Source organism: Acomys russatus, chromosome 31 (genome assembly GCF_903995435.1).
Source record: "Acomys russatus chromosome 31, mAcoRus1.1, whole genome shotgun sequence".
NCBI classification, from domain to species: domain Eukaryota; kingdom Metazoa; phylum Chordata; class Mammalia; order Rodentia; family Muridae; genus Acomys; species Acomys russatus.
In genome coordinates this window covers 3,604,750-3,743,196 of record NC_067167.1, presented here as the reverse complement: position 1 = coordinate 3,743,196, position 138,447 = coordinate 3,604,750, and the positions used below count along the sequence as shown (strand labels likewise).

Below are 138,447 nucleotides of genomic sequence, written 5' to 3'. Positions count from 1 at the left end.
TAGAACCAACAGCCAAGGTGCTGTGCAGCAGGGAGAGCTTGCTCAGCGTGCCTGAGACCCTGGGTTCCACCCCAGCATCAGACATACCAGGTGTGTGTCACAGGTGGCCTTTAATCCCAGCACTCGACAGGGAGAGGCAGGAGGATATCTGTGAGTTGGAGGTCAGCCTGGTCTACACAGTGACCTTCTCACCCAATCATTGCAAGAACTAGGAGACATGCGATCCCCAGCTTTCTCACAGCCCCCACATTGCCCCATCCTGGCTTGCTAACACACACACACACACACACACACACACACACACACACACACACACACACACACACACACACACACGCCCTGCCCTGCTTGCTCATGACCCTGCCTGCTTTTGTAAATAAAGTTTTATTGTCACACTAATTTGCATACCATGCAGGTGGCTCTCTCTTCCAACCTAGAGGCAGATGGAGGTGGATGGGCCCTTGGGTCTTTCCACAGCTGACAATATTTCCTTTGATCCACCAGTCTGCCAGGCCCTGCCAGGCCCCATCTCCACAGTCGGCCACACAGAAATGAAGGCCAGGCTTCTGCAAAGTCTGAAGATAATTGTGGGGTCCATGTGGCCACCATGGCTACCTTCAGCCACAGAGGTGACATGAAAAAACTGAAGCTGGGAAGGCCATTTCCAACAGACTCAAGAGGGAAGAAAAAAAAAAAAAAAAAACCAGCCAGATCTTTGGGCAGTCTCTACACCAGTGGCCACTAGTTTCTTTTGACAGCTTTCTCTTCTTTTGTTTTTTCAAGACAGGGTCTCTCTCTGTAGCCTTGGCTGTCCTGGACTCACTTTGTAGACCAGGCTGGCCTTGAACTCACAGAGATCCTCCTGCCTTTGCCTCCCGAGTGCTGGGATTAAAGGTGTACGCCACCACCACCCAGCTTTGTCAACTTTCTTTCTTTGTAATATGATTTACATGTGGACATGGCATTTGGTGTATGTGCTTGCTGCCAAGCTCCATGAACTGAGTTCGATCCCTGAGACTCACTAGAAGAGACCGCCGACTCACATAAGTTGTCCTCCTACCTACACACACACACACACACACACACACACACACACACATGCGCGCGCCCTGGCTCTCTCACACAGTAAATAATAAATACAACACTATTTACTTAGCTGGAAGCACTCACTCCTTGGCTTTTAATCTGGGTCTAACAACCAGATGGCAAGATTCCCGATGCCCAACAGAAGCTCTCGTGAGGCCTCCGCTGCCGCCCGCTCCTGGGCAGCCCCCGGCCTCATGAATTCTTTATGTCCCGCACGCAGCGCATCCATAATTGATGCCACCAAGGCCGCCATCCTCCCCCTCCACTCTGGTTGACTGTCCCGGGGGGCGGCTGGACTGCAGACCCGCTGAGGACTCCCACGATCCCCATTGGCCTTCTAGTATCAGGGAGAAGAGACATTCCCTGGTGGGGAAGAGAAGAGGGTGGGACGCGGCCCTCAAACAGGGTCCCCACAGCGCTGCAGTGACAAAGATGGGGGAGGCAAGATGGGTATGTACTGAAGAAAGGAGCGTTGAGAGGGGCGCAAGGAGGCTCAGCTCGTAAAGGCTCTTGGTGTCAAGTCTGACGAGCCGAGTTCGAGCCCAGGACCCACTTGGTGGAAGGAGAGCTGACTCCAGCCTGTCCTCTAAGCTCCACATGCACAAAAAGGAATGAGTAGATATTTTTAAAGAAACTGTCAGCCGGGCGGTGATGGCACACGCCTTTGATCCCAGCACTCGGGAGGCAGAGGCAGGTGGATCACTGTGAGTTCAAGGCCAGCCTGGTTTACAAAGCGAGTCCAGGACAGCCAAGGCTACACAGAGAAACCATGTCCCGAAAAACAAAACAATAACAACAGCAAAAAGAAACTGTCACAGAGCCACAGAGGTCTTGGGTACTTGCTTGATTCAGCTCCCACACATGGTTTCTTTAGAAACTGGGTTTAAGATAAGGCCCCACTCTGTAGCATGATAGCTTTGGATTTACCATAATCCTCCTGCCTCAGCCTCCTAGTTTTGTTCCACCATACCTAATATCTATATGAAGGTCAACGGTGTATGAACTGAGCCCCAGAACGTACCAGCTGTGCCCTGTTTCTCAATGATCCTGTGGCTCCACTCTGGTTCCTCCCACCCTACCCAGGATCCCAGAAATGCCAGAGGCCCTTGTGAGCACCGAGCCAGCTCCCTCTCTCTGCCCTCAGCCCTCCATGGCTCCCACCTCCCTCAGTGTTGGAGCCCTGAGTCCTCCAGAGTCCTGCTCTCCTTTCCCCATCCCCTCTTGCCTCCCTTCTCCCTGGGCTCCAGTCACCCCCTGCCCCAGGGCCTTTGCACATGCTTCGTCCACCACTTGACAATGCTCTTCCCCTAGGCCACTATGTGGCTATTTTGCCCTTGTCGCTCCCAGATCCCTCCTCTCTGTGAGTGCCCAGCTTCCCGGTCCCTTCCTCATCTTAACAGGACAGAGTCCAACTCTACCAACGGTGAAGCAGGAGAGGGTGGGCACCGGGCCAGCTCCGGTCACTGTTGCGCCCTGGTGCCATTACTCATTACACTTGACTTCTCCTCAGTGTTCAGGGACTGTTTGTCAAATGACTAAGTAACGTCTCATAAAAGGAGAAACTGAGTCAGGGGCCTGGGAGCTGACAGATATGCACAGAGGAACAGTAAATCAGAACTGGGACTTGAATCCAGCCCCTAATGAGGAGGAGCTCATATCTGGGAGGTTCCCCCAAAATAGAGGGAGGGCTACTGATCCCATCAGGAATGCAGAAGCCCCGCTCCTCCCCCACCCCAGGGTCTTGGACTTGCTTTGTAGACCAGCCTGGCCTCGAACTCATAGTGATCCACCTGCCTCTGCCTCCCCGAGTGCTGGAATTAAAGGCTTGAGCCGCCACCACCCAGCTGGATTGGGGCCTCAGAACACTGAGTTTCTGGAAAGAACGGCCTTGCTGGGTCCCTGTTCATGCCTCACCCTCTTCAAGATCGGCTAGGCCCCTGTGGCCATCACAATTTGGCCTTAAGATACGCTGAGTGGACCGGGCGTGGTGGCGCACGCCTTTAATCCCAGCACTCGGGAGGCAGAGGCAGGCGGATCGCAGTGAGTTCGAGGCCAGCCTGGTCTACAAAGGGAGTCCAGGACTGCCAAGGCTACACAGAGAAACCCTGTCTCGAAAAACCAAAAATAAAAAAAAATAAAAATAGAAAAACCAAAAAAAAAAAAAAAAAAAAAAAAAAAAAAGATACGCTGAGTGCTCTCATACGGAATGACTAAACAAATCTTAGTGGGTTGAGTCCAGGACTCAGAGGGTAAACTGAGGGACAAGTCTCTCATGTGCCTCCATACCCTCAGGATCTGCCACTCACACAGGACTCCCAGCCCCAGCCTTGTCTGGCTGCCTGCGCCTGTGCAGGTGTTCAGTGCAGACACTCTTTGTTTGATTTTAAGTCCTCGTGGCTCCGCCCCCACCTCTCCCAGCCACCCACATCCTAGGTGTGGCCCAGATCGTGAGCTTGTTATGTTTTAAAGTTGGCGCTTGTGTTGATCTGCCTGGGTTGGACAGGACACGGCATGTGCAAAGGTCCTGAGGCTGGACATTCCATGTGGAGAAGAAATGACCACTTGCAGGTCCCAGGACAGAAAAACAGGAAGTTTGGCACACAAAGCCTTCCTTCCTTCCTTCCCTCCTTCTTTCTTTCTTTCTTTCTCTCTTTGATACAAGGTCTCACTATGTAGTCATGACTAGCCTGGAACTCACTATGTACACCTAGCCTCAAACTTACAGGCATCCACCTGCCTCTCTGTTCTAAGCATGGGGTAAAAGCTATGCACCACGAACCCTGGCTTATGTAGTATTGGGCCTTTGAACCCAGAGCCTCTGGCTCTCCAGGCAAGCACCCTGCCTGCTGGCCTATATCCCAGCCTCCCCTCTGCTTTAGACATGGCCTCACTGTGTGGCCCACACTGGCTCGGCCTCTGCTGTTCAGTCTTTGATTTCAATCCTCCCAGAAGCCTCAGGGAGTCATGAAACAACCATCCTAAGTCACAGACAGGGAAACTGAGCCTTATAATTACTTGTCTGAGTTGTGTCCTGACCCCAAGGCAGGCCTCCAGAGACTTCACAGCCCGGGGCTCGGGAAGTGACCCAGAGGCCTGTTTCCAGCTTGGCTTCCCACCCTGAACCTCTCCAGACCCGCTGCTCACAAAGGTGAGAAGCCGGATTCCAGCTCCCTCGCTGACTCCACCTGCCTGGCTGGCCACGGGCCACTTTCTGGGCCTTGCTTTACCCTCCAGGCCACCACTGAAAAAGCCAGGAGGCCATAGACCTGGATCAGGTCACCTGCCAATTATGTGAGAGAGACAGCCCCAGTTCCCAGCTGGTAAAATTGAGTCCAAGGCCTTGAGGCGCCGGGAAGCTTGCAGCACTAGTCCCAGACACGGTGACCCGGCTCAAGTGTGATCCCAACACCAGCTAGAGCCACGGTGGGGTCCAGCCAGCCAATGCAGGAGCACCCTGATTATTTTGGAGTCAGGCTGCACCCTTGCACAGGGCCAGTCCATCAAATCCCCGACACACACAGGGCAGATACTCCATTACAGTAGCCCATGGAACCTGCTCAGCAAAGCCGCTGCTCCCACAGCCAGTCACAGGTATACAAAGGGAAACTGAGGCCAGGATGCACATAGGGCGGGGTGTGGAGATGGAGGGAGGGGAAGGACCCAGGATGGCTGGTACAGGACCCCATCACTCACCTGCTCCCCCGGATCCGTCTGGTAGTCAGTTTTGTGCTGGAGCCTCTGTGGGGCGGGAGGCTCCGGCCAGTGGATCTGAGCCCGGGGGCTGGGAGGGAGGCCACGCCCCCTGCATGAACACGCCCCCACACCAATCGGGCCACGCCCCCTCCAGACTCTCACTGGCTCAGCAAATGGTAACCCACGGGCGGTGTACGAAGGGGCCAATGGCAGCAGGCCTCTACCAGGAGGTGGGAGGCGTGACGGGGGCGTGGGTGAGGGCGTGGCGTCCGGCAGGGGGATTCCTCCGGAATAACGCAGTGCCGGATGCCCCGACAAGGGCGGCGCAGCTGGTGCAGCTGTGGGAAGGAAGAGGGGAGAGGAAGGAGACTCTGGCAGAGAAAAACGGGGTACGCGTGCACCCCGACAGAGATCCGAGAGGGCAAAGCAGAGAGACATGCCCCCGCGAGGCACATGCACACCTGCTGCCCGGCCTCAGTTTACCCAGTGGGTAGTTAGGGTCCAACATGGGACTCCCGTGACAAACGCACCCTGACATTTGCCTTGGGGCGATCTTTGGGGTTGCTGAGTACTGTGGAGAACCCTCTTCGCTGGGTGTCTCTGGGGTAAGGCGATGTCCCCGCTGTCGGAGGCGGGACGCAGCCAGCTGCCCTCCAGGAGTCCCAAGAACTCAATCTGGGAGTGGCTCCCACATCCCCACCACATCCTGCCCACCCCCCAGAACCCCTACCCTACCCCAAACTCCACCCTTAACCTCACTCCAGGTCTGCACTTCCTGCGTCTGTTTGTCCCAGTCACAGCAGAGGCGACTTGACCTACTCTGTCACCGGTCTTAAGGCTCAAGACTAAATCCAGTCTTTCTATCTTATGAGAGACAGAAATAGAGGCCCAGAAAGGGCAAGTGTCTTGCCTGGAGCAGCACAGACCCAAATGGTGTCCCTGACTTCAGATTAGCTGTGCTACCTGATGTCCGGGGCCAGGAACTTGAGTCCAGTAGCCATCTGGGCATCATCCATGGCCTCCACCCATCCCGGGCCAAGAGCTCCACCCCCCCCCCCCCCGCCCCGTGTGATAACCAATAGAGACCACAGCTCTAGATTTTTATACCCCAGACCTCAAAGTATGAGTGTGTGTGTGTGTGTGTGTGTGTGTGTGTGTGTGTGTGTAGTCTCTGAAAAAAGCTTTTTGGTATCTGGTTGCCAAAGCACATAGTTTAGTGAGTCTGGAGAACCCACAGACAGCATGATGTGACAAAGTGGGGCTCAACTTCAGTTGTGTGGGTTAAGTGCGTGGCTCAGGGTTGGAGCCCTGACTATAATCCCCCCAGTGAGGGGCTTGGGGGCGTGGTCAGGGGGTAGAGTGATTGCCTAGGGCGCAGGAAGCCCTAGGTCCACACTCAGCTTAGTAGCAGTAGTAACAACTTACAAATTGTTCGTGAGGATGACACCGGGAGGGGCATGTAAAGTGGACCTAACCTTTGGAAAACAGTTTGAAGTTTCTGAAAGATCTCCATGGCCCCCAGACATTCCCCCACCTAAGTACACCTGAGTAGAAAGAAGAGATTCTGAGGTGTGTTTATGGCAGTTTTAACTGAATTATTCATAGGAGCCAAAGGATGAAAGCAACGTAAGTGTCCATCACTGGGGAGATAGAGAGATGAGATGTGGTCCAGAGAGAGAGGAGAGAGAGAGAGAGGAGAGAGAGAGAGAGAGAGAGAGAGGAATATTACTTAGCCTGGAAGTGGGAGGTGATTCAACCACCTGCTCCACATGATGTTTAGTGCTTTGAGCCAGACTCAGAAGGACACACCCCTCAGAGTCCCACTCACAGGAGTTTCCTGCATTAATCAGAGCCACAGAGACAGGAAATGGAGCGGTGGTTGCCCGGGGCTGGGGCGAGGATGGATTTAGTGTTGAATGAAAATGGCACTTCAGATCAGAGATGAGTAAAGGTCGGGGGGTTCAGGAGGAATCTGGGGGCTCATCTTGGAATGATGAAACATAGAGTAAAAGATTAGCTCGGGGGCTGGAGAGATAGCTCAGTGGTTAAGAGCACTGGCTGCTCTTCCAAAGGACCTGGGTTCAATTCCCAGCAACCACATGGCTGTTAATTCCAGTTCCAAGGGATCTGACACCCCCCACACCAATGCACATAATATAAATTTAGCTAAATAATTAGAGGAAAAAAAAGATTAGCTCAGAAAAGGGCTTCACCAGAGCTGAGAGTTGCACCCCAAGAAATCTGCTTGGCTTGAGAGGTCCTGGGATCTGGTCCGGGTTGCGCAGATTCCAGCCGCGCCCGGCAGGAGGCGCTCTCTGCACGCGTCCCGGAGCTCAAGTCCTCGCTCCTAGCTCCCGGCTCCAGGCACCAGGGTGGGCGGGGCCTTCACGAATAGGAGGGGTCGCAGGGCCACGTCACTCCAGACTCTGCACCACCAGCACCCCAGCACCGCACAGTCGGCCTTGCATCCCTCCGAGCTGTGTGACCTCGATCAAGGGACCTCTTTCCCTGTGCCTCTCCTGGGGCCTGAGCGAAGAGACCACAAGAATGTGGATAAGGTTGGGACCCAACATAAGACAGGGGCTCTGTCTGCAGGGCCCTAGATCCCTCATGTTGGGAGACTGCGTTGGGGTGCAGGCCCTCGTTCTCAGAGCTTCCTCACTCCATCAGCCTGTCTGGCTCGGTGAGTGACATCCACACACCAGAATCCATCTGTTCTCAGGCACTGGGAACGACCCTCCAACGGAGGGAAGTGGACATGGGGGAACCTTTGCTGGGGTCCCCGCTGTGGACCTGACCAGGAAGTTCCTGAGACAGTACAGGGGGTCCTGTGCCCTCCTTAGGGCCAGAGGCTGGGCACTGAGTCTGAGGCTGAGGCTGTCTGCCCAGCTGGCCGTACCACCAGCCATAGGAGCCGCCAGCAGTCGCCAGCCCACAGGCTGTGTGCGTGTGGGAGGTTGGAGCATGGAACGGGGTGTGCAGTGCCTGGTGCTGTCCAGGCTGGTGTCTGAGGGTGCTGACTCTCTACCACCTTGGTAGGGATCAAGGGCCAAGATTCTTGTGTTCTTAGGAATAGACTGGGGACGGGCTCACTGGGTACAGCGTAGGCCCCGAGTCCCCAGACTGACAAATATCTGTCGTCAGGCTCTCAAAAGAAAAGTAGAGGCAGGAGAATCAAGAGTTCAAAGGTAAAAGCAGGCAGATCTCTGTGAGTTCGAGACCAGCCTGGTTTACAAAGTGAGTCCAGGACAGCCAAGGCTACACAGAGAAACCCTGTCTCTAAAAAAAAAAAAAAAAAAAAAAGTGTTCAAAGTCTTTAATATATAGTGAAGTGGAGGCAGGTCTACATGTTATGTGAGTCCCTACCTCAAAAAATAAAGCCAGGTGTGGTGGCACATGCCTGTAATCCCAGCCCTCGGGAGACAAAGACAAATAGATCACTGTAAGTTCGAGGCCAACCTGGTCTACAAAGTGAGTCCAGGACAGCCAAGGCTACACAGAGAAACCCTACCCCAAAAAAACAAAAACCACTACCACCACCATCACTAATAACAAAAGAATATAAGCTAAGTTACCACCTCTCTCTGTGTGTCTCCCTCCCTCCTTCCTTCCCTTCCTCTTTGACAGGGTGTCCGTAGCCCAGGCTAGCCTCATTCTTGCTACGTAGCTAAGGATGGCCTTGAACTCCTGCTTTACCTCTCTGTGTGCCACCTCACCCAGTTTACTCCCTTTCATTCTGCGTATCCCAGTAGGACTTCAAACTCATCATGCCCCTGTCTCAGGAATCAGACTGCGGAAGACACAGCTGGCCTCACCACACACCCGTGTCCTGGTTGGTCTACCAGGAAGGAACTCACTAAATGTTCATTAACCAGTCAGGGGAGGTTTCGGTCCCAAATGCGCCTCCATCCAGAAGGATGGATTTGTCACAGCAAGCCAGAATTAAGTCACACTCAGGACCAGAGGACTCACTCACCCCAGGACATGCCTGTGTCCTCCTGTCCTCTCCCAGCCTGCCTGGGTCTGACCAAGTCACTATCACCTTGTCCTCAGAGGTCCTGGGGTGTCAGTGGCTTTGGGGGGGTGAAGCTCAGAGGTCCTCGAGGACCCCACCCACCCACCCTGGTGAAGTCTATTGGGTCCCAAGCTTGGTCCCAGGTCTCAGAAGGTACAAAGAAAGGAAACCTCGCCCTCACACCCAGCAGCTGTCTCCACCGATGACATCACCGGGGCTGCTGCATCTAGGCTGCTGCTCGCCTCATCTTCCCACCTCAGGGAGGTGCGTAAACAGCACAGCAACCAGATAAAGGGGTCACCCAGCGGCCCCATGCTGCTGCTCAGAATCTGGGGCAATAAACATTAGGTAATGTTTTGCCTCGGTTCTCTGGGGTGCCCCAAGGAGAGATGTGCTGTGATGGTGTCCCTCCAGCAGGTCAGAGATGGTGTTTGTTTCCCCTGAGATGCACAGCATCCTGCACAGAGCAGCCAGAGCTCCGACTGCCCTGTGCATTCTGCAGGCTACCTGCAATCGCTACAAGTTCAGCTTCCTCCTCCCTCCGTCAAAACACAAGTCCTCCCAGCACAAGCGCTACTGTAGCCCAGGCTGGGAAGCAGAGGCAGGGGCATCTCTGCTGTGACTTCAAGCCTTGCCTGGTCCAGGCTAGCCCATCAGCCCTTGCTGGCCTGCTTCCTGTGGCCCCCTTCCTCCCTGCTCTGCCGCTGCTTCCTTGGTTCCAGACACCTGGATCTTCTTGGTGCTCCTCCAACACCAGGCTCTGTCCTGCTTCAGGACTGTCCTGTGGGGGGCTGGAGAGATGACTCAGCAGTTAAGAGTACTGACTGCTCTTCCAGAGGTCATGAGTTCAATTCCCAGCAACCACATGGTGGCTCACAACCATCTATAATGTGATTTGATGTCCTCCTCTGCCTGCAGATGTACATGCAGGCAGAGAACTGTATACATAATAATAAATAAATAAATAAATAAATAAATAAAAAAAAGACTGTCCTTGGGTCTTGCCCTCTGCTCCAGGGGCCTTTGCTCATGCTTGCTGCTCCCCGAGCCTGCAACACTGTTCCTTCAAGATGGTCATAAACATCCTTTCTTTCTTTCTTTCTTTCTTTTTTAAAGATTTATTTATTATGTATACAGTGTTCTGCCTGCATGTACACCTGTACACCAGAAGAGGGCATCAGATCCTATTATAGATGGTTGTGAGCCACCATGTGGTTGCTGGGAATTGAACTCAGGACCTCTGGAAGAGCAGTCAGTGCTCTTAACCACTGAGCCATCTCTCCAGCCCCTAAACATCCTTTCATTGTGAGGAGTTAAGGAAGGAGTAGGGATCTCCTGCCCAGGCTGTGGATGGAAGGTGAGGAGCTGTCTTCTCTCCCCAGGAGGGAAGGGAGGCTGTCTTTTCTCTCTGCTTTGCTCCAGAGAAAAACCTTGTTCAACCGACTGGGTTTAGTCATGAAGAATTCTTTTTTTTTTTTTTTTTTTTTTTTTTTTCCACCAGGCCTTAGTCTCCCCTTCGGCGAAGCAGGTACCGTTTCTCAAATGTCTGTCACCGTTTCAAATGTCAAGGCTGTCCCAGGCCAGCCTTGGCTGTGGGGAGCTGTGTCTCAAACAAGAAAAGGAAAGTAGAGCTACAAGGAAGGGTAGGTGTCCCGCTACCAAGTGGAATAGGCCTGGGAGACCCGCAGCCAGCCTTTGGAGGACTTGGATCAATTGAGCTAGCTAGACCCCTGACCACGCCCCCAGCCCCTCCTGTGTGGTTCCAGGCAGGGCTCCACCCCTGACCATGCCTCTAGCCCTAGGGGCAACGTGCTTATTAGGGTGGGATCAGGGAGCCATTATTTCCTTTTTCTCTTCTTTCCTTCCTTTCTCTCTCTCTCTCTCTCTCTCTCTCTCTCTCTCTCTCTCTCTCTCTCTCTCTCTCTCTCTCTTCTTTTTGTTTTTCAAGACAGGGTTTCTCTGTGCAGCCTTGGCTGTCCTGGATTCACTTTGTAGACCAGGCTGGCCTCGAACTCACAGCAATCCACCTGCCTCTGCCTCCTGAGTGCTGGGATTAAAGGCGTGCGCCACCATGCCTGGCTCTAAAGATTTGTTTATTTTTATTATGTGTACAGTGCTCTCCCTGCGTGTATGTCTGTACGACAGAAGAGGGCACCAGATCTCTTTGTAGGTGTTTATGAGACACCATGAGGTGCTGGGAATTGAACTCAGGACCAGCAGAAGCTGCTTTTAACCTCTGAGCCATCTCTCCAGCCCCTGTTTTTTTTTTTTTTTTTTTTTTTTTTTTTAGACGGGGCGTCTCTGTGTAGCCCTGGCTGTCCTGGAACTCGCTCTGTAGACCAGGCTGGCCTCCAACTCATAGAGATCCATCTGCCTCTGTCTCCGGGATGCTGGGATTAAAGGTGTCTGTCACCACCGCCCAGCAGGGAGGTCTTTCTAAAAGAGGTGTTTTGGTTTCTGAGAAAGGGTTCCTCTTTATAGCCCAGGCTGGTCTTGAATTCACAATTCTCCTGTCTCAGCTTCTTGGGTTCTCAGTTTCCTGGCCTGCCCCTCTAACGCACCCCATTTGGAGGAGAGTTCAGTCCTGAGGTTCCAAAACACTCAGCTCTGCCCGTGTGTTGAACTGTTCACCAGGCACTGGAACAAAGATGCCCTCAGAAGGTGACAATCCTGTGCACAGATCTTCCTAACCCTGGTGACTCGACCTGTGGTGGGGACACTGAGACAACGCCCCAGGACCGCGTGCCAGTGTGAGTCAGTGGCAGAGTGCTCACAAAGCAGCAAGGACGGTGTAGTCAGTGGCTCTGGGCTTCATGTGGACAGGAGGCACACCTCGGGAGTTGCTGGAATCTGCTTATGAATGATGTGGCCCAGGTCAGGCATCCCTGAGGGAAGAGACACCTGGGATATTTTTTTTCTCCATTTCACCAAGGGGTGTGGCCAGGAGCCTCAGCAATTCTCTGCGTGCTCTCTCTCTCTCTCGCTCTCTCTCTCTCTCTCTCTCTCTCTCTCTCTCTCTCTCTCTCTCTCTTTAAATATAACTGCGTGCACACAGACTCCATACCGGGGGAAGAGAAGTTATAAAAACACAATTCTATTCTGTGTCGCTGGCAGTAGGGAGAGGAGCTGGGAGAGACAGGGAGACTAGAGGGGTGTTCTGCAGGCTGGGGGGGGGGGGGCAGGAGCTCAGATCCGGAGCCAGGTTCTCCTGCCCTCCCCAGTAGCCATGTAACCTTCCCCTCAGCCCAGGGCAGCTCCAATCTGTCTGCTTTCCTATCCCGCCTCTCTGGCAGCTCTGTCCCCATGCAGCTGTCACCAGGGTGGGCCTTCGTGCTGCAGTCTGAGTCACCAGCAGGACAGCGGGTCTTGGTTCCGTCCCAGCCTTTTCCCTCTCCGTCTGCCTTAACTCTTCCCAGCATAAGGGAAAAGAGTCCCTAGTGTTAGACAGAATGCGTCACCCCAGACTCAGACACCCATCCCGTCCTTCTTCCTTTTCCTCTCCTCCCTTCAGCTTCCCTGCACCTCTGTCTCCATAGAATCCAATGGCAAGGGGGGCAGGGAGCAGTGAGGACTGGAGAGATGGCTCAGCAGTTAAGAGGACTGACTGCTCTTCCAGAGGTCCTGAGTTCAATTCCCAGCAACCACATGGTGGCTTATAATCATCTATAACGTGATCTGGTGCCCTCTTCTGGCCTGCAGGTGTACATGCAGGCAGAGCACTGTATACATAATAAATAAATAAATATATTTTTTAAAATTAAAAAATAGCCAGGCACGGTGGCGCACACCTTTAATCCCAGCACTTGGGAGGCACTGTGAGTTCGAGGCCAGCCTGGTCTACAAAGTGAGTGCCTAGTGCGCTCAGCCCAAGTGAAGTCACTACTCACTGTGCTGTCCTGGAGCTTCCCCGGGTCCCCAGTGTCTGTTTTAGGGAGCCCTCTCCTCTAGTGCTCTTGGGAACCCTGTGTCTCAGATATGACCACAGGCAGAGAAACTGATGCCAAAGCAGAACCTGCCGGAAGCCTCGCAGTGAGTTCTGGTCTATGACTCCAAAGAGAAACAACGTGTCCTGGGTTTTAACCTCAGCTGAGCAGCCTGCCCGCCTCAGCTCAGACCTGTGTGGAGCTCTCACCCCAACGTCTGTGCCCCAGCTGAGGCCAGCCTAGATGGTGAGGACTCCAAATGTCAAAAGGTCCTGATGGTGCAGTCCAGAATATGTCCCATCTCCAGATGTAGACTGTGGCTGTTGCAGGAAGGTCTCCAAGGGGCAAGTGAGGGCAGAGGAGCCGGGCAGGAAGCACCCACAAAAGGGAAAGGTGGGGGCCTCACACTACTCTCCCCAAGTCTCTGACATGCATCTCTTGTCTTGTGGTCCCTGCCTCCCTCCTCAGAACCCGGAAGGAAGCTGTTCCCAGTGTCTCCACTTCCAGGTGCCCTCTGAGGACGCTGTGGTGATATTGGGCTCAGGCTAACCCTGGGCCCCTGGGTGACACCAGACAAACATCTGTCTTCATGACAGACGGATGGCCACCTGATGAGCAGCTGCAGCCATGAGTATAATTGGCGTGGAAAGGAAATGGTTACAGATCTGAGATTGAACACAGAGCCTCCTGAATGAGTGGTCACCAACTGAGCCATGGCCCTGGTCCCTTTTCCAGGGAACCCACCCCAACACTTCCTTCTTGTCCCATTGCTTCCTGGATATCAAACTCCAGCCCTGGTCACTCGCAGAGGGGACTTGGGGGACTTCTATCTCCTCCACGGGTCACTGGAAGCCTAGAGGGAATGGAGCTGGCCAAGGCTGGCCAGAGGCTGCTGCACTGCGTACAGTTGGTGCTCAATACATGCACATTGCTTCTGAAGCCTGAAGCTGCAGAGGCCTGGCAGCCCCTGGCCTGGCCTTGCAGGCCAGGCAGAGGCTATGAGCCCCAGGCTCTGCACTCCCTCTTTCCAGCAGCTTTTTACTCAGGCATCAGGACCAGCACTAATTGATTGCCCAATCCCCAGGGGACTCTGTGCCCGAGGTCAGGAGCTGGCCCTGGGCCAGCTCAAGTGTGGGAGGGGAGCAGCCTGCAGGAGCAGAGACCTGGCTCAGAGATGGTTGTCCGGCGTGCTTCACCACCCGTTCACCACAGGGACTGGGGTCTTTGTAGACCTCCCTCCTGCCTGCCTGCCTTGTCTCTCTCTCTCTCTCTCTCTCTCTCTCTCTCTCTCTCCCTCCTTCTCCTCTCCCCTCCACACACACACACACACACACACACAGAGAGAGAGAGAGAGAGAGAGAGAGAGAGAGCCCACAGGTCCATGTGGACAGGCCAATACTCTGTGCAGCCAGACTCAGGTACTCAAATGCCACCAGTTACAGAACAGCTGTGTGCATGCCTCAGTTTCTCCTTTCTGTAAAAGCCCTGGGATCATAGCCGGGCGGTGGTGACACTTGCCTTTAATCCCAGCACTTGGGAGGCAGAGACAGGCAGATCGCTGTGAGTTTGAGGCCAGCCCTGTCTACAAAGCGAGTCCAGGACAGCCAAGGCTACACAGAGAAACCCTGTCTCGAAAAACCAAAAAAACAAAAACAAAAACAAAAGCCCTGGGATCATAATGCAGGCAATGAACAGCCTTTCTGTTGTCAGCAGATGACATATATGAGGGGAATCCATTGACCACAGTGTTCTACCCCTGACTACATCCCCAGCTGTCTTCCTCTTCGTCCTGGGACTAGGTCTGCTTCTGTAGCTCTGGGCTCACAGGTCATCTGACGCAGCCAGTACAGCCTAACTGGGGAGCTCTGGGTTTGTAAGTGCCTCTGCACACAAAAGAAGATGGAATAATAGAAATATATATATATATATATATATATATATATATATATATATATATATGAGACAAGGTCTTACTATGTAGATCAGGATGGCCACAAACTCGCTGAGATCCACCTCTCCCTGCATCCTGAGTGCTGGAATTAAAGGTGTAACCATTGCACCTATAATTAACCATTTTTAAAGAGAGGAATGGCTGGACTGATAGCTCAGTGGTTAGAGCGCTGGCTGCTTCTGCAGAGGACATTGAGTTCAGTTTGTCACGCCCACAACAAGCAGTTCACAGTGTCTGTATCTCCAGGTCCAGGGAACCCACAACCTTCACCTGGCCGCAGTGTGCACCTGTACACATGTGTGCTCATGTGTGTGGATGCAAACACATACAAACACACACACACACCCCTGCACAAATGCCAGTACACCTGTGCGCAGATACACAAATGCCACCTACACGTGTGCACACATGCACAAACACAAACACACACACAATTATCTCCTCCTAGAGACCTCGCTGCACAGACCTTGGGCTGCGAGCTCTCTGATGCCTGCTTTCGAATCTGAGCTGCCGGGCTCTGCCTGCAAGCCACTCGAGCTTTGCCCCAAACCACCAGGAACTGATAATAACTATCATTAGGATAATGATCTTAATTATTATCCAATAAAAGTATATTTAGCAGCCAGAACCTCAGAGTGTGCACACTATTCAGGACCCTTCTTGGTCCTTTAAACTTCTTTTATCAGTCCCAAATTGGTCTGCAGGGACAGCCCCCACGACACAACATCAGTTTGTGACAGCCACGTCAGAAGAGCTATGCTGCTCCACTGGCTGGCTACACTTCTGGCCTGAAAGGCTTTCTGTTGGTATGGTGAACACCACCACCAAAAGCAGCTTGGGCAGGAAAGAGAAGTCAGGGCAGGAGCCTGGAGTCAGGAGTTGATGTACAGGCCATGGAGGGTGCTGCTCACTGGCTTGTTCATCGTGGCTTGCTCAGCCTACTTTCTTACAGAGCCCTGGACCACCCAGCCTAGGGATGGCACCACCCACGATGGGCTGGCTCTCCCCATCAGTCCTCAGTAATCAAGAAAACACCACTCAAGCCAATCTGATGGAGGCATTTACTCAATTGAGGTTCCATCTTCCCAGATGACTTTGGCTTGTATTATGTTGGCAAAACAAAACAAAACAAAACAAAACAAAACAAAAAAAACAAAAGAAAACTAACCAAGCACACACACACACACACACACACACCCTTCTTAACGAGCATGGAGTCCATTGTAGCCACTTGGGGTAGCGTCTGACCCGTAACCACACACCTCAGCAGCTCCTACCACAAAGCTGGTGCACACCACCAATCCCTGCCATGTCTCAGAGGCCCTGACCCAGCAGGCTTCGGCCAAGGGGAGAGAGTTTGAGTCTCCTGAGGACTTGGCCAGGGCCCCAAGGCAGGGGGGCACCAGGAAACAGATTTAGGATCTGAAAGAGAAGCTACTAGAGGCTGCTGGGGACTCTGCTCAAGTCTCAGGCCAGATGACCTCAGCTTGAAAAAACCACCCACCATGAAGACAACTTACAGGGCCTGTACCAACCTTGGTGCACCTTCTGGAGACACTGCACAGGCTAAATGCTCCCTAAAGGGACCGGAAAGCAAGACACTGGAACACCCATGCATAAGAGCATGCACATATGTCTACACCCATCCATTCACCTACCAATACATTTATTTAACCAGCTAACCACCTGCCCATCCACCCATCCATCCATCCATCCACCCATCCATCCATCCACCCATCCACCCATCCACCCATCCATCCACCCATCCATCCATCCACCCATCCATCCACCCATCCACCCATCCATCCACCCATCTATCCACCCATCCATCCACCCATCCATCCATCCATCCATCCATCTACCCATCCATCCACCCATCCATCCATCCATCCACCCACCCATCCATCCATCCACCCATCCACCCATCTATCCACCCATCCATCCATCCATCCACCCATCTACCCATCCATCCACCCATCCATCCACCCACCCATCCACCCATCCATCCACCCATCCATCCACCCATTCATCCACCCATCCACCCATCCATCCACCCATCTATCCAGCCAGTCATCCATCCACCCATCCATCCATCCATCCACCCAGTCATCCATCCACCCATCTATCCACCCATCCATCTACCCATCCACCCATCTACCCTGGCACCCCAGGAGTGATGGTCTAGAGTCTTCATCACTAGGTTCTGTGATGGTCTGTGTAGTGAGAATCCAAGAGCTAGGACAGGTAGGGGGTCCACGGTGTCACTCTCAGGTCTCGGGAAGGGGGTCATTAAGCAAATGGCAGTAAACTGTCCCAGCTCCTGGGCCTGGCTCACCCTGGGAGGCCCTGGGACCCTTGGTAGCCAGTGAACAGCACTCCCGTTGGCAAGAAGGAAGAACCAGGTGCTTTGGGAAGGCTGCCGTGCCAGGCGGAAAGCGGCTAGAGGACTCACCCCTCCCTCCATCAACAGGGGCAGTTCTAACATCGTTTTAATGATGAAGAAACGGAGGTAGAGCACCCAGGTGGCCTGGCCAGCTGTACAGATGTGATACAAGTGTCCAACACCAAGTTCCCCTAAATCTCTGTGACTTTGTTTCTTTCTTTCTTTTTTCCTGAGACAGGGTTTCTCTGTGTAGCCTTAGCTGTCCTGGACTAGATTTGTAGACCAGGCTGGCCTCAAACTCACAGCGATGCACCTGCCTCTGCTTCCCGAGGGCTGGGATTAAAGGGGTGCGCCACCACACCCGGCTTCTCTGTGGCTTTCTTGGACAGGGTCTCCTGTAGTCCAGAGTGGCCTCAAACTCGCTCTGTAGCAGGGGGTTGCCTTGAACTCCTGATCCTCCTGCTTCTGCCTCCAGAGTGCTGGGGTGACGGGCTTGCATCACCGGAGCCTGTCTGTGGATCTGGAATATAGAACCCAGGGCTTTGTGGGTACTCAGTGAGAGAGCTCTACTCACAGTGCCCTGGCCGGGTCTAAGCTCACTCTGTTGAGCAAACCTCCCGTGGGAGTCCATTAGACCTCAGAGAAAACTTAGGCTCAGAGCCTAACAGATTATCCTGAGAGACAATATCAGGAGGCAGCATCCTCAAAATGTGGCTTCTTGCTCCCTTAATAGGCGTGCACCCCAGGCTGGCTACCAACTCAATCCTCCTGGCCCTGGCTCCAGAGAGCTGAGAGCAGGAATGACAGGTGTGTGCAACCTTTCTTCTGCCTTGGGTTTTCAGAGCCATGAAATGGGCTGAGATGCAGACTCCTTGGCAGCAGCGCTGAGGATACAGGAAGCTGGCAGAGCTGGGGACCCAATGGGGACAGCTGGACTTGGGGGGAAGGATTCCCATGGCCTCATCACCAACCTATCTGCAACCTGGGGCGTTCAGCCCCTGTTCTGGCACCCCCTGCATGAGACATCCCCTCCCAGGCTGTCACCCCCGTCACCTCCAGCTTTCTGTCCCCTCCCGGGGAACAGCGCAGCCTCTGTGTCCAGGCTCGCTGTGAGCCAGCGTTGCCCAGAGACCGCGAGCAGCAGGCAGCTCCCCCACCCGAGGCTGCAACCCCCACCCCGCCCAGCGGCCGGGACCCAGGGTTGGGGACAATGTGTCAGGTCTGGAAGGAGGGGGAACTGGCGACACTCAGGGGGCCTCAGGGGGCCTGGGAAAGGCTGGAGCTGGTGTAAGAGGGAAGAGAGGCGGGAGGAGCCCTGCCTGCCCCTCCTCCAGCGCTCGAGGGGACAGGTGTGGAGGGTCCTGGGTGATCTTCCGATCCCAGTCGGAAGAGAAGTGGCACGGAACACGCGCTATAAATACGGTCACAGCTGACCCGCGCAGTGGGAAGGGACATGGGCTGGGGAGACCCTGAGGCCTGGGACGTAGTCGGTTTCTGTAAGGACACTGGACAGAGTGACACGGCTCACTAACACTGCGGTGCCCCAGCCCAAAACTAGCAGCCCCAGACACCAGGCCCTCCTCCCAACCCTCCCCCCAAGACTCCCACCCTCACCCCAGAATCCCTACCAACTCTGATCCTTACCCCTCCCCACTTCAGCTACTCCTCGGAACCCCTCCCCTTTCCAGACCACGCTCCATTACCCCGCCCCGACCCCGCCCCTAAACGGACCCCGCCTTTGGCTGAGACCCCTCCCACCTTGACAGGAACAGTCAAAGCTTTGGGGCGCCACTGCACCACCGCTTCTATGGCAGGGTGCACTGCCCAGCCAACCTGTGCAGAGAGAGACTCCTTGACCCCATGCACAGGTCCCGAGTGACTCCCAAGCCCTTTCAGGTTACTTGGAGGTCTGTGCCTCGTCCTGGGGATGGAGGATACAAGGAGGGGGCCACATGGCAGAGCAGGTGTATCCTCATGGAGCCCCAGTGCATATGTAGGGAGGGGGCGCTTGGTGACTGAGGAGTTGGTGGTCCCCCCCCAAGTCTTCCTACCTAACCTGAGGGCTCACAGAGAACGGGAAAGCAAAGAGTCTGGGGAAGGGAAAGCCAGGCTTCCCGGTTCTGGCTTTGTATGCAACCTTTCCTCTGCCTTGGTTTTTCAGAGCCATAAAATGGGCTGAGTTGCAGACTCCTTGGCAGCAGCGCTGAGGATACAGGAAGTTGGCAGAGCTGGGGACTCAATGGGGACAGCTGGACTTGGGGGGTTCAAGTCATGCAAATGGAGGTTCAACACCAGCAGAGGTGCCCACTGAGGGCACGGGGAGCTGGCTCTGCTGGTGAAGTGATGTGCCGACATGGGGACCCAGAACACATCCCCAGGTGAAGTGGGGCCTGGAGAGAGTGACAGACAGGCCCCCAGGGACCCCTCCCCAGCCAGCCCTGGCCTATTCAGTGGGTCCCAAGCCAGGGGACAGAATGACATTCTGAAGGCACTAGAGGTGTCCCCACACACAGGCACATGCATGCCCCACGTATTGGGGAAGGGTAGGCTCTGCTGGGTACCAGGCATACACTAGGTGCTCCATAAATGCTCCCCAAATGTTGCTAGCAGAATTGACTTTCCAGGGGTGACTAGGGATAAGAAGTCTGGGGGCAGGTGTTCAAGGGGACTTGTGGCCTGGTTTTCTGGCCAACATTTCGCCTGCCCTGGCCCCTCCCCTGGGCCACCCAGCCCAGCAGCTGTCTCTCCTCATGTGTGGTGGCCTGTCAAGCCCAGGCGTCTGTTCCGGAACACCTGATGCTGTGCTTCCAGGGATTTGGGAGTTAGAAGCCCACGGAAGTTCAGCTGCCACAGGAGCTTAACCCAGGAGCCTGGCGCCAGCCGGGCCCTCAGAGGCCCGACGCCGGCCCACTTGACCCCACAAGAGCTTGACTTCACTCCCAAGCCGTGCTCACAAGACCTCAGCTTCGGGTCTGCCCGGGGTGTCCGGCCCTGAGAAGCTGGCTCGACCTCTCTCGTCGCCCGCTGTCGTGCTTGATACCCTGTGCTTCCTCCGGTGCCTCAGCGAGCACTCTGCCAGTTAGCAGCAGCCATAGCCTCCGCCCTTGTTCTCTTGAGACAGGGTCTCACTCAGAAGCTCACCCAATCTGGCTATCCTCCTGCCTCTACCTCCCAAGTGCCGGGATCCAATGGCTGGCATGGCTTGAACCATTGAATTCCCCTCTAGAACCAAGAGAGGTCCAGGGAACATAGACACTGGGCCTCGAAAGGTTGAGTGATTGATGCAAAGTCACGTAGCTCTTCAGGGATAGCACAGGGACCCATTGGGATCAACAATATACTTCCTGGTGGTGACATCATCCTTTCTCATGACATCAAAGGCTGATGTCACAGCCCTAAGAACTGGGCTAAAACATGAAGCTAATGAGTTAGGGCAGGGTATAGTGGGCAGAGTGCTCACCCAGCATGTACAAGGCTGGTCTTGGGTACCCGCCCAAGGCATGGCCATGCACGCTTGTCACTCCAGTGCTGGGGGCCAGGAGGCAGAAGGCTCGGGATTCAAGGCCAGCTATAGGGTTGTCACTACCAGGACCAGTGAGAGGGCTCAGCAGGTAAGGGATGTTATGTCTACACACACGCGCGCGCACACACACACACACACACACACACACACACACACACACACACGTGCACACTCACATGCACGCAGGCGGCAAGCACAAAACATCATTAGAATGGTGTGTTGAAGTCATATTATGAAAGGGGAAACTGAGGCTGGCTCCCCGCCCCTCCCCCGAGTACACCTGGCTTCCCCCCACCCCCCATCTCCAGTCTCCTCCTGCACTCTGAACAGCGGCTTCCAGAACCATCCTTCTTCCGCAGCTGCCAAGAACCAGGTCAGCCTCGGAACGGTTGGGACATCAAACGGAATCTATAAATACAGCGTCGGAGGAGAGCCACCTCCCGCGCCTACCAGCCTCGGGCCTCATCTCTGGCCTGGGCTCCCAGCTCACGTATCCTTGCCCCAGGGGATCCTGACATGGGAGGCGGAGAATGGGACAGTGCCTTGGTTTCCCCTAAGAATACATCTCTCCCCTCAGCTCTTCCCTCCTCCTGCTGGGCACCTATGAAGACAGGTATGGCTTTGTGAAAATCCTCAGTCCTCTGGACTCTTCTCTCAGGAACTCTATGCTGGGCTGTGAACCTGGCACACTGTGTATCCTGCCCCTGCGCCTTTGTATGGCTGTGTGCCGTGCCCCTGGGCCTTTGCATGGCTGTGTGCTGTGCCCCTGGGCCTTTCCACGGCTGTGTGCTGTGCCCCTGGGCCTTTCCACGGCTGTGTGCTGTGCCCCTGGGCCTTTGCACGGCTGTGTCCCCTGCCCTTGGGCCTTTGCAGGGCTGTGTCCCCTACCCCTGGCCATTGTTTGGGCAGAACCTTCTGCCTGGAATAACATCCGGCAGGGAGGTGTACTCTGGACATTTAGTCTCCAGTTCATCTCCTCAGAGGTGTCCCTATTGTCACATTGGTTGTGTTCCTTCCCCTTGGCCTCAGAAAGAGTAATTCTCCCTCGTCTATCTCTCATATCCTGCATATTTCTCCCCGCCATGGGCCTCAGTTTCCTCACCTGCAAAAATCAAGTGGGTGTGTAGGCTCCTCCCCTCCTGCAGAAACTGCTTGTCACCTAAACTACAGTTTCCCTAGCCTGCCTGCGTCAGTGGCTGTGGTAATGGGTATGCTAATTGATGCAGGTTTTATGTAAATGAATCACATGTGTTTATAAACATTCCGCTTGTGCTTAGGGGGCCCAGGGCCCACCAAGCTCTGTGGGCACCAGGCTGAAGACCTTGGGGATCCATCTTGGTTATGGGGCTGACTGTGGGGGTGCTGAGGACACGGACTTCTCCCCCCCTCATTGCTACAGGCCCAGAATCTGCCCCAGTGGGGGTGAGTCTCCAGATTCCAGCAGCCTGGAGTGGAGGGGCAGATGTGGGACCTGAAGCCTGGGCAAGGCCTGCCCTCACCCTACTGCACACAGTGTGACCTCACACCCCACCTGGTCCTAGTGTGTGCTAAAATTCTCAAGGCCAGTGTGGTGATGAGACCTCAGCACTGAGTCAGGCCTTCAGATCCTCACTCACGGTGTGGTTCTGGCTGGTGAGGTCGTGGCTTGAGCTGGGGCAGTCACCGTGGGAATCAGCCCAGTTGGAGATGGAGCCACAGGCCCAGGAGTAATGGGAGAGTGGCATGCACTGCTGAGTGACCCTCTCTCCTGCTCTCCACACCTCGCTACACTCCCCACCCTGTCTTCTTCACACACACACACACACACACACACACACACACACACACACACACACACACACACACACACACTGTGCTACAGTCACAGCCCAGGCTCCTTGCGGTGCCCCAGGGCCTTTGCACAGTCACACAATCACACAATCTCTCTATTTGTTTGTTCCCCCAGGGAGACCAGCTGGACCACCATCTAAGGTCTTCCCGCCCCATCCTCCTCCCTCCTTTAGTGTGTCTGTCCCCGCTTTGTGACACAGCCCAGAAGAGATCTGTCCCTTCCCTGCAACAGCCGGACCTTGAAGAGTGAGATCTTCGCCGTGTCCTCTGTTGCATCCAGAATGTGTGTGGGATAGGTGGTGGTGCCTGGTGCCTGAGCTCTGCCAGGACAGCGTGTGCCCAGCACACAGTAGGTGCACATCCATACCTATTAGGTGCACACTCGAGTTAGCTGGATAATTAGGGTTTGTAGGAGAGTGGAGCTGGTCCAGGTCGGGTGAGAGACTTGTGAGCCTGATCTCAGAGCTGCCAGCTTCCCTGACACACTGATGTCAGTGTGACCCGTGGGGCCTGCTTGGTGGCAGGTGCCACATGGTGAGGTCATCTGCACCTGCGCTTTCCTCACAGCAGCTCTGTTGCTCCTCTCTCTCTCTCTCTCTCTCTCTCTCTCTCTCTCTCTCTCTCTCTTAATTATGGGGAAATGTCTGTCTCATGGAATTTACCCATTTAATAACTTTTCAGCGTCTGCTCAGCGTGGCAGTCAAAGCTCATTCACACACCTGAACCTTCTTGTCCCCCCACCCCACCCCGCCCTGCACCTTGCTGTACTCCAGCCTGCTGCCACCCACCTTCCTGTCTAGAGCTTTGAGGACTCCAGGGACCTCCTTAGAGTGGGAACCTGTGGTGCGAGTCCTGTGTGTGGCTGTGTCCCTGAGCATGGTGACTTGGCAGGCCATCCATGTCAGGGCCAATGTCCTTTTCCTGACTTTGTAATATTCCAGTGTGCGGCTGGGCTGAGCTGTGTAGTTCTTTCCAGACTGCAGCACGTATAGCCCTACAACGCTGTCCCACCATGGGCTAGATTTCTCTGTGGACACCACCCTGGACACCCTCAGGGACACTGAATTCCTCCCCCAACGTTTAAAAGATAAGGAGGTGAGAAGATGATTCAGAATCTCAAATTGAACATCTACTGTATGCTGGGCGTCTTCAGCAGTGACCTCTTGTCAACCAGCCTGCTCCTGGAAGCAAAGACAGCGTTTGGAGTGCAATCTTCATGAGCTGCAGATGCCACGGTTCTTTTTGTTTTGTTTTGTTTTGTTTTTCGAGACAGGGTTTCTCTGTATAGCCTTGGCCATCCTGGACTCACTTTGTAAACCAGGCTGGCCTCGAACTCACAGCGATGTGCCTGCCTCTGCCTCCCGAGTGCTGGGATTAAAGGCGTGCGCCGCCACGCCCGGCTGCCACGGTTTCTACTTACGGCTAAGCACTTCATCTCTGTGCTGCCTGTGCAATGGCCCCGAGGCAAGATCAAGGGTGATTCCTTCGCCCCCCCACCCCAGACCTTGTGCCCCATCCCAGGATCCTGGTAAGTGTGACATGTCCCTATCCCCTTCCGCTGTGGGTACTAGGGTGCCTCTGGCCTCATTTGCGTAGGTAACGACTGGAGGGCGAGGACTTTGCTGGTTAGAGTGTAAATGCAGTGACTTCGCTTAGACTTCTGGGGAGCTCTGCTGAGGGTGGTGGGAGAGGGGGTGTGTCAGGGCTTCAGCAGGGTAGAGCTCACTGGAAGGTGCCGGCCAATCAATCCCCAACTCCCTACACAGCTCCACCTCACACACGTCCTCTCTCTGCACCAGGGGGATGACTCAGACAAACCCCACAGCCCTCTGTCCTGGGTTTGAATTCTACCGGGCTACAAAAGTGCAAGGCACCCAAGGTTGTGCTACACACACACAGTAGATGCTCTTGAGGTTATCCACCCCAGTGTGCAAAAAAGCCCGAGCTGCTGTGGCATAGTAGGTGCTCAAGAGGCACACACAAGGTGATAGAAATCCACAAAATACCTTAGTTACAGTGTACACCTTAGGCACTCAATAAGTGTTCCTGTAATTTTCTGAACGAATGAGCAAGTACCTGGGCTATAATGTATACCACAACTGCTCAATAAAGTTGCTCTCAGAGTCATTCAGATGTGCAAAGCACCTGTTGTTATACACACAGTAGGTGCTTAATAAGTGCTCCTAAAATCGTTGTTTTACTAGATACTCCTCCTCACTTTTGGCAAGAAGGTCCCCATTGCTGCCTTGCCTTACCTGTGGGGAAAGTTGGTGACTTCCGGCTCATCCTGAAACCAACTGGGCCTCAGTTTCCCCCTCAATGCAAGGAAGTAGCCCTTGACAGCATTCATAGGTATACCAGGCTACGTTCTAGAACCTGGGGACACTGCGGTGGGCAGGACAGAGCTGGGCCCTGGCCTTGGGTGGGAATAGACCAGAGCAGAAAGACAGAGGAGGGGGGTGGCAAAAGCCGGGGTGCTCCGTGGATGAAGGCCAGGAGTATAGCAGGGTCAACCCACATCCCAGACAGACAGGGAGCTCCAAGAACTATGCTTAAAAGCTAGGGTTCGAATCTCCACCCCACATGCCCTGGGGGACTCATCGGCCAATCTAGGTCCCCAGGACCTCAATGTCCTCACTCAGAGAGAAGGTAGCAACAGCCCTGTTCAGGAATCCAAGAGCAGCATACAGCAGGTGCCTAATATAGGCCCCAGTGATCTTTAGAACTCTGTACACCCCGAGGGTTTCTGGTTTTTTTGCTATTTTGTTGGTTGTGTTCCGTGGCTTCCTGGGGGTTGCTGGTGGCCTCGGGTGGTGACCACATGCCCCATCCCTACTCACCCCTACCCCATGAGTCTCCCAACAGTGAGAGAAGTCCCAGGAGGGTCCCAGGGTTTAAGGAGGGTCCCTGAGAGACACCCCTGCCCCCCCCCCGCACCAGGGGTCAAAGGACAGGGGCAAGAAAGGGTCAGAGCCAGCCGCAGCCCTCCCCCACCCTGGGCAGCGTGAGCTCCGGGGACCAGCTGGGCGGACTGAGCGGCGCATCTGTCGCCAGAGCAGCTGCAGCCCCGGGGTTGGGGGGGGGGTACTGGGGGACACGCACACTCGCGTCTGCGCCTCTCAGCTGCCACCTCGGGCTGGGAGGACACCCCAACCCGCCCGACCCTGAGCCTCTCCCCGGAGGCCTTCGCCCCCCACGTGCCTCTTCGGGGAGGGGGCTTCAGGGAGAGCTTGACGTCACGAGAGGCCTCAGCCAATCGCAGCTGTCTTTTGAGAGCCCCGGGGGGATTCCCTGGTCACAGCCTGGACCCGAAGTGACATCGGGTTCTGCGAAGCAAAGATGACCCTCCTACCCTCCCAAGCTTGGCCTCCACGAGCGACTGACATAGACGGGAAAACTGAGTCAGGGAACTGTCGGGTTAGGGACCCCTGTGGCCCATTGCAAGTTGGTTGCCAAGCTCCAGATGGGCCCAGAGAGGGTCTGGGAGCTGCCTGGCGTCACACAGCAAGCAAGGGAGGAGAGGGACACGCGGGTCGCGCAGAGGCCGGAGCGGGTCCTCGCTGGGCCCAAGCTCAGCCTCCTCGATCCAGAGTGTCTGAGGCCGACTGTCCCTTCTGGGGTCTATCTAGACCCCCTCGCACCCTAGGGCCGCAACCGGGCCCGGTGGAAAGAAGGTGTCGGTAGCCTCGGGCGTCCACAAAATCCGCAGTGGAATTTCTGCAGCCCGGAGCAGGGCGGGAGCGCTGTGCTGCCGAGGCAGGGGAAACTGAGGCCCAGGGGGACGGTTCTTTCCGGATCCCCACAGCTGAAGGAAGGGGTACTGCTACTGACTCTGGAGGCCTCAGGCAAGGTCCTTCCTCCCTGACTTTCCATGGCCATCAGATCAGCGCCGAGACCGACCGGAGCCGGCTGGGGGAGGGCGGTTTGACCTCCCTGTCCCGTCTGTGAAAGAGGCGTCATTCATGACCATGGGGCCTTTGTTCAGACAGGTCTCCCTAGGGCCAGGCCCTCCCCGCACCCCCACTCTGCCCTGCACTCCCTGACAGATCCACCCATGGTCCCTCAGTGTCCCCCTCGAGGAGGCCACTGAGCCCCCTGCACCTCGACTTCTGGTCACCTTGACAGGTCCCTGCCAACCCTCCCTCCCCGTCCCCCGTCCTCCCCCTCCCCTTGTCCCTGCGCTCAATAAATGTTTGCGGGATAGATGGATCACAGGCCAAGCTGAACAAGCCGAGGTCTGGCACCATCCTCTGCCTCAGTTTCTCCACAGAAGCTGTGTCTTGGCTAATATGCTGGAGACAGCAACGCTGATAAGCCACGCAGAGGCCTCAACCTAGTGGCCACAGTTCCATCCCCTCAGGGTGTCCACAGGTCAGAGAGTTCAGACCCTGACACCCTCAAGCCCTACTGTTCCCAGACAGCTCAGAGTCCCAACCTCCCGTTGAAAGTCCTCAGCGGGATGGGCCCCGCGGGTCACACAAGCAAAAGCAATTTTTGGAGTGTTTACTGTCTACAGGAGACGCCAGGAGGTGAGGCAATACCTAGCTCAGTTGGAGAGGTTTGTATTCAGAGTCAAGGCTGAGGTGCAGAGGGGCTTCGAACTGAAGGAAATGTAGGCACCGGAAAGAGATGATTTGCTGTGCTAATGTCCCTAAGGAAGTGAGTGTTAAAAGGCGTGCACTCCGTGAGTTCCGGGCTAGGCTTAGAATCTTTTTTTTTTTTTTTTTAATTTGTTTTTCCAGATAGGGTTTCTCTGTGTAGCCTTGGCTGTCCTGGACTCGCTTTGTAGACCAGGCTGGCCTTGAACTCACAGCGATCTGTTTGCATCTGCTTCTCCAGGGCTGGGATTAAAGGCATGCGCCACCACGGGTTTAGCCTTAGAGTCTTAGGCAATCATTACATATAAATAAAGGAGATCTTGGTTTGACTCAATGATATCATGAGCCACAGGGACCGTGGGACCTAACCCCATGTCTATAAGGTTCCCGTGGGCGGGTGGCCAGTCAGATAAGTTGGAAATTCACTAAAATGTACAATAGCAAAGCACCTATGGTATATTGGAGATGCCCAGAGTCAGAACAGCGCCCAGTTCAGTGCGGGAACCGATGGTCTTTAGAGTCACCCTTATGGGAAGAGGTTCCAGGCAGAAGGGGGGAAAACTGAGGCCAGGGATGGTGAGGCGCCCCCTCCCGTCCTTGCTCCGTTCCACAACGATCCACTCCGGGTTTTGCAAGTCTCCGAGCTCGGGTGCTGGGGGCGGAGGTGGCGGAGCCGCGAGTCGCAGCGGCGGCGGCAGAGATGCGGCCCCGGCCCGGACACCGCGCTGCGCCCCCGCGGGAGCCGCCCGCGCGTGGGAGCCCGGGCTGAGGCGCTGCGGGGCCGGGGCCGAGCCGGGCAGGTGCTCGGCCTGCGCTGGAGGTGAGTGTAGGAACGGGCATTGGGACAGACGCGGGGACGCACCTTGGACAGATGCACCGGGGACAGATGCAGCGGGGACAGATGCGGGGACGAACGCAGGGACAGATGAGGGGACAGATGCACTAGGGACGCACGCACCGGGCGCGCACAGGCCGCGGGCGCCTCGTGCAGCGACACTGGCCCGGGGCCCCCGCGTGCGGTCGCCGCTCCTGCGCCCTGGGCGGGGCTAACGGGCTGCGCAGCGGGCGGGGATTGCAGCCAAGGCCGGGGCTCATCGGGCCGGGGCACGGACAGTGGCTTTGAATTGTTGGGGCGACAGCCTGAGGGTGGGGGCGGGGGGGGGGGCGGGACACACAGCTGCGACCTCCCGTGGGTCCCCACGCGGCCTTGTGCACCAGCTGCACCCCGAGCTCCCCGGTCCTCACCGTCCGCGCAACTGGAGTGGGGGGGGGGCGCATAGGCCGCGGCCAACGCCCCCGCTGCAGCACGTCCTTAAGAGGGGCGGCCGCGGCCCCCCCAAAGCCCGACAATGGGACAAAGGAGCGTCTCTAGCAGCCGCGCGGGGTGGGTGCCACCGTGGCCCCCCTGGCAGACCGCGGCGCTGATTGGTCCCTGGGGCGGGGGTCACGTGCCCCATCCTGCTCTCCACTGCCGACTTTGGGGCGCCTCCCCAGGGCCGCTGCCAGGCCGAACCCCCACCCCGGCCTCAGATGGCAAATTCTAGGCCTGCGACAACCCTGAGATCGGGAGGGACTCGTGGATCCCAGTTTTTCTCCGCCTGGGGTCCGTCACCCCGCCTGAGGTCTGTGTCACCCCCTCCTGAGGTTTGTCACCCCCGCCTGAGGTCTGTGTGTGTCCTCCAGGTCTGTGACACCCCATCTGAGATTGCCAGATCTCTGTCAAACCGCCTGAGGTTTGTGTCACCCCCACCTGAGATCTTTGTCACCCCCATCTGAGGTCTGTGTCACCTCCACCTGAGGTCTGCTTTGCTCTCCAGGTCTCCGGCAGCCTGGCAGAGGGGTCTGTGGCAGAGGTCTGTCTGTGTCACACCGCCTGACGTCTCTGTCACCTCCCAAGTTCTTATCTTTTACCCACCCAACAACCCCTACCCCAAGCTGAGTGTTACTGAGTCGGGACCCCCAATATTGGAGGCCAGCAAGCTCTGGCTGGAGGACTTGGGCCCTGAGGACAGGATGGCTGGAGGGACGGCCAGAGCGCCTCTGCTTGCTTATAACGCATCTCTTTCTTTCTTTCTCTGTCCCAGACTCGGGTTTTCTGGCCGATTTTCAGGATGCATGATTGCTTTCAGTCTATTTAGAGAGGTTAGAGGTAGGGGAAATCTGGGGTTCAAGGCTTGGACCTAGGCAGGGCCTGATGCTATTTGGTTTGTTGGCTGGCGGCGGCGGTGGGGGTGGGGGTGGGGGGAGGGTCCACTGTTCCCTACTGTGTAGATAGCAGCCTGGGGGCGTCTTTTTATCCGTAGTGTGCCCATTGGCAATGGTATGGTGGCCAAGAGGAGATGGGGGAAACTGAGGCACTGAGTGCCAGCTGGGGCTGCTGGATATTTTGAGGCTCTGAGTCCCAAAGCAAGAAAGGGAGCCCCTGCTCTTTCCATCAACTGAAAACCAAGTGATTGCGCGTGCCTGTCCCCTCCGCTCCGAGGGTGGCCATGGATGTCTAGGGCCCTAGTAGGAAGTGGATTTGAACTTTTAGCCTTGCTGTTTGTCCGGGGGCAGGTGGTCAGTCAGTGGGCGGTCTCTTCAGGACTGGTTCTGCCCACTTCTCACCCGCTATCTTTTTTCTGGGGCCTCTTGGTCCTCTGTCCTCCAGGGCTTCCAGCCCTAGCCCCTATCTGTCTGTCCGGCTGTCTGTGAGCAGAGGGCAGGCAGGCGGCTGCCCTTGGAGGGGGTGACGTCAGCCTGCGGACAGGTGAACTGGTCCGAAAGGTGACTGACGCCTCCAGGGAAAGCGGGTGTCCTGAGCTGACCCTGGGTGTGGCCTTGAAGGGGGCCAGCTGGGAACAGGGATGCTGCCACTGAGCTGAGAACTAGGAGGACTTCCAGGGGTGGCTGAACTTTCTGAAGTGGGAAGCGAGAACGAAGGCGGGAGCAGGCGCTGCATCCCCAGGGCCACACGGAGCCAGGGAGGGTTATAGAGGAAGTGGAGATGGCGAGGCTTCAGGGCTCCGCTTGTCCTCGAGGAAGGGCCCCTGGGAGCTGAGGCACCGGAGCGAGGCTGCGGCTTCCCGGGACCACGGTGGGTGGGGGACTTTTAACTCAGGTGAGAGGTGAGCCAGGCCGGCCGACGACTACATTTCCCGGGATGCACTTGGTTCAGCCCCAAGGAACTTCCTGAACGCTTTCAAGAGCCCTAAGGGGGATTATGGGTTTGGGGGACAGGGGCGGGGCATCTTGAATGATCTGGAAATTCATTCAGTCACTCAACAAACATTCCCAGGGGCTCCTGAGAGTTCTGGTCTATGTCTTGCCCGGACAGCAATCCTAACTTGTCTATTTGTTCCTCGGGGCTTTTCCAGAGTATGGGAGCGGGGAAACGGAGGCATATCCTAGCCCACTCTGCTGTGTCTAGTCTGGCCTGGAGTGGAGGGAGCAACTAAGCTAAGGAAGTTGCGTGGAGACTGGGCATTGCCGCCAGAGCTGTGACGGATGTGTAGAAGTTAGGCGGGAGGTGGCCACATCTTTTCTGATAGTTACACAAAAGCCCTCGCCAAGAAGTGACCCTGAGTCTAGCGGCAGCGCTTCCAGCAAAGCCTTTCCTCTCCTCTGGGGTTCAATGGCTCCTTGCGTAAAAACAGAGCCCGTGGCCAGGGCGATAGCGCCTGTCCCGGTTGAATCTGCATTCACGTAAGCCAGGTACACCAGCACCGAGACCTTGGAGGAAGGAACAGGGATGCTACAGCTGCGAAGGTCCCCAAGGACGTGGCTTTAGAGCCTTGGGCAGAAGAAGAGGGAAAACAGGATCGTGAGGAGATCACTGCGGCAGAGACGCACCATGCGAAGACTGAGCCCAGTTGCAGGATGCAGGGCTGCAGGGAGTGTGGGCACTGGGCACCCTAGTAGTTGGGGACCACATAGGTTCATGTCCCGGTGCAGCCATTTCCTGGCTGTGCGAGCCCTGGCTCATTCTGACCACTCCGAGCTTCCGTCTTCTCACGGGTGAAAAGTCGGAGCGGCTGCTACCTGAGGGACCAAGGTAGACGTCCTCTGCCCCCCGCCTCCCCCCTACCACAGGGCTTTGAACACAATAGGTGCTCCAGATGTGAGCTAGGAACACAGTAGGTGCTACCTAAGTGTTTCCTGTGGACCCCTTTTCAAAGGGTCTGGTTCATAGGTGCTGGGAAAACATGAAGCAGGGGTTAGGGTGCCAGGACCCCCTGAGGTCACCCAGGCTTGACTCCCACCCAGTGGACGGTTCTCACATCCATGTCATTCTGCCCATGTCTGGCCACCGCTGAGCCCTGAGTCACATGGGACCTCTCACCAGAGTCAGAGACCCATTTCCCGCCTTTGTCTGCTTCAGGCTCATTGGCTGGTACTTCCTGTTCCCAGCACTCCTTGGTAAGCCTCCTCACACCGCCCCCCCCCCCCAACACACAGCACCTCCCCGGGTCACTCTGCATATTTTAGGTGTCCTCCTGTCAGACCTGGGTGGAAACTGAATGGTCATGGTGTTAGCGGTGGACTCTCAGGCCGGCAGAGGACAGGGTCACCTCACTCTGCTCTCTGCCCTGCTGTCCACTGGGATGTGCTGTGTGACCTTGGCCAAGTGGTGTAACCTCTCTGAGCCCTGTGGTTTTACATGGTCCCAGGGCTGATGTGGGCGTGAAATGAGTTCACACCTACGGGGAGGTTTGCATAACATTTATTGATCCATTATTTCTGTATACCTGCTGTAGTGCCAAGGGCTGGGCATCTATGACACTGGACACAGCGATACCCTTGGCCATTTGGCCTATAGTCGGGCTCAGGAAGTCCGGAGTGAGCATGTCTTTGCCAGGGTTGTCTCGTCTCAGAACATTGATTCAGCATACTGCTGTATGCTGGGCTCTTGTTGGTCTCAGCGACACAGCAGTGCCCGCCAGGCCAGACCCCCCACTTCCCAGAGGACACACCAAGCTCAGCTAAGCATCATCGCAGCTAAGCAAATATTGTACACCACTCTACACTTCGATAACTCACTGAGGATGGGTGGAGGCCGGACAGGCTTATATCATGCATGGAGAAACTGAGGCTCCAGTACTGAGGAATCGGGAAGGGGTGGGGTTCGTGCTGAGGGGGATCACAAAGCTGAGCCCCCTCCCCTGCCTGTGCCAAATGGGGCCAACGGGGCAGCTGGGGGGGAGCTGTAAAGGGAGCTGGTAACCAGACCAGGCCAGCAAAGGGGCCCGGCTGCCCGATGGTCACTCGATCCCCCTAGGGATGCCAGCAGCACAGTCAGAACCCTGGGGTAGCGGGCCTGCACGGAGCACCCGGCTTCAGAGGAGGAGGCAGGGGGGTCGCAGTCGGGAGAGAGCTTCTGTGTCCCCTGTGGGATCCACAGAGGCCCAGGAAGGAGGCAGCCGGCTGGGGTCACAGGCCAGGTGAGGGGCGTGGATAGCGCTTGGTGTCCGTGGAATTGGGGGTGGGGGAGCTGAAAGATAGGAGGGCCCTCTCACAGCACCCTCCACCCTCATGGAAGCAAGAAGGACTGAAGATAGATTCAAAGTAGAACTTACTTAAGGAGGTCTTGGGTTGGGGGGGCCAAGGGACAGGGACAGCCCTGGCCTTGGCCCAGGGGGTCTTCAGGCCAAAGCCACTGGGTGGCCATAGAAGGTTGTAGAACACCTATGAATTAGGGGGTGTTCTGCCCCTTGGGACGCCGTCAACATCTGGGACAGTTGTCACGGGAGCCTGGCAGGGAGCGAATGGCAGCCACAGCCTGGGAAGTGGCCATTCCTCCGTCACAGATCCCAGAGCCAGCTGGGTTGTGGTCTGAGTGAGAACCGCAGGCTGGACCTTGGCATCCCGCATACAGGGACCGCGGTTTCCCCACACAGACAGTGAGGTTTGGCTGTCACCCGAAGCCTCTGAAAGCCATTTGTGGGGGAGGTAGGAAGGCAGGTGCTGGGGGGGGGTGCACCCTGGGACGTGCGTGAACACACATGAGGGTGGCCTTCTCACAACTGGGACACGTGCCTGGGTGAACACACACCTGGGAGCACGCGCAGGTGGTCTGACTTCCTGGGGACTTCCGGAGAGAGAGACCTGCCGGAGAGAGAGACCTGCCTGAGAGAGTGGACAGTGGGTGTGTGGCAGACGACTAGGGGGCAGGGGGAGGCAGTGACGTGGGCAGGGTGCAACGCTTAGGGTTGATCATTTATCCCCAAACACTCTAGGAGAGAGCTCTGTGGGCCTGCCTGCTGGCACCTGGGGTCAGCCTGCGCAAAGGCTGTGGGGTGCAGTAGAGTGCTGTAGGAGGAGCAGGGGGTCAAGGGACTGAGAAGGAGGCAGGTGTGGGTCTCCGCTGCAGGGCTGAGGACCGCGGGAGGATGTGGGAGCAATGGAGACCACGGACGGACTCGGCGCCCCCTCGTGTCCAGAGCCTGAAGGCAGGGAGGACAGGGCTTCAGAGCCAGTCTGACGGAGGAGAGAGGCCCATGGTTTCCTCCCATCTGTTGCATGCTTGGAGAATTCTGGTGGAGTCCAAAAATGTGTTACAACTGTGCCATTAACCTGGGACTGGGCTGGGCGGGGCGGGGGCTGGGGGTTGGGGAGTCGGGCAGCGTGACAGGGGAGGGGGGCGTCCTGTGCGGTGCGTCCCGCTGTAGCCAGGAGGGGTGGAGGCACGCCTGAGGCGAAGTAGGATGGAGCACCAGCACGACAGTGATTCGGTGCTCGCGGGTGGCTCTCAGGAAGGCTGAGGTCAGCCTGGTCCACATAGTAAAATTCTGTCTCAAAATTTTTTTTATTTTTATTATCCCTTCTTATTTGGTAGGGAGGTGGTGGTGGTCAGGGGCTCTCATTGGACTCAGACGTCCCCAATGCGGCTCCTGTGGTTGTTGTGTCTGGTGAACTTTGAATCACAGAATCAGACCTTGTCCAGGGATTAAAAAGTAAAAGAGCTGTGGGCGTGGCTTGTGGGTCGAGCCCCACCCCTCAGTGAGGGGCTTGGGGGCGTGGTCAAGGATGGAGCGCCCCCTTCCCCTCCCCCCCACCTAGAATCCCCCAGTGAAGGGTTGGGGGAGGTAACAGGGGTTAAGGGGGCTACAGTGCTGAGGTCAGTTTCCTGGAATCTGGGGTCATGGGGCGGGTACAGGGGGGCAGCACAAGGGAGGAGCCAGTTTACGAAGCTCATAAGGAAGTAGGCCCATGTCTGAAGACACGCATCCTCTGAGTCACAAATCCTGGAAGCCAGGGTCAGGCAGGGGAAGCTGTGCAAGGTCTTCCTGTTTTTTTGGCCCTGACCGTTAGAGCCCGGCGTTCTGGGGCTGATGTTCCTGCTGTCGCCCCCCATCTGCTGGGGCTTGGGATCCCCAAGACTCAAGGGCAGGGCAGGCCAGGGTGACATCTCTGCTGCCTGCATGGGAAAACTGAGACCCAGAGCTTGTTGGAGATTGACAAAGCTGCTGAGAATTCCATGTTGGGTGTCTTGAACCTGGACTGCACCCCTTTCTGGTAGGGAGGTGGTGCCATGACCTGGGGTCCCCAGGTTTCGAGGGGTGGGGTCCCGCGTGTGAATGAGAGCAGAAGAAAGCAGCCCAAGGGGACAGGAAATCAAACGCACCTGCAACCCCGGGACCCTTGCGCACCGGGATGTCCCATGATTCCCATCGCTTATGTTGTGGTTTATAAAATGCTAAGGAGTTTAAATTCTGTTATGTTTTGTTCCGCCTTTGAATTTGGAATCCTGCTGCTCTTTGTTTGTTTGCTTTAATTTTGTTGCCATTTGGTTTTATCACGGGGGCCTTGCTATGTAGACCAGGCTGGCCTAGAACTAATAGTGGTCTTGCCTCACCCTCTCCAGGGATGAGATGACAGGCCTGTGCCACGACGCTAGGCTCTAAAGCTTTTCACGTTTTAATTTGAATGATTTTTTTAAAAAGCTTTTTGAGATTGGATTTTTTAACCGCATGTTTTAAGATAATATCCATTATTGTAATTCTCGTGATTAATTTTTAATTACCTAATGCATTTTGGTTTGCAGCTATTTCCTGAGATTTTTACTCACATGTGGTCGTAAAGTCGCTTGTTAATTAAACAACGCCTGAGCGTCGTTATTATTATCAATGTTATTGTTATTTTATTCTGGGAGGAAGGGAGGGGCTCGCGCGCCCTCTCCCGGCCTCTGGTGGCACTGCAGACCGCGCCACTCCCGGCCATCCTGGCTTTGCAGGTGTCACCTGTGGCCACCTGGTCCTCACCATGTGGACCCCGAGAGTGCCCCCTCTCCTCCCGACCCATCTGCTGCTCCTGCTGTTGCTCCTGGGGGTTGCCCACGGCCTTTTCCCAGAAGAACCGCCTCCACTCAGCGTGGCTCCCAGGGACTGTGAGTCTGGGGGTGATGGGCTGGGGGTGTCGCGGTCTTGGGCGGGCAGGATATTATTTCTAAATGCATTCTCCTTCCACACCTTTTCCTAGACCTGAGCCACTACCCTGTGTTCGTGGGCAGCGGGCCTGGTCGTCCAACCCCTGCAGAGGGTGCTGACGACCTCAACATCCAGCGGGTGCTACGCGTTAACAGGACACTGTTCATCGGGGACAGGTATGCAAATGTTGAGGGGCCCACACAGTAGCACGTTTGACAGGTGCGTGATAGGCCTGCTACTTGGATGGCATGTGTGACTCCATGGTGCTGAATGCTGGTTTAAGGCTATTGAGCCCTGAGTTTAACGGTACTGAGTGTTGGGTGGGTTTTGCTTGCTTTGTTTGAGTCAGGGTCTCACTGTGTAGCCCTGGCTGTCCTAGAACTCGCTATGTAGACCAGGCTAGCTTCAAACTCCCAGAGATCCACCTGCCTTAAGCCTGAGTTTTAAGGGCGCTAGAGTTGACTTGGATGTGTAACTGTTAGGGACAGTGTCTGGGACACAGTTTACTGGGTGCCTAGAGAGAGTGGTGGAGGGGAAGATGCGGCGGCTGCGGGGCCGAGAAGCCATAGCTGGCTTGGTGCTCACAGCCGCCCCCTGGTGGCGGTTTTCCAAAATGCTGAGGCCGGCATGTGTCCAAGCTGTGCGGGTTTAGAGACTAGACCTGGTGGCAACATGCAGGGTGTCGGGGGCGAGTGAGAAAGGGGTGGAGGTGGGGAGATTTCCAAGTCAGAAACCACAGTACAGGCCAGGAATGGTGCGGGTGCCGCATGGCCATCACGTCTACTGTGGTTGGGCTGAAGGTGGCAGGGTTCCCCCCACCCCCACCCCAGTCTCAGGAACCGTGCCCTTCCTGCAGAGACAACCTGTACCAGGTAGAATTGGAGCCGGCCACATCCACGGAGCTGCGGTACCAGCGGGTGAGAAACGGGGTGCTGCACCGGGGCTCTGTGAGGAGAGATGGAGTCAGTCAGCTGGGAGGAGAGGGCTGAGGCATGCTAGGGGGCCACACAGCCCTCACCACACTTTCTCCGTGCGGGCAGAAGCTGACCTGGCGCTCCAATCCCAGCGACATCGATGTGTGCCGGATGAAGGGCAAGCAAGAGGTTAGAGGCGCCTGTCCCTGTCCCTCTCCCTGGCCTGGCCTATCCCCATCCTGCCCTCCCTGGCCATGTTCCGAGTTGGGCCTCAAAGCTCCGTGGCCAGCCTCAAGGGAGGAGTCCGGTGCCTCAGTTGCCACACCCAGTCTACCCAGGCCATGCCCAACCTCCTTCGGTCCTATGCCCCAAACCTCAGTCAGCCTTGACTTTAGAGCGCCCAGGGCACAGGCAACACCCTCCACATCTCCCGCCTTCTTCCCCTCCCCAGGGAGAGTGTCGGAACTTTGTCAAGGTGCTCCTGCTTCGTGACGAGTCCACGCTCTTCGTGTGTGGCTCCAACGCGTTCAATCCTATCTGTGCCAATTACAGTGTGAGTCTCGGCCCTTTCCGAGCCCCCAAGGGAATGCTTCGCCCCCATCTGCCCTGTGCTTCCTCCCAGCCACACACACACCGCTACCCTAGGCCTGCAGGGAGGGCTTCCCCCCCCCCTCCCTCCCCCCCCCCCCCCCGCCCGTTTTTCTTGCAAGACTGACTACAATAGACTTGGGCCCATTCACAGACCAGGAAACTGAGCCTCAGAGAGGCTGACTGACAGAGTCACACAGTAACTAGGGTTTTTTGCCTGGAGTGGAGGACCGGGAAAGCCGGGAGCTGCCAGGCAGGGTGAGGCAAATCTATTGCTCAGACTCTGTCCTCCCTGCAGATGGACACGCTGCAGCCTGTCGGGGACAGCATCAGCGGTATGGCCCGCTGCCCCTATGATCCCAAACACGCCAATGTTGCCCTCTTCTCAGGTATGTCCTGCTGTAGATGTGTCCAGCCTCAAGAGAGGCATTTTTCATGTCTAAAATCTTTTATTTTTTATTTTTTGGTTTTTCGAAACAAGGTTTCTCTGTGTAGCCTTGACTATCCTGGACTCATTTTGTAGACCAGGCTGGCCTCAAACTCACAGTAATCTGCCTGCCTCTGGCCCCAACTCCCACTCCCTATCCTCCACCCACCCCCACCCCCCGGTGCTGGGATTAAAGGTGTGCGCGCCACCACCACCCGGTTTCATGTCTAAAGTCTTGGTCACTCAGAGGCAGCTGGGAAATGGGCCAGATCTAAGCGGATACGGTCAGAATCATCATGGTGGCTAGGCTGAGCTGGAGGAAGACCTTTCACCTGGGACCAATGCTCAGCTGGACTTAGTTTCATCCTGAGTAAGGGACTCAGCCTGGGATCGATTCAGGCTCCTCCGGTCATAGGAGCGTGATGGGATCCAGGCTCAGCATGGTGACACTTCACAACTAGGCTGGGATTATAATTGACCCCCACCCCCCTGGGCCTCCTATTATTGTTATTGTTGTTGTTTTCTTTCTTTCTTTTTTTTTAAAGATTTGTTTATTTATTATGTATACAATGTTCTGTCTGCATGTAGACCTGCAGGCCAGAAGAGAGCACCAGATCACATTATAGATGGTTGTGAGCCACCATGTGGATGCTGGGAATTGAACTCAGGACCTCTAGAAGAGCAGACAGTGCTCTTAACCTCTGAGCCACCTTCCCAGCCTCATTGTTGTCGTTTTCTGACACAGGGGTTCACTGTGTGACCCTAACTGTCCTGGAACTCGCTCTGTAGGCCAGGTAGACCTCAGACTCATGAAGATCCACCTGCCTCTGCCTCCCTGAGTGCTGGGATTCGGGCCTGTGTCACTAAACCTGGGCTTCTCTCTGGGCCTTCTCGGGCTGACCCCACCTGCTTTCCTCACTCCCTGCTCCCCCATATCCAGACGGGATGCTCTTCACAGCCACGGTGACTGACTTCCTAGCCATCGACGCCGTCATCTACCGCAGCCTCGGGGACCGGCCCACGCTGCGCACCGTGAAGCATGACTCCAAGTGGTTTAAAGGTGAGGCCTGTGAGAACAGAGGGCAGACCTTGTAGAGGTGACATTCACCTGATGCATCCCAACCGCGTGACAGTCCCAGAGATCGTGCGAGGAGAGGCTAGGACCTAGGTTTTTGGAATCTGTCGGGGTTTTTTTTGTTTTGTTTTGTTTCATTTTGTTTTGAGACAGGGTTTCTCTGTGTAGCCGTGGTTGTCCTGGACTCGCTTTGTAGACCAGACTGGCCTCGAACTCACAGCGATCCGCCTGCCTCTATCTCCCGAGTGCTGGGATTAAAGGCCTGCGCCACTGCGCCTGGCCTTTTTTTTTTTTTTTTAAAGATTTATTTATTTATTAGTATGTATACAGTGCTCTGCCTGCATATACACGTGCAGGCCAGAAGAGGGCGTCAGATCCCATTATAGATGGTCGTGAGCCACCATGTGGGTGCTGGGAATTGAACTCAGGACCCCTGGAATGACAGTCAGAATTCTTAACCTCTGAGACATCTCTCCAGCCTCTGTTGGGTTTTTTTTTTTTTTTTTTTTTTTTTAATGTCTAGTCTTTTTAAAGATGAAACTAGACGGAAGGTTTTAATGTAAAGTAGAACACGCTGGAGGTGGGTGGCAGAGGAGCCTCACGAGGGGGCAGAGGGAGGGGGACACAGGAGAGGAGACCTCAGAGCTGAGCTCTTCACCAAAGAGCGAGGAAGGCTTCAGAAAATACCACAGCCTGGCATGGGGACAGTGGACACAGTGAGTTTTTGGCTTATGACCCCCCACTCACCTCCAAAAAAGCCAAACTGGGCTCGGTTCATCTTGGCTGAGTGACTAGTCCCTTCCTTACAGTAGAGAGCACAGTACACGCTGATGACATTTATCCCTCAGAGACCCCTTCATGATGACTGAGGCTGGATCCCAACATGTTCTCTCAACAGAGCCTTACTTCGTGCATGCAGTGGAGTGGGGAAGCCACGTTTACTTCTTCTTCCGGGAGATTGCCATGGAGTTTAACTATCTGGAAAAGGTTATGCTGTGACCCCTGAGATGCCTGGGCAGGGGACACTGATCTGGGAGTTCAGGGCAGGGAAGGTGGGCAGGAGGTATATAATCCATGAAACTCCCATGCATGCGAGGAGCCAGCCTTCACAGTGTCCCCTCCAGCCAGGACCAGGTCTCTGAGGGTGAAAGACATTCAAGGAGCAACTGTGGAGCTTGAAGGCTCTGTAGAGAGCAGGGTTGCAGACATTGGTGTCATGTGGCCCCACAGCCTGACTGTCATCTGTCCCTCAACACTGTCTGTCTCAGGACCAGAAACTAAACTATCTATTTTTCAGCCCTTCACAGAACCATCAACCCGAGCCTGCACACAGTCCACCCACCCAGCCATCCACCCACCCAGCCATCCACCCACCCAGCCATCCATCCACCCAGCCATCCATCCACCCACCCACCCATCCACTCATCCATCGATCTCTTCATCCATCCACCCATCCATCATCCATCCACCCACCCATCCATCCATCTATCCATCCACCCATCCATCCATCCACCCATCCATCCATCTATCCATCCACCCATCTATCCATCCACCCACCCATCCATCCATCCACCCATCCACCCATCCATCCATCCATCCATCCATCCATCCATCCATCCATTCTTCTACCCATCTATCCATTTTTCCATCCATCCACCCATCCATCTCTTTTTTTTTTTTTTTAAGATTTATTTATTATGAATACAGTATGATCAGATCACATTATAGATGGTTGTGAGCCACCATGTGGTTGCTGGGAATTGAACTCAGGACCTCTGGAAGAGCAGTCGGTGCTCTTAACCACTGAGCCATCTCTCCAGCCCCACCCATCCATCCATTTCTTCATCCACCCATCCATCTTTTCATCCATCCATCCATCCATCCATCCACCCATCTCTTCATCCATCCATCCACTGATCCCTCACCCAACCATTTCTGTCTTGCATTGGTGCCTGTGCCACCCCATCCCTGCTGTCTGGCATCCAGAGTGCTGTGGGTGGCTGGTCTTCCCTCCCCCTGCACCCCCCCCCCCACCACCTAGTCCTTTGTTACAGAAATTCCCTTGTCCTGCACGGCAGGCAGCAGCCGACTCAGGTTGTTCCTGGTACCTGCTGCTTGTTTAGGTGGTGGTATCCCGTGTGGCCCGTGTGTGCAAAAATGATGTGGGCGGCTCCCCGCGGGTGCTGGAGAAGCAGTGGACCTCCTTCCTGAAGGCCCGCCTCAACTGCTCGGTGCCTGGGGACTCCCACTTCTACTTCAATGTCCTGCAGGCTGTGACGGGTGTGGTGAGCCTGGGTGGCCGTCCGGTGATCCTCGCTGTCTTCTCAACCCCCAGCAATAGGTCAGCAGCCCACACTGGCGGGTGCCTTCTGGGAGGGAGGGGGAGCGGTGTTGCTTGCCCAGAATCCCAGGATTCACACATCCACTCAGCAATGGATGCCTATGTGTTAGGTGGCATCCTCTGTGACAAGTGGGGGGTGGGGTGGGGGAGAAGTGGGCAAGGAACAAAAGAGACAGCCAGGGTCCTCTTGTCCTACCTGACACGCCAGGAAAGGATCCTGAAGGGGGGACATTGGGGAGTGGGAGAGAGGACAGCGCAGGGGAAGGTTCAGAGACTGTGCTGGTGGGAGGAAGGAGGTTCATGTGGCAGGCGCGGAGGGAGACAGTGTGGAGGATGTCACCGTGCAGCAGGGCCTCCTCGACGTGGGTCAGATAGCGTGAAGGAGCAATAGGCAAATGGAGACTGAATGCCTGCAAAGGCCCCGAGGCAGAGGCTCTTGGGGAGACTGTGCAGTGGCGGGAGCAGTTACACAAATACACGCTGACATTTGCACACTGACGTACGTGACGCCAAAAGTCATGCGATGTCCGTCTCAGCGTTGTCTCTCGCCCTCTACAGCATCCCCGGCTCGGCTGTCTGCGCCTTCGACATGAACCAAGTGGCTGCTGTGTTCGAAGGTCGCTTCCGAGAGCAGAAGTCCCCTGAGTCCATCTGGACGCCAGTGCCTGAAGACCAAGTGCCACGGCCCAGGTGACGGAGGCTTCCATCTTCACAGGGTGCCCGAGGACTGTCCCGCTCCCACAGAGGCTGGGCTTGGGGGAGGTCAGCCCAGCTCGCCATGTTGGATGAGGAGGCGATGGAGGGGGACCGTGAGAAGCTTGTGGAACATGCAGCACTGGGAGACACTGGGAAGAACCAGGCCTTAGTCAGTGACCTTCATTTGCTGAGGGAAAAGCTAGGCAGAGGCTATAGCTAGCCTGTGTGAGGCCCAGGGGGAGACCGGACCAGAATGTACCAAGTCAGAGCTGGGAGCCATTCAAATTGGGGCCCCAGGCGGGTGGTGGTGGCGCAGGCCTTTAATTCCAGCACTCAGGAGGCAGAGGCAGGCGGATCACTGTGAGTTCGAGGCCAGCCTGGTCTACAAAGCGAGTCCAGGATAGTCAAGGCTACACAGAGAAACCCTGCCCCCCAAAAACCAAAACCGAACAAACAATCAAATTGTGCCCCAGATGCTCCACTGAAGCAGAGCCCCATTATGGGGTCCCAGCATCCTTCCTGACTCCCCTGTGTTCCCCCAGGCCCGGATGCTGCGCGGCTCCTGGCATGCGGTACAATGCATCCAGTGCCCTGCCTGATGAGATCCTCAACTTTGTGAAGACCCATCCACTGATGGACGAGGCTGTACCCTCCCTGGGCCATGCACCCTGGATTGTGAGGACTCTGATGCGGTCAGTGCTGGTGATGGGGGCACCCTAGCCTGGCATGGTGGGAGGGGGGACAGGTCCTGGTTCAGGGCCTTTATTTATTGAGGGATCTGCTGGGCAAGGACAGCCTGGCACAAGAGCATGTGGCAGGACATAGCCTGACTTGTTGGTGTTGGGTCCATCAGCATGCAAATGTCAGTGTGTATTTGTTTTTATATATATATATATATATATATATATATATATATATTATATATTATATATTATATATTTTTGGGGGGAGGGGTTTGAGACAGGGTTTCTCTGTGTAGCCTTGACTGTCCTAGACTCACTTTGTAGACCAGGCTGTCTTCAAACAGAGCAATCCACCTGCTTCTGCCTCCCAAGTGCTGGGATTAAAGGCATGCGCCACCACGCCCAGCATCAGTGTGTATTTGTGTAACTACTCCTGCACCCCACAGGTCAGGGGATGGGAGGCCTTTGGGAGCTTCAGGACAAACCTGACCTCCAAGTCCATCTTGCGTTCCAGGCACCAGCTAACCCGAGTGGCTGTGGATGTGGGTGCAGGCCCATGGGGCAACCAGACAATAGTCTTCCTTGGCTCCGAGGTTGGCACAGTCCTCAAATTCCTCGTGAGGCCCAACTCCAGTGTCTCAGGGACTGCTGGGCCCAGCATCTTCCTGGAGGAGTTCGAGACCTACCGGCCAGACAGGTCTCTGGGGACATAGCCAGGGAAGTGGGAGTGGCTGGCTGAACACCAGGGTGGGCACACCAGCCTCACTCACCACCCTGTGTGCCCAGGTGTGGACGACCCGGCAGTGGTGGTGAGTGGGGGCAGCGGTTGCTGAGTCTAGAACTGGATGCAGCCTCCGGTGGCCTGCTGGCAGCTTTCCCCCACTGTGTGGTTCGTGTGCCTGTCGCCCGCTGCCAGCTGTACTCAGGGTGCATGAAGTGAGTGCCCTCCCCCCAAACACAGGGCTGGCGCAGGGTGGGAGGCAAAGGGAAACGCTTTGATTCCTGAGAGGCAAACTGGGCAAGGAACAGCCGTGCAAAGGCCCTGGGGCAGGATGGAGCCTGCATTGGAGGAGCAATAAGGACACTGTGTGGCGGCTGCTGGGAGGACAGGTTATGTGGGCTCAGACTCCAACCCAGCCTGTGGGCTATGCTTCAGACCTGGGCATCCGTTTTCTTGTGTGGAAATTGGAGAGGAAGTAGTCCAGGCCTCCAAGACTCATTCTGAGTCGGCCACAGCTGGGGTGACTGGAAGACCCGTCGCCCAGGTCCCCTGACTGGCTTTTCCGTGCTCACCTAGGAACTGTATTGGCAGCCAGGATCCGTACTGTGGATGGGCCCCCGACGGTTCCTGTATCTTTCTCAGACCAGGAACCAGGTATGTATGGGGAAGGGGGACACGTGGGGGGCCGTGTCTGACAACCGATGGTCTGTGCTCCCCTTCCCTGTGCTGTGCTGCTAGGCGTGGAAGGGCTATCTGTGCTAAGTCAACTTCTATTCCCTTATCCCCACTTCAGTGCTGCGTTTGAGCAAGATGTATCTGGGGCCAGCACCTCTGGCTTAGGGGACTGCACTGGTAAGCCGAGAAAGGGATTCCCCTGTATGTTGTGACACCATCCAGGGTCATTCCGTGCTGGGGGTGGGGGTGAACACATCACAGACTTCCTGAGTGAGGTGGAAACCGTGGAAGACTGGGCAACGCTCAGTGATCAATCACGGGCGCCCTCTGGTGGCTGATGCAGGGAGGGGTGAAAATGAGAGCCACCTGAAGAGAAAATGCCGTTTTTTTCAGAGAGAGAGAAAAAAAAAAAAAAAAAAAAAAAAAAAAAAAAAAAAAAAATCGACATGGGGTCCTGGCTCAGGCTTACAGCCCCTGCGTAGAATTCCTTTGTGAGGGGGTGAGGGCGTGGTCATGGATGAGACCGCCCAGAATGGGGCGTGGCGCAGTGCCTTTCCAGGATCAGACCTCACAGCCTCCTTCTCGCCGTCTGTTCCCAGGACTCTTGCGCGCTAGCCTCTCAGATGAGCGCGCAGGGCTGGTGTCGGTGAACCTGCTGGTGACGTCCTCGGTGGCGGCGTTCGTGGTGGGAGCCGTAGTGTCCGGCTTCAGCGTGGGCTGGTTCGTGGGTCTCCGCGAGCGGCGGGAGCTGGCCCGGCGCAAGGACAAGGAGGCTATCCTGGCGCACGGCGGCGGCGAGGCAGTGCTGAGCGTGAGCCGGCTTGGCGAGCGCAGGGGGACGGGGCCCGGGGGTCGTGGAGGAGCCGGCAGCGGCCCCGGGGGTCCCCCAGAGGCCCTGCTAGCCCCACTCATGCAGAACGGCTGGACGAAGGCGGCGCTGCTGCACGGTGGCCCTCACGACCTGGACTCTGGGCTCCTGCCCACCCCGGAACAGACGCCGCTGCCCCAGAAGCGCTTGCCCACGCCGCACCCACACGCCCACGCCCTGGGGCCGCGAGCCTGGGACCACAGCCACGCGCTGCTGTCCGCCTCAGCCTCCACCTCCCTTCTGCTGCTGGCGCCCGCCCGCGCCCCCGAGCAGCTCCCGGTGCCGGCCGAGCCGGGCCCCGAAGGTCGCCTCTGCGCCCCCAGACCCGGCCGGGCCTCGCACCCAGTCGACTTCCCACTCACGCCCCACGCCAGCCCGGACCGCCGGCGGGTGGTGTCCGCACCCACAGGCCCCTTGGACCCATCGGCTGGCGATGGCCTGCCTGGGCCGTGGAGCCCACCCGCGACCAGCAGCCTGCGGAGGCCCGGTCCCCACGGACCTCCCGCAGCCGCGCTGCGGCGCACGCACACATTCAACAGCGGGGAGGCCCGGCCCGGAGGTCACCGTCCACGCCGCCACCCACCCGCGGACTCTACGCACCTGCTGCCCTGCGGGGCAGGCGAGCGGACTGCACCCCCAGTGCCCTAGGCCGGGCATACGCCTCGACGGTGCCAACCACAGAGACCGGGGCACCAGCCCAGGTCACTGAGCCCTGCCAGTGCCGAGTGGGGTGCGTTTGTCCTCCACGCATGCGCGTGGGGATCCCCTCGCCACAGGGAAGCACAAGACCCTCCGTCCTGGAGGGTGCAGGACACGGAGCCCCCGGGGTGGGCGGGAGGAGGCCGACCTTTGACCTTCTGCGCATAGACTTTGATTTTTGTTTATTTCGAGTTGGGTTTTTTTTTTTTTTTTTTTTTCTAATAAATTGCACAGCCCCATTCTTGGGGTGGCGGCCGGGATGGGGGGGTTGAGGACGTGGGGTGAGGGAAGGCAGAGCTGCAGACATAAGCCTTCCCCGCCTCAACACATCCTTCTCAGAAGGGACCCCCCTCCCCGGTCCTGGGCCCCTGCGTGTGTGGGTGCGTGTCCGTGTGCATGGCCTGTTTGTGTGCAAGGGCCCAGGACAGATGTGTGTGTGTGCGTGTGTGTGAGACAGGGCTGCCGTGGGTGTGCGTGTGTGCGACTCGGAATGTGGGTGATGGCGCCCTCAGAGACCCTGGCATTGGCTGAGCCAATGTTCGGACTTCCGGAGAGAAGCCCAGGGGAGGGCCTCCGAGGTGCCGGTTTGGAGTTCAAATTCTACTCCTGCAGAGGGGACCTGGGGGGTCCAGGCTGGGAGATGGAGTAACCTGCTTTTAAAGGGCTTGTGGGGGTCTTGTGGGGGGATGGAGGTGGGCAGACCCCCCTGTAAATACAGCCCTGGGGTGGTCAGAGAGGCCCATGCCACCCGTCTCCCCTTGTGACGTCCAGTCTTTGACCGCCAGTTGACCGTGCATGCCACGTGGCCAGCTGAGTCCAGGACCCTCCCCAGCCCTACCCCCGTCAATAAAACTCTGTTTACATCCACCGGCCCCCTCGACTCTGGGTCAGTTGTTTCCTGGGGTGACTGGGAACACTTGCGGGGGGGGGGGGGGACAAAGACCGCTCGCAAACAAATAGGGGTTTAGCCTCTTAGAATCCGGGGTGGGAGGAGAGGTCGTGGCAAGGTGTGAAGACCTAGGAAACTTTAATAACGTTGAAATGCTAACACGGAGGAATGAGCTGGGTGTTGGGGAGATGGGTCAGTCGGCAAAAACACTTTCTACCCAAGCATGAAGACTTGAGTTTGAGTTCCTTTGTCCTCACACAAAAATCTAGGTATGGCCAGGCATGGGTGGTGGCGCTTGTCTTTAATCCCAGCACTTGGGAGGCAGAGGCAGGCGGATCGCTGTGAGTTCGAGGCCAGCAAGTGAGTCTAGGACAGCCACAGAGAAACCCTGCCTCGAAAAAAAAAAAATCTGGGTATGGTGGCGTGTGCCTGTAGTTTTAGCACTGGGGAGGCAGAGACAGGAAAATCCCTGGGGCTCTCTGGCCTCTGGCAGCTCAGCCTAGTCCAAACAGGGAGAGGCCCTGCCTCAATGAACCAGGTGGAGAGCACCTGAGCAAGAGACTAAACATCAACCTATTTGGCCTGTGCAAGTGTGTGTGCATGTGCCAAGCATGCGTGCAGCCAAAGTTTTCCTCAAAGGCAAATTCATACCTTCAAAATGCATTTTGCCATTGTAGGGTTTTGTTTTGTTTTGCTTTGTTTTTTTGAGACAGGGTTTCTCTGTGTAGCTTTGGCTGCCCTGGACTCACTGTGTAGACCAGGCTGGCCTCGAACTCACAGAGATCCGCCTGCCTCTGCCTCCGGAGCGCTGGGATTAAAGGCGTGCGCCACCACGCCTGGCTGTTTTTGTTGTTGTTTGTTTGACAGTCTCATTATGAAGCCCAGGCTGATGTCAAAACAGAAGTGAACATCCTACCCCTGTACCTCAACCCCTGAGTGCTGTGATGACAAGTGTGAGGCACCACGCTGTGTCTTTACAACAGACACGTGCACACACTGCACTTCACAGAGAAACAGAATTATCAAAGGGATCTCTTGAAAAAACAGAGTTCAGCTGTGCAGGTGAGGAAACTGAGTCCAGAAGAACCCGAGCCACCTTGCTTTGGTTCCTTTTTTTTTTTTTTTTTTTTTTTTTCGAGACAGGGTTTCTCTGTGTAGCCGTGGCCATCATGGACTCGCTTTGTAGACCAGGCTGGCCTCGAACTCACAGCGATCCGCCTGCCTCTGCCTCCCGAGTGCTGGGATTAAAGGCGTGCGCCACCACGCCCGGCTTCTTGCTTTGATTCCTTGATCTCAAAATCAGAGCCCTGCAGTGTTCCTTGCTCGATAGGAAAGCTAATTGAGCAGAAAAAGAAAACAACAACGTTATCTGGTATGCTGGACCAGAGAGCTTTCCCATTGCGCTTCCTGGTGTTCCCTGTCCCCTGCTCAAAGAGCAGCCCAGGTCCCCAGTCCCATTGCAAGCTCAATTCCTAAATCCTGGGTGGGAGAGGTGGATGGGGACTCAGCCCAAAAGTTGCTGGGTGGAACTGGATCCCCAGACCAGGAAGTAAAGGCTGGAGAAAGGTGGGGAAAGGGCAGGCGAGAAGGGGCAGCCACTGCCAGGAAGGGATGTAGCAATATTGACCTGTCCCCCAGGCACTTCCTGCATTGCCCCAGAGTTAGGGAGGGGGGCTGTATAAAGCCACCTTCCTCGGGCCACAGGACTCACATAGAGGGAAAAGAGGAGCAGCCATGGCCTCTTGGTGGCAACCAGGCAGGTAAGTCTCCACCCTGCCCATGCTGAGCAGACTAGCACAAGGCCAAGCACAGCCATGGGGACATTGCCCTGACCGACCAAGGTTGCAAGGAACAGATTCAGGCATGCAGGCTATACAAACAGGCTTACTCCAAGACAGACGGACAGAGGCCCCTTGAACAGGGATGGGAGAGGGTGCTGGCTGGAGGCCGGAGGCCATGGTCACATCCACGGCCATAAGGAAGCCCCAGGCCTAGGAGGGTTGTGGTGGGGACCAGACATACCTGCAGAGGGATCTGTGTCCACCTGAACCCTCAGTTCTCCCTGAGTACCCAGTGGTGACCACACAACCCAAACCAGAACTGGACAGAGAAAGAAGCTCAGTGGGCGAAGCTTCCGCCTTCCTGAGAAGGCATTGTGGCTGGGGTTTTGCAGAATGAACAGGAGTCCACTGACTCTCCCTTCCAAACACATAACTAGGGAGATAGGAATAGACCCAGGACACAAACCAGATTAGATACTTGGAAGGAGAATAATTAATAACGGGTAACCTGTTAAACTGGCAGTTGGGGGTGGGGGAGGAGGAAGTGTGTGCCAAGGCCAGACCCAGGAACTTAGCTGTCATAGAAGGAAGGTGTGCTGTGGAACAGAGACTGCTTCTGGAAGCTGAAAGGAGGCAGCAGGTGAGAACGAAAACCAGGGTACAGTGTGACTGAGGTTTTGCAGGATGGATAGGAGTTCACTGGCTCTGTCACTCACCCAGGTAAAGGGACAAAAATAGACCCAGTCAACAATCCGTGAGGACTATATTGTCCCAGGGCTATGGGGGTGGGAAGAGGGGGATACAATTTTCACTATGGTTTACTGACTTCAGCCCCCAGAACCTCAACACCCGCCTTCCCAGGACCCTTGCTCCTCCTGGTCCTCGTGGTGACTTCAGCTGAGGGCACTGGGTCTGGCCTCAAGGAATGCCTGATACTGCAGTCGGCTCAGGGCAGCACGGTCTCCTGCCAAGGTCCCTCTGAGTTCCCGGGTCCCCTCCCGAACGACACTGTGCATCTGTCGGTGGAATTCTCTAACCTGACGCAGCTGCCGCCCTCAGCCCTGCAAGGGTATCCCGGTCTGCGGGAGCTGCACCTCTCCAGCAATCGCCTGCAGGCGCTGCTCCCTGGGCTGCTGGTGTCCGTGCCTAGGCTGGAGGTCCTAGATCTTACCCGCAACAAGCTCAGCAGCCTGCCCCCCGGGCTGTTCAACGCCTCCGCTGCTCTGCGCACCCTGGTCCTGAGGGAGAACCAGCTGCAGGCGGCGAGCGAGCAGTGGCTGCAGGGCTTGGACGCCCTAGGTCACCTGGACCTGGCTGGGAATCGGCTGCGCTTGCTGCCGGATGAGCTCCTCTCCAGGCTCAGCACCCTGCACACCCTCGACCTTGGGGAAAACCTGCTGGAGACGCTGCCCGCGGGGTTCCTGCTGGGCCCAAGACGGCTACAGCGCCTGCACCTGGAAGGGAACCGGCTGCGGAGGCTGGGGACTGACCTGCTTGCGCCCCAACCATTTCTGAGGGTCCTGTTCCTTAATGACAACCAGCTGACTGAGGTGGCGGCCGGCGCCTTCCGGGGCCTAAAACAGCTGGACATGTTGGATCTGTCCAACAACTCTCTGTCCAGCACGCCCCCGGGCCTGTGGGGGTCCCTGGGGAGGCCAGCCCACGACATGCACGATGGCTTCGATGTCTCCCACAACCCCTGGGTCTGCGACAAGAACCTGGTGGACTTGTATCGCTGGCTGAACGCCAACAAACACAAGATGTTCTCGCAGAAGGACACGCTCTGTGCAGGACCGGAGGCCGTGAGAGGACAGCGGCTGCTGGAAGTGGTGGGGCTGGAGTCCCTGTGAAGATGGCGGCTGGGGGGTGCGGCCCGGGGACACCTCCCTCACTCACCGCTAAGCCAATTTGCTGCCGTCTCAGCTCGCAGAGCCCTAGCTCTGCCTTTCCCCACTTGCTCTGCCAGGAATGCTGTTCCCTGACTTCCAATCGGGTCCCTCCCCACCCCCACTTTGCACTCTTCCAGTGCACCCTGTGCTTAGTTGGCTTTGACTCTATCTCAGGGTCACCAAAGCAGTTAATAAAATAGCTCCTAGGCTGACTAGGCTGACTAGGCTGACTGAATAGCTCAGCTTTTGCGCAGTTCCCTTTCTTACATTTATTTATTTTGTACACATGTGCCATAGCAAGTCTGTGGAGGTCAGAGAAAACTTGCAACAGTGGGTTCCCTCTGTTCATAATGTTGCTGCTGGGATTTGAACTCAAGGCCACAGGCTTGGAAGAAAGCTCCTTCACCCTGGGAGCCATCTTGCCCATCCTCTGCCTTATGTTTTGTTTTTGTTTTTGTTTTTTTCCGAGACAGGGTTTCTCTGTGTTATCTTGGCTGTCCTGGACTCACTTTGTAGACCAGGCTGGCCTCGGACTCACAGTGATCCGCCTGTCTCTGCCTCCTGAGTGCTGGGATTACAGGTATGTGCCATTATCCTCGGCTCTGGATGTTTTAAGACATAAGGACCCAGAGCTGGAGAGATGACTCAGAGGTGAAGAGCACTGGCTGTTCTTCCAAAGGTCCTGAGTTCAATTCCCAGCAACCACATCGTGGCTGACAACCATCTATAATGAGATCTGGTGCCCTCTTCTGGTGCACTGGTATACATGCAGGCACAACGCTGTATACCAAATAAATAAATCTTAAAAAAAATAGAGCTGGGCATGGTGGTGCAGGCCTTTAATTCTAACACTCAGGAGGCAGAGGCAGGTGGATCACTGTGAGTTCGAGGCCAGCCTGGTCTGCAAACCAAGTCCAGATCAGCCAAGGCTACACAGAGAAACACTGTCTGGGGGGAAATAAAGTCCAGCTGGATGGAGAAATGGTTCAGTGGTGAAGAGCTTGGGCTGAGGTTAGAGTCCCAGCATGGACATGCTAGCTCACAGCTACAGCAGCTATGTGTTACTCCAGTGATGGGGGTCTGTCAGCCTTTCTGGCCTTTGCAGGTACCAGGCACCTGTGGTGGACAGACAGACAGATGGACATGTAGACAAAAACCCAGGACATATAAATGTAATAAATAATAATAATAATAATAATAATAATAATAATAATAATAATAATAATAATAATAATAATAATAATAACACAACAACAACAATAACAATAAACCAATACTAATAATTAATTAAAACTAATAATAATAATAATAATAATAATAATAATAATAATAATTAATAATAAAGCAGGAAGCTGGGCTGGGGTGGGTCTCAGGGGGTAGAGCTAGCCCAGCACGATGGGTCATTCTTAGCCACTGGGTGGTGAGTTCAAGGTCATCTTTCACTATGTAGTTAGTTGGAGCCTATCCTGGGCTACAGAGTGAGTTCCAGTCAAGCCTGAGCTAGAGTGAGACTGATTCAAAACAAAACAAGCATGGGTGGGTGGAGGCGGGAGAGGAATAAGAATAAGAAAGTCCTCCGCCATACTCCGAGGTCAGCAATGGTGACTTGACCTAGACACCAGTGTCTCCGGGTCGCTATAGCAACCAGGGCACCTTGTCGGGGGACCCAGACACACCCCCTGCGCCTCATTGGCCCGCACACAGAGGCCCCACCCCAGACCTGCCATAAGAGCCGCGGGCTGACTCAGATGGGGGCGCATGGGACACCTACAAGGTCTGAGCTCTGGACCCAGGTGAGGGCGCAAGGGGTAGGGGTCGGGGGGGGGGGGCGCGGAACCTTCCCGGCGGCGGTGACTGGGCAGGTACGCGTGCGCGCGTGCGCGGAGCCATAGGCGCAGCAGGTGGCAGGACCCTTGGCCCAGTGGGCCCGGGTCCAGGACCCAGTTGGGCGGGGCCCAGGCGCAGAGGACAGTGGGACCGCCATGGTGGGGACGCGCAGGGCCGATGTGAGCCCTGAGGTCAGCGGCCCTGTCACTCTGGACAGCTGAGGGTGACCTCGGAGTTCCACATGCGACTTGAGCCTCAATTTCTCTGCCGGTCAAAGGGACCTGATTCTGAGGCTGCTGTCTCGACCTCTGCAAGTGGGGCTGGAGTGCAGGTCTGTCCCTGGTGGAAATGGACCAGAGAGGTGAAGACACCAGCAAAGGGCCACATAGTAGGTAATGATGAAATTTGAACTTATCTTTGTTCCCCCAAGGACCCAGAACCCATGCCTCTCACCCCACAAAGCCATAAAGTTTTCATTATGTATTTTCTGTGTGTAGGGCTTTGTGCATGCCTTGCCTGTGCACCTCAGGATACCCCTCAGGACTCACTCTCAGGGGTTCCCTTCCTCTTTGTGTCCTATGCCCTCAGGCTGTTGGATGATGAGACAGCTCAGGACCCTGGATCCAGCCTGGGGGAACTGGGCCAGCAGGTGAGGGGCTGGGAGAGTGACCGCAGCAGGGGGTGAAGGGGTAGGGGGCTGGGCTCCTACGTGACCAAGGCCCAGTCCCTTTTCATAGCTCCATGTGATGTGTCACCCACCTCAGTCACTACAGTGATGGCACCAAACCCAGGCTATTCGTCACTCACTTAAAACCTGTGGAGAAACTGAGGCAGTCAAGTATCTCTCCTGGGAGTCATCACACAGCTGGTCCCCAACAGAGCATTCTCATCCGGAGGATCTGACCTTTGCCCTGTTGTTCTGTGCGCAGGGTGTGTGTTGCAGCCAATGGCCCGGCAACCTGCTTTCTGTCCCCCAACCTGGCCCAGAGAAGGGACAAGGGGTGTGGCTGCGCCCTGATGTCACTGTTTCCCCGTAGAACGTGGTGAAGCGAGTGGTGGCCTTACCCCTGGTCAGGGCCACATGCACAGCTGTGTCTGGTGCTTACAACTCGGCCAAGGACAGGCACCCTCTGCTGGGCTCTGCCTGTCGCCTCGCTGAGCACTGTGTGTGTAGCGTGACCACCTGCGCCCTGGACCATGCACAGCCGCTGCTGGAGCACCTGCAGCCCCAGTGTGAGTCCCCACCCCCACCCCAACCATGTGTCCCTCCCTGGCCCATTCACAGGTGCACCCCTCTTCCCTCTTCTTTTTTTTTTTTTTTTTTTTGGTTTTTCGAGACAGGGTTTCTCTGTGTAGCCTTGGCTGTCCTGGACTCACTTTGTAGACCAGGCTGGCCTCGAACTCACAGCAATCCGCCTGCCTCTGCCTCCCGAGTGCTGGGATTAAAGGCGTGCACCACCACACCGGGCTCCTTCTTTCTGTTTTTGTTTTCATTTTTCTGAGTCAGGGTTTTGTTCTGAGGCCCAGGTGGGCCTGGTATGCTCAGCAATTCTCCTGCCTCAGCATCCTGAATGCTGGGTTGATGGATGTGTACTACCATACCTGGTTAACGGTTTGTTTGGTGGTGGAATCAAATCCACATGTAGTGAGCCTAAATCCTGCCCCCACCCCCACCCCCCGCTTTTTTTGTTTGTTTGTTTGGTTTTTGTTTTTGTTTTCCGACACAGGGTTTCTCTGTGTAGCTTTGGACTCCATTTGTATGCCAGGCTGGCCTCAAACTCACAGAGCTCCACCTGCCTCTGCCTCCTGAGTGCTGGGATTAAAGACGTGCGCCACCACTGCCCAGCTCCTAAATCCCTTCTTGGCTCCCCTCATGGTCCCTAATTCTGTCCTGTCTGCCCTTTCTTTTTTGTCTTTGTTCACTGGCTCAGGGCTCCCACCTAACCAGGGGATAAGAGACCCTTGGCTGACTGTGTGACTGAATAAGAGGGTCCCTGCCAGTCCACCAGCTTTTCTGTTGTTCCCAAGACTCTGAACCTAGCTGGAATGCCACAGGTCCCCTGCGGTCTCACCTCCACTGTCATGTCCCTCCTACCTTAGCTGATCACATGTGCCATCACTCTCCCTTTCTCTTCAGTGGCCACAGTGAATGATCTTGCCTGTAGGGGACTGGACAAGTTGGAAGAAAAGCTGCCCTTCCTGCAGCAGCCTTCGGACATGGTACTAGAGATGGCCTGGCCTCAGGGCGCCCCAGGGTGAAGAGTGAGGGAGGGGGAGAACGTGGGAGGTTGGTCCCAGGCCAGCCAGAGGGAAAGGGCTTGAGGGCCGCCTATTTAATGAAGGGAAACTGAGGCACAGAACTAAGAAGAGGTCCAGAGGTCTTGGGGATCTCTGCTCCAAGGACTATGTTAGGTGTAAATGGAGCCACAAGCCCACAGTGTTCAGTGATGCCCTTCCCGTAGGTGGTGACCTCAGCCAAGGATGCAGTGGCCAATAGCATCACGGGCGTGGTGGATCTGGCCCAGAAGGGACGGCGTTGGAGTGGGGAGCTGAGGCGTTCCATGAGCCAAGCCATGGACATGGTGCTGGGCAAGTCAGAGGAGCTGGTGGACCACTTCCTGCCCATGACCGAGGACGAGCTAGGTATTGATCAGAGTTCTGGCTAGGGTTTGCCTGAGGCTGCACAGCACACAGCACAGCACTGCACAGCACAGCACTGCACAGCACAGCACTGCACAGCACAGCACAGCACACAGCACAGCACAGCACTGCACAGCACAGCACAGCACTGCACAGCACAGCACACAGCACAGCACAGTACAGCACTGCACAGGACAGCACAGCACTGCACAGCACAGCACAGCACAACACAGCACAGGACAGCACAGCACTGCACAGCACTGCACAGCACAGCACAGCACTGCACAGCACAGCACTGCACAGCACAGGACAGCACAGCACTGCACAGCACAGCACAGCACAACACAGCACAGGACAGCACAGCACTGCACAGCACAGCACAGCACAACACAGCACAGGACAGCACAGCACAGCACAGCACAGCACAGCACAGCACAGCACTGCACAGCACAGCACTGCACAGCACAGGACAGCACAGCACTGCACAGCACAGCACTGCACAGCACAGGACAGCACAGCACTGCACAGCACAGCACAGGACAGCACAGCACAGCACAGCACTGCACAGCACAGCACAGCACTGCACAGCACAGCACAGCACTGCACAGCACAGCACTGCACAGCACAGGACAGCACAGCACAGCACTGCACAGCACAGCACAGCACAGCACAGCACAGCACAGCACAGCACAGCACAGCACTGCACAGCACAGCACAGCACAGCACAGCACAGCACAGCACAGCACAGCACAGCACTGCACAGCACAGCACAGCACAGCACAGGACAGCACAGCACAGCACAGGACTGCACAGCACAGGACAGCACAGCACAGCACAGCACTGCACAGCACAGGACAGCACAGCACAGCACAGCACTGCACAGCACAGCACTGCACAGCACATTACAGCACAGCACAGCACAGCACTGCACAGCACAGGACAGCACAGGACAGCACAGCACAGCACAGCACAGGACAGCACAGCACAGGACAGAACAGCACAGCACAGCACAGCACAGGACAGCACAGCCACAGCCACTGCCCAGCACAGCCACAGTGGACAGCACATGCACAGCACTGCCACAGCACAGGACAGCACAGGACAGCACAGCACCAAGCACAGCAAAGCACAAGCACAGACAGCACAGCACAGCACAGCCACAGCACAGGACAGCACAGCCACCAGCACTCTGCACAGAACAGGACAGCCACAGCACAGCACTGCACAGCACAGAGAAGCACTGCACAGCACAGCCACAGCACTGCACGAAGACAGCACAGCACAGCACAGCACCAGCACAGCACAGCACAGCAAGCAGCACTGCACAGCACAGCACAGCACAGCACAGCACAGCACAGCACAGCACAGCACAGCACAGCACAGCACAGCACAGCACAGCACAGCACAGCACTGCACAGCACAGCACAGCACAGCACAGCACAGCACAGCACAGCACAGCACAGCACAGCACACAGCAGCACAGCACAGCACAGCACAGCACAGCACAGCACAGCACAGCACAGCACAGCACAGCACAGGACAGCACAGCACAGCACAGCACAGAGCAGCACAGGAAAACCTGGCATTCAAACCCAGGTCAGATCTCTCCCTCCACTCTGTGCCCTGCAAAGTCAGACATCCCAACCCTTGTGTGTGACAAACCAGTCTCAAACTGGTGGCCTTGGAAACTGCTGTTAGACTTGTGAATGTGTTGATTCATTTCATGTAATTTGTTGCCGCTGTTTCACTCAGCTCAGGCTCGTCCTGAACTCAAGGCCATCCTCCTGCCTCTGCTTCCTGAGTGCCGGAATGACAGATGTGCACCACCTGGCCTGGCTATGATCTAATGTTTTTTTGGTTTTTCGAGACAGGGTTTCTCTGTGTAGCCTTGGCCATCCTGGACTCACTTTGTAGACCAGGCTGGCCTTGAACTCACAGCGATCCGCCTGCCTCTGCCTCCTGAGTGCTGGGATTAAAGGCGTGTGCCACCACGCCCAGCCTCTAATTTTTTTTAAATGACTTTTTCTTTATTTATTATGTATACAGTGTTTTGCCTGCATGTACGCTTGTATGCCAGAAGACATTACCAGCTCTCATTATAGATGGTTGTGAGCCACATGTGATTGCTGGAAATTGAACTCAGGACCTTTGGAAAAGCAGACAGTGCCCTTAACCATTGAGCCATCTCTCCAGTCCCTTATGATCTAATTTTTAAGAGGCTGTTTGGTAGAATCAGACCTGGGTCTGAATCCTGGGTCAGGTCTGCTTCTGGCATACTAAGTTATTTCAGTTTTTAAAATTTGTTTTGTTTGTAGGTTTTATGAGACAGGGCTTCTCTGTGTAGCCCTGACTGCCCTAGACTGTTGTAGACCAGGCTGGCCTTGAACTCATGCCTGCCTCTGTCTCCCGAGTGCTGGGATTAAAGGCATGCGCCACAATGCCCGGTTAGATATTTCCACTTTAAAACACGTGTGTGTGGAGGTGGGATTCCTGGAGAGATGGCTCAGTTAGGGGCACTGGGTGCTCTTCCAAAGGTCCTAAGTTCAAGTCCCGGTAACGACATGGTGGCTCACACCCATCTATAATGAGATCTGATGCCCTCTTCTGGCCTGCAGGTGAACATGAAGACAGAACAGTGTATACATAATAAACAAATAAATAAATCTTACTCTTCTGTAGAGTGTAGGTGCTAGGGTTGCCTAGCATGCACAAAGCCCTGGGTCCCATCTCCAGTAACCCATAAACCCCCACATGTCTGTCACCCCCAGCACTCAGAGGTAGAGGCCAGATGTTCAGAAGTTCAAGGTCAGCCTCAGCTATGTAGTGAGTTGGAGGCTACATGTCTCAAAACAAAGTAACAAAATTACATAACAGGTCATAGGGTTTGGGGAAGGTTAAAGGGGGTTGACGTTATACAAGTGGGGATCTGGGCGCTGCAGGGATAGAAGTAGAGGTGTAGGCCACATCCATGCCGACTTCCTGGTGTCCTTGTCCTTAGCGGCCCTGGCAGCTGAGGCCGAGGGTCCAGAAGTGGGCTCTGTGGAGGAGCAGAGGCGGCAACAGGGCTACTTTGTGCGTCTGGGATCTCTGTCCGCACGCCTCCGCCATTTGGCCTATCAGCACTCTTTGGGGAAACTGAGGCAGAGCAAACACCGCACCCAGGACACTCTGGCCCAGCTGCAGGAAACCCTGGAAGTGGTGAATAACTTGTTCTTGTCATTGATCAGGCTGGGGTCTCCCTGGGGTGAGGGCAGGGCTCTCCCTGGGGTGTGGGCGGGGCTCTCCCTGGATGTGTATGGGCGGGGCTCTCCCTGGGGTGTGGGCGGGGCTCTCCCTGGATGTGTATGGGCGGGGCTCTCCCTGGGGTGTGGGCGGGGCTCTCCCTGGATGTGTATGGGCGGGGCTCTCCCTGGGTGTGTGGGCGGGCTCTCCCGGGGTGAGGGCAGGGCTTTCCCTGGGGGTGTGGGCGGGGCTCTCCCTGGGGTGAGGGCGGGACTCTCCCTGGGTGTGTGGGCGGGGCTCTCCCTGGATGTGTATGGGCGGGGCTCTCTCTGGGTGTGAATAGGCGGGGCTCTCCCTGGGTGTGTGGGCGGGGCTCTCTCTGGGTGTGTATGGGCGGGGCGCTCCCTGGGGTGAGGGCGGGGCTCTCAGGGATCTGAGTCTACAGAGGGGAGGAAGAGACCCCATTCCCTGTCCCCATCTGGAAGTGTCACCCTAGGTCGCAGACCACACTTCAGCCTTCACAGCTGAGGCCGTTTGTGTGGGAGAGGTTCCCTCTTCTGCTTTTCTACCATGTGGCTAACTGTGGCCTCTGTCTCCAAATCCCTTACTCAGTCCACCTGCTTCTCTCCCCCGCCCTCTGCTCCCCCACTTCCGTGTATCCGTCCACACCCACCCCATCTGCACACACATGGTTCTGCCCTCACCTGGCCCAGATGGTCCTCCCCACGGGGGATACCAGAGAGTGCCCATGAGCACGGTCTCTGTCCTCCTTCACCTGTCCCCTCTCACCCTGCCCCCACTACCTCACACTAGGCTCTACCCTGCCCCAGGGCTTTTGTCTGGGACCTTCTAGAAGTAGGAATGCCCCCCAAAGTGTGTGCTTTAGCACTCACATGGGAGCAGGTGTTAAGAGTTTCCCTCCTTGCCTGACGTGGTGGCGCACGCCTTTAATCCCAGCACTCGGGAGGCAGAGGCAGGCGGATCTCTGTGAGTTCGAGGCCAGCCTGGTCTACAAAGCTAGTCCAGGACAGCCAAGGCTACACAGAGAAACCCTGTCTCAAAAAAAAAAAGTTTCCCTCCTTTTCCTGGCTGAATAGTATTCCACAGCACATATATACTGTATTTTATGCCCATTCAGTTTGTAGTGTGGCCTAAGCCTTTTCACATCCTTCACCCAGGTGGCCTTTAGTTTCCTGTGTGTCGGAAGCTTCCAGATTCTCCCCATTCCCAGTACTGGGATGGGACTGGGACTTCACACATGCTGGGAAGGTGCTCAGCACTGAGCCATACCCCAGCTCTCCTCACACATGGCTGTTGAGCACCTACTGTACGCCTTGGCTGGCCTGTCCACTGCCTGCCCACAGCAGCAGACAGGGTACACTTTGTACATAGTCTGGTTACTAAATGCTGATTGAGAAAGTTCTCTGTGCTGCATGCTTTACCAGCTGTATGGAGCAACAAGATCTTGCACTATCTTTCTCCTTGTTTTCAAACACCTGCTCTGTGGGTCACTGGCACATGGTTGTGCAGGCCTGTCACCCCAGCACTCAGGAAGCCGCACAGCTGTCCCTCCTCCCATCATCTCTGTACATGGAGGCTCTAAACCTGTTCAATACTAGTTCCATCTCCGACCAGCACCCTTCCCCACCCTCTCCCTGTCTCTGGGTGTGAGGCTGGAGCACTGTCCTGATATGCACTGTGTGTCCTGCCTTGTCTCCCACTGAGCCTTGTTTCAGGGGCCACATGCAGTAGAGTAGTTGTTAGTTTCCTCCCTTTTCCTGGCTGAATACTATTCTATTGCATGGATTAGCACACTATATGTCTTTACCTTCAGGTGGGAGATGAGGAGAGGACTCCACACTGGACAGGGCAGAGGGACCCATGGGACAGGGCTGCGACAGAGTGTCAAGGGGAGCAGATGGGAGAAGGGGCAAGAAGGCGGGCTGCATCCAGACTGCTCGCTAAAAGTTGCTGAGGCCTGCTGCAGGCTCACGACCTCCCTCCAGCCTGACTCCCTGTGTTCCCATCCCACAGATCCACTGTATGCAGAGTGGGGTGAGCCTCACCCCCACTGCCCATCCCCCAAAGGTGCAGGAGCTGTGGGGGGGCTCGAACCCATGGCCGGAGAATGGGTGCAGCCACAACCAGGTAAGGAGCCACGGGGAAGGCAGGACCCACCTTGGGCCTGGAACAGGGACCTTGTGTGCCGCAAGCCGGGCTGTGGTGCTCTCAGTCACCAGGTCAGTCAGGTGTCCATGAGGGAAACTGAGGCATGCCAATCCTGTTAGGTGTCCATGTGGGAAATTTAGGTCAAATTACTGTGTTCACAGTGGAAACTGAGGCAAGCTAAGGCCCTCACATTAGATTTCATGGTGAAACTGAGGCAGGCCAAGACTCCTGTTAGACGCATGGGGAAACTTAGGCCTGCCCTTGCAGGTGGAGCTGGAGACGCTGGCCCTGTCTCGCAGCCTGACCGTGGAGCTGCAGAGTGCAGTGGATGCCCTTGCAGGCTGTGTACGGGGCCTGCCACCCGGTGCCCAGGCCAAAGTGGCTGAGGTACAGCGCAGCGTTGACGCCCTGCAGGCCGCCTTCGCTGATGCACGCTGCCTTGGGGACGTGGCACCCACTGCTCTGGCTGAGGGCCGGGGCAGCGTGGCCCGGGCACATGCCTCTGTGGATGAGCTACTGGACTTGGTCCTGCGGGCTCTGCCACTGCCCTGGCTTGTGGGGCCCTTTGCACCAATCCTGGTGGAGCGGTCGGAGCCCCTGGTGGACCTGGCCACTTGTGTGGATGAGGTGGTGGGCGACCCGGACCCCCGCTGGGCACACATGGACTGGCCAGCCCAGAAGAGGGCCTGGGAGGCTGAGCATGCAGATCCAGGAGCAGGAGAGGCCGAGCCTCGCGTCAAGCACACACTGATGCCAGAGCTGGACTTCTGACCACTGGGGCCCCTACTGTCCTCTGGTGGTCACATGCCAACACTTACCTAGGCCAGGGCTTCTGCTTCCTTCCCTGCTACAAGATGACTTTGAGGTCTAAGTTGACCCCAGTAGGCTACTTTCAGCCCCTCAGAGGAGACTCTTCTTCACCTATGATCCCGTCCCCACCCCCAAAGTTGAAACGCAGAGGCTGAGGCAGGAGGATTCTGAGTTTCAGACCAGCTTGAGCAGCCTTATCAAAACCATTTCAAGAAAGAAAGAAAGAAAGAAAAAGGTGGCTGTGAGGAAGACGTGGTGCCCACAGTATCCACCTGGGCACTCGGACCTTCTCAAGTCAAATGTTTTTGGCTGGCAAACCTCCAAGATGTCCAGCCAGCCCTGCTGGGCCAGAGACCCAATTGCTTTGCTGTTTGTGGCCCAGAATAAATGTGTTTGGTATGGTCTGAAGTGGGTCTCGGAACTTGGGTGTCTGGGGGCAGGGGGTGTTTCAGAGTGGGACTTTAGGGAAGTGGGGGACAGTTCTGAGCCAGTGTTCAGATAGAGCACACTTCTTACCGAGCTGTATGGAGCAGCTTAGGTTAACCCTCGCCCTCCTCAGTGCCCATGAGTGGAAGCCATGCTTACTCTATTATACACCAGCTCTTGAAACCTTTTGGGAGCCTAAGAGGGAAGGGGTGGGGAGGGGGTGGGGGTGCCACAGGGTGGCTTCTCTTCTCCCCCCTCACTGGACCTGCAGGAGACAGCTGCATTGGGGAGGGGCTGTGGGACACTGACGCAGGGCAAAAGCCAGGGTGGGTCCCATGGGGCCCTCCTGGCCTCTTACCGCATTCTTGGCCACCCGTCTGGCTGCTGGGATGTTGAGAAAGTGCTGTCCAGCATGGTGAAGTCAGGCGGCCGCTGGCTTTTCTGGAGCCTGGACTGGATGGTCTTTCTGGGCACTTCTAGAAACCCCAAAGCTCCTTAGTGCTCAGAAGAGCGTTTCGGAACAAGCACAGCCCTCCTCCAGGGAACCCTGAGGATTGTTGGGGGCAGGTGGGAGCTGGCGGCACAAAAGGGAGCCAATTGCAATGTTCCTGCCCCATGCTCTCTTCCCCCTGTCCCTGATACCCTTGGGAGCAATAGCTGGGGGAATCCTCTTTTGTTCCAGACTATGACCCAACACAACCAAGTTTCCAAGGAAACCAGGCGGCACCAGCACCCCATGCCTGGAACCTCTTCCCCTAGCTCAGCACCAGAGTTAGTTGCCCTATTATTGAAGTTGGGATCCCTGTTCCAGGGGTATAAGCCTAGGACAGAGCTCAGGGGGTAGTGGTACTCACTTTGCTCAGTCACTCCACCGACAGCCCATTTGGCATACCGTGAGTTCAGGGGCCCCAGGCCCAGGATGCTTTCCCAACACACACTGGTTTGGCCAAGCCCACCAAGGTTGGGTTCTTTTTTATTTTTTATTTTTTAGTTTTTTGAGACAGGGTTTCTCTGTGTAGCCTTGGTTGGCCTAGACTCAATTTGTAGACCAGGCTGGCCTTGAACTCACATCAATCCACCTGCCTCTGCCTCCCAAGTGCTGCGATTACAGGCATCTCTACAGGACACACACACTCTTCTCTGGGGGACTAGCAGATTAAGGTAGTGCTGTTGAGTGACTACTGATCACGTATGACCTCATTTCAAACTCACATGAACCTTTAGTTGTCTGCATTTAGACACATGTTTCCTAAGTGTCTGATGTGTGCCAGGACAGCACGACAGAGGTACGGCTGTGTGGGACTCTAGAGGAAGGTGGAGCGGCAGGGGTAGGGTGTGGCCTGGGCAAAGGCTCCCCTGTGACTGGAGTAGACAGCCTGGCAGCCAGGGACGGAGTGGGAGGAGGCGAGAAGGAGTCTAGAGGGGTAAACTGAGACCCAGAGTGGTGCTTGGTCAGGTGTCCCATATCAGAAAAGTAGGGAGCACAGCTGGCCCGTGAGTCACTGGCCTGCGGGCGGACACCATGAGCAGAGGCGGCTTGGCCTGTGGCAGGGAAGCAGGGGAAAGGTGCTGGGCCGGGTCCACACTGGCCCAGGCGGGCAGGCATGTGACACTCCCCCCTCCCCAGCTCTCTGGCCGCCTGCCTGGGCCGGCTGAGCCAGCACTCTCCCCAGACCCTATAAGGCCTGGGAACTGGGAGCCGAGGTGCTGCCAGCAGCTGCTCTGTTCTGAGGCACTGTGTACGGTCCAGGTGAGTCCAGCTGCGTCACTCAGTGGCAGCCGCCTCCAGGTGAGTAAAGAGGGGAGTGCCTGTGGAGCCTGGGCTGGGGGTGGGACAAGAGGGCCCCTCACCATGTGGCACTTTCTGCCCTATTCTAGCCCCGCAGGCTGCCATCATGTCAACTTCAGGAGATGGGAGCAGGGGTCCCCCCAAATCCAAAGGCAAGGTAAGAGAACAGAGGCCCACTCCACTAAGGACCGTGGGAAGGTGGCTCCAGTATGCACTCATGCTGCCCTATTCACTTCACGCAGACCCTGAGCAGTTTCTTCGGGTCCCTGCCTGGCTTCAGCTCTGCCAGGAACCTGGTGTCCCACACTCACAGCTCCACGAAGGACGCGGAGCCAGCAGCAGACCCCACGGGGCCTACTGTTCCCCTATCTCCAGGTAGGTGGCACAAGGGAGGTGATGGTGACCGAGTGGCTGGGCACAGGGACTGCCCAGCAAGGAACTGCAGAAATCCTGGTGACCTTGTGTCTGTGTTATCTTGCTAGATGGGGAATCTGAGGCACAGATACTGGGCAATACAGGCATGAGAAGAGGGCATTTAAACCCTGCCATGGCCCCTTTTCTCTCTGCACTGGATACAAGGCTGGGTGCTGCACTCATCTGAGCTTATCAAGGATACTCAGAGATGGTCAGCAGCTGCCCTGGGGTCACATGATGTCCTGGGGCTCAGCTGAGGTGCCTGCAGCAGGCTACCACCTGCCTTGAAAAGGCCACACATGTGAGACAGGCAGCTGGTGGCTGTGGCAGGGGCAGGGTGGCACCACTTAACCACTGCAGGATCTATGGGTCCCAAGGGTATAGAGTGGGTGTCCAGCACCTAGAGTTCAGCACAGAAAGTCCTCCCAGAGGCCAGCTGCAGGGCCCTGAGTCACAGGGCCACTCTTGGCAGGGGGGACGGAAGGGGAGGGGAAGCTGGGCCTGGCTCCCACTTGTGGATGCCACCTCCTGCTGTCCCTGGCCTGCGACTGGCTGGGACATTCCTGTCCTTTACGGCCAGGCCTGGTCATTGCACAACACAATAGGCTCTGGGTGGAGGTCTGCCCCTTACTCCCGCCTGGCTCTGTCTCTGCAGCCAGCACTGACCCGCAGCAGATGGCAAGAGGTACCGCAGGGCTGCTTCGGCCTTCTGAACAGGTGAGGCGGGTTGGAAGACCCTGGACAGGAAACCTGGGCGTTGTCTGGGAGGTTCAAGTTCCTTCTATGGGGTGGGGTTGCCACCCCAGGACTCAGTCTTCACATCTGGGAAATGGGCACAAGCTCTCAGCAATCCTATATGAGGCTCTGTGCTCAGCATTTAACCATTAGCCCTCCCCTGCCTGCCCCTTGAGGACATAGGAACTGTGCCCCACAACACCACATGGCAGCTGCAGTTCTCCAAGGCAGAAGACCCCACTTTCAAGCACAACCCAGACCAAAAATTTCAGAGGGCTAGCAAAGGTGGGGCCACACACTGTAGACTCAAATCAAATCATATCACTGGCAGCCAGGGCTAGTGCCTCTATGCTGGCAGCAATTAAGCATCCACAAAATACCTTTCGTTCACCCTCCTGACCTTGAAGGAAGGTCTTTCTTTGTTTATAATCTGAAACAGGGTCTCAGGTAACCCAGGTTGGCCTGTACTCCGTTATGTAGCTGAGGCTGACACTGAAGAGGGTTGACAGGCGTGTGGGCCTCTGGTTTATGGGCTGCTGGGAATGAAACCCAGGGAACTATAAAGGCAGCTCCACCCTGAGCTACAGCACCAGCTCCCATAGGCGGGGGTCTGTTTTCTAGGTAGGCTGTAGGCTTGTGGGAGGGGAGACACCACATGTGCCTTATATCACACAAGTGCAGAGAAGAGCTGGGAGTTCAAGCCCAGGTCACTGCAGAAAGCACAGTGGGCACTCAGGCCAATGGGACAGACACTGTTGGGCGCCAGATGTTGGCTCTGTTTTTTAACAATTAAACTTTATTATACAACCCAACTAGCTTACACAAGAAGGAAAAAAGGTTAAAGGGACAAGAGTGAACCTTCCGGTATCCGTTCCACGGCTCGGGTCCTTAGGTCTCTCTGGCCTGCGTGCTGGTCCGGCCTGTTTGCTGCTCCTCACGCACCCAAGCCCAGGCTGAACCTGTTGTTCTCTCCTCCCCACCTACCTGAGACACGTGGGAAGGGCGGTCTCCTTCTCCCATTGAGGGTCAATTAGAAAAACAATAGCCCAGTTGGGGTTCCCAGGTCTGCTTCCTGAATTCCAGGCCCAGGATGGCTCTACTCAGTCTGTCACAAGGTATTCATGGGGTGCCCCAAGGGTAAAGCCCACCAAGACTGATCCCACCTGTGACAAAGCTTAATCTTTCCCACAGAGCTGGGAGTTCAAGCCCAGGTCACTGCAGAAAGCACAGAGGGCACTCAGGCCAATGGGACAGACCCTGAGGCACGCAACCTGGGGCAGCTCTAGGAGCTGCAGGTATGCCCAGGCCCCTGGGGCAGACCCATCTAGCAGGAGCCACTTAGTGGCAACACATCTTCATCCCAGCAAGTTCTCCTTGGCTACACAGTGAACTATGGGCTACACGAGATCCTTTATCAAACAAGCAAGTGACAAGAGTTCTCTGACCCTGTGGACCCTTGGCAAAGGTTTGAGATGTGCCACAGCCCAGTGGACACTGAAGGGGGTCTCTGTCAACGTGAGCTTTGGTTCTTGTTGTTTGAGACAGGGTCTCACACTATAGCCCAGACAGCCCTTGAACTTGTGGCAATCCTCCTGCCTCAGCTTCATAAGTGCTGGGATGATCACATGCCCAGCTAGAATGAGCCATTTTGGTGGGATGGAGTGCAGAGTTTTGGGGGATGTGCCAGACATTACTGGCAGCTAGATGACACTAGGGTGTTTGGCTGGGGTAGGTGTGAAGGGACCCGGAACCCTGAATGCAGAGGGTATGGGCAGCATAGTCCACCTTAGAAGGATTTTTGTGAGGTGCTGACCTGTGCCCTTCCTCATTAGACAACAGATGGGGACAAGAACGTGGGACGCTTCAGTGCGACCAACAGCAAAGATGCCTTCTCCTCTGGGGTGGCTGGCATTATGGACGCTGCAAAAGGAATGGTCCAGGGTGGCCTGGGTGCCACCCAGTCAGCCCTTGTGGGCACTAAGGAGGCAGTGTCTGGAGGTGTCATGGGAACATTTGATATGACCAAAGGTCTTGTCAAGGGAGGTCTGGACACTTCAAAGACTGTCCTTACCAACACAAAGGACACGGTGACGACAGGACTTATGGGAGCTGCAAACATGGCTAAAGGGACACTTCAGACAGGCCTGGACACCACCAAGTCTGTGGTCATGGGCACCAAGGACACGGTGACCACAGGACTCACAGGGGCTGTGAATGTGGCCAAGGGGACAGTGCAGACAGGCCTGGACACCAGCCAGAGGGTGCTGACAGGCACGAAAGACACTGTATGCGCTGGAGTGACTGGTGCAGTAAATGTGGCCAAGGGCACCATCCAGGGAGGCCTGGACACCAGCAAGAGTGTACTGATGGGCACGAAAGACACTGTTTGTGCTGGGGCCACAGGAGCCATTAACGTAGCCAAAGGGGCTGCCCAGGGAGGCCTGGATACAACCAAAGCTGTGCTCACAGGCACCAAGGACACGGTGGCCACAGGACTCACAGGGGCCGTGAATGTGGCCAAAGGGGCTGTCCAGGGAGGTCTGGACACCAGCAAGAGTGTGTTGATGGGCACAAAAGACACTGTTTGTGCTGGGGCCACAGGAGCCATTAACATGGCCAAAGGGGCTACCCAGGGCGGCCTGGACACCACCAAGTCTGTGCTCCTGGGCACCAAGGACACGGTGGCCACAGGACTCACAGGGGCCATGAACGTGGCCAAAGGGACAGTGCAGACAGGCCTGGACACCAGCCAGAGGGTGCTGACGGGCACGAAAGACACTGTGTGTGCTGGAGTTACTGGTGCAGTAAATGTGGCCAAGGGCACCATCCAGGGAGGCCTGGACACCAGCAAGAGTGTGCTGATGGGCACGAAAGACACTGTTTGTGCTGGGGCCACAGGTGCCATTAATGTGGCCAAAGGGGCTGCCCAGGGAGGCCTGGACACCACCAAAGCTGTGCTCTTGGGCACCAAGGACACAGTGACCACAGGACTCACAGGGGCTATGAATGTGGCCAAAGGGACAGTGCAGACAGGCCTGGACACCAGCCAGAGGGTGCTGATGGGCACAAAAGACACTGTTTGTGCTGGGGCCACCGGAGCCATTAATGTGGCCAAAAACGCTGCCCAGGGAGGACTGGACACCACCAAATCTGTGCTTATGGGCACCAAGGACACAGTGACCACAGGACTCACAGGGGCTATGAATGTGGCGAAGGGCACCATCCAGGGAGGCCTGGACACCAGCAAGAGTGTGCTGATGGGCACGAAAGACACTGTTTGTGCTGGGGCCACAGGAGCCATTAATGTAGCCAAAGGGGCTGCCCAGGGAGGACTGGACACCACCAAAGCTGTGCTATTAGGCACCAAGGACACGGTGACCACAGGACTCACAGGGGCTGTGAATGCGGCCAAGGGGACAGTGCAGACAGGCCTGGACACCAGCCAGAGGGTGCTGACAGGCACGAAAGACACTGTATGTGCTGGAGTGACTGGTGCAGTAAATGTGGCCAAGGGCACCATCCAGGGAGGCCTGGACACCAGCAAGAGTGTGCTGATGGGCACGAAAGACACTGTTTGTGCTGGGGCCACAGGAGCCATTAACATGGCCAAAGGGGCTGCCCAGGGAGGCCTGGATACAACGAAAGCTGTGCTCACGGGCACCAAGGACACGGTGGCCACAGGACTCACAGGGGCCGTGAATGTGGCCAAAGGGGCTGTCCAGGGAGGTCTGGACACCAGCAAGAGTGTGCTGATGGGCACGAAAGACACTGTTTGTGCTGGGGCCACAGGAGCCATTAACATGGCCAAAGGGGCTACCCAGGGCGGCCTGGACACCACCAAGTCTGTGCTCCTGGGCACCAAGGACACAGTGGCCACAGGACTCACAGGGGCCATGAACGTGGCCAAGGGGACAGTGCAGACAGGCCTGGACACCAGCCAGAGGGTGCTGACGGGCACGAAAGACACTGTGTGTGCTGGAGTCACTGGTGCAGTAAATGTGGCCAAGGGCACCATCCAGGGAGGCCTGGACACCAGCAAGAGTGTGCTGATGGGCACGAAAGACACCGTTTGTGCTGGGGCCACAGGAGCCATTAACATGGCCAAAGGGGCTGCCCAGGGAGGCCTGGATACAACCAAAGCTGTGCTCACAGGCACCAAGGACACAGTGACCACAGGACTCACAGGGGCTATGAATGTGGCCAAAGGGACAGTGCAGACAGGCCTGGACACCAGCCAGAGGGTGCTGATGGGTACGAAAGACACTGTTTGTGCCGGGGCCACCGGAGCCATTAATGTGGCCAAAAACGCTGCCCAGGGAGGACTGGACACCACCAAGTCTGTGCTTATGGGCACCAAGGACACAGTGACCACAGGACTCACAGGGGCTATGAATGTGACAAAGGGCACCATCCAGGGAGGCCTGGACACCAGCAAGAGTGTGTTGATGGGCACGAAAGACACTGTTTGTGCTGGGGCCACAGGAGCCATTAACATGGCCAAAGGGGCTGCCCAGGGAGGCCTGGACACAACCAAAGCTGTGCTCACAGGCACCAAGGACACAGTGACCACAGGACTCACAGGGGCCGTGAACGTGGCTAAGGGGACAGTGCAGACAGGCCTGGACACGAGCAGGAATGTGCTAATGGGCACGAAAGACACTGTTTGTGCCGGGGCCACCGGAGCCATTAACGTGGCCAAAGTGACTGCCCAGGGAGGATTGGACACCACCAAAGCTGTGCTCTTGGGCACCAAGGACACAGTGACGACAGGACTCACAGGGGCCGTGAATGTGGCCAAAGGGGCTGTCCAGGGAGGCCTGGAGACCACCAAGTCTGTGGTCATGGGCACCAAGGACACAGTGACCACAGGACTCACAGGGGCTGTGAATGTGGCCAAAGGGGCTGTCCAGGGAGGTCTGGACACCAGCAAGAGTGTTCTGATGGGCACAAAAGACACCGTTTGTGCTGGGGCCACAGGAGCCATTAACATGGCCAAAGGGGCTGCTCAGGGAGGATTGGACACCACCAAGGTTGTGCTCTTGGGCACCAAGGACACGGTGGCCACAGGACTCACAGGGGCCATGAACGTGGCCAAGGGGACAGTGCAGACAGGCCTGGACACCAGCCAGAGGGTGCTGACAGGCACGAAAGACACTGTGTGCGCTGGAGTGACTGGTGCAGTAAATGTGGCCAAGGGCACCATCCAGGGAGGCCTGGGCACCAGCAAGAGTGTGCTGATGGGCACGAAAGACACTGTTTGTGCTGGGGCCACAGGAGCCATTAACATGGCCAAAGGGGCTGCCCAGGGAGGCCTGGACACCACCAAAGCTGTGCTCACAGGCACCAAGGACACGGTGGCCACAGGACTCACAGGGGCTATGAATGTGGCCAAAGGGACAGTGCAGACAGGCCTGGACACCAGCCAGAGGGTGCTGATGGGCACAAAGGACACTGTATGCGCTGGAGTTGCAGAAGCAATGACTGTGGCCAAAGGGGCTGCCCATGGGGGCCTGGACACTTCAAAAGCAGCCATCACAGGCACCAAGACTACAATATTGGCCGGTCTCTCAGGTGTCATGGACATGGCCAGAGGGACTGCGCAGACAGGCCTGGACACCACTAAGAGCGTGTTGACAGGTACGAATGATATCGTCTGTGCTGGGGTCACTGGGGCCATGAACATGGCTAAAGGTATCATTCATAAAGCTGTGGACCCCAGCAGAGACACACAGGCTACCATGTTGTCTCAGGCAGCTAATGTGGCCACCAATGCCAACTACACAGGTGTTCACACTGTCCCAAGTTCGCTCTCTGGCTCTCAGCCCACCATGGTTCATGAGCCTAGCAGTTACAGAGCCACCAACCAAGGGGTGGAACAGGCTACCCTGACTTCAGCAGAGTCCCTGTCCTTTGAGATCAGCAGCCTCTCAGACACACATGACCTGGGACTTGTCACAGAACCCATACCTGCCACCAAAGGCCTTCTATCTGGTGTGGCTTCATCTGTCCATGCAGCTACCAGGTCTCTGGAGGAGTGTGGTCAGCTGGCTGCCACAGGCTTTGCTGTACTTCGTGATGAGTTGGAGGGGCTGGGGGACATCTTCCAGCCCATGACAGCTGAGGAACAAGGTGAGTGCATGCCCCTCCCTATCACAAGTCCCCTGGGCCTGGGCTTTGGTGAAACCCCATCCCCCCTGTGGATTGCTCTAGGCACCTTTCAGACTGAGTCTCACTGCCTTCTTGCAGCTCAGCTGGCGGCCTCAGAGTCAGGGCCCCGGGTGGTCTCTGCTGATGGGAAAAGCTACTTCCTCCGCTTGGGTGACCTGGCTCCCAGCTTCCGCCAGCGGGCTTTTGAACATGCGCTGAGCCACATACAGCACAACCAGTTTCAAGCCAGGGCTGTGCTGGCCCAGCTCCAGGAGGCCTTCCAGGTGGTAAGAACATCTCTGATCCCCACTCTGGACACCTCCAACTGGTCACCAGCCAAGTGTCTAGTGCGCTAAGCCACCTGCATGCAGAGGGAACTGAGGCATGGATGCACAGACTTCATCTAGGCAGCTGGGTGTGTGGCTAGCATCTGTGACCCTAAAGGAAAGCTGGGTGTGTGGCTAACATCTGTGACCCTAAAGGAAAGCTGGGTGTGTGGCTAACATCTGTGACCCTAAAGGAAAGCTGGGTGTGTGGCTAGCATCTGTGACCCTAAAGGAAAGCTGGGTGTGTGGCTAGCATCTGTGACCCTAAAGGAAAGCTGGGTGTGTGGCTAACATCTGTGACCCTAAAGGAAAGCTGGGTGTGTGGCTAGCATCTGTGACCCTAAAGGAAAGCTGGGTGTGTGGCTAACATCTTGTGACCCAAAGGAAAGCTGGGTGTGTGGGCTAACATCTGTGACCCTAAAGGAAAGCTGGGTGTGTGGCTAGCATCTGTGACCCTAAAGGAAAGCTGGGTGTGTGGCTAGCATCTGTGACCCTAAAGGAAAGCTGGGTGTGTGGCTAGCATCTGTGACCCTAAGGAAAGGTGGGTGTGTGGCTAGCATCTGTGACCCTAAAGGAAAGGTGGGTGTGTGGCTAGCATCTGTGACCCTAAGGAAAGGTGGGTGTGTGGCTAGCATCTGTGACCCTAAGGAAAGGTGGGTGTGTGGCTAGCATCTGTGACCCTAAGGAAAGGTGGGTGTGTGGCTAGCATCTGTGACCCTAAGGAAAGGTGGGTGTGTGGCTAGCATCTGTGACCCTAAGGAAAGGTGGGTGTGTGGCTAGCATCTGTGACCCTAAAGGAAAGCTGGGTGTGTGGCTAGCATCTGTTACCCTAAAGGAAAGCTGGGTGTGTGGCTAGCATCTGTGACCCTAAGGAAAGGTGGGTGTGTGGCTAGCATCTGTGACCCTAAGGAAAGCTGGGTGTGTGGCTAGCATCTGTGACCCTAAGGAAAGGTGGGTGTGTGGCTAGCATCTGTGACCCTAAGGAAAGGTGGGTGTGTGGCTAGCATCTGTGACCCTAAGGAAAGGTGGGTGTGTGGCTAGCATCTGTGACCCTAAGGAAAGGTGGTAAGAGTGATGGGGCTTTAGCAGGGGTTCTTTGCCCAGTGTCCCATCTCCAGGGTTATGCTGGACATCACAGACAGAGACGCCTGACATTCCGAGTGCTTGGTGGCATCCCTGTCATCTGCCCACCCCCTCCCTGGTCACACAGCCCTCTGTCTCCTAAGTGGACAGTGAGGGAATATGGAAAAGACAGGCGGAGGCATGGTGGGGTGTAAGGCAGCCGATCCCTGGGGTGAGTGGGCAGGGACAGAAAGGAGTCTGTGTGGATATACAGAGGGCAGCAGTGGGGTGGGAGACGAGTGGACACAGAGGGACCGCCATCTGACCTTTTAGATGCCCCCATGGGGAATTTGTTTTGGCCGCACCACATATGGAGGAGGTTTAGATTCAAGATCCAGGCATAGCGGAGTGTCCCCACCCCTACTGTGGTCACCCACCTTTCTCCCGCCGTTCTTCTTCTAGATGGACATGGCCATGGAGGCTCCAGATGGGCAGCTGTGCTGTGACCAGAGCATGCGCACCATGGTGGAGGATGCTGGTGCCCATGAGGTGCGTGTGGCATGGGCCCCCCTTCCCAGTGCCCCTGGCATGTGGTCCACCCCTGCTTACCTTTCTCCTCTTCTGCAGATGCAGGCTTCTGTGGATCACGACAGGCTGTGCACCCTTGCCCACCAGCTCCATTCAGCTTACAGTGGCCTGGCAGCCAGCCTGCAGGGCCTGCCAGAGGTGCAGCAGCAGGCAGGGCGGGCACGGCACAGCCTCTGCAAGCTGTATGGCCTCGTGTCCTCAGCAGGCATCGGCGAGCTGCAGACAGAGGAACTGGCCCAGAGTGGTGCTGGGGTTGTCCAGGCATGGCAGGGACTGGAGGTGCTGCTGGACAGGCTGCAGCAGAGCCCCCCACTCAGCTGGCTGGTGGGACCCTTTGCCTTGATACCTTGTGGTCAGCTGTAGGCACCTTAGGGCTGGGCGGGTGTGGTGCCCAGGGCCCTGCTGTGACCACTTCTCCAAAGCTCTGGATTAAGCAGGTCTTCAGAAAGTGAACTCAAAACCAGCCATTGTTCCTGCGATTTCCATGACTTGATGGGCCCTCTCCTGAACCAGCTGCTAAGTCTGTTCAGACAGTGGCCACACAGCCAGAGTGAAGGAGGAGCACAGACAAACCTCGCAGGTCCTCCAGTCATTTGTCCCCACTGGCCAGCTTTCCATCCGTGGGGCCCTGACCCTCCCCTTCAGTACCCATAGCTGTCTGCTAAGGGTGGTGTCACTGCACCCCAGCCCGCACTCTGGGCAGTGCAGCCACAGATCTTAGCTAATGACTAGGCAATTCAGAACCTTGTTTCCCAGCACTAGACTGTACTAGAATGCACAGCCCACCCTGAGGTAAGGTCCCACAGCCTCTTCTGACACCCAGTAGGGAATAGACACACGCAATGCCACCCAGTAACATCCCAGGAGCACATGGTTTGCCAAAGGTTGAAGGCTGTACTGGGTGGAGAAACGGATTGGTGATGGCCCCTCTCCTTTGTTCCATGCACACACACAAGACGCTGGGGCATCCTCGCTAACAGCCTAGCCCTTCCTGCTCAGGCAGTGCTAACAACCCCAACCTTCCAGCTCCCCTTCATCTGCACTCTTAAAGATAATGTCCTTGAGCTCCAGGGCTGGGCCAGCTGTGGCCTAGGAATGTTATGATGGAGACGGCAAAGAGCCTTCCAGAGCCTTCCCTGCCTCTCTGCCATGTCAGCATTAGGGCATGACACTGGGCCCAGGGCCTGCAGCTAAGCCCCTCAGCAGATGAGTCTAAGTACATCATGCGCAGTTCTTGGTGGCTATACTGGGAGGCATGCACCCAACTCCTGAGGCCACAGGGAACATAGCAGAGTAGGAAGCCTGTCCTCAAAGGCACACAGAGAGAGCAGGCTGTGATGGTGCACTGTAACACTCCAGCCAAATGCTAAGCTGCCCCAGAGGCACCACGCTGGCTCCACCTGCAGTCCTTGCACAGCTGAGGATGAGACTCTCCTGCTGGCCTGTCCTTAGTGTCTGCTCCACTCATGCTGGTCAACAGGCCACACACTGTGGGACGAGCTCTGCCGGCTGGGCGTGTGATGTGAGCCCTGCACCAGGCCTGGCCTCCCAGGCTGCTCTGCTCAAAATGGCCAGCACTTCAGCCCTATGTCAGACACAGTGCCCTGGCCTTAGCCCAGCTGTGTTTCATATCAGGACACCAAGCCAATAAAAGCTGTTTCTTTTTCATTACAAAACTCTTTATAGCCATTTCATGTCAATTGAAATCACAGAACTAGGCAGAAAGGCCCAGGCCACAAATACAAACAGCGCAGCACTTCCCTGGGAGGCTGGGGACGGACACGGCACCATGGCCACAATGGCTGGAGCTCAGCTGTCCTCATCATCGGCAGACTCGGAGGCCAGCCGCATCCTCTCATGCTCCTGGTGCTCACTTCCAGGCCTGGTGGGGTCCGAGCTGTCCTGTGGGCTGCTGGGGAGCAGAGTGAAGGTTGGTCAAAATGTAGTTGCTTGGTGCTCCCACGGGGCCACTGGGTGGGTGGGCAGCCAAGAAAATGATGCCCTCGTTGAAGGCACCTGTGCTTTGTGTGGCCTTCCTGACCCTTCCCAGTCCAACTGCAGCTCAATCTGCTGGCCAGTGCTCAAGGTGGCTACCAGAGGCAGCCACCCCTGGATAGTCAGCAGAAGCTCCTTCTCAGAGTACCAGCAACTGGAAGTCTGGGGGTGGCCTGATGTGGGCCATGATCAGAGTACTGGTTGGCCCCATCATGTGGTAGGGGTGGGGTGAGGGCTCCAGTGTTCAGGGACCGCATTGGACGCCCTAGACACTCACTCATGCAGCTCCTCAGAGGAGCCACCCCGAGGGCCGTCCTCCGCGTCCTGCCTATCTTCCTGTGCTCTGCCTTCTGTGCTCTCGTGCTTCTGGGATGTGGCCTCACCATTCACAGGGACTGAGCGATCTAGGGAGAGAGAGGGTCATCATGAGGTCATAGCTCACCCAGCTGTGGTCAAGCTTATACATAGTGCAGGCCCACAGCACTGCCAGCACCCAGTAGAACTGGAACACCCTGTGCCAGCTGCCCAGTAAAGAGGTTGGTCCCCCCGCCCCAAAAGCAGGAGTTTGAGTCTGGCAAACTTGCTGGGGACAAACATGGCAGTTTCCACTTGCCCGTGCAGGCAGCCCTCACCAGTGCTGGGCTCATCCTCTGCCAGCTCTTTGGGAGCCTGCTCCCCTGGCTGCTCCTCCATCTTCTCGCCATCAGTCTGTTCCTTCTCAGATCCAACCTTGTTCACCTTCTGAAGAGCCTCAACTTTTGGCCCCAGGACCCTCGACTTGAGCCGAGTGTAGACCTCTGCTGCCTTCGCCATCACATCCTTGTTGGCCTTGTACCGGCGAATCTGGCCCCCAGGAGGTCAGGCTTAGCAGGGCCACGTGCTGTGACTCTAAGACCTCCCCTTGAACACCGCCACCATCTCCCAGGTGCTCTGCCTCGGTGCCCACGCCATACCTTCTTCAGCGTGGCTACCACGTCTGTGTTCTTCTGAAGGATCTGAGAGGTCACCTGCAGGGTCCCCAGCTCTTCCAGTGCATTCAGACACCGCTTCACATCCTGCAGGGCAGGAAGAGTGGGAGGCAGCCCTGGCTGTCTGCTAGAGTGCTGCTTGCTGTCCCCAGAAGAGATTGCACAATGTGGGAGTGGGGTCCTCCGAGATACTATGAAACCTATTCCTCTACCCAGGGGGCCCTATCTCAGTTTCCCAAGATTTCCAAGGAGCCAGAAAGGAGGTGGCTGAGGAAAGCACCCATCTTAGGACAGTGTGGGGCTATGACCCTGGGACTACGCAGCAGGAGTCTTACTGGGTTGTCAACCTTCAGTGCAAATTTGATCTCGCTGTGCAGCTTCTGTAGTCTCTCCTCTACAGAAGGTTCTGGGCAGGAGAGATGCTGGTTTGAGCAGCGTGCTTTGGCCCTAGCTACCACAGCCTAGCCCCTCTTCCCACAGGCCCACACGGGAACCTTGGGACCCTGCACACCACTGCTAGTGCTCACCTTTCTTTTTCTCCCCCTTCCTGTCCAGTGAGAGACCCTCTGACCGCTTCCGTGTCCGCTCTACCTTCACAGGCCTATGGAGAGACTCCTGTCAGACAGGCCACCTTGGGAGGCCCAAGGGAGGCCAGCCAGCCAGGGGCCTGGGACCCTCCTCTGCTTCTGTACAGATGAGGAACACCCCACTGACCATGAGAAGCCATTGAGCTGTGTGGCCACCATGCCATACTGCTGACCCCCATGGGAGCGCTGATCAGCAGCAGCTGGGAAGATACTTAGGGAGCAGAGGCGAGCTGCATCTCAACACTTGCAGGCTACGTTAAAGCCACCAGGGTGGGGCATGGTGTCCCGAGTGCTATGGGCATTGGTTGGATTGCTCTTTGGGGTCCTGGGCCCTGCAGGGTGCTGGGCATTGCTGCTGGGCCCCACCCACTACAGGCCAGCAACTCCTAGTCTGATAGCATACATGACCCCAGGGGAGACTCCCACTGTAGGGCAGGGGTAATCCTGAGGCTTAGCTCCAAGATTTGGAACCCTTGGATGGATGTGTCTCCAAGGCTGAGCTTAACAGCCAGGCCAAGGGGAGAGGGACTAGGTCCAGAGCTCAGGACAGGCACTGACCTGGCTCGTGGCTTCTCATCCAGCCGCCCTCTCTTCTCCTTTTGCCCGGGCTTCCTTATAGATTCTGAGCCTGGCAGTTGGGACTTCTTGGTCAACTTCTTCCCCTATAGTGAGTGGCCAGAGGACAGGTTGCTGCCTCGGGAGCAGTCTGTCTCACCCTCTCATTATTTATCCTATAGAGCTGTAGGCCCCGCCATTCCCACCCAGCATCCCTGTTTTCTAGGGCTGGGGTCTCAGGTGAAGAGGGGGCAGCACGCACCTCTTTCCCAAGCTCCCCCTCGGGCTCTGAGTCTGAGGAGGATGGTGAGCCCCGGCCCCGAGCCTTGCGGCTGCGTTTCTTCACAGGCTCATCGTCCTCCAGCTCCTCCCCACTGCTGCCCCCACGCTCTGCCCGTTCCTTGCGCCTCTCCTTCTCCTCCCTCTCCTGCTCTCGCAGTCGCCGGAGCTCCTCCTCCTGTTCCCGTCGCCTCCGAGCCTCTAGCTCGCGTCTCCGCTCCTCATCACGTCGCTTCCATTCGCTGATACGGTCCACCTCACCACTGTCACTGTCACTGGGATGGAAAGTCTATCAGTGGGGACCCCAGCACACCCTGCAGCCCCCACATCACTGGTCTGACACCCACCTGTCACTGCTGGAGGTGGAAGGTGGCCGTTCTGGCTTTGGTCTCCGACCTCGGGGCTTGGGGGGTGGCTTCTCGGCTGTGGAAAAGGACGGGTGACCTTCTCTTCATGGCCTCCAAGGGCTGCATTGAGGCTGGCTCACGCCTTACCTGGCTTTCTGCCTCGAGGGAGTTTCTTGACAGACACATCTGAGTCTGAGGAGGAGGATGAGGAGGACGAGGAGGAGGACGGGGATGGCTGTGGCACAGCCACAGGCTCCTCCTTGGCCCCATCTGAGTCGGCTTTGGAGTCTGAATCCGAGGCTGATGGCACCTTCTGGGGACAGGCAGAGCCAGTGGGGTGCCAGAGCCAAAAATGGCAGAGGAGCCACAAAGAGTGAGGGGGCGAAGGGGTGAGGGCAGAGGCAGAGGCAGAAGCAGCTGCAGTTCCCAAGGGACATAGTTCTGTGCCTCATCCACAGCAGAAATGTGGGTCCTAGGCACCCTGGGTGGCTCTCAGGGAACACAGTTAGGGCCAAACCCAGGGGCTTTCTTTCCATGGCAGGTGTGCACTGAAAACCTGCGCAGGAGGCCCGGCCTGCTTCTGCCCTCCTACTGTCAAGTTCTTCCACAGCATACCACAGTACAACACTCACAGTCCACATCACACACGGCCACAGATACATGAACACATCTGCACATACACAAGCAGCCCTGTAAACACAAATACTCACACCCCATGTGCATACACCGTACACATGACCCTTTATGCCATACTATTCCAGCACACAGGACTTGATTTTCCAATCCTGGTGGTGGGGGCCCCTGCAGCACTGACCCACAGGCCCCAGGGGCACTACACACACACCCAGGCATCACTGCCAAAAAAGGCCCCTCATGACCCGGGCACAAGCCCTTACCTTCTTCTTACGTCCTCCTGGAGGACCCCGCCTTGGTGCCCGGGCCACTGTCTTCTTCTCTGGGGTAAAGTCCTAGGGAAAGAGACAGGAGGGTCAGCGGTGCTGGCGGCTGTGCCAGGCTGTCCCACGGGCTGGTGTTGCTCACCTGGTCGCTGCTCTTCTCTGACTCAGATGGGCTCTCAGAATCTTCTTCTGATGGGGACACACTGGCCTGGTCCAGGTCGCTGGAGGCTTTCCGACCTCGTTTAGAGACTGACATCTGGAAGGCAGGGCCAAGTTGGATCAGCAGCTGGACAGCTCCGGCTCTAGATGGGGCCCTCTTGTGTAGCCTTGAACATGCAATCCTCGTGCCTTGATGCTCCTTGATTCTGGGTTGTGATGGAGCCATACATAGCTGCAGGCCCCACTTCTAGGAGCTCCCTATCCCTTGAGTTGGGAAATGGGAGACAGGTGGTAGGGAATTGGGGAGAACGGTGTCTGATGGGGATGGAATTTTCTGGAGACAGATGGTGAGGACTATACCTCAGAATGCCTCATTTTATGTCATGAGTTCTTTACAAAAAAGAAAATCACAGGCTGGGCATGGTGGTACACACCTTTAATCCTAGTACTTGGGAGGATCACTGTGAGTTCTAGGCCAGCCTGGTCAACAAAGAGAGCCTAGGACAGCCAGAGCTGTTACATAGAGAAACCTTGTCTTGAAAAACCAAACCAAACCAAAAAAAACACAAGGAAAAAAACTAACCCCCCCAAAACCCCAAACAAAAACCGAAAAACACCAAAAAGAAAAAAAAAAAAAAAAGAAAAAAAAAAAAGAAAGAAAAGAAAAAGAAAATCACAGTATATATTATATATGTATTATATATAGTACATATAAAATATATAACATATTATATATTTATATATAATTATATATAATAATATATATTCTGTGATTTTCCTGCTGTGACTCTCAGCAGGACTAAAAGGCTCACTGCAGAACTGCGGAGTCAGTGCAGCTCACTATGGCCAAGAGGCGCACACTGACTCAGTCAAACAGTCTGTAAAGAACAGGGGTGACAGGTCAGCAGCAAAAGCATCTACCATGCAAGCCCGAGGACTGCATCCCATCATCAATGTGGAAAAACCACATTGTGGTCTGGAGCAGTAGCTCCATGGTGACTCATAGCTGTCTGTAACCCCACACCTAGGGGATTTGATGCCTCTTGTCTCCACAGTCACCTGTCCAAGGCACAAATACATATAAGTGATAAAAAATATATTTCCTCTCCAAGACAGGGCTTCTTCTCTGTGTAGCCCTGACTGTCCTGGAACTCTCTTTTAGACTAGGCTGGTCTAGAACTCACAGAGATCCCCCTGCCTCTGCCTCCCGAGTGCTGGGATTAAAGGCGTGCACCACCACCACCACGCTTTGGTTGAAAATACATTTTTTTAAAGGGGCTGGGGCTTGAGCGATGAGTCGGCACTCTCCAGAGGATCCAGCTTGGTTCCCAGCATGCACAGGGCTGCTCACAACCATCATTAATTACAAAGCCAGTACACACTTTTACACTTTTAATCCCAGCACTCAGAGACAAGAGGCAGGTGGAGCTCTGTGAGTTTGAGGCTATCCATGATATACAGCGAGACTCCATCTCAAACAAACAAAACAAAACAAAACACTCGACTCTGTCACAGGAGATCTGATGGCACCTCTGGTTTTGGGCATCACACATGACAAAAATGAGGTGTGCAGACACACATACAGGTAAAACACTCATACGCAGAAAATAAAATAAAAAACCTGAAAACAAAGCAAAACAACCCCCCCAAAACAAAACAAAACAAACCAAGCAAACAAACGCACACCTGTAATCCAGAGCCAGGAAGGCAGAGACAAAGGGTCCCAGGCTCTGGCTGCGGGGAGAACTGGGGAGTTCTCAAGTGCAGGGAGAGACTATCTCAAAATAAAGATGGGAGAGAATGGAGGCAGATGCTAGATGTCAATCTCTGGCGTCTACACACAGGAGCAGACACGTGCACACATCGCAGTCACACAGAGAGTAAACATGTCATTGAGAGCCATAGTCCCTGAAGGACTCAACTCCAAGGTATCTGAATTTTCATCAATTTGTGTTAAAAATGACTAATGAGGCAGACATGGTGTGTACTCCCATGACCTCGGTACTCCAGAGGCTGAGGCAGGAGGATTACAAGTGAGACCCTGTCTCAAAGCAAAACAATCAGCCAAGGCTAACACAGAGAGATCCTGCCTCAAAACAAACAAACAAAAAAAGCAAAACAACAAAAAGAGTGTGTATTGAGAAGGGCAGAAGGCAAGGGGCCCAAGGGGTAGCTGGAGTGGCCGCCCTTCTCATACTACCTTCAGGACTGGCGTCTTCCGCTTCAGGCCACTGTGGTCACTACTCTTGTCTGAGTCGGAGTCACTCTCCATCCTGTCACTGGTGGCTGTGGTGGTCACAGCTGTCACAGTCATGACCCCCCGGGCCTCTTCGTCCTTATCTCCGTCGCTGCCACCACCTAGGTCAGCTTCAGGGGCCTCGCTGTCAGAGGAGCTCAGCGGCTGGGGTTGGGGCGACAGACGTGTCACCAAGGGGCCAGGACAGACTTCCTCGCCGCCCAATGGTAGCTACGCTGACAGCATCGAATGCTGGGAATCGAGGCTCAGGGTCTGCCTACCTCACTCATGAGCTGGGAACTGAGACGGTAGGATGGTGCAGGTGGTAGGATGTATGGTAGGATGTAGGGGCAAGTGTTTTGGCTCTGTGCCTCAGTTTCCATCTGAGCAAGATGAAGGTCACAGCTTAGGCCTCATGAGGCTGTTGCAGGTAGCAATGTGAAGTCAGGGCAGCAATGTAGACCACAGCAAGTGGTCATAAACATTGTGGGGTTTGTGTGTGTGTGCGCGCACGCACACATGCTACTGGGGATTGAACACAGGGCTTGCTCCATGCATGCTAGGCAAGCGCTCTCTGGTTGATCTACAACCCTGGACCTCTTTTTACTTTCTATGCTGGAAGGGTACTATGAAGCCCAACTGGCCTAAGACACAGTCTGTGTCTTGGCTGGTCTTGAGATTGTGATGGAATAACAGGCCTGCCTGAACAGGTCTAGCTTGGCTCTCTTTCAAGCTATCCAAGTATTGTGAGAAAAAAGCCAGCCCCAGGGGCACTACTGAACTTGCCACCCTCACAATGCCTGCTTAGGCAGCAGCTACAAGTCAGCCACACCACAGGCTCTGTATGAAGTGACTGCAGCTTGGTCTCCTGTCCCATACAGAAGTTGAGGACCTAGGGACAGGTAGATCACACAAGGCTCCTAAATACAGTGACTAGAAAGACAGAAAATACCTCATAGCTGGGAATATTTAGAAGTGAATGATTTGTACTGGGGCCTCAGAAAGGCCCATGAAGAGGTAAAGCAGAGTGGGCAAGATGTAGCTTACAAGTGGGAGAGGGAAGGACAGTCGGCTCAGCAAAAGAAGAGGCTGGGATGGCCTGGGGAAGAGAGAGATGAAGGCAACATGGAAGAGACTGAGGATGACACTGGCCAGCTCACACACCAACTTACTGAAGCTCTGAAACCATTGGGCAGGTGACACAGGTAGTCTCAGGGTAAAGCTGGGCAGTGGTAGTGCATGCCTTTAATCCTAACACTCAGGAGGCAGAGACAGGTGGATTGCTGTGAGTTCGAGGCCAACCTGGTCTACAAAGCGAGTCCAGGACATCCAGGGCTACACAGAGAAACCCTATATTGAAAAAAACAAACAACGAGCTGGGCATGGTGGCACACTCCTGTAATCCCAGCACTCAGAGAGGCAGAAGGAGGTGGATCTTTGGGAGTTTGAGACCAGCCTGGTCTACAAAGTGAGTCCAGGACAGCCAAGGCTACACAGAGAGACCCTGTCTCCTCCAAGAGAGGGGTTTATTCTCTCTTATAGCTCGTGGTTCATCATCCAAGGAAGTCAGGACAGAAACTCAAGCCAGGAGCCTGGGAGGCAGGAGCTGATGTCGAGGCCACGGAGGGTGCTGCTGACTGGCTGGCTCCCTAGGATCTGCTCAGCCTGCTTTCCTACAGAGCCCAGGACCACCAGCCTGGCCCTACCTCATCAATCATCCGTCACGAGAATACTATAAAGACATGCCCACAGGCTAATCTGGTGGGGGCATTTTCTCAGTTGAGGTAGGTTCCTCTTCTCAAGTGACTCTGGCTTGTGTCAAGGTGACAGAAAACCACCCAGCACAATTGACCGTTTGTTAACTTGACATACAAGTACATTTCTATTTAACTTTTGTCTTTCCCTCTAATGTTAATATTAGTATCACAATATAAATAATAGTATATTTGGGCTAGAGAGATGGCTCAGAGGTTAAGAGCACTAACTGCTTTTCTGGAGCTCCTGAGTTCAATTCCCAGCAACCACATGGTGGCTCACAACCATCTTTAATGGTGCCCTCCACTGGCCTGCAGGTTTACATGCAGATAGAACATTGTATGTATAATAATAAATAAATCTTTTTAAAAAATAATAGTATATTTTACATTTAATAATTCAAACACTTCAAAAGTGTAGTCTTAAGAGGGTATGGTTTCCAAAGTCTTTAATCACAGCCCTCAGAGGCAGGTGCATCTTTATGCTGTTTGTTTGTTTTGAGACAAGGTCTCTCTATGCAGCCCTGGCTGTCCTGGAACTTACTATGTAGACCAGGTTGGTCTTAAGCTCACAAAGATCTGCTTCCCAGGTGCTAAGATTAAAGGTGGAAGTAACTACTGGGGGCAGTGGAGGCATACACTTTTAATCCCAGCACTCAGGAGGCAGAGGCAGGGAGATCTCTGTGAGTTTGAGGCCAGCCTGGTCTACATAGTGAGTTCCAGGACAGCCAGGGCTATACAGAGAAACCCTGTCTTGAAAGAACAAAAGCAAGGGGCTGGAGAGATAGCTCTTAACAGGGTCCTCTGGTTACTCTCCCAGAGGACCTGGGTTCAATTCCCAGCACCCACATGGTAGCTCATAACTGTAACTCTAGTTCCAGGGGATCCGACACGCTCACATAGATACACATATAGGCAAAATACCAATGCACATAAGATAAAATAAATAAATCATTAAATATATTTGAAAACAAACCCAAAACAGGCAACCAAGTCTGGCTAGGTGCATCTCTATGAGTTTAAGGCTAGCCTTCTCTACACAGCAAATCCTAGGACACCCAGAGCTTCATAGTGAGACCCCATTTCCAAAACAAACAACCCAACAACAAAATGTTCAGTCTTGAACCCTGTCTCGAAAAACCAAAACCAACCCCCCCCCCGCAAAAAAGTTCAGTCTTTTTCAAAGTTTCTCTAAAATATCTAAAGTCTCTCAAACTGTGGAATTAAAGAAATTGAAATAAGATAAACGTAAATTACGTTCTTTTGTTTTGTTTTTTCGAGACAGGGTATTTCTGTGTAACAGACCTGGCTGTCCTGGACTCACTTTGTAGACCAGGTTGGCCTCAAATTCACAAAGATTTGTCTGCCTTTGCCTCCCCAAGTGCTGGGATTACAGGTGTGCGCCACTGCACCTGGCTGTAAATTACCTTCTTTCTTACTCCAGGTGGGAGGAAGCAGGGCAGGCACAGTGAGACCAAAGCAAAACCCAAGTCCAGCCACATACAGCTCATAGAAGACGCAGAGACTCTGGGACTCTGGGTTCCGAAGGCTTTGGCAGTGGCTTCCCCGGATCTGTTATCTGAAGTACACGCAGTCTGTCTCCTGGGCTCACACCAGCTCCACTCCACACCTGCTGTTGTCCTTGATCATCCTATGCCACAGGCATCTCCAAAGTACGGGGGTTTCTGTAACTGGGCTGCACACTCCTAGTGCCAAGGCTCAGCTGCTCCCCAAGACCTCTTGAGCCTTTAAAACAAGCACCACTCTTACATATGACTAAGGTGGCTGCTGGCGTGAGATGCAGGCTTGGTCCTCTTTGAACTACAGCCTCTGTGGCTAACCCTGAAGAATCACGTCCCAGATTCTGCCTCAGTGATGCTGATCTCCATCACGGATGATTCTTCAGCCCCAGCTGACCAGCACTGATTGTCCCAGCAAAGTGAAGGTTCCCTTTCAGGGACAGGACAACAGAACCCTTAAAGTGCCCTGAGCACTCCTCTTTGCAACTTCAGAAGCTAGGCCTCCACCATCTGCACTGCTTTCTCAGCCCCAAGTTCAAGTGCTATCACAATCTTTCCTAAAAATCATGTCTGTCATCAATATCCCACTCCTGATGCCAACTTGTCATAGGGTTTCTATTGCTGTGGTTAAAAAAACCATGACCAAAATGAACACGGAGAGGAAAGAGTTTATTTCAGTTTATAGCTTTTTATCCAGGAAGTCAGGACGGGGTCAAGGCAGGAACTGATGCAGAGGCCATAGAGGGGTGCTGCTTAAATGGCTTGTTCAGCCCGCTTTTTTTTTTTTAGTATTTTATTCAAATTTTAATTTATGTGCATTAGTGTGAGGGTGTCAGATCTTGGAGTTACAGACAGTTGTGAGCTGCCATGTGGGTGCTGGAAATTGAACCCGGGTCCTTTGGAAGAGCAGGCAGTGCTCTTAACCACTGAACCATCTCTCCAGCCCCATCAGCCTGCTTTCTTATTGCAACCAAGACCACTAGCCAAGGGGTGACACCACCCAGTGAGCTGAGCTGTCCATATCAATCATCAATCAAGAGAATGTACCACAGGCCAACCTGTTGGGCGCATCTTCTCAATTGAGGCTCTTCCCAAGAGGTGCTGACATAAAACCAGACAGCAGATAGATATAAATACCAATCTAAGAACCTGGTATTTAAAATGATACTGCCTTGTGGTGACTGCGGTGGGCATGAAGGACAGGGGGATGAGGGCTTGTAGAGGCTGAGGGAAAAAAACCTATACAGCGGATCCCAAGATCTGAACAGATGAGAACAGGAATGAGCTGTAACTGGAGACAGGAGACCAAAATAGGGAGATGAAGAAGTCCAGGTCTCCCTGGTGTTTGTGCCTGAGCCCAAGTGCACAAAATCACACCTAAGAATGGAAACACAGGCCAGACTTGTCACCTAGCACATGGGAGGCAGACAGGAAGATCAACAGTTTGAAGTCACCTTTGGCTACACAGGGAGTTGGAGGCTAGCCTGGGCTATATGAGATCCTATCTCAAAAGCAATGGAAGGAAGAGAGGAAGGCAAGCAAAGAAGGAGAAGGGTGGACAGCGTGGCTGGCACGGGTCCTTAGCACAAACCCCAGCCCAGGTTACTGACCCCGCCAAATGAAGGCTGGCCCAGCCCAGCCTTTCCATGCAGAGGACATTTTTCTTCACAATGTTAGTGTGACCAAAGAGCTGTGATACAGTCCTGCCTGAACCATTTTGAACTGTGCGATACTTAAATAGGGTGAACCCTGAATCCAGCATACCGAGAGGGAAAAATGATGGCCTGTGAGACACAGCCTGCTCCAAGGTGGGCACAAGGCCTGACTCTGTCCTCCCCCTTTCCCTCATCCCCAGGAAGACAATGCCAAGTGGCTCCCATGGAAATCCAGGGCAATACTACACCATGGAGAATCACTGTTGTTCATGGATGAGTGTGGGGCATCCTGATCTTGCAGGACAGGCACAGGATCACTGCAGCCTTGAAGCCTGGGAAATGGACAGACGTCATGGTGGGGTAGGGAGGGTAAGTGTTTGTTGTGTAAGTGTGAGGGTTGGAGGTCAACCCCCAGAACCCTCATGGAAACTAAATGTGTGGCGTGCGGCCGTACCCAAGGCACACCTGCCAAGACAGGAGAATCTCTGGAAGCCAGCAGGCAGCCTGACCTACACAGAGCAAGCGACTGCGCTTCAAGCAAGGTAGAAGGGGAGGACGGACAGACAGAGGCTGTCCTCTCGGCTCACACCTGCACAATGGCATCACATGCCACGAGACCCTGTCTCCAACACAACAGGACACCAACCTCACTATTCCTTGCAGCTTAACATCATCCTAGTACACAGGAGACTGGGACAGGAGAACCTTGAATTCTAGGCCAGCCTGGACTACATAGTGAGACCGTGTTCCAAAATTCAAAAATAAAAATACAGTGTTTGGTGTGTATCTGGACGAATTAAGAATGGGCCACAGCAGAGCAGTCCAGCCTAGCTGTTTGTCCAGTAGGGTAGTGTGAAAGCTAGTTTTATGTCAATTCAGCCAAACTCATCTGAAAGGAAGGAGCCTCAATTAAGGAAGCAACTTCACCAGGCGGTGGTGGCGCACGCCTTTAATTCCAGCACTCGGGAGGAAGAGACAGGAAGAGTGTTGTGAGTTCGAGGCCAGCCTGGTCTACAGAGTGACTTCTAGGACAGTCAAGATACACAGAGAAACCCTGTCTCAAAAAAACCAAACCAAACCAAATCAACCATCAAACAAAAAACCAAAACCAAACAAAAACAACAACAACAACAACAAAAACAAAAAAACAAAAACAAAAAAAAAAAACAAAAACAAAAACAAAAACAAAAAAAAAGAGAGAAAGAAACTTCAGGGGCTGGAGAGACGGCTCAGTGGTTAGCAGTATTGGCTGCTTTTCCAGAGGACCCAGCTTCAATTCCCAGCATCCACATGCAGCTCACAACTATCAGTAACTCCTGTTCCAGGGGATCTGACACCCTCACACAGACATATAAGCAAAGAAAAAGACTCCATAAGATTGGGTTGTAGGCAAGCCCTTTTCTTTATTATTGATTAATGTGGGAGGGCCCAGCCCACTGTGGGCGGTACCACCCCTGGACTTCTGGTCCTGAGTTCTATAAGAAAGCAGGCTGAACAAGCCAGGAGGCAGCACCCTCCATGGCCTGAGCTCCTGCCTCCAGGCTCCTGCCCTGTTTGAGTTCCTGACGTGACTTTCTTCCATGATGAACAGTGATGGGGAAGTGTATAAACCCTTTTCTATCCAACTTGCTTTTGGTCACAGTCTCTCATCACAGCAAAGCAAGAACCCTAACGAAGACAGTCGCTGTGCCCAGTGTTGACCACACACTGCCCTGTTATAACCCTGCGGGTCTGTCAGGACACAGGCAAACATCATGTAGGTGTGTTACAGAGTGCCTGACAGCCCCTGAAGTGGGGCTTCCCACCACAGCGGGCACAGGGGCCAGTCGGAAGGGAAGGAACACAGCCAGCACCAGGAGCCTGCCCTCTGCCCACTGTGTTGTTAACCAGCTTGAGAGTGCTGGGCAGAAGCCAGGTTTGGGGCTCCTGTTCTTCATCCCAGCACTGGAGAGGCTGAGCTCAAGTCTAGCCTGGGCTGCATGGTAAAAATACCAAGACTATCACAGGGTTGGTGATGTGGCTCTTTGGGTAAAGGTCCTTGTCACCATGTCTGATGACCTGAACTTTGATCCTCAAGACCCATATGGCAGGAACAACCGACCACTGCCAGTTGTCCTCTGACCCCAACACACGTGTGTTCACATAGACTGAACATCAGTGATGAGAAACAGGTGTGCCTACAAGAGGCCAAGCTCAGCTGCTGCTGCTGCTTACGAGTGGGCCACCTGCTCTCTGAGGCAAGGCAGCACTGGCCTGGAGCTCGCTGCGGTGAGGCTGGCTGGTCAGGAGCTCAAAGGATCCCATCCCTGCCTCCCCAGTGCAGCCATCAAGGATACACCGCACCTGGTTTTTATGCTGACGTGGAGCCTTGGGCCTTCTTGACTTCGGAACAATCATTCTACCAACTGAGCTCCAGCCTAGGGGGACCCCTTTAAGGTCAGTGGCTCACAGTCATGAATGACTATGGGGCCCACACCTGTAACCTCATGCTTGGGAGGCTGAGGCAGGACAGGCACAAGTTTGGCACAAGCCAGGACACTGCTTGGGCCCTTCTGGTGAACAAAGTCCACCCTACCAGCCAGCCAGCCTGTCCCACCTGCAAAATACACCATTGGGGTCGTGCTGCGAGGGCTCAGTGGGTAAAGACGCTTGCTACCAAGCCTGACCTTCATTTGATCCCTAGGAGCCACATGTGGAAGGAGAACACAGTACCACGAGTTGTTCTGACTTTCAGAAGTGCACCGAGGCACAAATGCATGTAACTAAAAACTGAAAGGAAAAACAGCACTGTGGTTGAGTGGCTCCGTTTAAATCTCTGAGTGGCCTCAGAGCCTAGATAGGCTCCTCTGGGTGCCCGAGCAGACTGTCTAGGTATCTAGCCATGTAATGAAGGACTCCCCACTGAGGACCATGGAAGGTTGGAAGGCACGATGGTCCCAAGTGTGCGCCAGCTATCTGAAGAGGGAAGAGACAGAGACTAACGACAGTGACAGTGACATATGCTGGCCATTTCAGCCTTTGGGAGGCAGGAGGACCAGAAGTTCAAGGCCATCCTCTGCTACTTAGTAAGTTTGAGGTCATCCTGGACTACATAATAAGACTCTGTCTCAAAATCAAGACAACAAAAAGCACAAAATGGTTTGAAGAGAGGGCTCTGTAGATAAAAGCTTTCTTAGGAAGCATGAGCCCTGAGTGTCACAGCTGTGAGGGTCTGTGACACAGACAGGGATCGTTCAAGAGCTCACCCAGAAGCCAGCTCAGCCAAGACTGCAAGCTTCTTGTGCAAAGAACCTCGGCTCATCAACAGGGTGGAGCGTCACAGAGGACGGCACCCCATATTCTGCTCTGGCCTCCTCCTCACGTGCATGCATCACATCCACAAACAACGCCCCCCAAAAGGCTGGAGGCTGGTCTGTCAGCATGGACCAACAGCCAGGATCCCTGCTAAGTGAGCAAAGCTCAGAATCAGCACTTAAAGCCGGGGCTGGAGAGACTGCAGAGTTATGTGCACTGGCTGCTCTGAAGAGAGCCTTGATTCACCCCAGCACTTGGCCCGGTACTGGCACTGGGGGACCAGCCCCTTTGTTCTGTGCCCTCACTGGACCTGGAGTGAGCATGCAAGACAACACTAGGGAGTTTGTGGACCTGTAGTGGAGCATTCTGTGGAATGCTCTGGGAGCAAACACATCATTGGTGCCAAGGACCATGTGTGCATCCAGATGAGTGTGGCCGAGGCTGACAAGGTCACAGGCAGGTTTAACAGTCATTTTAAACTTTGTGATCTCCACAGGGCTGATCACAGGACAGGTGAGTCAGGTCTGTCTATTTTCTGACTAAGGCTGATAGAATGTACTCAAAGGACTTCTGACCAGAAGAAATCGGGGAAAATTTGTCACAAAGAAAAGTGAGGAACTAAAAAATCCCTAGCATTCACATGCTGTCTGGTAACTCCAGCCCCAGGGGCCCTGGCAGCCTCTTTTGGCCTGCTGAGGCACAAGGCACACACAGCGCACTTGTATGCATGCAGGCCAAACACCCATACACACAACGTAAAGATACATATATCTTTAAAAAAAGGAAGGAAAGCTCTGTGTGGTTTCTGTGAAATAGACAGGCCTGCAGCAGCACATGTGAGAAAGAAAACGACACAAAGTAAGAAGGAGGAGAGGCAGCAGGACAGCACCTCAGAACCAGGCTCTTTCTGAATGTCAAGTCTGGACTCCTATCTGACATACAGAATTAAGCTAAACTTTTTAGGGAAAGAGACAGCTCAATTGTAGTTGGTCTTTGTTACCTTGTGGGTTCTTCCTTTTCCCATCCTTTAGCCCCCTACCCGTTTCACCCCCAACCCATCAGTAGACAGCAGAGAAAGGAGAGATGGGGGGGGGGGAGAAATCTGTTAATCTACTTTCTTTCTTCTTGTTTCTTCTTTGAGTATGACTACTAACAAACCACAACCAGCCCCTGAACTATCACTCTTAACTGCTGAGCCATCTGTCCAGCCCACCCTAACACTTATATACCCTCTGAAAAGTTCCCAGAATTCCAAAGGTCACACGCAAAACCACACCTTTGTTAGAGCACATGGTAAATCATTGTCAGCTGCTGCGAAGCAGCTCCATATCCCATGCCTGGGATTAAAACAAAAACAAATTCTTATAATATTTCTGTGTTTTAGCTGGGTGGTGGCAGCACATGCCTTTAGTCCCAATACACGGGCGGCAGAAGTAGGCAAGTCTTTGTGAGTTCAAGGCCAGCCAAGGCTATACAGAGAAACCCTTTCTCAAAAAATAACGCCCTCCCAAGACCAAACAACCCTCACCCAATTTCTGTGTTTTGTTTTTTTAAAAGAAACTAAAATTCTAGAATTGTCATATATTCAGTTTCCCATAGAATCTTGCTTCTGAAGACCTGTGTACACACTGTCCTGTCACAAGTATCCATCTTGACAATGCCTGGAAGGACCCACTCTAGGGTGGCCCAGGAGTCATTCCTTTCTTTCCTTTTTGTTTGATTCAAGGTATCACTGTGTATAGCCCAGGCTAACCCTGTTTTTACTCTGTAACCCAAATGAGCCTCCTGCCTCAGCATCTCTGAATAATGCTGGGATGAAAGGCCTGCAGGCCCAGGCCCAGCTAGGTATCTACAACTATTCATGTCTCCCTTAAGGGCACACCTGATCAAGGAACCACAGGGCAGTCAGGGGCTCTCAGAGCTTCCAGCCTCTCTGTCTCAGACACCTGGAGGACCAGCTGGTCCCAGCACTTTATGTTTGAGTCTCGTTTCTTTGAGGTTGGGCATCTCTCTGCATGCTGCCCACAGGCCATGGGTGTCCAATAAATATTAAATACAGTAATGATTCACCAGCAGGCAAAGGGCTCAGGATGTGTAACCAGAGAGCTCATAAACTAGTGCCAGGAGAGATCATGACACGATCGTCTTCAAGATCCCTTGCCCTTGCTGGGCGTGGTGGCACACACCTTTACTCCCAGCACTTGGGAGGCAGAGGCAGGTGGATCTCTGTGAGTTCGAGGCCAGCCTGGTCTACAAACCGAGTCCAGGATAGCCAAGATAACACAGAGAAACCCTGTCTCAAAACCGCCCCCCAAAACCAAACCCTTCCCCCCAAAAAATAAAAGATCCCCTGCCCAAGCAGAGCCCAGGAGAGATGCACAAAGAGCCTCTCCTCTCTCCACACACAGGATGACAGAAGTAAAATGTCACTGGCACACAGTGCATGTCCCCACCCACTCAGCAAAGGTGGCCAACCCAGAACTGTTCAGGAGACACCTGCTGTGTGAACTCCACATTTTTGACTGTGTACTCCTTGAGGCCATTACTGGATCCAACTTAGCCCCTGATGCTGGTCTTGGCAGGTGTCAACACAACTATGTCTGCTGCTCTGTGCAGCATGAGCCAGGTAGAGAAGAAGAGCCACCAAGACCTTAAGGTCCAACCACAACACAGTCTATGAGAAAAATCTGGTTTCTACCAGCAAAGCCAGGACCAGGACAGACCCCCATCAACTCTTGCTTTATTTGCCATCAGCAAACCCAGTGGCCCATCTTCACCAACAGTGAGTTTTGGCTTTTTGTGATTGCTCCCTCTGACTACCTACCAACTGGACGACCATCCATCTCAAGCTGATGCTACCCTGCCACTTCTCATGAAAACCTCCAGGCCAGGGACTGAGGCCATGGCTCAGCCAAAAAAATCACCTGTTGTACAAGCAAAAGCACCAAGATTCAGGGTCTCAGCATCCCTGGAGATGCCAGGCAGCCCACTTGTGAGACCAGGTGCACAGGACACAAACAGGGGATTCCTGAAGCTAATTCTGCTAACTGGATGAGCTAAGGGTTCATGAAAGACCATGGCTTAATATGTAAGATGGAGAGTGATCAAGGAAGACACTGATGTCAACCTCGAGCCTGCATGGATATGCACACATGTGCACCACATGCACACACACAAAGAAATCTCCCTGCAAAGCAGCAATAATAGCAGAGGGAAGGACACTAGGCAGCCTAACACCCTCTGCCCTCCTCTCACTCTCTAATGCCTACACGAGCAGCCCTCTCCAGCCTGCCACAGTGCCTATCTATTGGTTTCAACCTGTAATTTTATTTTATTTTAATTAGTTAGTTAACTAATTTTTTTATTTTTATTTTTAGGTTTTTCAAGATAGGGCTTCTGTGTGTAATAGCCCTGGATGTCCTGAAGTTCACTTTGTAGACCAGGCTGGCCTCGAACTCACAGAGATCCGCCTGCCACTGCCTGGCTTAACTTCTAATGTTAAACTTTAGAAACTATATTTGCTTAGTGTGGGCGTGTGTGGAAGTAAGAGAGTAACACACAGGAGACAGGCCCCTTCCTGCCATGTGGGTACTGGGATGGAACCCAGGGCATCAGGCTTGGTGGCAAGCAGCTGCTGAGTCTCACCAGCCCATCACTTAACTCCAACTTTTCTAAACTCCTTGTTTCCCCAGAAACTGCCAGACAGACTTCCCTGGATATGCCATCTGTGACTCTTGGCATTATTTCTCCTCCCTGACCAGGAGCTCTCATGTTCATAAACAATTGCTTACTCTATCCAATCCACAGCCGAGAGTCTGGGGACAGGAAGATGTTAGCCAAAGAAAGCTTTCCACCTTTGCAAAGCATCTACCACCAGACCCCAAACACCCTGTTCTGAATCCAGGCTCATCCTTAGACGGTAGTCCCCACGCAGGGCTCACTGGGTGGAATCGACACACATCGTGGTAATGACCTGGAGGGCCCTTGAGTGGAGTGAGCAGACTAGGATGCTGTTCAGCACTCCACCCCAAAGAAAGACACAGCCCTCAGTATCCACAATGCTGAAGGGGAGACAAACCAGCCTGGAAGCTTCTGAGGAAGCCTACCCCCAGGGACCTCAGCCCCACTGCTCACTCATGGCCAGACACTCACCGGAGGTGCACTGTAGCTGGCGTGGGGGTTGTTCTGGATTTCCCAGAGCCCCTCATTGAAGCCTTTCCTCTTGTTGGGCTTCCCGTACTTGTCCTTGCACTTGTCATAGGGGAACAGGTCCTTGGGTCCCAGGAAGGCCCTGCAGGAGGGAACCACAGGCCAGTTCCAGGTGAACCAGGTTATTCTGGGAAAGAAACCAGGCTGTGGATGGACAACAAAAGCCTAGAGGGGACACTTACGTCTCATGTGTTCCAAAGAAGAAGATAGGGTACTTGTTGGGTGGGGGCTTCACAGCACCATCAGCAATGTCATCGATCTGTAGTGAGAAGCAGGCTGGTCAGGGGCGTCAGGTGAGGGACAGGAGGTGGCTTTAATCCAGGCCCAGGAAACTATCCAGTTACTTGGGGGGGGGGGGGGGAGACACACTCTGGGGAGACATAGCACCTTCCAAACAGAAGCCTGGAGACCTAAACTCAAGCCCACTAAGCTATCTCCATAGCCCCTTAATTTGGCATTAATTTTTTTTTTCTTTTTAGACAACCCCACTATTCAGCCCTGGCTGTGCTTAAACTATGTAGACCAAGCTGGCCTGGGACTTGTCTCTGCCTCCTAAGCAGTGGGCACTGAGATGGAGGGTGTGCACCACCATGCTTGGCTATAAAACCTACACTCGTGTGTGCACCCCTCCTAGCCTGTCTGCCACCCACAGTGTTCCCTTTCCACCCAGAAGCTGGGCCCCACACAAGTACTTAATCGGAGCCAGGCCCAGTATGGCCTCCTGAAGCTCCCACGGGGTGGGCCTAGGCTCAGCTTTTCCTCACTCTCAAGACTTGCCCACGATGGCGGCTGAGTCTGCTCTTGCCCCAGAGGTAATGCTGGCAGCAGCTCCAGGGATGCACAGAATGGGGGGTGGGCTGCAGGAGCCAGGCCCAGAGCATCCCGGAAGTCCCACCCTCTTTATATAAGCCATGGGCTCCGGCAGCTGTCAGTCACCGTCCCTCACGATGCTAGCAGCCCCTTCCCTTCCAATCAGGTGCTTGGAAAGGTTCTCTCTGTGCTGGAGAAGGCTGGGAAGGGGGAGGGGACAAGAGCTTCGTAGAGAGCTGCTGTAGACTGGGAAGGACAGTGTCCACTGTATGTAAAGTTTGCCCCTCAGTCTCCTCACTCACAATGAGATTCCCACGGCTTACCGCCCACCTCACCAACTCCTGGGAGATGTTGGGTCCTCCCGGCCTGCTTGCCAGCAGCATCCCTTACTTCTCTAGTTCCTTCTCTGGTCCCTGGTGGCTGGATGCAGGATACCAGATGCACCAGCATCCTCAAGCCCGCCTTGCTGAGGACTGCAGGCTACCTCTCCCACAGGTCCCAATCACCTCTCTGGTCCTGACCCATAGCCTAGGAGTCACCTCCTGGGCTGGTTCCTGTTCAGCTTGCTCTTCGGCACCGGCCTGTGGACTCCCAGCTGTCTGGCCTTCCACTCCCACCCGCCCCCCAGACCCCCATGCAGACACAGTTAACCTAGGCATCTGCACTAAGACCTGGAGGCAACAAAACTCTGTCTTTATGCAACTCAACATGTGCACCAGGGCCTGGGACACCAGCCATCATCTGCACGCGCGGCGTGCACACACACACACACACACAAAACCCCTTCAAGTCCTGCCACATGGATGTTGACAACTTCAGCCCTGGAGTGGCCTCTGCCCTAGTTCTGGGGGCAACAGAAGCCTTTGGGTCCCTGTGTATGGGCAGTCTCTTGCCAAGACTCCAAGAATACTATCTATCACCTGCGCACCCCAGGCTCCAAACATCCCCAGCCTGAAGCCGCCTGTTCCCAGGAGAGCTACAACCCACTGAGTCCCTTTTTAAGTGCCTGACTCCAAGTCCCCAGAGAAGCCTGTCTCCAACCCTTGCCCTCATTCCCATCCCCATGACCTAAATGGAGATGGGGTCCCTCTCTCTGGAGCTGCATCCTGATGTTAGCCACCACACGCAGCCTCTCTAATTCCCATCGTTTGACCCTTCCACTCCAATCCCAAAGTGCTCAGTCCCCATTACACCCTTCAGGCTCCACGATTCTGGCATCCCCTAAACGCACTTCTGAACCCTGGTACATAGGTCTCTTAGGCCCTGGACCCCAAGACACAGTGACACCGGTCCCCAAGGAGGTCAAGGATAGCAACACAGCCCTTCCCTGCAGATCTGTGGGTCTGAGGCTCAGGACCTCACTATGCAGGTCATACTGCCATACTACAGCTCTAAGGGACCAGGGGTCTCAGGGCCGGAGTCCGGAACCACAGAACACAAGTCCCTCAGATCAGGGACCCCACCAAAGACACTCCAAGACCCCAGGCACTGTGGTCTCTGAGGAAGGAGATTCCTCAGCTCCCAGAGGGCCACAGTGCAGCCGCCTGAGCCCGCAGCCCCAACCTCTCCTCAGCCTCCCATCGGCCTCCATTCCAGCCTCCCCGCGCGCGCCCACGGCCCCTCCACTCCCGGCGGCCAACTCCGCGGGCCCCGTACACGCCCGGCCTCACCCGGGCCGGCCAGTGCGGGTAGCCCTTCATCTTGGCGAACACCAAGTCCCCGGGCTTGAAGGCGTGCGGCATGCTGTCGGCGGAGGCCCAGGCCGCGGGAAGCAGCAACGGCGGCGGTGGGAGGCGAAGCCGGAGGCGGGAGTCGGACGCCTGAGGGGCGGAGGCGTCCGCACGGGCCGCCGGCCGGCGTCTACTTATTGGGTTCGGCGCGACCGGAAGTCCCGCCCTCCCTCCGCTATGGGCCACGGTCGCCATCGCTCAAGACCACAGAGGAGCGCGGGGACCAATAAAGGGAGGGGTTGGCTCAGTGCTAGTTAACGGGATTGGATAACGGAGCCGAAGCCCAGGGCGTGGACTAGAGTCCAGAGGGTGGGGCGGAGGCTGTGGGACGTAAAACAAGCACTGCTCCGGGGGCTACAGGGCGGAGCCTAAAGGGGATAGTGGGGCGGGGCTTAGGCTGGGGAGCGCTCAGGGGCGTGGCTCGGTCGGGACGTGTGGCGTGGAGAAGGGGATTAGATGAATTCGGCTCAGGGCGGGGCGTGGCTTCAGTAGGGACGGGGCGTGGCTAAAGAGCGGTATGCGGCTATGGGTCACTGGGCGGGTGGAGGCGGAAAGGAAGGCGGAAATCAGAAACAAGCAGTGATGGGGCGGGGCCTGGGGAGGGCGGGCCATACAGGCCATTGGAGGCAGACGAAACATACCCAATCCGCGTAGAAGACGGATTAATGCTAGTCTTCCAGAAGGGCATCAATGCAACTATGAAGCCCATTGGCTATAGCTCGACCAATGGCTGACATGAGGACAGGTTCAACAGGACCCAGAGAACTCCCGCCACGAGTTGGTGGGGGAAGGGGCGGGGCTGGAGAGCATAGGGTTGAGAAGGGGGCGGGGCAGAACTCAGTTATTTACCTTTTTTTTTTTTTTTTTTTTTTTGCTATTTATAATACATTACATAGTCCCATTTTATACTTGTAACACCTTTATACCTTGACATTTTATATTTTAATTATTATCCTTACTTTATTGTTTGGAGACTCTGCAGCCCTGACTGGCCTGGAACGCTCAAGACTAGGTTAGCTTTGAATTTACAGATTATCTTCCTGTCTCTGCCTTCCAAGTCCTGGGATCAAAGGTGTACACCACCTCACCCAGCCTTATTTTTATTAAAAAAAAAAAAAAAAAGAACTGTGGGGGGGCGCTGGAGAGATGGCTCAGAGGTTAAGAGCACCGACTGGTCTTCCAAAGGTCCTGAGTTCAATTCCCAGCAACCACATGGTGGCTGGTAGCTCAAAACCATCTATAATGAGATCTGGTGTTCTCTTCTGGCTTGCAGGAAGAATCCTATATAATAAATTAACAACAACACACTACATCAGGTATACAGAAGTCAGAGGACAGCCATCTTACGTCACCTAAGGCTTATGGGAAAAGTAATTTATTCGATGAGCCACTTCCCTGGCTATTTTAATTTTATTTACTTTTATACTGTATCTTAGTTTTATTTCTTGCTTTTTATTTTTAAGACAGGATCTCACTTCTCTAGCTTCTGAACAGCTATGTACATGAGGCTGACCTTGAACTTCTGATCTCCTGACTCTCCCTCCCATGTGCTTATTCAGTGCTGGGGATGAAACCCAGGGTGTCATACATGTTAGGCTGAGTGCCCCACTCATCCCCACAATGCTTATTTCATTTATCCACAAAGTGTTATTTGGACACCTAACTATACGTGGTGCCAGAGACAATGCAATACCATATTAAGGAAAAAAAAAATACACTGGATGCCGGACGTGGAGGCGCACGCCCTTAATCCCAGCCCTCGGGAGGCAGAGGCAGGCGGATCTCTGTGAGTTCGAGGCCAGCCTGATCTACAGAATGCGTCCAGGACAGCCAAGGCTACACAGAGAAACCCTGTCTTGAAAAAAGAAAAAGAAAAAAACCAAAAAATATTGGATACCCAGTACCTCAGTTTCTCTAGCTGTAAAACGGGCTCCACAATGCACCATATCCGTGGGCCTGGGAGGGTTGGTGACCTTCCTATCCTGAAGTGTGTCTGGTCACTGGGACCCCTGGGGCTTCCTAACCGTGACTCACACCGCAAAGAACTGCTTGCATTTCTGCTTTTGTATTTAGACTCTATGTATGATCTTAGCGGAAGGCAAACTAACAGCGGTGGGGCTGTCTCTGCTGCAGGGGCTTCTCAGATCTAAAAAGCTGACAGAGAACTGGCTCACTTAAGTCTGCCATCCCAGTACCCAGGAGTGGAGACAGGAGGATTGCCCTTGTTAAAGCCGAGATGGGAAGATGGCTCGGATTGTTGCCAGCCTAGCTCTAGGTTCAGGAAGAGATCCTGCCTCTTAGGAATAAAGCAAAGGATGAGAGGCCACCCGATGTCCCCCTCTTGTCTCTGCAGACCTACATATACCACATTCACACACACACACACACACTCACACAGCTTTGTTCTGTCAGTGACATAGAATTGTCATCTCAACACTTGGGAGGTGAAGGCATAAAGTTCAAGGCCAGTCTAGGCTACATGAGGTCCTCTCTCAAACATATATATTGGGAGACTTGGTGGTGCATACCTATGATCTCAGCGCTCAGGAGGTAGGAAGAGGCAAACCCGAGTTCAAGGCCAGTCTTGAACTTAGTCTACATAGTGAAATCCTACCTCAAAAAAAAAAAAAAAAAAAAAAAACACCCAAAAAACAAAAACCCAAACAAACAAAAAACAAAAAAACAACCAACAACAGCAACAACAACAACAACAAAAAACCAAAAAAACTAAAAAAGCATGTATCCACAAACTCTTCTCCCACCCCCACCCCAGACATGGTTTCTTTTCGTAGCCCTGGCTGTCTTGGAACTTGCTCTGTAGACCAGGCTCTGGCTGCCTCTGCCTCCTGAGTGCTAGCATTAAAGGCATGAGCCTGCCTCATTATTATCATTATTATTTTTCTTTTTTCCCTCAAAGGACTAAGGCATCCCGTCCTGGAACATTTACCCAGCACTTCCTGGCCGCCTTCCTCAGGAGCTCCACTCCTCTCTCACTGTAGCTCTTGGAAACTTGGGAGAATCTTCCCTGGTTCTCATCAAACGCCTGCCCAGCTCTTCTCCAGCCATGGGCGTCCTCCTTTCCTCGAAGGGTGTCCATGCTTCAGGTTTGTGCATCTTGGGGTCCAATGATTGGCCAACACAAAGCTGCTGCATTCCTGGGCAGCTTCGCAGGAGCACAGGCGAAAGCTTGCCCAGAGCATACATCCGTCATATGGTCCGCTGACTGCAAACTCTAACTGTTCCTGAGCCCGCAACACCACGTGAAATTAGGGCAGGATTACATGCACACACATGGAAGGGGCAGGAGGGAGCTTCTGGAATCTCCAGCCCTTTTTTTCTAATGAGTGACCATGTACAGTGAAGTATATGCTTATGAGGGTCCCCTACACTGAGGGTCTCAGTGGCCCTGACGAAGATGATGGCTGTTTCTTGAACAATAGTATTCTACAATGCCTGAGCTCAGAGCATTCACCTTTTTTGTTGAATGTGCACACCACACCTGATGGAAGTGTTGCAGGAGATTAAACTCAGGCTTTACACATGCTGGGCAAGTTTTGTATCAGCACCAATCCCTCTGTAGGTTCCTTTTTCTCTGTCTTGTACCTCCCAGAGGGGATTTCAGGCTCCTGCCCAGCACATCCACAACTTATTTTTCTCTGTAGCCCAGGTCGGCCTTGAACTCCTGCCATCCAAGCCTGGTTCCAGCAGCACTGGGAACATTTCCAGGCTGCTCGGTGGCTAGATGCTCTCTTTCGCCCCCTGGCGGCCCGCCGCGGTCCTGAGGGAGGCGGGCCCATCCATCACCCCGGCAACGGCGTCTTCAGACAGGAAGATGGTGCCCCTCCCGCTAGGTGCGCTTAAGGCGATTGTCACGTGAGTGGGATGGGACTTCCGGCGCCGCGTTATTTTCTTTCCGGTGGTTGGCCCACTGCTCTCACAGCCCGGGCCCTGAGCCCTCCGCCCCGCGGCCCACGCCGCTGGGCCGCCGTCGCCGCCATGAAGAAGTTCTTCCAGGAGATCAAGGCTGACATCAAGTTCAAGAGCGCGGGGCCCGGCCAGAAGCTTAAGGACTCCGCAGGGTGCGTGACGCCGGCAGGGCGGCGAGGAGGGTGAAGGCCAGGGACCGGAGAGCGCCGGTGGCGGGGTGCCAGAGACCCCCTCTGGGTCAACGCAAATCCGGGGGCAGATGGGAGGGTGGGGTCGGAAAGTGTAGGCGAGGGGGCGGGGCCTAGGGAGGGCGTGTCGTGGGAGGGGTGGGCGGGGCCGAAGAGAGGGGGCGTGTCGTGGCGGGTGGGCGGGGCCTCGAGGGGTAGGCGGGTGCGGTGGGCAGTCGTGGCCAAGGGACGGTGGTCACAGCCTGGAGAGTCCTGGTCCTGGCTGGCGAAAAGGGGCATGGTGATTCCGGGGGCGGAGCTAAAGGAAGGACCGCCTAAAGGCGGGGCCTGCTGTGGACAGGAGAGGGTCTGTGAGAGATTAAGACTCCTTTGCGCGCGCGCGCGCGCGCACACACACACACACACACACACACACACACACACACACACAGACTTCTTTGTAAGTGATGTGGAGTGTGGAAGGAGTTGAGGTACTCTGGGAGGGGTTGGAGAGAGAGTAGTTTTGGGAGCGTTTTGGAGGAGTGTGGAAACCAGAAAACCCCAGGCTGTTGATGAGTGGTGGGGTGTTAGGTTCCTAGCAGGCTCTGGGAGGAGGAGGTGGGATCTCTTGGGGGTCTTGGCAGCTAGGGTACTCACAGGAGGACTGGAGGCCCTGGAGAACTCTATGTGCTGGAGAGGAGGGAGGTAAGGCATGGGTGCATGGCATGTGGGACACTGGAGCTGCCCAAAAGGGGTGAGGTGGAAATTGGGGCTAGTTACAGGCTACCAGAAAGAACTCTTCCGGAAGCAAAGATGGGCCTATACGGGGAAGTAGGGAATGTGGGCCATATGACTAGGGGCTAGGCTGATTGGGAGGAAGAATGGCCTTCAGGCCAGGACTAGAAGGGACGTGGGCAAACTAGGGGTCCAGCTATAAATAGTGGGGTAGCTTCCATGATGCAAGGTATATGGAGGTTCACAGGGTCCTCATGCCAGGACCTGATACTGCATGAGTTGGTGTCTGGAGGTCTGGAGGTGTGATCTGTGCATCTCTTTGCAAGATGGACGCACTGTTAGGCTAGTTAGGTCCCTATGTGTGTCCAGGGAGAAGACCTCTAAAGAAAAGTCATCGCAGCTGGCCCTCCGGCCACCCCGCCAAGGTCCCACCGATGAGGCACAGATGGCTGCTGCCGCTGCCCTGGCCCGGCTGGAACAGAAGCAGCCCCGAGCCAGGGGCCCTACATCTCAGGACTCCATCCGGAACCAGGGTGAGTTCTGTTCTGGGTGGCCCCTGGGGTGGTTTGGGTCCACAGAGGGCAACAGGGGGTCGGTCCCCTGTGACAAGTAACAGCAGTGGCTCTTAGATGGGGACTTGGAGATGACAAGGGACAGGGACTCTAGTGCTCCACTAGAGCACTGACAGGGAGGGCTGCTGGCTCTTAGGCCAGCCCCCTCAGTGGAGGGTGATGGGTATGGCTGAGCTTCTGGTCCTCACTCTGTCCCCATTAAACCCTCCTTGTTCCTAGTGAGAAAAGAACTGCAGGCTGAAGCCACCTCCAGCAACAGCCAAGGGACTCCCGGGACCAACTCGGTAAGGCATCTGCTAGGGACTGCCCAATGCCCTGGGGCAGTGTGGAGGCGGCCGCAGCAGGGGTAGGGGTGGGGTGGACGGAGAACCTTGTGCAGAGCCTGGCATGAACAGTACCTACGGTAGCGGGGAAGAGATAGACCCTTAGAAGAGGGGTGACAGCCATGGGCCTGAATGTCCAGCTGCAAGAGCTTCCTATCTGTCTTCAGGTACCTGAGCCCAAGGAGGAAATCTCTCCCCACTTGGCAGTGCCTGGTGTATACTTCATCTGTCCGCTCACAGGTGTCACCTTGAGGAGGGACCAGCGGGATGCTCACATCAAGGAGGCCATCCTGTCGGTGAGTGGCCTGACCTACTGGGCGCATGGTACCACAGATGCCCATCAAGCCTGGTAGCTTAGTCACTGTTCTATTACTGTGAAGAGATATGATGGCCAAGGCAGCTCTTACAAAAGAAAGTAACTGGGCCTTGCTTACAGTGTCAGAGGTTTAGCCCATTACCATGGCAGCAGACAGGCAGGCATAGTGCTGGAGCAGGAGAATTAGCCATGTGCTACGCAACCTCATGTGCAGGCAGGCATGACACAGACAGACAAGGCCTGCCATGGCTTTTTAAATCTCAAAGCCTCCCAGCACTCGGAGGCAGAGGCAGGTGGATCTCTGTGAGTTCGAGGCCAGCGTGGTCTACAAAAAGAGTCCAGGACAGCCAGGGCTACACAGAGAAACCCTGTCTTGAAAAACAAATCAAAAAATCTCAAAGCCCACTGCAGATGACACACTTCCTAATCCTTCTAAACAGTGCCACTCCCTGATGATTAAGCATTGCAATATAACAGCCTATGGTGGCCTTTTATTCAAACCACTCTACCTGGCAAGCGCTCTGATGGACTCAGAAAATAGAAGTCAGATGTGATGATACACTCCTGCTTTCCTGCTAAGGCAGGGAGATTGTGAATTTTGAGCCAGCCTGTGGTACACAAAAAAGGAAAACTGGGAATAAGAGGATATCCCTATACCTGGCTTTGACCGTGCCTGGTGGCTTTAGGTGTGCATCTCTTTCCTAAACTCTAGTGTCAGTAGTTCAGCACAAGACTTGCTGAGCTAAATTCAGGTTGAGAAGGCTGGTCCCTCATGGAGCCTCCCCAGCTGCTGGAGGCCTCACACCCCTTGACTTGTGGCTTCATCCTCCTGGGAGGCATCTGGTGTTCCCCGTTGTGGGTCTTCTATCGCCTATGATTAGCTCCAGTGCTGCCTTAGCCTACAACCCTACCATGGTGTCTTCATGGGTTCCAGCATCACACCAGCCACTCAGACTTGCTAGTGTTAGTGACAGGCTTGTGGCCCTCTCTGCTACCTGACACCCATTGTGGTCACTGTGGTCCCCACTTCACCCAGTACCTAGGAGTTGCATGAGTGGCATCCAGGTGCTGTGGTTCTAAAGCCAGCACATAAGGCACAGTTGTACAGCCACAAGGGCCCCAGAAGTCCCGAAGGGGTGTTCTTAGCTCCTCTTTTTCCCTGCTCGGCCATTTCCCCACCCCGGAAGAAGCATGAATGTTGCTGTATGGGTGGTGGGGGCCTGCCTTCTGGCACTCGGGTGCAAGGGTGTCCACAACTCCGAGAGCTGGGAAGGTGCCTTAGCCCTGAGGTGGGACAGCATCCCAGGGGCATCCTGAGGCATGGGAGCCCAGGAACCTCACAGCTCTGAGAGGAGGCCTCCTCAACAGACGATGCAGCCCCCAAAGGAGGGTTGCACCAACACCTGAGGAGCCTGAGCCCTGCTCCTTCTCCAGCCGGTGCAGCTCTCAGGGAAGGGTTGCTCTGAGGAACTGAGGAGCCTGAGCTCTGCTCTTTTATTTCTCCTCTTCTTCCTGATGAGTCACAGCAGGCAGTAAATCTGAGAGAGATAAGAGGGACAAATCTGGGAGTAGCTGCCCATGTTTCCATGAGAAGACCGCAGGAAACTGGTCAGACATAGCCTTTATGTAGTTTCTTAGAGGGCGGAGCTTCCTGGGACAGGGATTTCCAGAGTGTGGATTGGTGGGATTTCAGACCTGAGCTGGGGGAAGCTCAGGGATTGTTTGTTTGTTTTTTTAAGCATAAACTGTGGTGAGTCCTACTGAGGGGCTGGAGATGGCAGAGAACTGAGTAGGGGGTCGGGGAGGGGGACCTGGGCTGGGCTACTGGAGCTCAGGCAGAGTTCTGGTCACTTTGCTGCCTTGAGGTGTAATAAAGTTGTGTCCAAAATTTACAAATAGTCCATTGTAAAGGCGGTAGGCTGAAGCAGGAATAGTCCCCACTAACAGCGCCCATGGAGGTGGTTGGAAAGATTGATTGAACGTCAGCTGAGGCAGGAGTAGTCACCATGGACAGCTCCTGCTGAGGCGCTGCCGCCATTTTGTCTCCCATCTCCACAACCCCAGGGAGGAAGAAGGGGCTGAGTGCCCTGAGGTGGAAAGGAGAATTGACAGTGAGCCACTTTAAATATTAGTGATCTGCTGCTCAAGGGCTAGACATAGCTCTTGGAGGTTGTGTACAGTGGCCCAAAGGACTGGGGGTGGGGGTGCAGTGGACATCCCTGCAGCTTGGCTTGGTAGGAGAGGCATTGGGTAGCAGCAGGCCACCCCAGCTTGAAGGTGGGCTACTATTGCTGCCCCAGGCTGAGGCTTGAGGCAAGGGCACCATGGCTTTTGCCCCGGAGGGAGGGTAGGGTGGTGGTGGTGGTGGTGGTGGTGCAGTGGAGTCTCGAGGCTCTGGGCTATCTCTACCAAGGTAGCTGGGGCTGGCGCTGTAGCCTCCACCTAGTGGCAGCCACTGTGGAGAAATCGTAAGTAACCTCCATGAAGGCAAGCTCCTTGTCCTCCCCTATCTAGTACTTATGGCTAGCTTTGCCTCAGTTTACACCACTGGTCTCAGAGTCAATGGCTACAGCAGCTGCCTCTGCCCATTCCCCAGCAGTCTTGTGGGGTCCTCAGCGTGCCCTCCCTTCCCCCAGCACTTTTCCACAGACCCTGTGGCAGCCTCTATTATGAAGATACATACATTCAACAGAGACCGGGACCGCGTGAAGCTGGGTGTGGACACCATTGCCAAGTGAGTGAGCCTCAGTTTACCCAAGGGGTCTGAGGAGTGGAGGCTGTGTTGTGGGTTCCTTGTGCTGCAGGCACTAGGTCCTCCCTAGCTGTCTAAGGCTCAGAGGTGGAAGACCAGTGAGGTCAGGTGGTCATCTGGGTAGCTCTGCTTCCCCACAGGTACCTGGACAACATCCACTTGCACCCAGAGGAGGAAAAGTACCAGAAAATCAAACTGCAGAACAAGGTCTTCCAGGTGCGTCAGCAGGCATGGACGGCCTCATGCAGCACTGCCTGGACGTTTGTCTGCCTTTGATTGCTTTACTTTGGTTGTTGTTGAGACCGGGTCTCACTATGTAGTCCAATCTGACCCAGTCCTGGGGTCACCTTTCAAAAGGCTAGGATGCAGGCATACATCCATTTTCATACATGTGTTTATGTGTGAGTATGTGAGCCATAGCACATGTGTGGAACAAAGAGTCCCTGTGCATCTTGGCTCTTTCCATCTACCGTGGGGATCCTGGAACACAGGCATCACACTTGGCGGTAAGCACCTTAACTTGCCTGGCCATTTACCAGCCCTGTTCTTTGAATTTTTTGAACACAGGAACTGGAGCTTCAGTAATGTTGGGTCTATGATTTACAGCCACTAGGGTTAGGGACCTTTAATATGAATACTTGGAGAAGTCTCTCTGCCTCTTTTGTCCTACAAATGCAGGCACTCCAGCCTGTGCCTACAGCCGTGTATTAATTCCAGCCATAAAACCCTTGTGGCCAACACCATCCCCAGGGTCATTCAGCACCTGTGGATCTTTGGCTTGCTGAGAGTTAAGGCTTCTTGGCATCAATTCCAGCGGTGGTGATGGGGATGGTCTTGGCCCTGCAGCCTGGGTGACCCGTGTGCCTCTTCCCCAGGAGCGTATCAACTGCCTAGAGGGGAGCCACGAGTTCTTCGAAGCCATTGGCTTCGAGAAGGTGACACTGCCTGTGCCGGATCAGGGTGAGAGGGCGGTCGGGCAGGCGGGAGGGGGCGGGGTGGTGTGTGGGACACGGGGACAGCTGTCACCCCTCTGCAGAAGGCTCAGAGGAGTTCTATGTGCTGGGGGAGGCTGCACGAGCGCACCCGGAAAGCCTGGAGCAGCGCAAGCAGCAGCTGCTGGACGCCGAGCCAGTGCGGGCCATGCTAGACCGGCAGTGCCGAGTCTTCCGTCCCTCAGCCCTGGCCTCACACTTTGAGCTCCCTGCCGACTTCTTCAGCCTCACAGCCGAGGAGGTGAAACGTGAGCAGAGGCTCAGGTAGGCCCACATGAAGTAGGGTCAGTTCCTGGAGCTGTAGCTGGGGAGGCCTCACCACACTTGTGCCCACACAGAACGGAAGCCGTAGAGCGGCTGAGCTCACTTAGGACCAAGGCCATGAGGGAGAAGGAGGAGCAGCGGGAGATGCGCAAGTACACTTACGCCCTTCTACGCGTGCGCCTGCCTGATGGCTGCCTGCTGCAGGGTGAGAGGCCACCTCAGCCTCAGGGTTGGTAACAGGCTGGCTGGACCACCTGGCTCATGCTCTGTGCCCCACAGGGACCTTCTATGCCCGGGAGCGGCTATCTGCGCTCTTTGGGTTTGTGCGTGAGTCACTGCAGAATGATTGGCTGCCCTTTGAGCTGCGGGCCTCAGGCGGGCAGAGGCTGGCGGAGGACGAGACTCTGGCCCTGAACGAGTGTGGATTGGTGAGTTGGGGCTGCTTGTGCGATCACCCCCTTTGCAGGATCTCTGATACTGAATGGCAGGTTCAAGCATTTTTGGACCACCTTCCTCACTGCTGGGTGTGTGTGAAGGTGTTGTCAGTTTTGGTGGGCTCTGTACTGTCTCAGCCCTTGGTTTTTCTTCCCATGAGATGGGGAGGGCAGCTCTGGAGTTGACTGAAGGGATCTGTATGGTGAAGGTAGCATGGGGACAGGTCATCTGTCCATCATAGGGGGTATCACAGCCCAGGTGACATTTGCCTGCCCTGCAGGTACCCTCTGCACTGCTGACCTTCTCTTGGGATGCTTCAGTGGTGGAGGACATGAGGGCCGCAGGGACCGAGCCAGCCACATCTGTCTTGAGGCCTGAGCTACTTGCAGCCATCCAGCCACTCTCCTGAATAAAAGCAGGCTTGGCCCAGTGTGGCTCCGTCTCATGCTGCTCCCAAACTCATTCCTTCCCCTCTGAGCCCCCAGCAGGAAGAGGGACACCAGTGGCAGTAGAGATGGGAACAAAGTCCCACCTCAGGAGAAGAATTCTGTGAGCTGCAGGGGACAGGCCTGCACCAGCCTGAGGAATCTCAGCCGTCTGGTGCCATCTTGGAGTGCAGGACAAGTGGGATGGGCACCTCTGTGGCAAGAGTGGTCTGTAGCATGGGCACAGGCCCCATACCTGGGCTGGAGACAGGAGGGGCAGGTGCCTGGCAGGATGGAGCTGTAATTCCTAAGTTATGAACCTAAATAAAGAGGCTATTTAAACCCAATCTCCTGGTGTTTCATGAAAACCATGGCCAGTGTGCTTGAGAAGGCTAACAGTGGGAATGCTGTTCCTGCAAAGACTGTCCTGCTCTGTAGCCAACCAGGTCCTACCACAGTGCGTGAGGGTGGGGTGGAGCAGGAGATGAGCGGGGCGAGTTGGCCCTGGGGCTCCTTTCCTACATGCCCTCCCTGGGACACCATCTTTCAGTAAGCTGGCTGCACCCAGTATAATATGCCACGACAAGACAGACAGGGCTCAGGTAGAGTGTATTTATACATGTCCACATTTGCCCAGGGCCTGCATGCCACAGCATTCCCGGCACAATTTATAGCAGGTGTTTGACCCAGAGCAAGCACTTATGACCAGGGCCCAAGCAGACACCAGCTGTCAATAATGCTTAACTAATAAGGGTAGATTAGCACGCAGCCCTGGGATCTTTACAATTTGGAAGTAACTGTCCAGGCCTCCTACAGACTTCAGACCCCAGAGTGTGGGACAAAGTGCTCTTATACAGGAGTCAGCAGGAGGCTCCAGTCTGGTTGGTGGTCACTAACCAGGTGCTGCATGCTATTGCTGGTGCCTGTTCCTATCTCCCTCAGCAGCTCTACAAAGCTGAGAGGAGGTGCAGCATTCACTGCCCAGGCCATGCCTGCTACTAGCTTTGTGAGTCAGGTACCTGCACTCTACTCCCTGCCGCCCCAGTTGCTTTCTTCCAGAGCCCCTAGGTCTTTCAACTTGACCGCTGTCATTTGCAAAGCGTGGGTGTGGGTATGGGAGCTTCTGAGACATCACTGCCAACATCTGGCACATCTATGATCATACAGTCTGTGTCGTCCTCCTCATCCTCTTCTGTGTCTGCCTGGAAGCCATCCATGTCTCCAGAGCCAACCTGCACAAGATACAGCCTGTCAGCATGTTGTCCATGGACACACTGTCTTAGACAATTTCCGGTAACACTGGGGCCTATGGTTTTAAACCCTGTGCTAAGATGAGTCATGCTCCCATCTCAAAAACGCCAACAGCTACACCCCACAGTAACCTGAGCAGCTTCTGAACTTTCGTTTCGAGAATTGTCTGAATGCACACTTTGTCATTTCTTTCTCCCAGTGGTTAAGACTCAGTGACTCCTGCAGCTGGAACTGCTGCTGGAGTTCATGGGCTTCTGAGGAAGAGACAGATGCAGCTAGGGTGACCTACATGGTGAGGAAACAGCTCAGTGGCCTTTGAAGGGGGAAGGCAGCTGCTCCTGCAGTTTGAATGCCTCTTGTATAGAGATCCGACTAGATCCATTCATGGTGGCAGGAAGGCCGAGGCGGGAGGTTCAAGAGTTGAGGCCAGTCTGGGCTGCTCTAACAGAGGACCTGAATTGGTTCCCAGCACCTGCATGGCAGCTACAGAGGACCTGGTGCCTTCTCATAGACTCCATGAGCACTGTGCTCACATGTGCACACAAACCATAAAAACACGATAAATCCTTAAAACAGGAAAACCAAGGCTCAAAGACAGGCACCCTTTATACAGTGTAGCCTGGGTGATCACAAATTCCAGCTAAAGACTGAACTACTCTGTGCTAGTCCAGAATGCTTGAGAACACAGCTGGTTCTCCCCAAGTGGGCCAGACATCTGGGAAGGCCAACCAAGAACAACGCTCCTCATAAACAGAACTAGTGGGTCTGACAGAATACTACTGAGGACACACCCAGGCACCTAGCTCCAGGGGGCCACGTGAATACCATGCTGGGCCACAAAATGCAAACGCCCACAGCTGTGCTCTGTGGTGTTGATTGGGGTACAGCAAAGATCACTAGGAGGAGACCAGGAAGAGCAACCGGGTGGCTGGACCGGCTAGAGTTCAAGGCTCCAGGCACATCCTCATGACAACAAGCCATATCCCAGGTTGAGGGTTGCTGTGCCATTAATGACAGTGTCAATAGGAGCCACAGGGTTGCAGGAACAAGTCCAGGTCCCAGTGTTCTCAGTGCTTTTCACTGTGGCCTTGGGTTATGAATAAAGTACACAGTTGTAGTCAGCACCAGGCAACACTTGGAGCCAGCGTCCCACACCAGCACACGTAAGCAAGCTGGGTTTCCAGTGGCAGAAAGGACATCTCAAGGGGGCTGGAGACATGGCTCAGAGGTTAAGATGTCTGTTCTTCCAAGGTCCTGAGTTCAATTCCCAGCAACCACATGGTAGCTCACAACCATCATGAGATCTGGTGCAGGCACACATGTGGGCAGAATACTGTATAATAGTAAATTTTTAAAAAAGACTTAAAAAAAAAAAAAAGACTTTAAAAAAAATAAAAGAAAGGACCTCTCTCCCTCTGCTTTTTTTGTTTTTCGAGACAGGATCTCTCTGTGTTAGCCTTGGCTGTCCTGGAGCTGCTTTGTAGACCAGGCTGGCCTTGGACTCACAGTGATCCACGTGCCTCTGACTTCGGAGTGCTGGGATTAAAGGCGTGCGCCACCATGCTCGGCTAAGAAAGGACATCTCAATGGAAAATGCTGTCCCTGCCTCAGTGGGCACGGCTGCACAGGGCTCTAAGGCTGTGTCACTCGCTTGTGCCAATGCAGCCCAGTACAAAGTGCCACTAGGAATTAGGAAGGAGTTATATAGCAAGGTATGGCAGAGGGGTTATGTGACTCTGACTATGACATTTGGAGACATGGCTATTGGCACAGGAGATCAGGTGGGTATCAGCTCTTGGGGAGGGAAGCAACTCCAGGTGACCATGATGGTAATCACAACAGCTGGGTCACTAGGTACCAGCCCCTCAGCCAACTGTGGCCTCTGGGTGACATCAGCATCAGATATGAGATGTGGCAGTGGCCACATGGAGCCAGATGGAACCATGTGCTCAGGGCTACTGTGACTCTAAAACTCCTGTAGAGGGGCATCAAGATGGCCCAATGGATAAAGGCAATGGTGCACAAGCCTGACCACCGAGTTCCCACCTTCAGAAACCCATGGGAAGGTGGGAGGGAACCAGTGCCACAAAGCTGTCCTCTGACTTGTCCCAAGCTGTGGCAGGTGCACAGCCTGATCTAGATGCAGGTGAGGAAAGCCCATGCCCTCTGCAGCTCACCTGTCCATCATGGCGCCGCTTCTTCATGAACTGTGTGATGCACATGGTGGCTGCTGGCTTCCGCTTGAGTGGTATGGGTGTGCTCTGGCCAGGCCCCTCCATGGAAATGTTGCCACTGTCTTCCCTGGGTGTCGAGGGCATGGCGGTGACGTAGGTCCACTGGCAGGGTACGGGTAGGCACTCCTGGCCAAAGCTTCTGAGCACCTGTGGGTGCACATACCAGCACATACGGAAGTCGGGCCGCTTCTCATAGGCAGAGTTCTCCGAGATAAGGCGCTTCAGCCTGGCCTTGGACGGCACAGCCACAGCATCCTCTGCACTGGGTGTCTGCGGGTGCAACGTAGGACTTGGGAGGCTCAGCAGGCCGCGGCGGCATCGCTCCTGGAATTCTCGGATGATCACCTTGCTCCCATTCACATTGCCATGTAGCAGTGGAAGCAGCTGGGCCAGGACTGTGGGATGAGACAGGCTAGAGGTGAAACCCTGAGAGGGTCCTACCAATCTTCACTGTTGCCAAGGAGGGCTGGCAGGGCACACTTCAAAGAAAGCCACTCAGTATGGGCTTAAGACTGTCCAAGCCACACGCCTGCTCCCCAGGGGCACTGAGCAATGTCATGTGGTCAGCTGTGTGTGCCTTCATGTTCCTCCTGAGTGGCCACTGCTCTCGGTGAGCCACCGCGTCCTTGGGTTTAGGACCGAGGGAGTGGCAGTATACTCGGGTCCAGGTCTTAATTCTGACTCAACATGATGCTGTGAGTCCTATTAAAATCCCAAGGAAGCCCGGCCTGGGGACTCACACCTGCAATCCAAGCACTCAGGAGGTAGAGGCAAGAGGACAACCGCAAGTTCAAGAACACTGTAAGCCACCTGGTAACTTCAAGACCTGTCTGAGTTACAGTGTAAGACACTGACTCAAAAAAAGCCAAGCATAACAAGGCTGGGGTGTGGCTCAGAGGTGAGCGCTTAGCAAGTATGTACAAATCCTAGGTTTGTATCCAGCGCCAAAGGTTAAAAAGGCAAGCTGCCACACAGGTGAGCAGAAGGCCCTGCTAGTTGTACATGCAGATGAGTTATCAGTGGATGGGTGTCCACCCAAAAGCTCTGCAGACTGACCTGTCAAGGGCTGTGCTCTGACACTCCCGCACCCCACTTACTATGCTGGTCCCTCTTCTCCCGCCTGGCGGCCTTGAGCTCTGGCTCATCAGGGGGTGCTGCATCCAGCAGGCACGCGGTGAACTGCTGCAGCAGCTTCAAGTCGGAGCCAGTGCAGTTGGCTGTCTCGGCTGCCCACACACATCCCACCTGCACAGGCTGCAGCACACGGAAGCGCTTGCCCTTGGCTAGGAGCTCATCCCACTCCTTGGCCTTCAGCTTCTGGCGTACTTTGTGGTTCTCAGGGTCCACACACTCCTGGCAGGACAAGGAGCAGACCCTTGTTTAATGCCCATGCTCCCAGGCACCCTACCACCAGACCCCAGGAGGATGTGACAGTGAAGGACAACTCTGGAGAGGTCAGTTTACACCCTGAATTGTGTGATGAGGCAGGTTATTTCAGTGGTATTGCCTGACCAGCCTCACAGCTCTACAACCCGGTTAGCAAGTGACCAAATCCCCAAGCCGAGCTCTGGGCTGCCCAAGAACATCATGGCCAGAGACAAGAAGGTACAGCCAGCTTGACCCCAGCCATTCTGTTCAGGGTCCCTAAAATTACAACCAGGAGCTCAGGACCCAAGGATACCACTCAAACTTCCCATGACCCCTTATGGAAGAGCTTTCAGGACACGGGGACCTTCTGGAGTGCACGCCCCCCCCCACCCCCTGTGTGTGTGTTTTGGGGGGGGATATGTACCTTCCTTGGGGGTTTGTTAGAACTCTAGGTGAAGGTAGGACCTGCAGGTCAGATCTCATGTCAGTTGCTCTGCAGCAGAGAAAGCTCCACCCATGTCTGCTCACCAGGAGACTAAGCCAAAGTAGCTGATATCTTCAATACCCTGCAACCAGCCCAGGCAGGATTCCTCACCTCAGTCACACCTTCGTCCTCAGACAGGTACCCATGGGGTACAAAGAAGCCATCATCCTCATCCTCATCTTCCCCCACATCATCATCCTCATCCTCAAAGAAAAAGACAAGAGCTCACGTGTCGGAGTTGAAGGCCAGTCTGGTCCCACATAAACACAGCTATGCAGGCACTGAGGGGCCGGTAGAGCCTGCTTAGCATCCAGCACTGGCCATGTAAGCTCCCTAGTTTACCCTTAGTACAACAGTACATCTGAGCACACCTGTGCTCCTGTCAGCAGGACACCATTAGGTCACAGGGAACTGGGAAACATGGCCAAACCAGCACATGTAGACAAACAGAAGGGACTAGTAGGGCCCAGTGTAGTCTTCCCATGTGTCTAGGGAGCTGGGGTGGCAAGCACTCACTAGTCCAGGCAGGACCAGAACTTCAGATCAACCGGCCCACCCCACTCACGCCAGCTGCACAGTGGCTCCTGCAGCTGGTGTAGCTGATGCTCTTCGCCCCACTGTGGTAACTCACCCCCTCACTGTGGGACAAAGATTCCCCAGGTTCTTCCTCTTCCCACTCGTCATCACTGTCTACCTCATAGTCGAGAAGGTTCTGGAGAGAGAACACGACATGAGCAGCATGGGGGAAAGTAGCACAGAGCAGCCCGCCCAGACGAGGAACCGCAACTCGAGGGCTCACCTTGTCCTGGGCCCAGGGGTCCCGGGGGCGGATGACTGCCGTCTTCTTGTTCCATGTGCCCCAGTACGCTGGTCGGTGGTTCTCTGAGAACTGCAGCAGCTTCATGCGGCCAAACCGCTTCCTCTCGGGCATACCGTCTACCTTGCTGTTCTCCACGATGACCACGTCCCTGGGCGGTCAGACCATGCTCAGTACTGTGCTCATGGCTGAACACCATGTGACCTGCCTGCTTCCTCTTGCACCCAGGGTTCAGGAGGTGTGCCCCAGGGCCCTGTTAACATGCTCTCATAACTAAGAAAGACACTCAGGGAGACAGTAATTCTAGGACTCAACAGCATGGGGCAGCATGGGGCCCTACCAGGTTCTTCTATGGCCTGGCATGCCAACGCTCACCTGTTCATGATGTCTGTGCTATGGCTGTAGACCTGGGTGGGTCCAGACTTCAGGGGCAGGCGGCCCTTTAGGTCACTAAGGAAGGAGCTGGTCCCACTCTGCTGTTGCAGGAGCTGGTCCAGCCGCTCGCACAGGTCCTGATCCAAGGCAGCCCGGCATCGTGGAGCCAGCACCATGTGTTCTTTGATTTCAAAGGGGGCAAACTTACCACAGGAGCCGGCCAGGGTCTGGAATAAGAACAACCCAATGCACTGCTGGCAGATCAGTGCATGTGGCAAGTCCAGGTGCACAGGCCAGAGGCTGTGCTAGCCCTGGTGTACTGCTGTAGGCACTGGCACAGGGTGGCTGTGGGGCTAGAGTGGCTAAAGGGAGCTGCTTGTGCGCTGGAAGATACCAGGGCCAGCTCCCCCCCGACCCCGAGACAGGGTTTTTCTGTGTAGCCTTGGCTGTCCTGAACTCACTTTGTAGACCAGGCTGGCCCCGAACTCACAGAGATCCACCTGCCTCTGCCTCCCCAGTGCTGGGATTAAAGGTGTGCACCACCACTGCCCGGCGACACCATAGTCTTTTTTCTTTGCAGCGATAGCAATGGGTTTCAGACAAAGCCACTTGAGAGCTACTTCTACTCCAGTGTTCCTTTAACCCCACCTTGTGGAGACAAAGCCTTGCTGCATAACTAGGGTAGCCTCAAACTCAAAATCTTCCCATCTTAGCCTGCTGAAATGATAGACACGGGCTGACATACTTGGCCACCAGATTCTTTTGTTTGTATTTTTTTATAGTTCATTTACTTAGGGGCCGGAGAGATGGCTCAGCAGTTAAGAGGACAGTTAAGAGGACCCAGGCTTGCCAGGTGGTGGTGGTGCATGTCTGTAATCCCAGCATTTAGGGAGGCAGAGGCAGGTGGATCTCTGTTGAGTTTGAGGCCAGCTTGGTCTACAGAGTTCAGGACAGCCAAGGCCACACAGAGAAACCTTGAAAAATGAAACCAAACCAAACCAAACCAACCAACCAACAAAAAGAGAGGGTCCCAGTTCAAATCCCAGCACCAACATGGTGGCTCACAACTGTCTATAATTCTAGTTTTGGGGGTAGGGGGTTGAGGGGGGTAGGGAGGGGAGAGGGGGTCCAATGCCCTTTTGTGTTTTCTATGGGCATTGTATGCATGTAGTACAGACACACACAGGCAAAACACCCATACAAATAGAACAAAAATCTATAAAACAACAAAATCCCTCCATTCATTTTGCTATGTGTATATGTGCACACATCTATGTGATTTTATCTTAGTTTCATTATTTATTTTTATATTATATGAGGTTTATTAAGTGAGCATGAGAAGAAAGAAAGAGGGAGAGGGTAACCTAGAAAGAGAGAGAAAGAGAGAATAAGGGGGGAAGAGAGAGGGAGTAAGACCTATACGATTTTATATACGCCATGTCAGCCATCTCTCCTGATTCTGGTTTCTGTTGTTGTTTGTTTATTATGATTATTATTATTGGTTTTTAGAGACAGGGTTTCTGTGTGTAGCCTTGGGCGTCCTGGACTTGCTTTGTAGACCAGGTGGTCTCAAACTCATAGCGATCCACCTGCCTCTGCTCCTGGGTGCTGTGATTAAAGGCGTGCACCACCTGACTCAGTATTTGTCAAACTCACTAGAAAACCAGTTTTAATGTGTGAACGTAGATGGTCTGGATGGCCGGAGAAGACCAGAGACAAGAAGCAGCTCGGGCCTCAAGGATAGCATGGCCCCTGTGTTCTGACAATGCCAGTGGACTGGTCATCCCAACACAGTTCAAGATTTTCTCTCTAACTGCTATGTCAGCCCACACCAGGGCTGCACTTTGTGCCCAGCCAGGTTGTTCAGCTGGTAGTCTTCCTAGTAGGTATACCAGAGGCTGGGAACCCCTAAAAACCATGGCACCCAAGCCCAGCCTCAGGGCCTCTTCGAGGGCAAACAGGCCCCAGCACATCTCAACTCTTCAGGGGCTTTCCAAAGCCCTGAGGCAGAGAACCAGCAATTGGTCCACTGGGGACAAGAGCCTCCTGTAGTATTAGGAATACACAAGACAGTCAAAGCCCAGCTGGGCACCCGAAATCCCAGTACTCCAAAGGTGGCCTGGCAGAACGCAGAGCTAATATACAAGAAGGGCTGGCCCGTAAGCTCAGCAGGTCAAAGGCTGATCTGAACTGGAGTCTGAGAACCAGTGATGGTAAGAGAAAAATGATTATAGAACGCTGTCCTCTGACCTCTGCCCAACACACACACACACTCTCTCTCTCAATTAAAAAAAAAGACAAATCAGGGGCCCATAAAATGACTCAGGTTAAAGGTGCTTGCTGTCAAACCTTCTGACCTGAATTCAATTCCCAGAACCCACAGAGTGGAAGGAGAACTTAAAATTACATTCTTAGCTCCACATGTGTATGGTGGTGTATGTACCCACAGCTTCACCCTATAAGAGTGTTGCTTTTGCAGAGGACCTGAGTTTAGATGCCACATTCCACAGCCTAAAATCTCAACCCTCCCTAATTATAGCAGAGTCAAAGCCACATAAGACTTTCCAAGCAAAAACCAAAACAATAGCCAGCAAACAGGAAGAGACAAAGCCCAAAAGATGGTAACACAGCGCAGGCTTCAGCAAGGTCATCTTAGGGGAACTAGAAGTCCTTCCCCAGAGTTTCTTTCCACCATAAGGTGAGCAGGTTTTGTCACTGGCTCCAGCCATGCTGAGCCTCCAGCTTTACATGCTAATTTGCTGGGGATGTGATGGAGGGATAAAACAGACTTACAACTGGACACAGGATGTTCCCCTGAGCTGACAAGGGCATCACTTCCCTCACCCACAGGCCGAGGTAACAGAACAGCTGCCACACGTGGCAGGGTGGCAGGGTGGCAGGGACTGATTTCCACCTCAGTTCCCACATGGTGTGAGCTGGCCAGCCTTACTGCAGCTTTCCCCCTAAACAAAGCTATTTACAGGTAGCCTCAGGGAATTGCCATCAGAACCCACAACACTGTGCTGTGTCTCACATGGGCCAGGTTACCAGGATGACACATTGCCATGCTCAGCCCCAGGCATGTGCTCAGTCCTGCAACCACAGCACTCAGGAGCTGAAGGGCCAGCCCAGCCTTCACAATCAACTCTAGCATGGCTCCGGATGAGAGTCACCAAGATCTTAACATGCCAGGGACAAGATCTGAGACATCCCCAAGCCACCAAAGGCACCGTGGGACCAGTGCTTGAACAACAGATGCCACACAGAATGTCAGGAGAGGACACCTGAGCATGGGCAATGAGGAGAGCAAGATGGGTGACAGGTTCGCTTTTCCTGCACCCTGGGCTTCTCTGTCCCTAAGGCTGCGATGCCAGCTCCCAGAGTGGCGTCACTGGACTCCACAGCATTTTGGAGGCAAAGAAAGAGCTAAGACTTGAACCCAGACAAGAATGCACTGGGGGGGTGGGGGGGGCGGTCCGGGTGTCTTGGAGCCCAGCTTATGACAGGTCCAGAGCAGGGCTGGGGAGATGTGTTATCAGTACAGTACTGCCCTAGAAGGTAGCAACCACATAAAACCTGGGTCTAGCACAGCTGACCCTGGCACTAGAATATGAGCGGACAGAGCCCTCCTGCTCAATGGCTAACCAACCTGAACAATTAGTAGGTGCCAGGCTCCAACACGTGATCTCAAAGAACAGGGTGAATGGGAGCAACCTCACAATTAAAAAGATAAACCTTTGAAAATGAGGTGGAGAGTGACAAAGGACACCAAGCATCTAGCTTACACACACACACACATATGCGCATGCACACATGCACACGCACACAAACACAGCAGAGCAGAGTTTAGACTGAACTCACTTTGGGAGCCTGCGGAGTCTTCGGCTTCTGGAAGAACCTGGTGATCTCCGCCTTCTCTGCCTTTATGCGCTGTGGTGGAGAGGGGTCAGGACAGGCACTTACCCCAGGGCACTCTGGGAAGGCAATACTGTCCTTGTAGGTTCTCAAAACCCCAACCCATGAGGGACCTGTCTAGCAAGGAAGCAGGGCTGGCACTGACGGCAGCAGAGGGAGGCATGATGAGCAGATCTGAGTAGGTGCACAGTCCCTGCGGACCCCGCTGCCCAACACTGAGACCCAGGAAGCACCGTGCTGCCGCAGTGCGTCCAAGGCAGGCAAGGTGGACAGCCATGCTACCTTCTCTTCTTCACGTAACCGCTTCTCCTCTTCCTTCTTCCTCTTCTCCTCCAGCTTAGCTCTGGGAGAGGGAAGAAGTGAGTTATGGGGGCCTGCGGAGCCAGGCCCCCACCCACCCCCTCAACAAGGCTCTGGCCACTGAGACTAACTAACAAAGCAAAATGCACAACCACAAAATTTTTTTCTTTGCTTCTGAGATAGTCTTGCTGGCAACCCCAGGCTGGCTAGCAACAGTAACCCTCCTACCTCAGCCTAAGCGCTGCTGTTACAGGTCTCTAAAGAGTTATTGAGAGGAGGGTCTCACTATGTAGATCAAGCTGATCTGCAACTCACAAATCCATTAGCCTGAGTGAGGATTAAAGGTATGCACCACATCTGCCCTTCAATATAATTTTTTAAAAGATTTATTTATTTATTTACTTATTTTTGGTTTTTCAAGACAGAATTTCTCTGTGTAGCCTTGGCTGTACTGGAATCGCTTTGTAGACCAAGCTGGCCTGGAACTCACAGAGTTCTGGGATTATAGACGTGTACAGTGTTCTGCCTGCATGTACATTTGCAGGCCAGAAGGGCATCAGATCTCATTACAGATGGTTGTGAGGCACCATGCGGTTGCCGGGAACTGAACTCAGGACCTTTGGAAGAGCAGCCAGTGCTCTTAACCTCTGAGCCATCTCTCCAGTCCCCAGTATAAAAGTCTTGATGAGTTGGGATTCTGTGGGTAGACCAGGCACTGCAGTCCACCACCAACACATCAAAACCCAGATGCAGTGATGCATGCCCATCACCCCAGCACTTAGGTGGAAGGAAGATCAAATGTCCAAGCTCATCCTCAGCAACATGGCACACTTGCTCAAAAATCGTGTCACTTATTAATCTCTACCAACTGCTTGCAGGGCACAAAGAATGTTTTTTGTGGCTGGCACGGTGACACACCTTTAATCTTAGCAGAGGCAGGTGGGTCTCTGAGTTCAAGGCCATCCTGGTCTACAGAATGAGTTCCACACAGAGAAACCTTGTTTTAAAAAAAAAAAAAACAAAGCCAGCTGGGCATGGTGGCGCACACCTTTAATCCCAGTACTCGGGAGGCCAGCCTGGTCCACAAAGTGAGTCCAGGACAGGCAGGGCTGTTACACAGGGAAACCCTGTCTCAGAAAAAAGAAACAAACAACAACAAAAATACCTCAAACCAGAAAAGCAAACACACAGTGAGTGCTATCTGGGTAAAGTAAGAATATCTCATGAGCAGGCACAGAGCGCCTGTGAACTTGCAGAGTCAACCCTCATGGGGCACAGCAGCTGCGCACCGAGGGACCAGCTGAGTTTGGAGACTGAAGAAGAAACCTTGACAGGACTAGAGCATCTAAAACCAAAACCCCAGCAGCTCAGGAACCATTAGGCCGACAAAGTCCATAGCCCCACAATAACACACAGGCCAGAAGCCAACTAGCTGCCCCTCTGCAGTCAGGCTGCAGTCACAGAGGCCTCCGCGGGGACGCTGCTGGGCAGGCCTCGCCTGGCCACTCACTCCAGAGCCTCCTGCCGCTCCTTGCGTCTTTCCTCCTTGAGCCGCTGCTTCTCCGCCTTCTCCTTCTCGTCCTTCTCCCGCTTTTCCCTGCGCTCCTTCTCCTTCAGCTCCTTCTCCTCCTCCTTCCTCCTCCGGGCCTCCTCCCTGGCTCGTCGCGTCTCTTCCCTCAGCTTTTCCTTCTCCTCCCTCTGCTGTTCTCTATCCTGTGAAAACAGTGGCAAAGGCGCCCCACAGGTCACCTGTGGGAAACACTGCCAAGCACAGAGTTCAGCGTTCAGGTCAGCACCTAAGACAAAGGCCAGGGCAGAGGTGGCTGCCAGGTGACAGCGCTTCATGTAGCCCCGGCTGACTCAGACACATATGTACATATATGTAAGCATGACTTGATTTCTTTTGAAGTGGGAGACTGGGCTGAGGTACAGGGGCCTGGTGGGCAGGTGTTAAGCTGGGATAGACTCAGTGCCCAGCAGCGGCCCTTCTGGGCCTGAGCTCTAGCTCAGCAGGTCTCCCCACACCTGGAGCTGGGGATGTGGGGCAGCTGCTGCTGCAGGCCCATGTTAGGCCACAATGCTAGGGACTACAGCACGCTTTCCAACTGTGTGCTGAGGCCCAGCTCTCAGGGTCTCTTTCTTTCTGGCCAAGATAAGCAGTCTGGATTGAGCAGGAGCCACAGGCTTGACTGTCCTGTAGTGACCTGTCTGTTGGCGGATGTTACTAAGGAGACATACCTTGGCTGCTGCACTTGCATGTGTGCTGCTCACATAGGCTGAGCTGCACCTAGTGGTGCAGGCCTGCCACCTTGTTCTAAGGGACACTGGGGCTGCACAGCGAGCCTGTCTAGATAAACAGCTGCTGCAGACAGGGGAGGACAAGCACGGTCAGCACGCCAGCAGCCTGCCTTTCCCACACCAACCCTCCAGTACTAAAAGCCTGAGGACCCTGGCTGGCACGATGGCGCCCCTTCCTAACTGCAAAGGGCCCTGACTGGCATGATGGCACCCCTTCCTAACTGCAAAGAACCATGGAGCCCAGGGGGCACAGTAGGGCTAGATTTCTCCGTATTAAGAAATATAGAGGCCAGGCGTACACACCTTTAATCACAGCACTCAGGAGGCAGAGGCAGACACTGTGAGTTCAAGGCCAGCCTGGTCTACAGAGTGAGTTTCAGGACAGATAGCCAGGGTTACACAAAGAAACCATGCCTCAAAGAAACAAAAACAAACCAGCCTAAGAAAAATCAAACGGGGGAAGAAAAGAGGACAGGGTTTTACTATGTAACCCTGGCTGAACTTGAACTCAATGCCCCTTTGAAGGGAGCTTTCCCACTACTCTCACTGTGCTAAGAGAGCCCCAGGCAGGACCCATGCACTCAGGACAGCTCAACATATCACTTCTGCCAGTGCAGTGGCAGCACACGTACCAGAACCCAACGGAGCACGGAGGCTCGCAGAGTTAGGAGGGGCCTTACTTTGTGCAGCTTGCTCCTGCCCTTCTCTGTGGAGCCTTTGACAAGTTTCTTGGCAACCTGGAAGGAAAGACAGAAGAGCTTAAGTAACATTCCCAAAGGACTCCCGCCCACCCTGCACAAAGGGCAGCAGGGCCTGGAAGCTGCAGGGGACACTGTGAGTGCAATCTGTAAGCCGCATGAGAGCCTGGCAATTTAGCAGTTGACTATCCAAAAGCACAAGGACATGATTATGCCCAAGCACAGAAAACAGCCATGTGCAATGATAAGACATTTTTAATCCCAGCACTGACGACCAGCAAACAGGAGAGTCCCTGGGCTCCCTGGCTGGCAGTCTACCTCAGCTAGCTGGCCAAGGCCCAAGTAGTAGACACAGTCACAATAGAAAGAGGGATAGAAGCCTGGTGTGGTGGCCACGTCTTTAGTCTCAGCATTGGGGAGGCAGACGCAGGCAGCCTGGTCTAGATCCAGGCCAGCCAGGGAGATAAGACCCTGTGCCCTGACCCCAAAAATGGATGACAATGCCTGGAGACCAATACTCAAGATTGTCTTTTGGCCTCCACTCTTACATAGGAACCAAGCCACAAAGGCAGTCTGGCAAAAAGATGATATAGGTTAGAGGTAGAGCCTGTGCCTTGGATCCCCAGTGAGAGGCTGGGGACATGGTCAGGGTAAAATTCCCAACTAGGATTCCCCATTGAGGGGTGAGGGATGAGGCTCAGGAGTGGAGTGCACCTAGAACATTTGCTTCTGTGTGGAGGCAAAGCAGAAGACAAAAGACTGCAGCCGTTTCCAGCACCAGCACTAAAGGCTACAATAAGGCCAGAGTGCAAAGTCCTTACCCAGGCAAGTGGGCACAGATAGAATGCCTGTGAGCAGAGAGAAACCAGGAGGTGGGAAGTGTCGGGCCTGCAGGGTGAAGAGAGCAGTGGGCAGTGCTGTGTTGCTCCAGTCTTTTATGCAAGGTAAAATGAAGGCCTTCCTGGCACAAAGGGCGCTCAACAGTTCTTTGCGGAGCTAGAGCTTAACCCTGGGCCCGTCGCGGCCAAGCACACCATCACCACTGACTCTCATACCTGCTATCTTCCTTTTAGAACGTGGCAGATCACCGTGGGCTGGGTCCATGAACCAGGACTATAGTCCCTGCCCCTCTGCAGGACTGCAACTTAGTGGAGACTCTCTAAAGTACCCATTAGGAGCTGGGGACCGGGGTCATAATACAGTGTTGGCCTCGCTTGTGCAAGGGTCTGGGTTCTACACAAAGCAAGCAGGGTAGAAGTAATTCTGCCCGTTTCTTTTAGACTTGAAGACAAGCTCAATGGTGGACAGGACTTGGGCAGCTGAGTCTTAGTTGAGACAAGCAAGGAATGGGAGCCAGCACTGGCTATGGGGACCTGGGAAGGCGGGGCCCTCTGTTGGCAGACCCATAGATGGCCATGGGCTGTCTCAGTCTTCACTGAGTGTGTGGTGACCACATCACCATAGCGCCAAAAACTCAACAAGGGCTTTTAAGATCTCCGTTGAGTTTGAGGCCAGCCAGGGCTACAGGGACACTGCCAAGAGACAGGCAAGGCTGACGTGTTAGTTCTACCCAGGGCATCCACCCACTCATAGCACCCAAGGTGATGGGGCAGGGCAGGCAGAATAGAGCAGAGATGGCTGCTGAGAAGGCCCCGCTGCAGGGAAACATCACCAGGAGATGACAGGGCTGGCTCTGCACGGACCTCCTACAGGTGTGAGTTCTCTAACGCCAAGTGCGGTGCTGGGACAAGCAGGGGGACCAGAGACAGCAGTCTGGGAGAAGCACCGACCATGCAGGAGCTGTGGCCTCCAGAGGCCTCTCCAGGGGCCCAGGACACCAAGAGCCCAGGACATACCCACAGTTCTTCTGTGAGAACTGTGGCACCTTTCACATGCAGACAGACAAGAGGGCAGTCCAGGCTACACAGTCAAAAATATTTTTAATTGCCAAGCATGGTGGTGCACGCCTTTAACCCCAGAGCTCAAGAAGCAGAGGCAGGCGGATCTCTGAATTTGAGGCCAGCCTGGTCTACAAAGCGAGTCCAGGACAGCCAGGGCTACACAGACAGATCCTGTCTTAAAAACAAAAACAAAAAAAATTTTTTAAAATTATAGATAGAAAGATGCACACACAGAGACACAGACAAACAAACACGGTGGGACTTCATAGTATGCTGAGGAGACTCTGGAACTATAAAGACACTGTTAGTGCGGACTGTTGCTTTTAGACAGGGTCTCATATGGCCCAGGCAGGCCTTGAACTCCTAACGCCACTGCTGGCAGGCGAATTTCCCTGGTGCTGGGGATAGACCCACCAAGGCTCTTGCACTGGGCAAGGCCAGCCTGAAGCACCTGTGTGAGGCAGGATCACCTGTGCTTCCCATGCTGGGCTTGAGTTCTGCATTCAAAAGATCCTCCTGCCTCACTTCCTGGCACGGGCCTGGCTCGTTGCAGTTTGCTGCTCATATGTAGAGGGGGCCAAAGCAACCCCACGTGACTGCCCAGATACCTCAGCAGCACCCACAGCACCAGGCGTGCCTCCTGCAGTGCCCTGTGCTCCACTGTCTTCCCCTGGGCAGAATGATGAGGAAAGCTGTCTAGACTTGTTCACAAAAGATGTCAGTTATCTTCTGGAATTTTTCCCTGTCCTTGGTGCTTTGAGCTAAGTCTTTCTATGTTGCCCAGGCCTAACCTTGAACTTTCAATCCTTCTGCCCCAGCTTCCCAAAGGCCAGGAGGGAAGGCGCAGCATCTAGCCTCACTGAATGCAGTGTACGCACGAGGAACTTGCATGGCACAGGACTGAACCCATGCTGGCAGCCCGAAGGCAGGAATGTGGCCACACCAGCACTACCTTAAATAGAATGACACCCTGGGTTGCCAGACAAGAGGCTGAGTGACAGATGTCACAGCACAGAAACCTGACTCGTCATTGTCATAGAAACTCCATGCTAAGAACCCTTCTGTGATGCAGAAGATGAAAGGCGTTTTAATCATGCCCTGTCAGGCTGAGCAGAAATCTCAGCATCCGGGCCACAGAGGCAGGGGATCATGGAAGGTTATGTAATGAGAGCCTATCTCAAAACACCATAATGCACAATAAAACAGAGACAAGGAGCCAGTTCAGCAGGTCACAGCGCTTTGTAACTAAGCCTACCATCAGTTTAATCTAGAGAACTGACTCCCCCAACAATGTCCTGACTTCTGCAGGCATTGTGGCTGGTATGTACACGCACAAGCACACAAAACACGTTAAAGAAATTTAAGTGTTATACAGGAAAAGGTTAGCAGGCCTTTTGAGAAGGATGGTAGAGGCCACAGCACCCTGAGCTAGGACACCAGAAGGAAGTAGAATGAGCTTAGCTGTTCATCAACTGCTGAATGGATCATAACAATGCAGTTCATCAACACAATGGAATATTATTCAGCTGCTAAGAAAAATAAAGTTATGATGCTAGGCGGTGGTGGCTCACTCTTTTCATTCCACCACTCAGAGACATGCAGATCTCTGAGTCCCAGGACAGTCTGGAAAAATCAAGATAACAAAGAAAGGAAAAGAAAAGAAAAAAGAATTATGGCTCTTTTTCTTCAACAATGTGGCCAAGTAGATGGCAACATGAGGATCTTCGTGAAGACTCTGGCAGACAAGACCATCGCCCTGGAGGTCAAGCCCAGTAACACCACTGAGAATGTCGTGGCCAAGGTCCAAGACAAGGAAGGCATCCCAGCAAAGGCTGGTATTTGCTGCAAGCAGCTGAAAATTGGCCGCACCCTCTCCAACTACAACATCCAGAGAGAGTCCACCTTGCACCTGGTGCTGTGCCTGTGTGGTGGCATCATCGAGCCATCCCTTCCACAGGTGGCCGAGAAGCACGACTGTGACAAGATGATCTGCCTCAAGTGCTACACACATCTGCACACAACCCCCACAAGAAGTGTGGTCACTCCAACAACCTGCACCCCAAGCAGAAGGTCAAATAAAGCTGGGGCCATACCTGGCCCAGGATCCCAGGACCAAATAAAGTCCCCTTTCCATCGACTGGAGCAGTATTTAAAAAAATAATAATAAAAGGATTTTGCAGGAAAATGGAAGCAGCTTGGAAAATTCTGGGCGAGGAAACCCAGATCAAGAAAGATGAACGCCACTTCTGAATCTGTGTGTGTGTGTGTGTGTGTGTGTGTGTGTGTGTGTGTGTGTCTGTCTGTCTGTCTGTCTACATCCACAGAAGGCAAGAAAGCAGTAGCGGCCATGGAGGGAAGGGCACCTTAAGGAAAAGGATAAAGGATCAAGAAGAGGAGGGTCAGATGAGGTGGGAACGGGACGGCAGGGCAGGAGCATGGGGCAGGATGTACAGTACTGACGGCCTTTGACAATGTCCACACAGACTTACTGCTATAAAAGCATCGTCATCACATTAAAACAAACAAACAAACAAACAAAGCATGCACAGGATTTAAACAGCTGTCCTAACTGGCAGCAGTAATAAACTCCCCTCAGGTCCTTAAATGAGTTTACACATGTGCGTGTTTTATCTGTGTGTGTGTGTCACTATGTGTGTGTGGGTGGTGTTGGGCACTGCACATGGATTCTCTGAAAGAGCAACCAGTACTCTCCTGGTTGGAGCCATCTCTCCAGCTCCCTGCATTATCTTTACACCACATAGGAGTCAGCTCTAAAGCCAGAGAGGCTCCTTGCGTGAGATACTGACAGAGAGCTCCACAACCTCCACATGCAAGAAACACAGTGGTGGACTTGGCCCTCCATGAGACAGTTAGGTCACCTTCTCTCATCCAGGCTCACGATTCTTAGAGAGGTCAAAGAGGTTATGAGAGCTACATCTGTGGACTTGGGCAGTGCAAGCAGGCTTTGCCGACATGACAGAATTGTCACACACATGAACTCACAGCAGCAGCTGCCACTGTACGCACAAGACCTGCGCAGATCAAGGCATGTGACATTCCAGGACAAAAGGGGAGCAGTTAAGAATTTCCACCCGTAGCTGAGGAGAAGGAGGGTCAGCCTTCAGTGATGTGGGAGCACTAAGTGCACTCAGCAGACTTAAAAACAGGAGCAGTCAACCCTTCACTACCTAGAAACCCACAGACCTAGCCCCAGACCCCACGATGCCAAACTTCCGTTCCCTGGTATGCACAGGCACCTTCCCTCAAAGACACCGACCTTAGAGCCAACACAACAGAGACATCAGCTCGTGAGGACGCCAGCAGCAGGGAGACGCCTACAGTGCAGTTTCTACATGTACCCCTCAACAGACATGGTAGAAGAGTGGCTGGTAAGAGCCAGAAGATCAGGAAGTCCATTGAGACTGTGTCTCCTAGCAACAGCTGCATAAACAAGACCTGAACAATGAACACGCTAATGCGGAAAGAGGACATTTTCATGGGGTCACAACCTAGAAAAGGAACCTCAGGCAAATAATGACTACTGGGAGATGGAGAACTAGGCTTTCCGAGGGACAAGCCCCCTCACTGTTGTCCAAGGCAGAGCGGTCAGCCCTGAGACCATCCACACAAACAACAACAACAACAACACGAATTCCACAAGATTTATACACACACACACAACACACACACATATATAGCAATAAAGAAACTTGAGAGTGAGTGTAGGACATGGGAGAAACTAGATGTGATATAATCTAATTTCAATTAAAAACTTGTATTTGGTTTTTGAGACAGGGTTTCTCTGTGTAGCCCTGCTGTCTTGGAACTTGTAGACCAGGCTGGCCTCAAACTAAAGATTGGCCTGCTTCTGCCTCTAAACTGTTGGGATTAAAGGTATGCACCACAACCACATATTTTTTAAAAAACAAGAGCTCATAAAGTTGATAGGAAAGATAGGGCAAATTGTAGAGAAGAATCTGGAGGGCAGGGAACTGAGAAGGGGTAGATTAGATCTACATACACCATAAGCATGTATGGAAGTGAAAAACAAATCAGAGCCAAGTGTGGTGGCGCACACCTTTAATTCCAACACTCAGGAGGCAAAGGCAGGTGGATCTTGGTGAGTTGGGAGGCCAGCCTGGTCCATAAAGTGAGTGCAGGACAGCCAGGGCTAGTACACAGAGAAACCTTGTTTCCAAGGACAAACAAACATCCATACAAACTGACAGGTGCCAGCACTTAGGAGCAGAGGCCAGTGATCTTTGTGAGTTTGAGGCCAGCCTGGTCTACTGAGCAAGTTTGACAATACCCAGGGCTATATAGAGACCCTGACTCAAAATAAATAAAAAGTTAAAAATACAAGAATTGTCCTACAAGCTGGGAAAATGCCTGCCACCTCATCAGGAGCAGGGGAGAGGCTGGCTGGGAAAGGAATGGATTCCCTACAGTGCCCCTGAATCATTGAGACATGCAGGCCTTGGGGACCAAGTACGGCTTATAAAGATTCCGGGGCAGGAGGCAGGCCTAGCTGTCACTTGGCACTCAGGAGGAATAGGCCCTGGCTTGTGGCCAGACTGGTCTACACAACAAGAGAACCCCCAACCAAAACCAAAACTATCCAGACACATCCCAACCCAATATGTTGGAGAGCTTAGATTCACTGGGATCAGGAGTCAAGTCTCACTTGATGTGGATCAGTGCCTCAGCTGGGGACAAGAGCAGCAAGGTTCACGGCCATGGCCAGCACCCTGATGCACCACGGGATGAAGAGGTTCTGCAAAGTGAAGATGGATCCGATGCAGGTGGTGGGATGTACAGACAGGATGGCGCCAGATGGAGGAAGAGTAGAAATTCAATTGTCAAGTTAGCAGGTCACAAGGTTCCCTTAGGATGTCTGTGCTCTCAGTAACTAATCCCACACACCAAAAGTCACAAAGCCACCAAGGCCAGCAATACAGTCAGACCTCAAAGGAACAAAGCTGAATGAGCCACCCACGCCAGGGTCCACACCAAACAAACACCTACTGTGAACAAATGGAGTGCCACACAACCAGAGTATTTTATGATTCTGAACCAACTCTTTTTAAGGTTTCTTATTCAACTATACATTCCAGGCTGGCCTCACTCATGACAGTCCTCCACGCCTTACCCGAAACGCTAGGATTACAGGCATGTTTGGCCAGATGAGTTTTTGTAAAGTTTTACCCATGAGCTCCAGAGGCTAGCTGAGAAGTGACATACTTGCCATTGTGTAGATTTGAACAATGACATATTTGAAACCCAAAGTCCAAGTATAGGACTCCCTAAGCAGTAAGGTATGACTACCAGTGCAAAACCCCACACCTGACCTCACTCGCCTGACAGGTTGCCACCAATACCCCAAGAAAGGGTTGAACTTAACTTCAGGCTCTATCTGGGGGGTGCACAAACAGCTGCATGCAGGAGGCTCACAGCCTGGCGTGGTGCTGCAGGTTTTAATCCCAGCACTGGAAAGGCAGAGGCAGGTGGACCTCTAAGAATGAAGCCAACCTAGTCTATGAAAGTAAGTCCAGGACATCCAGGGCTACATAGAGAAACCCTGTCTCAAAACAAACAAAACAGAGGCAACAGACTGGAAATGGATTATTGGGTTTGGGGCCCCTCCTCCAGAAGTCAAAACCTGCATGTAAATATCATAAACATCCCAAAACCCACAACCAGCGTTCCCGAGCATTGGAACAAGAGGTGCTAAGATGAGGTCAGGTTCCAGGTGTTCAGGTCTCCCTGTGGGGCCCTTCATGTTTCATCTTTAAAGCTGAGCTTTATGCCTGCCACTGTCCTGCTTTCCTTTATTTCTGGTGCTGGAGGTGAGAGGTGACTCAGCAGATGGGCGCTCCCCCTTGGGCATACCCCAGTCCTCAGGACAAAACTTAAAGATGAGCGGTCTGCTGACATAGCCAAGTGGCTACACAGACTGCCTGAGGGCAGGTGGGGGGTGGGGTACCTTCCTGGATGCAGCCTAAACTGACCACCAGAACCTAGCAGGGCTCACATCCCTCTCCAATCAACATGATCATCCTGAGGCCATTACAATCAGCATCAGTGAGATGTGGAAGAGTAACTCACAGCCAGGTCTACAACCTCAGGACAGAAGGTAGTTTTCCTTGGTTTCCTAAGTCTTCATGTATGGTCCAGACTGGCCTTGAATACAAGATCTTCTGCCTCAGCCTCCCAAACATTGTTACTACATAATAGTCTTTTGATTGGCTTGAGACAGGGCCTCAAGTAGCCTAGGCTGGCCTCAAATTCACTGTGAAACTGAGGATGTCCCTGACCTCTGGATCTTCCTGTCTCTACCTCCCTAGTGCTGAGATAACAGATTTCTGAGTTACCTGGGTGGAGCCTATTACTACAAGCTGTGGCTCTACCCAGTGTGAGGCCCTGCTCCCTGGGTCACTAGCCACATGGTAACCTGGTAGGAAGAAAAAGCATCCAGGCCCCATCAATACCCTGGGATTCTGGGGCTAGTACTCACTCTGTACATGGGTGTGGAGGAGGGGCTGGTCCCTTGGCTCTGTGCTGGGGGGGAAGATAGTCCCTCTGGAGAGCTGGTTGGAGAAGAGGAGCTGATGGAGGAGTGACTCAGTGTGGAGTCATCCTCGGGGCAGGACTCCAATACTTCACTCTCTGAAGTCACACTCCTATCCAGGGACATCGTGGGAAGAGAGACATGGGAGGGTTTAGTGGCCAGGATGTCCTCCAGCACCACCACGGGCACTTTCTCTATAAACAGGATACTCCCCGCCTTGCTCCAGCCTGACAGCTCCTTTGTGGAGCATGTCCTGGAACCTGGGGTCAACTCTGGAAAGCTCTGTGGCAAACCAGCCTGACAGTCACCCGTCCTCTTTGGGCCTCCTGGGCTCCCAGGCTCCTCTTCCATGTGGCAAGGAATGTTTGAAGGGGTCTCTTGGAGACCCAGCTCTGCTGCAGAGGACCCCTGCTGCTTGGCAGGTCCTTCCACTGTGGTGGCCTCACTGACAGCATCAGGACTCAGTTCACTGGGGCGCTCAGGGCTGTCTGTGATGTCACTGGAGTTCTTGGTCAGGTCAATGATGACCACACTCGGCACTGGCTTGATCGTTGCCCTCAAGTAGCTGTCAATGGGGCCCTGGCCGCTGACCAGCTTTGAACTCAAGCCTACATGAGAACCTGTGTGGCAGCGGCTTTCCAAAGTGTCCAAAGACAATTGTAGATCTGGGACTTTGTCTTCTACAGCTGCTTTTGACGATGTGTCCTCAACTTTCTCCTTGGGGACAAGGTTCAGGCGTTTGAAGGGCAGGCGGGCTAAAATGAAGAGATGCAACATCTTCAGTGACAGCAGAGGAAGACCATGAACCATGCTCAAAATCCAAGTGCCTGAACACTACTAACCCTGTTATGGTTTGCGGTAAAAACTTCAAGCCTAGTAATGGAGCTGCTGGGGGCTGAGCGGTTCATAGAGTACTGGCTGCTCTTGTAGAGGACCTCCAGTTCAATTCCCAGCTCACATAGTAGCTCACAACCACCTTCTACTCCAGTTTCAAGGAACTTAACACCCACTTCTGGCCTCCAAGGACACCAGACATACACACGATGCACCAACATGCAAGTAAACCACCCACTCAGAAAATAAATAAGTAAATAAAAAGGGAGGGGGGAGATGGCACTGCTGGAGGCAGCGAGGCTTGGCAACAGGCACCTTCCTCTCATCTCAGTGGCCCATCCCATGCACTTGAATGCCCAAGTGCCATTGGTTAATTCTTCATAAATCAAAAAGCAAACCAACCCCTTCCCATACTTGGTCAGCTTATGAAAGAAGGCCGAGCTGACTTCTCAAGCTCTGATTCCTCTTGCCCACAACACTTGCCACCCAAACCATCCTGATTGTTGAGTCCCCAAGGAGGAGGGAACTGCTGGGCTCAGCATGAGAGCCCTGATCTGTTGGCATGTTTTTGTGGACTGTGTAACACATGTCTGCCATTTGTCGTCTGTATCATCAACAAAAGCCAGCCAGCCAGTGCTGAGCAATGGTAACAGGGTGGCATGTCCTAGCCCAGCAAAGGGAGCAGAGAGAGAGATGTAGGAGAGATCCAGCCGTAAAGACAAGGCCAGGAAGCATCAGAAGAGACGAACCAGATTAAAAAGCAAATGTAGTCTGGGCATGGTGGTACACACCTTTAATCCTAGCACTCAGGCGGCAGGGGCAGGAGGATGGCTGTGAGTTCGAGGCCAGCCTGGTCTACGATGCGAGTCCAGGACAGCCAGGGCTACAGAGAGAAACCCTGTCTCGAAAAACCAAAAAACAAAACATAACAAAACAAAAAAGCAAGTATAATGTGGGAAATTGGAGTGGGAGGGAGCTACACTGCCTTGGAGGTTTAGGATGGAGTGATTACTGCACAGCACTGTGCTCTGGGCTAGTTAAATAGGTCCTAGTCTCTCTGTGTGGTTATCTGAGTACATAGCTGGTTAGAAAGTAACCACTGATTTATTAACAATGTAAGTCAATATTAAATATTAATAATCATCCTAAACTGATCCTTGACACAATCCCAATACCACTGAGGCCAAGGGCAAGGATATAACTGGTGAATATAGGGGAATAAGAGATATTTGTGCCCAGCAGCACTCTCCACCTTTCCTGTCCCTAACCATCAGGCAGCATCTATCTGGTTGCCTCAACTTGAAGGCAGCTATTGGGAAGAGGCCAGGGTACACAGACGCACCATGCAAGGCACATCTCCCAGAACAGACATCACTAAAGGGTTGGAGAGATGGTTTTGTGAATAAAGGCCACCAGGCCACTTGCCACCAATGATGTAAGGACCCACACAGGGGAAGGAGAAAGAACTTGCACAGCTCTCCTGATCACTGCATGCGCACAGCAGAACACACGCCCAACACATGTGTACACATGCACAAATGAATCACCATTTATTTATACACAAACCAAACGGGGAGTTGGAAAACTTGCTCCTGGGTGAAGCTGTTTCCCAGTCCCTCTGCAGGCCACACACTAGCAATCCAGGGTCTGGAAGGGACTTCTTGTGGAGGTGTGTGCCTGTGAAGCAGGAGACATGAAGGCCAGGATGGGCTCTGTAGATGGTAGGTAAGAAGCGCTAAAGAGACCCTGACTCAAAAAACAGAACCAGCGGCTGTAGAGGGGCTGAAAGGTTACGAACACTTCCTGCTTTTGCCAAGGACCCAAGCTGGGTTCCTGGCACATCTGGTTTCTCACAGCTGCCTATAAATCTTGTTCCCAGAAACAATGCTCCATGACTTCCATGGGCACTGTAAGCAAGTGGTGCACATGACTACCTACAGATACACATATAATCTTAAAAAGTAATGTATTTTTTAAAAAGTAAATAAAATAAGAGCTGGGAGCAGCTCATTGGCCGAGAGCACTTGCAGCCCTTACAGAGGACTCAGGTTCAGCCCCCAGCACCCACTGGGTGGTGTCATTTGAATCTTCCACCTGCAAAGGACACTGCGTGCATGTGGCACATTAAAATGCATGAAGGTAAAACATTCATAGAGACAAAATAAAAACAAATAAATCACTTTAAAAACTTAAAAACAAGCCGGGCGTGGTGGCGCACGCCTTTAATCCCAGCACTCGGGAGGCAGAGGCAGGCGGATCGCTGTGAGTTCAAGGCCAGCTTGGTCTACAAAGTGAGTCCAGGACAGCCAGGGCTACACAGAGAAACCCTGTCTTGAAAAGAAAAAAACAAAACAAAACAAAAAACCCAACAACAACAACAACAACAAAACAAAAGAAAGAAGCCGAATGGGAATAACAAAGTTGCCCTCAGCTCATATACACACAGCACTGTGCATGACCCAGCTTTAAACTCACAGCAAGCCCCATGCACACACACACACGGGCTCACCAGACACACACTATTCCAAAGAAAATCTGCGATAAGTGCAGCTTGGTAGTACAGGGTTGGCAGTCCTATGAGTCCCTGGGCTGGGTTCTCAGCACCAAAATGGAAGAGACAAAATGTAAGAAACACCCAAGGGCTGGGCACGGTGGTGCACACCTTTAATCCCAGCACTCGGGAGGCAGAGGCAGGTGGATCTCTGTGAGTTCAAGGCCAGCCTGGTCTACAAAGGGAGTCCAGGACAGCCAGGGCTACACAGAGAAGCCCTTCTCGAAAAACAAAAATAAACAAATAAACAAACAAAAGAAGAAAAGAAAGAAACACCCAAGACCTCCAACTCTTCGTGGCGAACACTTACTTTGGAGGGGGGACATTTCCAACCTGAGGGAGCAACTGCTGCCCTCCCCTAAGCCCCCTCAAAGACCACTGAGGACTCCACAGAAGTCAATGGAAACAACCTAGGAAACAGGTTTAGAGCTTTACCCGCCTTGAATTACCTTGTATCAACCTCTTCACTGGGAATCCAGGTCTGTCTTTGCAATCCATAGCTGTAGGTAAAGATGGAAGAGCAAAGGTTACCAGGGGTGCGGTCACTGGCCAGCTAACGTCCACAGCAGTCACATGCAAACACACCACACTGAGGCCCCTGTGGCCCTGCCTGTTCCATTTGAGCTCTCTCTGCTTGCGGCAGTGTCTCACTATGCAGCACAGGCTAAGCTAAAACACTCATGGCAATCCTGATTCTGCCTCCCAAGTGGTAGAATCCTAGACACAAAGAACCACTGCCTGCTTTTATAGACTTAAAAGAAAAAAGAAAAAAGAATTTTGTTTTTTTAAATATAGGGTCTCAGTGGATGCCTTGGAACTTACAAAGGTCTGCTTGCCCCTGCTTCTCAAATGCTGGTAATAAAGGAATGTGCCACCACACACCCAGCTACAATTTATTTTTATTTATGTATATGCTTGTGTGTTTGTGTGCATGGGTATCTTGAGAGGCCAGAGGCACCAGGTCCCTGATTCTGGAGCTATAGGCATTTGTGAGACACTGGATCCAAGTGCTGGAAAGGGAACTCTGGCCTGGCAGTGGTGATGCACACCTTTAATCCCAGCACTCAGGAAGCAAAGGCAGGTAGATCTCTGTGAGTGCAAGGCCAGCCTGGTCTGTAGAACTGAGCTCGATGACATCCAGGCTACCCAGAGAAACCCAATAGTGAGTCAGCTGTTGAGCACCTCCTCCCCTGCCGGCTTTACGTTTATATATTCTCTGTGTGTGCACCTGCCAATGCACACTGCCAAACAGTGTCACAGTGCAACCCACAGCGACCAGTTCTCGGCCTACATGTTGGTTCTAGTGACAAGAGCTCAAGCCGTCAGGCTTACCAGCAAGCACCCTGACCCTTAAGCCCTATCACCAGTTCCCAGAGACAATCTTCATGGCCGGGGAAAGGTTTGGGGGGGCTGTTGCTCACCTCTACCCAATACACAGGTATTCCCTTTAACAGGCTGCAGTGAACAAGCCAGTCCACAACAAAGATTTATTTGGCTCAAAATGTCAACCCTGGGCTAGAGAAATGGCTCAGAGGTTAAGGACACTGACTACTCCTCCAAAGGTTCTGAGTTCAATTCCCAACAACCAAATGGTGGCTCACAACCATCTATAACGTGATCTGATGCTTTCTGGCCTTCAGGTGTACATGCAGGCAGAGCACTGTATACATAATAATAAATAAATCTTTAAAAAAAAAAAAAAAAAAGTCAACCCTGAGCAATTCTACCCTAGGCTGATCCCTTCCTTTGAGCTTCTCTGAGGACTCACTGGCCCTACTAGATGCCAGCACAGTGGCCTGCCCCACGCTATCCAGTCTGCCCTTCTCAGCACCTGAATATACTGGGAACAACAGTGAGCAAAAACAAAGGCATGAAGAAGCACAGGAAGAAGCCAGACATGGGGTGATGCTTGCCGTCCCAGGACCAAGGAGGCAGATGCCAAGAATAGTCTCAACTTTGAAGCCACTCTGGGCCACAGACTTCTAGGTCAGTAAAAGCTTAACTGTTCCAGTCTATCTAAAAAAAAAAAAAAAAAACGAGTGACAGCTGGCAAGATGGTTCAGATTCCCACAGGTTGTGCTCTGACACAGACACACACACACACAGTGAGTGTGGCTGAACAGATGGATCAGCAATTAAAAGCACTTGTAGCTCTGGGCCCGGCGGTTCACAACCACTCAAAGTTCCGCTCCAGGGTATTCACTGCCCTCCTTGGCCTCCATGGGCACCTGGCTCACGTGAAGACATATACAGGTACATAATAGAAAATAAATCTTCAAGTAAAGAAACTTAAAAACTTTTTAAAGTGAAGGCATCAGTCTTTAACAGATAAATAGATGAAGCAAACACATTTCATAGCAGAAACCGCAGCACAGCAAGACACAATAAGGAACCGGGGCTGGGCTCGGTGGGCAGCATGCTGACCTAACATGCAGGAAGCTCTAAGTTCCATCCCTAGCTGGGCATAAACTAGGGCATGGTGACAGTTGGGGGTAGAGGCCAGCCTGGGCTACATGGGACCTTACTTTAAAACTAGCAACTTAAACAAAACAAAACAAAACAAAAAATCCATGAGGAGAATATTCCCCATTAAAGTAAACTAAAAACCTCAGTAAGTATGTTAGCACATCAAACTCCATGCACACAGAACCACAAATAGAACCGTCTCTTTGTTTATTTTCAGACAGTGGCTATCCATGTAGGCCAGATTGTCCTGGAACTTGCTATGAAGACCAGGCTCGCATCAAACACAGAGACCCACCTGCCCCCTCTTCCAGAGTGCTGGGTCTAAAGGTGTGTGGCACCATGTCGAGCTTAAACAGGTAGCTTAGGTATAAACTCCTGCTAGGCAATCTGTCCTAGGTGGTGCTAATGTGACATGAAATTCAGACTTGGGCTTCCTTCAACCTCAGCTTTCAGGTGAAGACAGCCCTCTCATCCCACCCTAGAGACTGAGGCCCGGGCTCAGAACATCCATGCTCCTTTCTTCCCATCTGAATGGAAGAAACTAACATCGCCCTGTTTTCTATTACCAAAAAAAAAAAAAAAAAAAAAAAAAATTTGTTTTTTCCCCCCTAAAGGACATTTTTTTCTTTAAAAATTTTTTACTATGGGGGATGGAGAGATGGCTCAGAAATTAAGAGCACTGTCTGCTCTTCCAGAGGACCTGAGTTCAATTCCCAGTAATCACATGGTGGCTCACACCATCTATAATGAGACCTGCTGCCTTCTTCTGGTGGGCAGGCACACATGCAAACACTGTGTACATAACATATAAATAAAAGGTTTTATTTACATTTTAATTAATTTATGGGGAGGGGCTTATGGGATTGACTCTCTTCTGCCTCAGATAGAATTCAGGTGGTGAGAGGTCAATCAACCTGGAACTCATCATCCAACTGCCTCAGCTTCCAGAATGCAGCAACTTGTCTTTGCTGCCAGAGCAATAGTGTTGCATTTTAAACATTACACGTTGGTTAAATAAAAACAATCTCCATGACAGTCCAGGCAATTTTATGAATATTATTCATGTCTGCACATAAATCCCAAAGGTATGTGTGATGGCGCACACCTTTAATCCCAGCCCTCGGGAGGCAGAAGCAGGCGGATCACTGTGAGTTCGAGGCCAGCCTGGTCTACAGAGTGAGTCCAGGACAGCCAAGGCTACACAGAGAAACCTTGTTTCGAGGCAAGCAAGCAAACAAACAAACAAACAAAATAACAAACAAAATTCCCAAGCCAATTAGAGCAACAGCTCCAGCCTTCCTGGGATAGCAGGCTGTCCCTGGGGGCGTACCTTTGGTGTTCGGAACTGTAGAAGTGCTTGGAGAGGAAGGATGCTGCTCTCCATCCCTGAGACTGCCCCCCACCCCCTCACATCTAAGCTTGCACACTAGTATAATGTACCCGGGCAGGGTTACCCCAAGTGTCAGTGGTACTCTAGTGGTGAAATATTAGTCTATCAGGATGGGCCTCGAACCTTCCAGTCACTTCAGTCCACACAGGGTGGGGTTCTGTGCCAATTCCTGGGGGGTACAATACAGAGGGGGGGCACTGGGGACCCCACTTTTAGAAAAGCCTGCCGCATGCTACACAGACTCCTAGCACGGACCCGACAGGCTCATAACCATACTTATAAAAGACCCCTTCTAGGATGCAGAAGGGTTTCTGGCCATGCTCACCACCCAAACCCTCCATCCTGGGCTTGCCCTGCCCCGCAGAGCGGCAGCTATTCTGGTGTCCAGAGCTCAAGAGCCCACAGGCCTCAGTTTCCCCACCCACTGCAAAGGTCCGACTCGTTCGGGAATTCACAAACGCATTTAGTTAACTAGTACAACTGACTCTCCCCGTCCCTGGCTCAAGTTCCCACACCTGCTACAGGGTCCAATTGATTTCAGAGAACACAGAGGCACTCAGGACCCATCAAAGCCGACCGGGTCCTCAGTTTCCCCACCTGCTACCAGGTACTGGTTATTTAGGCGACACAGATGACTTCGGGAGCTTGCAAAGCTGACTCGTGCCCGTCCCCGGGGCCCTCAGTTTCCCCTCCGGGAGCCCTCGGATCTCCGGGTCTCGGGCCCCGAAGCCACCCGGGCACGGAGCCGTTGCTTCGGGCAACGGCCCAGCCGCAGCTTCACCCACCCGCGGCTCTCGGCGTCGCGGCCTCCGGCTCCTCCAGCATCGCGGCGGCGGCGGCTCAGGCTTCAGTCAGGCCGGCCCCGCTACGCTCCCCGCCTCCCGCCGGTGCCGCTTCTGCTGCTGCTGCTGCTGCCGCCGCGGCCGCCGCGCTCGTATTTGGCGGGAACCGCGGCCTCCACCGCGGCCCGCACGCCGATTGGACCAGGGCCCGTCACGTGACGGTCCCGCCTCAGGAACAGAGGAGCGCTTGGCCCATCCTCGCGAGAACTGCGGCTCCTGCGCTCTAACAACCCGCGGGAGGAGGGTGGAGGAGGGTTCCTTTCCGGCGGTTCTGGAGTAGCCCAGGAGAGACGCATTTCTATTGGTTCTAAGAAATGTCAATCTAAGAAGCTACGTGCGTGTCCCCTCCCACACACACATCTTATTGGCTATCTGCGTGTAAGGAGGCGGGACGGTTACGTCACGATCGGCGCCAGTGACAACTTGAAATTATGGATTAGGGGAGGTGTCTGAAATGAGTTATCCTAATTAGTGATTGGTTGAAAGTAGGTACTGTAATTAAAATTGGGGATTACTTCCTTTTATTTTTTAATTCATGAATGTCTTCCCTTTTTAACTATAAACTACTTTTTAAAATGAGTTCTTTTTTAAATAATAAACCACTTTTTTAAAAAATTACGATTTCCTTTTAAAAATTTTTCTTAACTTTTAAATTAGGAAGAATTTTCTATTGTAAAACTATAAATAATTTTTTAAATTGTGAATTTTTGTTTGCTTTTTTGAGGTGGGGGTTTCTCTGTGTAATCGTTAGTTCTTTTTCTTTTTTTCTTAGTTTCAATTATTTGGAAGAAATATAAATGACAAAAAGTATTCATTGAGTCTGGTGGTGCATGCTTTTAATCCTAGTCCTTGGGAGCCACAGGCAGGTGAATCTCTGAGTTCAAGGACAACCTTGTTTACTTAGCAAGTTCCAAGGCAGCCAGTGATAAAATGTAGCAAAAGGGCTCAGCCTTTAAAGGCTAGGCTCACAACCATAAATATAACAGTTCGGTTCCCAGCACCCACGGCTGTCTCTCCAGCCACCAAAAAAAAAAAAAAAAAAAAAAAAAGAAAAAAAAAAAAAAGTATCAAAAAATGTTATTAATTGCCTTTGTTTTTGTTTGTTTTGTTGTTGTTTTTGAGACAGGGTCTCACTATGTAGCCTTGCTGGCCTGGAACTCACCAACCAATTCCTAAAACTTTTCATCTGTTAGGTGGAAAAAGAACTCTTTCCCTCTTTCACCTGCAAACAGCTCAAATTCCCCCAATAATTCTTTTCTTGAAGTTGTGGCTAGTAAGTGGGTTATTCGGCTAATGCACTAATCGATGAGTTGTTTTTTGGTCATGAGCTCACTGAAGGTAAGAATCGCTCTAGTGTCAAGGACCATATCAAATCTGTGACTCTCTGCAGAATAGAATTTGATTGAATTGTGCGGATCTCATGGAGCTTGTCCTGCTGCGGAACACCTGTTGGGAGGTGAAGGCAGAAAGACTGGGAGTTACAGGCCGTCGTGGTAGGCTGAGTAGCAGGTTCGAAGCCAGCCTTGGTTATCTCAAAACTTACAAAATAAAGAACACACTTGAGTGATTCTGTGGGTTGCTGACATGCTAGGAATCCCTTGCTGCAGCCACCAGACACACACACCCACACCCACACCTATTTTTGAAACCAGACATGGTGTCCTAGGCCTGTGATTGCAGCACCAGGGAGGTAAGGCCAGCTTGTGTGCTCCATGCGACCCTGTCTCAAAAAAACCAAAAACAAACTGAACAAACAAAAACTATCCATAATCCAAACGACTCACAAAGGCTCCTATAATCAGGAGCCATAAGGACGGCATATAAATGTTCTTTGATCTACCGCACTGCAATCTTTTGACTCATTTGGAACCTTCCAGAAATCCTTTGCTCCACAAAATCACCCAATCTAGTCAGCAGTTTCAATCCCAGATTCTTGAAATGCTTTCACCCTAACCATTCTCCTGTTTCTGTTTAGAATCCATTTTACTCATTTCTTTGTTTTGTTTTGTTTTTATGGTTTTTTTTTTTTTTTTTTTTTTTTTGTTTGAGACAGGGTTTCTCTGTGTAGCCTTGACTGTCCGGGACTCACTTTGTAGACCAGGCTGGCCTCGAACTCACAGCGATCCGCCTGCCTGCCTCTGCCTCCCGAGGGCTGGGATTAAAGGCGTGCGTCACCACCGCCAGGCATCATTATTTATACTTAAATTATGGATACCCGTGTGACCCTGTGGGCTTGAGAGCGGTCGAAGGAGACCCGAGAGAGATGGCTCGGTGAGTGAGGTACTTACTGTCAAGCCTGGAGACTTGCGTTCGATCCCCGTGACTTACAGGGTGAAAAGAGATACCCGACTATGGCAGGAGTCCTCTGTCCTCCATGCGGGTTGCATGGCACACAAACCCCCACGCTCCCCTTCCCCAGGCCCACAATTAACGAACTAAAAC

At 54.0% G+C, this 138,447-nt stretch overlaps 8 protein-coding genes and 1 pseudogene across 9 annotated transcripts in view; 6 read left to right on the top strand and 3 right to left on the bottom strand.

Moving 5' to 3' along the window:
• Positions 1-4,870, bottom strand: part of Tnfaip8l1 (TNF alpha induced protein 8 like 1) — a 10,858-nt gene extending 5,988 nt beyond the window's left edge. Inside the window, exon 1 of the mRNA XM_051172895.1 lies at positions 4,780-4,870. The gene's annotated coding sequence lies outside the window, so the exon portion shown is untranslated. The remainder of the gene's footprint in view (positions 1-4,779) is intronic.
• A 29,351-nt stretch (positions 4,871-34,221) lies between these two features.
• Sema6b (semaphorin 6B) lies at positions 34,222-45,299 on the top strand. Its single transcript, XM_051139609.1, has 17 exons — positions 34,222-34,496; positions 35,215-35,367; positions 35,460-35,583; positions 36,264-36,324; positions 36,448-36,510; positions 36,773-36,874; positions 37,208-37,298; positions 38,277-38,396; positions 39,310-39,398; positions 40,535-40,752; positions 41,311-41,442; positions 41,991-42,140; positions 42,646-42,828; positions 42,918-43,067; positions 43,429-43,506; positions 43,646-43,704; positions 44,127-45,299. The coding sequence occupies exons 2-17, from the start codon at positions 35,244-35,246 to the stop codon at positions 45,041-45,043; spliced, it is 2,661 nt and encodes an 886-aa protein (XP_050995566.1). The 5' UTR covers positions 34,222-34,496; positions 35,215-35,243; the 3' UTR covers positions 45,044-45,299.
• A 3,244-nt stretch (positions 45,300-48,543) lies between these two features.
• Lrg1 (leucine rich alpha-2-glycoprotein 1) lies at positions 48,544-49,614 on the top strand. The gene has a single exon (XM_051172740.1). The coding sequence runs from the start codon at positions 48,544-48,546 to the stop codon at positions 49,612-49,614; it is 1,071 nt and encodes a 356-aa protein (XP_051028697.1).
• A 1,966-nt stretch (positions 49,615-51,580) lies between these two features.
• On the top strand, positions 51,581-60,516 carry Plin5 (perilipin 5). The gene is made up of 7 exons (XM_051139615.1): positions 51,581-52,129; positions 52,518-52,713; positions 53,618-53,700; positions 53,943-54,123; positions 57,119-57,318; positions 59,377-59,490; positions 59,779-60,516. The coding sequence occupies exons 1-7, from the start codon at positions 51,923-51,925 to the stop codon at positions 60,280-60,282; spliced, it is 1,485 nt and encodes a 494-aa protein (XP_050995572.1). The 5' UTR covers positions 51,581-51,922; the 3' UTR covers positions 60,283-60,516.
• Positions 60,517-62,400: 1,884 nt separating this feature from the next.
• Positions 62,401-72,628, top strand: Plin4 (perilipin 4). Its single transcript, XM_051172864.1, has 12 exons — positions 62,401-62,536; positions 62,626-62,693; positions 62,779-62,911; positions 63,606-63,667; positions 65,518-67,231; positions 67,331-67,672; positions 67,772-68,599; positions 68,699-69,322; positions 69,701-69,814; positions 69,932-70,119; positions 71,683-71,769; positions 71,848-72,628. The coding sequence occupies exons 2-12, from the start codon at positions 62,643-62,645 to the stop codon at positions 72,169-72,171; spliced, it is 4,467 nt and encodes a 1,488-aa protein (XP_051028821.1). The 5' UTR covers positions 62,401-62,536; positions 62,626-62,642; the 3' UTR covers positions 72,172-72,628.
• Positions 72,629-73,323: 695 nt separating this feature from the next.
• On the bottom strand, positions 73,324-94,926 carry Hdgfl2 (HDGF like 2). 2 transcript variants are annotated; one of them, XM_051172932.1, is made up of 16 exons: positions 94,746-94,926; positions 92,448-92,524; positions 92,209-92,347; positions 79,798-79,998; positions 77,581-77,694; positions 77,436-77,507; positions 76,687-76,849; positions 76,540-76,615; positions 76,176-76,467; positions 75,917-76,020; positions 75,299-75,372; positions 75,107-75,177; positions 74,757-74,858; positions 74,436-74,646; positions 74,081-74,207; positions 73,324-73,717 (listed from the first exon to the last, which is right to left on the bottom strand). In XM_051172932.1, exons 1-16 carry the CDS (start codon positions 94,815-94,817, stop codon positions 73,618-73,620), a joined length of 1,995 nt encoding a protein of 664 aa, XP_051028889.1. In that variant the 5' UTR covers positions 94,818-94,926; the 3' UTR covers positions 73,324-73,617. The 2 variants fall into 2 exon arrangements, with proteins under 2 accessions (XP_051028889.1, XP_051028888.1); XM_051172931.1 differs by having other exon boundaries at positions 73,324-73,720; positions 76,687-76,852; positions 94,746-94,925.
• Positions 94,927-98,680: 3,754 nt separating this feature from the next.
• Ubxn6 (UBX domain protein 6) lies at positions 98,681-105,834 on the top strand. The gene is made up of 11 exons (XM_051139684.1): positions 98,681-98,884; positions 100,004-100,167; positions 100,426-100,490; positions 100,697-100,825; positions 103,482-103,579; positions 103,738-103,813; positions 104,473-104,557; positions 104,634-104,853; positions 104,928-105,058; positions 105,133-105,281; positions 105,569-105,834. The coding sequence occupies exons 1-11, from the start codon at positions 98,688-98,690 to the stop codon at positions 105,695-105,697; spliced, it is 1,443 nt and encodes a 480-aa protein (XP_050995641.1). The 5' UTR covers positions 98,681-98,687; the 3' UTR covers positions 105,698-105,834.
• Positions 105,835-106,288: 454 nt separating this feature from the next.
• Positions 106,289-136,142, bottom strand: Chaf1a (chromatin assembly factor 1 subunit A). Its single transcript, XM_051139625.1, has 14 exons — positions 135,949-136,142; positions 131,757-131,807; positions 127,869-128,677; positions 119,436-119,492; positions 117,968-118,170; positions 116,440-116,500; positions 116,104-116,172; positions 112,243-112,469; positions 111,850-112,018; positions 111,682-111,762; positions 111,162-111,254; positions 110,296-110,551; positions 109,142-109,593; positions 106,289-106,945 (listed from the first exon to the last, which is right to left on the bottom strand). Exons 1-14 carry the CDS (start codon positions 135,986-135,988, stop codon positions 106,802-106,804), a joined length of 2,712 nt encoding a protein of 903 aa, XP_050995582.1. The 5' UTR covers positions 135,989-136,142; the 3' UTR covers positions 106,289-106,801.
• LOC127183539 (ubiquitin-60S ribosomal protein L40-like) lies at positions 123,069-123,542 on the top strand (annotated as a pseudogene).
• Positions 136,143-138,447: the final 2,305 nt, after the last annotated feature.

Bases quoted from the DNA above. Each gene is read 5' to 3' on its own strand.
- Plin4 (XM_051172864.1), top strand. From the start codon at position 62,643: ATGTCAACTTCAGGAGATGGGAGCAGGGGTCCCCCCAAATCCAAAGGC. The intron at 67,673-67,771 runs GTGCAGTAAATG...CTGGGGCCACAG, and splicing joins TGTGTGTGCTGGAGTCACTG to GAGCCATTAACATGGCCAAA. The intron at 70,120-71,682 runs GTAAGAACATCT...TTCTTCTTCTAG, and splicing joins TCCAGGAGGCCTTCCAGGTG to ATGGACATGGCCATGGAGGC.
- Plin5 (XM_051139615.1), top strand. From the start codon at position 51,923: ATGCCTCTCACCCCACAAAGCCATAAAGTTTTCATTATGTATTTTCTG. The intron at 53,701-53,942 runs GTACTAGAGATG...CCCTTCCCGTAG, and splicing joins TGCAGCAGCCTTCGGACATG to GTGGTGACCTCAGCCAAGGA. The intron at 57,319-59,376 runs GTGAATAACTTG...CCCATCCCACAG, and splicing joins TGCAGGAAACCCTGGAAGTG to ATCCACTGTATGCAGAGTGG.
- Chaf1a (XM_051139625.1), bottom strand. From the start codon at position 135,988: ATGCTGGAGGAGCCGGAGGCCGCGACGCCGAGAGCCGCGG. The intron at 112,470-116,103 runs GTGAGTTCAGTC...TTCTTATTCCAG, and splicing joins AGACTCCGCAGGCTCCCAAA to ACCCTGGCCGGCTCCTGTGG. The intron at 106,946-109,141 runs GTGAGCTGCAGA...TATCTTGTGCAG, and splicing joins AGCGGCGCCATGATGGACAG to GTTGGCTCTGGAGACATGGA.
- Hdgfl2 (XM_051172931.1), bottom strand. From the start codon at position 94,817: ATGCCGCACGCCTTCAAGCCCGGGGACTTGGTGTTCGCCAAGATGAAG. The intron at 92,348-92,447 runs GTAAGTGTCCCC...TCCCTCCTGCAG, and splicing joins TTCTTTGGAACACATGAGAC to GGCCTTCCTGGGACCCAAGG. The intron at 77,508-77,580 runs GTGAGCAACACC...CTCTTTCCCTAG, and splicing joins CAGAGAAGAGCAGCGACCAG to GACTTTACCCCAGAGAAGAA.
- Sema6b (XM_051139609.1), top strand. From the start codon at position 35,244: ATGTGGACCCCGAGAGTGCCCCCTCTCCTCCCGACCCATCTGCTGCTC. The intron at 36,875-37,207 runs GTGAGTCTCGGC...TCCTCCCTGCAG, and splicing joins CTATCTGTGCCAATTACAGT to ATGGACACGCTGCAGCCTGT. The intron at 42,829-42,917 runs GTCTCTGGGGAC...CTGTGTGCCCAG, and splicing joins GAGACCTACCGGCCAGACAG to GTGTGGACGACCCGGCAGTG.
- Ubxn6 (XM_051139684.1), top strand. From the start codon at position 98,688: ATGGGACTTCCGGCGCCGCGTTATTTTCTTTCCGGTGGTTGGCCCACT. The intron at 98,885-100,003 runs GTGCGTGACGCC...ATGTGTGTCCAG, and splicing joins AAGCTTAAGGACTCCGCAGG to GGAGAAGACCTCTAAAGAAA. The intron at 105,059-105,132 runs GTGAGAGGCCAC...TGTGCCCCACAG, and splicing joins TGATGGCTGCCTGCTGCAGG to GGACCTTCTATGCCCGGGAG.
- Lrg1 (XM_051172740.1), top strand. From the start codon at position 48,544: ATGGGGGTGGGAAGAGGGGGATACAATTTTCACTATGGTTTACTGACT.